This window comes from Cryptomeria japonica, chromosome 9 (assembly GCF_030272615.1).
Source record: "Cryptomeria japonica chromosome 9, Sugi_1.0, whole genome shotgun sequence".
In the NCBI taxonomy this organism is placed as follows: Eukaryota; Viridiplantae; Streptophyta; class Pinopsida; order Cupressales; family Cupressaceae; genus Cryptomeria; species Cryptomeria japonica.
This window is the reverse complement of record NC_081413.1, coordinates 469,422,822-469,567,000: the sequence shown is the minus strand read 5'-3', so window position 1 is coordinate 469,567,000 and position 144,179 is coordinate 469,422,822. Positions and strand designations below refer to the sequence as shown.

Sequence of the window (144,179 nt, the reverse complement as noted above, 5' to 3'; positions counted from 1 at the left end):
CGTTCGCCTCCCAAATCTCCCTCTTCATTTTTGGGAGCACTCTTGCTATGAGGCTATCGGTAACTCTTTTGGCTAATTCTTGAAGGTCGATGATGCTACGTCCTCAATGGACCACACTAGCTTTGCCTGCATCCTTGTTGACATCGACATCTCCTTGCCTCTCTCGAGGGGTGTTGTTCTCATGGTGGGGTATAGGCCTTGGACACAATTGTTGGATTTTGAGGGCCCCCCCTTTCGTTGCCGGAAATGCTTCTCTATGGGTCACCTTGCTTCAGACTACTCTATTTCGCGCCACAAAGGTGCTGCTACTTGGTGGAAGGATGCTACTGCTGATCACCTGATCATCCAGGCTATTTCGGATGGCTCCTCTCAGGAGGATGAGGTGCCTCTTACTGTTGTTGATGCTGTTGTCGATGTTTTGTCCCCTCTGGTGGACTCCTCTTCTGCCCCTATGGTTTCAACTCCTCTTGCTCCATCTTCACTGCCCCGTTCCTCTCCTACTGATGTTGTTGATTCTGCTACTGTTGCTACCCCTCTACAACAACCTTCTGTTGCTCTGCAACACTGCTCTGTTGGCACTTCTATTTGTAACCTTACGGGGTCCTCCCCGCTGGACCTATCTCTTGCTGGTCCTAAAAATTGTATTGCCTGGACTGTGGTTTGTCGTAGGCGGAAGGGGAAGTCATCCCCGCTCCCCCAAACCCCTCCTCTTCTTTGAGTGGGTTTGGGTTGTTTTTCTTCCTCTGTTCCTTTCTAAGGGTTTGCACCCTTGTTTTTGTTGTTGTTTTGATAGTCTCTGGCTATGTTAAGGGTCAACGCCATCGTTAAAGCTACTTTTTTAATCAAAAACATTTGTGGTGCACTCTAGAGAAAAACTTGACCTATTATCATCTCAACTACCTCTTCAACCTATTAAGATTTAGGTGACATCTACCTTGTAAATCCTATGTTGTATTCCATGGTTCAAATATCCTTAGAAAGTGTCCCTAGGAACTTAGCGTGTATTGGGAAAATAATTTGTAATATCTTATTTTCACCATTGTCTATAATATATTCATAAGGGATGAAGTGTTCCACTAGCATTGGTAAAAGTGACTTGTGCACATGAATATTTAATTGATATTTTCCTACATATGGATGTTTAGAATGGGATGGTAAAAAAGTGAAGAGGATAAAAAGGTAATTGTTGGGCTTCTCCAAGTGGGCATTTGGAAAGAGGCAATACGTGTCTCTTGATATTCCTTCATTTATGGGATTTCATGTAATGTTTCATTTTTGGCACCTAGGTTAGAGGGAGTACATTTGGAGCCAAAACCTATGTCCTTACACATTCCTAGGAGGCAAATCAAAGGATGAGACATTTGGAATAAAAAATCATATTTGGGCACCAAGTTTGGTGCATAAGAGCTCTTTATAATTCTATAAATTTAACTCCTTGTATGTGGATTATAAGTGGAACATTTGAATATAGAGTTATATTATAAGTACAAGAACCTAAGAAGGAATACGTTGGAGCAAAAAGAGCTTTTTCATAGGTACATAGGTGCTGCCATATTGGAGGCAAAGAGAAGAATAGAAGTGTGTGACATGTCATAATTTTTTTTAAATATAATGCATACTTGACCTCTCTTCTTGGTGGATTTTTTCTAAAAAGGTTCTCTCCATAAATCATATTACATGTGATGCTTTATGTTTCTAAGTTTTTCGTCTTTTTTGCTATCTTATGGTGAGGTTGTCTTTTATTTATTGTTTTTTATAAGTTCACATAAGGTGGTGTTGTTAAGCTTGTTATGTTGGTTAATTTTTAGCATCATAAAGAATTGGAATCTAATCATTGCAATTCCACATTAAGGTTTCTTAATTTCATATTTACATACTTAAGATTTTTTGTAGTAGTCCATGCCTCGTATCTCACCAATTGATATATAACACGAGTATAAATATCTGAGGTTAGTTCATTGGACATAGATTTAAAATTTCCCAATGAGTGGTAGCGTAGCTAATTAGTTTGGTGTAAAAGCAACTGGATTGGTAAGAAAGGGAGTTTGTTACCTTTCTTGAAATATTGGAGGCTTGTTGGTTGCAATGAATGTTTTGTGAGTTGACCTTGTTTTGTAGATTTGTATGTTTGGAATCCATGGATATTTTCATTGTGATATATGCTGGACATTGGAAGCTCATGATCATGGATCTTCATGGAGTTGGTCATGTTTCTTGTATAATGGTAACCTAGAGGTCTTCCTTGACAATATACGAGTGTCCTCTTGTTTGGTGGTCTTGTTACTTGAACTTGTGCTCATGTGTAGTGAGAAGGTGTTCATTTTGGATGGATACTTTTGACATCCTAGTCACATAGTGAAACACCCACTATTTGGACTATGATATGGAATTCTTATGTTGGGTTCATGATTTTAGCTCTTGGTTACATGAAAGCATTGGAAGGTGAACCATTGATTTGTTGTGCGTTATGGAGTTAGTATATTTTGTAAGCTCTTAAAAAACCTAGTTCCCTTGTTCCCTTGTTTCTTTGTGGGTTGTGGAGATGATACGTTTCATATGTTGTAAGATTTTGGACAACTTGGTTCTTTTGTAGGTTTTCCTATTATTCTTGCTTTAAAATTTGTGAGTGTAGAATTGTGCTTAATCCATTGTCCATATAACACGTGTGATGTAAACATCTAGATGTTTAAGTGGATTTTAGATTTATAAATATGCTTTTTTTTATTGTACATGTTAACCAAAATATATGGCATGTGTATATGTCATAAGGCTGCATTTAGTGTGTTCTCAATGAAAATAGTTATAGGTTTGCATGATTGCTTACATAGGTCCCTAATACCATGGTCATACTATTTGTGATATTTGGTTTTCTCTATTATGTATAATAATGATGATAAGTTGAATCTATTTTTTGATGTGGAATTCATGATGGAGAGTCTATTTGGGTGACTTCTACTGGTCATCTTATCCATTGGTATGTTTATTGTAGTGAGAAAAATAGATGGCTATTTGGAGTATTTGATATAGTTGTAATGTGGACCTATAGTAGCTAGCTATGACGCATGATAAGATCTATCCACTTTTAATGGATTTTTGGTAGTGATGTTGCTTCTAATGCCATACATGGCTTGGTATCACTTTTATTGGGAGCTTTGTGTAGTTTCATAGTGTGTTCTATCTCTTTGTTTCAAGATCTTGGTTATTAATTTAAAATTATTGGTATTGGAGTGTGTTTCAACTATGTGATAACCATGGATGATCTTTGATTAGGATATGTATGTTCTTTTAAAATGGTTGTTGGTGTCCTGACGATCTCTAATGTGAGCATTCGTTGACATTATTAATATCATTAACAATATATGGTTATATTGATGTGATTGGAGATGGTTGACATATTGGTTGCCATTAAAGACACTTGAAGTATTTGGTTAATTCATGTTGTTTATGATATTACTTTGGAGAGGATGTACATTTTTTTGGTTGAGTATTAATAATTTTCTTGTTCATCATTATTTTATAGGATTTCATTTGAAGTTAGCATGAAATGTTTCATAGATGCTCTTGGAGAGTAGAGAGGCTTTGGAGAGTCTAGATATCTCTTCTACATAGTCATAGTGATATGTGTTGGAATGTTACTCACTATGAGGATTTCAATAAAACAAGGCATGCAACTAGTTATGGATGTGAATCCATTATGGACTTGAAGAGAAGATTTTTATTCATTGCTTGGTGGTGTATGCATAGAACAATATTGTATTCCACTCTTGTTCTACTTAGTAGATGAATGATTTGAGAGATATTTACTACCTGAATATCAGATGCATTTTGTAATTTGTATCTTTTCTTCTCCTAGGAGTTAGTATTGAATATCTAAGTTTGGAGGACTTGTTATGATAAGCTTTTTTATTCTCCTTATTTCTTGTTTTTGATCTATGTATCTAGTTTCAAAGACTTATTTGGAGAGGTATGGGAAATGATATTTGGTTTTGGGTATATTCTATTTAATGTGGGAATGTTTGTTTGTTTCATCTACCTTTGAAACGAGAGGTTTACGTCTATTTTTGCCACATTTTTGCCATAATTAGAATGTTATATGTTGATATCCTTTCAATTTGGAAATGGTGGAAGGAGATCTTTAAAAATCTTGGAACATGTTAGTGTGGTACAAGTATATGGTTTGATTTGTAGGTTCTCTCTTTGGTCTTGTCCATATTTTTGGATTTTTTTATCTACATTACATTGAATTTGATATTTGTGTCAATCCATGGTGATCGCTATGTTTGAGGTCATGTAGTGTTCACTATTCATTGGTGACAACATGGAGGTTCCTTAATCTCTTTCTTTTGTTGAGTATTGAAAAATTGGGAGAGCTATGGAGATTAATGGTGAGAGATTTATTAAAGCATGTTTATTTGTAGCGTTTGTATATCATTGCATATTTCCTTAACACTATGTAATATTGGAGTTAGACACACTCTCTATGTGAAGTACTATAGGTAGAATTCATATGCCTTGATCTATTTTTCAATTTGACATTGCTTGTGTAGTGGGAGTTTCTGGATATATGTGTCAGGTTATCCTCTTTGATGCCTTGGTTTGCACTAACGTGATGATGATTTTGCATGTTTCATTATTTATGATCTATGTGTTATGCAATTTTATAGATTGATCACCCATTTGGTTGTAGTGGGACGACTTAGATATATACTATCTATATCCATGGGATTTATACAATGTTAATATAGACTTAGATAGTTGGCCTTGTGGTAGCAATGTTGTAAATTCTAGGGTCTATTCTATTTACCTAATAGGGTTATCTTTTTGCCCTAGTCCAAAAACCCTAAGTCTATTTGCACATTAGTTGCTTTTTATTCTATTTTGTAATTGACCTATTGTAGCCTATGCCTAATCTTTTTATGTCATGACTTGATACTTTTAGCATCACATTATCGACCCAAATATCTTAGTAACCTTTCATTCTTGGTGACCCCAATATTGTTTTAATGTGCCTATCCATTTAAGTTGTCTAATGTTGTGGTCCCAACCTGTCATATAAGTCAGTGCTAGGTGCCCTCTTATTGCAGTGCACTCAATATGCTTCTGATAGGCTTTAAAATCCTATACCATCTCAAGGCTGCAATGCTACAAAATGACCTTGCATGACATTCAGTCAGAGCAGGCCCATGTTCTTTAGCCAAGCCTTAATGGAATATTCCTTCTAGTTGCATGACATGACAATCTGAGTGTTCATTCTTAATTGGTTTCACACAAGCACATAAGTAAAAAGGATTGAATCCTATACGACCATGATGGTGTAACATTGACACATGTTCTAATCTTGTCGATATACCCAGGGAAGGTTGTAGTTAGTTCAATCAAGGAAACACTTTATTATGTGATCGTATGAGATGAAAATAGGGGCCCAATGTAGACTGTAATGGTGTAATTTTTATTGGCTATGAGCTCTCAATGCATCATTGAATATTATTCAAATGAGATCAAGGCCCACAATGATCATTGATCTTGCTTGTGCCTTTTCAAATCAATGATCAACATTCAAACTTAATAATGATCGACTTGACTACTACAAATACAATGCTTCATGAAATTGGTAAATACATAATGCTATATTTTTGCCATAATGACTAATTTTATTCTATGAGAGATTTAGGAAAAATTCGATCCATCTAGTGTGCTCTGAAGGAAGCTAGGGGTTGTAGGTGATAACCAAGTACTCATTTTGAGCTCTTTTTGTTAATTTATTTTTGGGTTTTCGTTCTTTATATTCTAAGGGTTTTAGTAGTGATCATTGTAAAAGGGAACAATGTGATAAAGATCAAAATATTCAAGCCCAAGTACATTTGAAACCCTGGGCTCCACTATTTTAGAATGATTCAATCAAGCTCCCAACCATCTTCTTCAAAGAGATCTTTGGATGAGGAACTCGTAGGGAAATTACCATTCTCTTCTAGAGGATGAAAGCAAGTCCACAAACTAGGAGGCCCAAGTGATAGATTGCTAGATAATGATAGGGAGTCTAGAGATGTAGATATTTTTGTCCATGGTTGGTCATTATTTGAACATTGGTACAAGAAGAGATAGTCTTGTAGTCCTCTTTCAAATGCATTAAAATTTAACTTAGCCAAAGTTATGGTGCCAAATGTGTTCACAAATGTGAAATTTATTAGACCAGTAGCTGGGTATTATGATGATCAAGCTAGGGTTATCCGAGATTAGAAGGGTGGTGAAATGATAAGCATTTCTAAGGAATATTGATGTCATTGAAATGGGGACAAGGCAACAACAAAGTTCAATGTTAATAAGTTAGTTTCAACCATAAAACCAAAACAAAGAACTAAAAACCATTCCAAACCAAAACAAAGAACTAAAAACCATTCCAAACATATCAAAAGAAATTTCAAAAAAGTATGAAAGAAGTTTAACAAAACAAAAGAAAGGAGAAGAGCCTCCCTAAGATGCTTCCATGATGCCTTTTGATGCTTCTCCCTTGTTTCTCCCCTCTCCAAGTCCCAAATGAGTGTAGCTCTCAGCTTTTAGCACTAGCCATGGATGCCATATGGAGATTCAAGATGGTTGGATGTGATAAACAAATGCTATGCAAGTGTAGATAGTGATGCTATGAAAAAGCTCTATGCTAATACCACTATAGCAACAATACTCTAATGCTTCCCTCTTTGCTTGAGGAGAAGGGTTCTATTTATAGAAGCAATTGGGAAATGAAGGGTTAAGATTGAGCAATCTTAACAAGGGTTAGGATTGAAAGATATTCAATCTATGTGAGACTTTCAACCCAATCCCATGTTGACAAGTGTCACCATGAGGAGGCTTGAGAGGAGAGATAATGAACATTAAATGCTTGAGGGGACATGATGGTTACCCTAGGGGGTTGGGTTAGGGTTAGATTAATGGATATTCCTTTTATCCAAGGGATAAATGAATGTGCAAGGGTTAAATGGTTACCTTAGTCAAAGAAATAAATGATTTGAAGAGACCCATGAGTCAAAAGGATGGTTAAGTTAGAGGAAAGTCTCTAACCAAAGGTAAAAGGCGAGTTAACCATAAATGGTTATCTAAGAGCCTTTAATGGTTTGGAATACTTTAGAGGTTAACCATTTGAAGACATAAAGCCTTTAATGGTTATTGAAGACTTTGGAGGTTTTTGAGAAGTGACTTCCTTTTATTTAGGAATGTGACAATGATTAAGATAGGATTAGGCTAATTAGAAGGATTTAGAAGAATCTAGAAGGGATTTAGGCATGCAAGTGGATTTTGTAGGAGAATGCAAGTGGGAGGAATTTTGGGATTTTCAATTGAAATAAATCATTTATTTCAATTAAATGGTATAATTTGCATTTGGATAGATATTTAAATAAATATTAATTTATTTAAATGTGAATGTGAATTTTGGATTTTATTTAAATAAATCTTAATTTATTTACATGAGAAAAAGGAAGATAAAGCATTAAATGCTTGAAGACTTTGAGGGAAACCATTAAAGGTTTGAGAAGACTCTAGAAGGAAGCCATTAAGTTTGAAGACTTTAAGGGAAACCATTAAAAGCTTAAGAAAACTCTAGAAGGAAGCCATTAAGTTTGAAGACTTTAAGGGAAACCATTAAAGGCTTGAGAAGACTGTAGAAGGAAGCCATTAAGTTTGAAGACTTTAAGGGAAACCATTAAAGGTTTCAAGTGGGTGAGGATAAATAGGATTTTAAATAAATAATTTAAAAAAAAAAAATAGTTGTGCAACTTGAAAATGCAAGTTGGTGGAGGATAAAGGTGATTTAAATAAATGGTAATTTATTTAAATGTGAGAGATGGGATTTTGGAGGATTTAAATAAATATTAATTTATTTAATTTATTTAAATGTGAGAGAAGATTTAATTAAATAAATATGATTTATTTATTTAATTAATGGTCTAAATTTGGTTAAGTGAATTAAATCAAATAAATTGAATAATTTATTTAATTAATAGGAGAAGAGGGTTAAGATGTGTAGCGTCGTAAATTGTACGCACTTGCTAGGGTGGTACAATTTCACACCTAGTTTAGCACCCGCCTTGGCGCATTTTGCATTTTGCATTGCATTTCCCCTTTAGCACTTAATTAATTTAATTAATTAGGTCTAGGGTTCTATTTTATCATCTCCCATATCATAAAGTTGGGCCCTTTTCATTAAAGTGTGCCCCTTTCATTTTATTCCTCCTATACATCATTTAATCTAAAACCCTAATTAAGTCCTATTTTGAACTTGGGGGCTTGATTTCGGGGGTCAAAACATCTCGAAATCAGCTGTAACTTCGGGATTCTCTCTAAAAACATCATATCCGACGGCCCTGAAAATTTGGTGAAAAGTTGTCGGGACCATGGCGCCCGGAGTGCAACATGGTCCCGGACATTTTTCCCGAAATTTTAGGAGCGCGATCCAATCATAAAATAAAGCTTAACCCCAAGAAATTGGCGGGATATTCAATCTCTAGGTCGGCCAAAAGTCGAAATTAAGACCTAGGGTTTCATATATAAGAGCTCTCTTTCTTCATTGGAAAGGATCCGATTTTTGGTTTTGAGGAACCTCATATGCAGCGAAAGAGCAGATCTTTGAAGACTTCAACAACATTCAACATCCTTCTATCAAGCATTTATCAATTTCATTCATCCATTTAGGGCTTTGAAGACATTGAAGAACAATAGGAGATTACCGACTGAAGATTGGCTTGTACTCCTCCCTTGAGGGTTGGGTATGATTTCATGTTGTTTTCATGTCTTTGCATAAGCTTCAATATATCCTTTATTCATGCTTTAGATCACTTTGCATCTTGATTTAGAGCATTTACATTATCATTTACAAGCAATTAGGGTTTAATTTCTAGGTTGCTCTAGTTTGCTTTCTTGCATTTAAGGACCTTGCACACACACTAGGTCTGCACACACAATACATTTTACAATACAACTTGGCTATTCGTGGAGGTGGAAATCACCGAAGCGGGGGTTTGACTAAGGCAAAACCCTATATAGCCGCCCAAACACCTTTTCAGATATAAGTGCAGGTTTCAGGACTCGGACAACGCCGCAAGTTGCAGATTCGGGAAAAGCAGATTGAGACAGCACCACACACCAAATCTCAGAGCAAAAGACCAGGACAGGGGCATGGGGCACCCTGGTCCTGCCAGGACAGGGGCGCTGGGTGCCCTGGTCCCTGGGACAGGGGTGCTGGGCGCCCTGGTCCTCCTGACAGATAGCATTTTCAGCATTTTTGACAGCTTTTCCAAAGTGCAAAACAGCAGTTTCCGGAGCAGTTTCAGGGGCAGAATCAGGACAGTGGCGCCCACGCCCCCGTCCCGAACATTTTCAGTCAGATTTTAACTTCGGGTACACATTTGCATTCTTGTCTTGTCCTTGTGTTTACAGCTTTCCATCATTTAAGTTCAATTCTGTAATCTTGTTATTAGTTCATACTTGCACTTTGGGGTTAGGGATTGAACTTGCATCATTTCATCTTTCAATTACAACAAAGGAATAGAAATCCTAATAGGTAGCCCATGGCTCTCTCTTCCACAAGAAGAAGTAGCCAATTGTGTGATACCTCTAGGCTCTTTCGTATTCCACAAGTGTGTGGTTGAAAGTGAGATTAGGGCATGTTTGCTTAGTGTCACTTTTTCTCCCACACAAGATGAATTAATTAAATATTAATTTAATTAATTATTGATTGATGGTTAAATAATCAAATAAATACTAAATATTCATTTAATTAAGTGGACGGATTTATGTGACTACATTTGCCCCTCTTTGAGACGGTGCGATTTTATCGCATCGTTTCAAAGAAAGAAAAATAGGTGTGAAGAAATATGCCCCATAAATGTTAATTTAGTGGGTGGTATGCCCCCTCGAGAGATGGGCCGATTTTTTTTTGAAGAATCGAGCGATCTCTCGAAAAAGAACGAGAAGTGGAGGGGAGGTAGAATAAAAGAAATTAGCAATAACGGTGAAAGAATGGAAGAAAACAGAGTGAATACGGAGAAATGGCAAGCTAGTGAGTACCCGTAGGTTATGCAGGAGATATAGTGCAAATGTGGTGTTGTGCTTTTGATTGATACTGTACAGTTGATCAAAATTGGTTGGACAATCTGGTGCAATTGGTTTAATTGCCCCGCTCGAGTCAAAGCATGACAGTTGATGTCAGTTGTTTGCTTGGACAAGATAAATTCTGAGTAAGTGAATCAAAGTGACCTGTTGGTGACTTAGACAATTGATGTAATTGCCCGATGAAGTCAAGGTATTTGAAGAAAAATACTCGTTGAGACTTAGACAATTGATGTAATTGTCCGTTATGATTGTGTTTGATTGGTTGATCAATTGATAGTGTGTGTGTGTGATGGATGGTTGTGGTGAATCATAGCAACCTCGTTGAGATTAGGTCATTATGATAAATTCTTGTTGTAGTCTAGGTTTGCCATAATCGATTACCTGTTGAGACTTGAAGATACTTGATTAGAGTATTTGTTGATAGTCTAGGTGTGTGTGAGTCGATGTGCCTGTGTAGACAAAGTAATTGGCTTGATTGGGTTGATGGGAGATGATGCAGGGTATGTGATGTTGATTACCAAGATGGGGAGGGTGAGGGGGGGTTCGATGTTAGATAGAAGAAATGGAAGACCTATGACGCATTCCTATGGAAGAAGAGGAAAATGGAGTATCCATTGTCATTACTATTTATGAATGTATGGATGGATGGAATGCAACTAAATGCAATATATACAGATGAGATGGAATGATGATCCATAATGCTTTATTTTCATCATTGAGTTGTTACTACTTATCAAGTTGCCATTAGTTTCATGTCAAAGTTATTCTATATATTCTAGTCGGTTATCTCTACCGAGATATTCAGTCGGTATGCACAGTCTAGTCGGTTATAGAAGAAAGTAGTCTCAAAACGTAGTACACACTGAGCTGTCTACCGAGTATCATTTCATATCTACCGAGCAGCAAAGATGACACACCGAGTTGATATACACCGAGTGAAACGTGTTACTAGATTTATTGAACCTGGACATACATATGAAAACGTGTTACAAGATCGAGGAACATCTAACCGTTATCACATTGGAAATTGCACTTAAAGATTGTGTATGATTTTAATGTCATCTAACCAATGAAATAATTTGCATGGTTATTCATTCGATAAATCATATTTGTAAGATCGAAGCAATGAATGGATCACCGACATAGGAGATCTATTTATACAACATGAGTTAAGAATTAAAGGTGTGTGCATGAGTGTAAGAAGACTGTTATAGAGACACAAAGGTCACCGAGAAGGTTTTTAGAGAACAATCGAAGAACAGAGTAAATAGAAGGGTTTACCGAGTTACTATATGGGTTACTGAGGTATGCTATAAGCAAGGTAACTTATTCTGAGCACATAAAATCTACTATAACATTCCAAATGTAAAGTTGCAGATATTTGTAATGATTTTATTGTAATATTTTGAAGTTGTAAGAGAAACCTTTAACAAGGTAAAAGACTCTAATCAAGTCTATAAATTGTAAAGCATCTAACCAGGTGTAGCATTTAGTTTAAGTGTTGTGAAATCCTTTAGCAAGGTAGATCTAACAGATCTAGATACTCCTAATAGGGTAAGCTATCAGAAATAGCTAAACATGTAGCTCTAACCGAGCACTCTTTATTATTGCAGTAGTGAAGTTGTGGGTGCCATCCCCACCGCAGTTTTTCTCTCTAACCAAGAGTTTTTGCATAACCAAAATATATGTGTTATGGAGTGAATCATGTATGATTGTTATCTATTTGTTTTAGCTTTATATTATGTTATTGCACTATTCGGTTTATGCATAATAGTAAAGTTATTATTGAAGAAAAGTTTTGGAGTACTGATTCACCCCTCCCCTCTCAGTACATTAGCTTTCCATATTGGGCCTAACAATTGGTATCAGAGCTTCAATCTCAGAAAAGGGTTTAACTGCCTAAAGAGAAAGATCTTATCAATGGAAGGCTATAAACAATCTCGGAGGATTGTGTATCTGCAAGAAGAACTGGATCATGCTAATCAAGTGATTGCAGACATGCAAAGACAAATGCAAAAATCTCTGAAAGTAAGAAGAAGATTATCTGATGATTTGCAGGACTCTCAAGAGTTAGTGGAACAAATTGAGACATCATCTGAGAACAGTATATCTGAAGAAACTAAAGAAATGATTGGAGTATTGAAAGAAAAGAACAAAGCACTGGCTGATCAACTAAAAGCAATGAAAAGAGAACATGAACATTTCAGCACACAGATGACTGAAAATCTTGATGCATTAAGGACAACTGAGGATAAAGTAAGAGGTCTAGAAATAGAGAAACAACAACTTGAAGTCTTAGTATCTGATAAGAATGATGAAATCACAAGGTTGACTGGAATTCAACAAAACCTGTCAGATCAACTAGGTTATGCACATCATGAAGCAATTCTGAAGGATAATGAGAATCAAGCATTGAAACTTGAAGTATCAAGGTTAACCGATGAACTTGAAACAGAGAAGAAATCCAAAGAAACACTAGAGAAGAGTTATGAAGCATCAAAGATGTTGGATGAGCAACTGAATACAAGAAGACCCAACAAAGACGCAGGACTCGGTTACAAAGGAAAAGACTCTACCGAGAAGGGAATTTATACTACCGAGAGAGGAGAATCATCAAAGCAAGCTGGAAACAAGAATAGCATCAAAAGAAAGAAGCCTATTTGCAACTACTGTGGAAATCAAGGTCACGCTGCCAACATGTGTCAAATTAGAAAAGGTAAGCAACCGAATGTCACTAAGTCCAAAGGTTATTGTTACAATTGCAATAAATATGGTCACACATCTAATCAATGTAGGACAAAGTCTGTTAACAATTATCAGAAGGCAAAATTCAAAGGGTTTTGTAAAAACTGCAATAGATATGGACATAGTACGGAGAAGTGATGGCTTAAACAAAAGAACTATATGTGGTCTGCACACCGAGCAAATGTTAGAGGTTACCAAACTCACACACATCCTTACCGACAGTATTCTGTAGTACCATGGGATTACAATACAAGGATATGGTGTGAATGTTGTGGAAGATATGGACATATAAGTGCCAATTGCTTTATAAGGTTTGGAATGAACAACCGAAGATCATGGAGAAATCCTGGTATGGCATGGTTTCATTGTCACAAAGTTGGACACTTAGCTGGAGATTGCAGAGATCAACCTAGAAAAGACACTGAAGAAATAAAAGACAAATTAAAGAGGATTTGGAAAAAGAAGGAAATTGTGTCAAATGAAGAAAGCACCTTACCTCCCGAGTTAGGTGCACCTATTCCAAATTAATCGGTAAAGGTATGAAGGGATTGCATTCTCTCAAGGTTAAATCTTAACAGTTCCTATTTTATCATGTACTTAATTCAAAATCTGCATAATTAAGATGTATTAGTAAGTTTGAAATTATATCAAAGTCTTTTGAAGCACTATACAGGAAACCTGTCTAGTCGGTGAATGAAGGAATTTTGGTTACTCGGTTAAAGCAAAAAAGTGGAACCGAGTGCATTTAATATTTTTGACCTAACCCGCACAGAACCCGATAAGGCATATGGTGTATTTAAAAGCATTTTCGTGGTTCATTTTCAACTTACCAAGTTTTCGAGAGAGCAGAGCAAAGCGAATCAAAGGCGATCAAACCTCCTACAAAGCAAATTCAAGGTATTTACATCAATCTCAACGCATTGTTAAGCTGATTTACCGATCGTATCTAGTTGCCATTATCTGCTAAGTATAAAGCGATAGTCATTTGAAAATCTTGAAACCCTAAGGATCCTTTGTTAGCTTTTATCTGAAATCCACAATGGCGCTCAAGATCCAAGATCTCATAGTTGTCAAGAATGTAGAGAAGCCCTCACTAAAATACTCTTTGACTCCCAAAGTTGCATCTGAACCGGATGACAAAACCGCCTTTTCACTCATCCCGGATAGAGTGTTGTTAGTCGAGGATGTGAGATTCTTCACCAAATGTCGTTCTAAGTAGAGTTCACAATGATTTCATGTGGCTAGAAGAGAAACCATTTAAGATTACCAAGGAAATCATTCATCTGATTACCGGTTACCCCATTTATGATCATGCCTGAGCCCAAAAGATGATATCATAGAAGGAATTGATCAGTTTAACTGGAGTGGAATCAGATCGTAGAGGATTGAAACTGAATAATGTCACAGATGAGGAACTAAAATTTTCCATTAGAGCTATAGGTTACTGTTTCTTCCAATCAGCAAGGGAAAACAGTGTACCCTATGCAGCAATAGACCTGACATACAAAATTGTAAAAAAAAGGAATGAAAATTGATCTATGTGAGGTGTTGCTGAAGAACCTGTTTGAGAATCTAAACACCATCAGGAAGCCGAAGAAGAACAACTCGACAAATACACTAAAGTTTGGATCATTACTTGTATGCATGTTTTTCTATTTTGAAAAATTCTTTCCTTCAGTCGGTAAAGTTGTTTGGGAACTACATCGACCAATCACCCATCAGATTAATGACTTCATTAAGAAGTTAGGTGATAATTTCAATGATATTATGGATGATTACTTCAGTAAATTCCAGGAGAAAATGCATAACAGGTATAGAATTCCACCCCGGCTAGTGGAGAAATACAAAAATGGCATATGTTTTGAAGTAGACACTGATTACTGTTATGTGAATGTTGTGGAACCAAGAACTCAATCTTTGTCACCTATGGGATACAAGATTGATTTTGACATCACACAACAACAAATTGATGCATTTCTCACATTACCGAGGCATGCTACTGAGCTAAGGTATGGAACCTATGAGGAAGTAAAGGAAAATGTAAAGATGAGCATTGTAGTACCCAAAGCTACAAGAAAGGCAACAAAAATGATAAAGGCATTGTCAGAGAAATTTGGAGAAGACTCTTCCTCTACACCTGTCAAAGGCACCATTGCCATTACCAAAGAGGAATTTGAAGCCCAAGAGGCAGCTATAACACTGAGCACTGAATTGCCTAAGGGTAAAGTTTTGAAAAGAAAGAAATTGGATTCATCAAAGGCCTCACCGACTCCACCTCCAAAGCGACCTAACACTAGAGCATTTGCAGCTTCACCAAGTAAGAAAACAAAGAGTGTTACTATTCCCAAGGTAACAAAGACCTACAAGAAATCTACTCGGAGACTCATTTTGACAAAAGAGTCTAGTGATACTGAATCAGAGGATGCAAGCAAATTTTAGATTGTCAAGAGCAAGAAGGTAAATGTACATAGTGTTAAAAACTTCTGTGCTAATCTGAAAGAATATGGCGGATTTGGATCATTTAGATATGTCAAGTATGAAACCAGAAATAATGATGGGAAGAGACAAATTGAAGAAGCTGTCATCTGCACACTTCTAAAATTCTGGTTAGCTCCATTGGAACTAGCTAAGTCACTTCTGAATGAACTTTACTTGCATATTGATAATAGGTGGAAGTATGCAATGGACTCGGAGAAACAGATCAGAGAAAGAAGTCTGGTTCATCTCTTTCCTGACATGTCAGTAGCTGAAATTAAAGAACATCTGACAACCTACAACTCAAAGTTTCTTGTCAAACAAAGAGCCTTAAAACTGATGAATGGGCTGTATATTGAAGTGGAAAATGAGACAAAAGCAAAGTGGCAGGAAATCTTTAAAGTCAAGGATGCCGGTGAGTAAGCTACAGTTGAAATTGTTGATGTCACCGAGTAAGATCCTGATGTTACCGAGCAAGACCCTGCTGACACCATTCAAATAGATGAAGATGTCATGGATACAAAGGCACCGGAACAGGAAATGATAGAAGGCAATGTATATGCAAAACTTGTATCTAGTGAATCAGTCTTGGAACAAGTTCAGCCTTATCCACTTGTCAAGCAACCTGTATCAACCGAAACCCCTCATGACACAGAGCAAGGCACCAAAGGTCACAAGTCAACAACAGGAGAAGGTACTACTCAAGAACAGACATCTCAAGCACCTTCTAGCACTGAGAATGTTGCAACTGATACACCAAGTACCGAGACACCAAAGGACTCTACAGAGGCAAAAGAAACCGATCAAAGTGTTGCCTCTACCTAGCAACCTACCGAGGGTCATCAAGCCTCACAAGCCCTTGTCTTAGTTCCATCGGTGAAAGGTAAAGAAAAGAAGATGAAAAAGCATAGTTTTAAAGTTGATTTGTCAAAACCAATAGTGTTGCCCAAAGTAGACATATCAAAATTAAAGGGGCAAGCACTCATTGATTTCGGTGAACTATGCAAAGCAAAGGCCGAACAAGAGAAGAAAATGGTGATTCAAAAGAAAAATAAAGTACTTCAGAAGGTAAAAGCACTCTTAATAGATATGCTACCTGAAGCTACAGTATCAATAGATGCAACCATCCACATTCAACTGGATGAACTCCTAACAAAGATAGAGACATCTGGAGTAGATGCATCAGAATATTTGAGCAAGTTAAAAGACAAAGAGCTCACTGCAAAAATGATAGAAGAGGTATAGAAAGCTATAGCTATTGGCAAAGTTAAACTTGTCAAATTTATTGTTGAGTTGACTCCTCAACTCAAGCACATTCTTTATTTATTTCAAAAACTCTGCACATTTTCTTTAATCATTAAAGACATTAAGAATAAAACAGAGGCAATTAAGAACGAGATCACCGATCTCTCAAGTAAGTTGACCACAGAGCCAAATTCAAATAATAATTTTTATACAAAGCTACAACAACTCATGGCTCAACAATTGGACCTAAGAAATGAAGAACACAAGATCCAGATGGACATAATGACACTTCAGACATTATTCCTTCCTCATCTTTCATCCGTCCAAGAACAGATCAACCGAGCCACCTCCTTATCTACTACACAAGAGGGAAGCACTCTAGATGGCTTAATATCATTATTGGCTGATATTCAAGCACATAATTCTTTAATGGACAGTGTAAAGAATGCACTCTCTATCGCTCTCACCGAAGCACAGACCAAGTACAAATCGATTTTTGACCAGTTACCACCCCCGAATGGTAATTAAGTTTTGATGTTTGTCAAAAAGGGGGAGTGATATGATATCATATTAGGGGAGTGATATAGTATTGGGGAAGTGTTGTATTCAAAGTATCAAACAAAAGGAGTATAGTATATAGGGGGAGTATACCGAGCAGAGCAAACAGAGTATCCAAGAGCAGTGCACCGAGCAGTAAATAGAACAATAAGCAAAGCACACAGAACATATCACCAAGCATGCAAAATCAGAAGTTTTTAGAAGTTTTGTATAGTATATCGATAAGGGGAGTATATCTGGATATATTATATTATTGACTATTGTATATACTGTCAGCATAGTCAAATTTTGCAATTATATAGATTATTGAGTTATAACTTTGAAAGTAGTTTTTGTCAAACATCTCAACTAATGTCAAAAGGGGAGATTGTTACTACTTATCAAGTTGCCATTAGTTTCATGTCAAAGTTATTCTATATACTCTAGTCGGTTATCTCTACCGAGATATTCAGTCGGTATGCACTGTCTAGTCGGTTACAGAAGAAAGTAGTCTCAAAACGTAGTATACACCGAGTTGTCTACCGAGTATCATTTCATATCTACCGAGTAGCAAAGATGACACACCGAGTTGATATACACCGAGTGAAACGTGTTACCAGATTCATTGAACCTGAACATACATGTGAAAACGTGTTACAAGATCGAGGAACATCTAACCGTTATCACATTGGAAATTGCACTTAAAGATTGTGTATGATTTTGATGTCATCTAACCAATGAAATAATTTGCATGGTTATTCATTCGATAAATCATATTTGTAAGATCGAAGCAATGAATGGATCACCGACATAAGAGATCTATTTATACAACATGAGTTAAGAATTAAAGGTGTGTGCATGAGTGTAAGAAGACTGTTACAAAGACACAGAGGTCACCGAGAAGTTTTTCAGAGAATAGTCAAAGAACAGAGTAAACAGAAGGGTTTACCGAGTAACTATATGGGTTACTGAGGTATGCTATAAGCAAGGTAACTTATTCTAAGCACATAGAATCTGCTATAACATTCTAGATGTAAAGTTGCAGATATTTGTAATGATTTTATTGTAATATTTTGAAGTTGTAAGAGAAACCTTTAACAGGGTAAAAGACTCTAATCAAGTCTATAAATTGTAAAGCCTCTAACCAGGTGCAGCATTTAGTTAAAGTGTTGTGAAATCCTTTAGCAAGGTAGATCTAACAGATCTAGATACTCCTAACAGGGTAAGCTATCAGAAATAGCTAAACATGTAGCTCTAACTGAGCACTCTTTATTATTGCAGTAGTGAAGTTGTGGGTGCCATCCCCAACGCAGTTTTTCTCTCTAACCAAGAGTTTCTACGTAACCAAAATATATGTGTTATGGAGTGAATCATGTATGATTGTTATCTATTTGTTTTAGCTTTATATTAAGTTACTGCACTATTCATTTTATGCATAACAGTAAAGTTATTATTGAAGAAAATTTTTGGAGTACTGATTCACCCCTCCCCTCTCAGTACATTAGCTTTCCATATTGGGCCTAACATGAGCATGGTAGTATCAATCTTAGATGAGGCAATAGGAACCAAGGATGGAGCATTGTACCTGCAAGCAAGCAACATAAATAAAGAATAAAGAATATGGACCCTCCATAATGGTTCAGGCTCATATGGTCGAGGTATACGCTATAGTCAGCAAGTCGTAGTGATCCATGACTGTATTTTGCATAAGATCACGTAGCTTAGTGAACTTCCCACGTAGACACCATTAGTACATGTTCCAGAACTTCATTGGAATAATTCGTAGAAGACATACAAACAATGCTTAGGAACCATCCCGGCCACTCTAATCACTTGTGGATATCCCGGAGTAGCATAGGAACTTGATAGAGATGAATAAATAACTAACAAACCAACCAAGTACTTGATAGCTTAAACAAAATTTTCTTGTCAAAGAAAATGTTATCTTGTCTTTGTTTTGGTGAGGAAAGATTTATCCCTGTTAAGACAGTTTGTGTGTCGATGTTGATTGTTTGGTTGATGTGATAAGTGTTCATCGTTTGATTATTTCACAATGTTTGTTTGGTATTTGTTTTGAAAAACGTATGTACAAGGTGTTGCCATGTTTTTGTTTGTTTGATGTCTTCTGATGTTTTTGGATTTTGGTGGGATAGTTTTTCAATGTTTTTGGATTTTGTGAGATAGTTTTTCAATGTTTTTGGATTTTGTGAGATAGTTTTTTCAATGTTTTTGGATTTTGTGAGATAGTTTTGAATGAAGAACTCAATGAATCACAAAATAATGTAGAATCCACTTCCATCAACTAGATTAAGGGAATTGTCGCCAGTTTAGATATGACTATGAAAAAGTGGGATGCAAGACGCATGAAGTACTATCCTTGATTGTAGATCAATAACAAGCCATGGTTTTGGACTAATGGATGAGTGAATGTGATTGCAACAAGTTTGAAAGATAATGGAGCCATAGCCTTTACGAGTGGCACCTGTTTGCCAGGTTTTCACCATCCCACTTACCCAAGGTGCCACCGGAGTGGTTGTTCACCGTTTGGATGCATGATTTTTCTTTACTATTTTGATTTTTTTGTATTTTCTCCAGGACATTTATCTGAATGTTTTTGGTGTTTTTCCCGATATGCATGGGAGCCTGATGCTCTGTACAACTTATGTATAAATTTTTTTAAGGTGCATGTTGTTGATCGGATTTTCTAGCGGTTCTCCTTCTGAAGTAGCCAACTGATATGCCTCGGACCTAAATACAGTAGTGATAACATATGGACCCAGTCAGTTTGATTCAAACTTTCCCTGATGTTCTCTATTTGGTTGATTACAAGGATTCTCTCGAAGAACAAGATCACCTACCTCAAATGTATGAGGTCTAACTCGATGATTATAGCATCTGCTCATGCGCTACTGATAGGCTTTGAGGTGATTGTATGCAACTTGTCATTTTTCATCAAGTAGTTCCAAGTCTTGAAGACGTGATACTCTGTATGCTTCATCATCTATGAGATTATGCAAGGAAACCCATAGAGATGGTATCTCAACCTCGATAGGAAGGATAGTTTTTACTCCATAGACCAGTGAGTAAGGAGTTGCACCTGTAGGGTTTCAAATGCTAGTTCGATACCCCCATAGTGTTGGATTTAATTGAACATGCCAATCACAACCGACATCATTGACTGTCTTCTTGAGGATTCTTAATATGTTCTTGTTTGATGCTTTGGCCTAACCATTGCCTTGTGGGTAATAGGGAGTGGAAAAGCGGTGTTGGATGTGAAATTTCTCACAGAGTTCACGGACATCTTGATTTTTGAAAGGAAGACCGTTATCTGTGATGATGGACATGGGTACACCATACCGGCAGATGATGTAATTAAGGATGAATGAGACGATCTGCTTGCCGATGACTTGGGTAAGTGGAACAACTTCGATCCACTTTGTGAAGTATTCAGTGGCGGTAATAATGAATTTGTGGCCGTTGGATGAAGATGGATGGATTTTACCCACAAGGTCAAGGCGCCATTGACAAAAAGGCCATGGTGTTGTGATTGGTTGCAATTCCTGTGCTGGTGCATGTATCAGGTCTCCATGAACTTGGCATTTCTTGCACTTTCTGACAAAGTAGTAGGAGTCTTTTTCCATGGATGGCCAATAGTATCCAGTGCGCATGAGTTTCTTGGCTAGTGACAGACCGCTTGCATGAGTTCCATAAATTCCTTCATGTACCTCTTCCAAGGCCTTTGTTATCTCATCCTGTTCCAGACATCGAAGGACAGTACCATCAAGACTGCATTGGTATAGGGTTTTAGCAATAATGGTATATCGAGCGGTTTGGCGAATGAAGGTTTTACGTTGGTTATTTGATTGGTTAGGAGGAAGTGTGTGATCGTGGAGATAGGTGTAGAACTCACCGTACCATGGGGATTCGGAACTGATAAGGTGACATATCATCTCGGATTCGGGGATATCATAAGCTAGAATCCAAAGTTGTTCTACCAAGAACTCATAGTGTGTTGAATTATGTGGAAGATCTAGGAGAGATGCAATGGTAGCCATAGCGTCAGCAGCTCGATTATGATCTCTGGGTATCTGCTCAAAGGTGATAGTAGTGAATGATGTTTTAATTTGTCCACCATTTGTTTGTATGGCATGAGTTTGTCATCCTTGGCCTGATATTCATATGTTGCTTGTCGAATGACCAGTTGGGAGTCGCCATATACTTGTAGTTCTTGTAACTTCCATTGTATGGCTAGCCTAAGTCCTGTGATCAAAGCCTCATATTCAGCTACGTTGTTTGTGCATGGAAATGTAAGCCTGTAAGACTTCAGGATACTGTCACCTTGAGGTGTGATAAACAAAATGCCTGCCCCCGAGCCATGCTTAGTGTATGAACCATCAAAGTATAGTTTCCATGGTTGTGCTGCTGTGATCATGAATATCTCTTCATTTGGAAAATTTGAAATGAGAGGATGATCACCCACGAGGGGAGCATCGGCCAACTGATCTGCAATAACTTGGCCTTTCATAGCCTTACGGTCGACATACTCGATGTCAAATTCACTTAGAATCATCACCCATTTGGCCAAACGGCCTGTCAATGCTGCTTTACTGAGTAAGTATTTGAGTGGATCAATCTTTGCAATTAGCTGTACTTTATGTGTTAACAGATAGTGCCTCAGTTTAGTGGCTGCCAAGATTACTGCTAGGCAAGCTCGCTCAATAGGTGTGTAATTGAGTTCATAGCCAACCAGTGTGCAAGAGATGTAGTAAACGACACACTCTTTCCCTTCTACATTGTGTTGTGCCAATAGTACACCCAATGCTGTATTTGTTGCTGATATATAGAGTAGTAGAGGCTTACTTGGATCTAGTGGGATCAACAATGGTGTATTCATGAGATAGTCTTTAAGCATCCAGAATGGTTGTTGGCATCTGGTATCCCATTGAAAGCGAATGTTCTTGTGTAACAGGTGTGTAAATGGGTGACACTTATCTGCCAGTTGCGCAATGAATCTTTGGATGGATTGTAGCCGTCCTTGTATGTCCTTAGCTGACTGATGTTCTTTGGTGGTGGCATGTCCATGATTGCTTTGACCTTTGCAGGATCAACAGGCTCAATACCTTTACTTGAGACAATGTATCCTAGAAGTTTCCCTGAGGTTACTCCAAAGACACATTTCTTTGGGTTGAGTCGAACATGATATTGTTCCAGTCTATCAAAGATTTTCTCTAATATTTCTAGATGACCCTCTCTTGTTAGTGATTTTGCCAATAAGTCATCAACATAATCTTCCACTATGGTATGCATCATGTCATGAAATATGGTGGTCATTTCTCTTTGATAGGTCACTCCTGCATTCTTTAGACCAAAAGGTATGACATTCCAACAGTATGTGCCCCATGGACATGTGAAGGTCGTCTTATGTTGATCCTCGAGTGCGATCTTTATCTGGTTGTACCTTGAAAAACCATCCATGAGAGAAAGCATGGCATGTCTTGCTGTTAGGTCCACTATTATGTTGATGTTTGGTAGGGGGAAGTCATCTTTAGGACATGCTTTGTTCATATCTCTGAAGTCAATACAGATACAGATGCCCCCATTTGGTTTGCCGATAGGCATAATATTGGATATCCAATCTGGATAATCATTTGGTCTAATAAAACCAACATCTAGGAGTTTCTTAAGTTCTACTTTGACTAGTACTGCAATCTGAGGATGCATCTTGCAAAGCTTCTGCTTGACAAGTTTGGCTCCTTCTGCTACGGTGAGGTGATGCATGACTAAATCAGGATCAAGCCTAGGCATGTCTGTGTATGACCATGCGAAGTTGATCTGACGCTTCTGGAAGAACTCTACAAACTTAGGTTGTTCCTCTGGAGTTAAAAGAGATGTCAGGTGTATGTGGTGAGGTGTTTCAGGAGTCCCCATGTTGTATTCTTTTGTGTCTTCAATGAGAATTGTTGATCATTCCTGCTGTGTACTAGAGGGGAGAATGTCAAACCTTTCATCCTCAGGCACCTTAGAGAGGTTTTCATCATTGGATACACTCTTTCTTTTTACTTTTGCGGGATCAAATAGTGCCACAGTGTGGTTTTCACTAGAAGATCCATGTTTTTATGTTATATTTTTGCAGCTGAAAGGTTTGGCATCCGCCCCGAAGTATGCTGCGCTATTAAGTTCAATGGAAAATCCATCTTTGTGATCCCCGCTTGGTATGTTATCCCGTAGTTCCAAAAAGTCAATGATTGCCTCATCGTTTTGGAAATGGTCAAGACATGGGGGATTAGGTTGGTTCCATTCGATGAGTTCAGGATGGATGATGGGCATTACCTCATCGATTAGGTTAAGTTCATTAGATGTGTTAGTGAGGGTTAAGACGTTGTGGTGAAGGTCGTTGATGGTACTCTCCCTGTCAGAATCAGGTGTAAGATGTGACGTAGGGTCTGTGGAAGATGTTTCCAGCTTAGGAACCCAAGAGGTCTTTATCTGTGCTTCTCCGTAAACAGGGATGTCTTTGCGGGGTGGAGGTAGTGATGTGTCTTCCTCATTTGAAGTATTAAGCTAGATGGAATCAAATTCTCATTCATGTGAGTCAGTCTCTGAGTTGCTTTCCAGTATTTGATTACTATACCATATTGGGATGTCCTTTGAGTTAAACACTGTAGGTGTGATCGGTTTTGTAGATGAAATGATTGGTGTTGCAGGAAGGATTATGGGGATCAATGAGTCCGATACGGGGAGTATTAGTGTTTACTCTGCTGCTGCGAATGGTGCTATTGATGTTATTGCTGTTGTTAATGGGATCGCTGGTTTGATTGGTGGGATGAAGGGTGTTGTAGATGGTTTTCCCTAGTTTTTTAGCCTTAATGGAGCAGTTGGTGTGGTGCGTGGTGTTGCTGATATAATCAAAGGTGACCTCTTTGTAATAGGCTGATATGGTGGTTTGCTAGGTTTCCCTTTGAATCTAAGTTTAGGAAAGATCTCCTTTTGAAAGCCTAGTCCTATGTTATCTTTGGGCTTTAATTTCGGCTACAACAGTTCATGTCATCCTTGCTTGCAAGGTCCCAAAGCACTCTGACCATCATAACCCATTCTTTGCATAATGAGAAGGCCTTTGCCATACTGATCTATGGGAAGCTTAGCTTATGGAATATAGGTGGTGATGGGATCTTTATAAATCTATTCTGCTAAGTCCTCATCTCTGGTCTCTTCTTCTTGACTCTTTCCAAGGATGAATGGCGTCAAAGTATATGTTGGCTTGTCCAGTAGCGTTTGAAGTAACCGTTGAGGTTTGCCATGTGTTCTAGGAGAAGTGGGCATTTGTCCAACACAAAAGAGTTGGCTGAGATTGTATTCCCCAGGACCTTCCTCTGCTATTTTCATCTTGAGCTTCTCGTGCTTGGGTATAGTGGTGTTTGAATTGGAAAGAGAGGTTGGACTTACGTATGATGTAGATGAGATGGCTTCTCTATTGTTGGGAATGGTAATCTCTGGTTGATGACTTATATTATGACAATATGCAAAGGGGTTTGCATCGCCCAGGATTGTGATTTCTACACCATTATGCGAGAACTTGATACACTGATGGTAGGTGGATGGAACGACTTGCATGGCATGTATCCAAGGTCTTCCTAACAACAAATTGTATGGCAGAGGAAGGTCTAGAACTTGACAAATGATGTGTTTCACCACAGGGCCCACTCAAATTGGTAGCACAACAGCTCCTTTGGATGAACGCTCTGCATCATCATAGGCTTTGATTGTTATCTTCTTGCGGGGATCCACTGATTCAATTGTATATCCCAAAGCTGTGACTAATTTCAACGTACAGATATTCAAGCCTGCTCCATTATCGATCAAGACTCGCTTGATCCTATGTTGGTTGATAAACCCTTCAATGTGGAGTGAGGCGTTGTGAGGTTGCTGGAAGGATGAGTTGTCAATTTCAGAGAAAGTGAGAAAAGGTGATGATCTTAGGTTTCCAACCATATCTTGGAACTGGTCTGTATTTGGGTTTGCAGGGACTGACGCCTCTTAGAGAGCTTGATCCAAGATTTTTTTATGGGATGGAGATATACGCAATAGCTCTAAGATAGATATCAATGCGAGCATTTTGTCTAACTGTTCCACAAGGTTATACTAGTTTGGGATAGATGGGGTGCCTTGTGGAGCTGCTTTTATGGTAATCTTGCCGCGATGTGTAACAACATTGCAAGTGGAGCTGGGATTTTTGATGGTAATAGTTGCAATTTGTTCACTGGCATCATATAGGTGATTCATAGTGTAATTATACGTGACTTGCGTATAATCAATGGTATCTGTGTTTCTCCCTGAAGTGGAAGGATCCCTTTGATCTTGGGATGGAAGTGGATTTTATAACATAAGATGATCATTGTTTGTTGTTTTTGGGTCATGTCCTTCGATTTCGATTTCACCTTGGTCAATAAGATCCTGAATAAGATCTTTCAATCTGTGACAATTGCTTGTCTTATGCCCTTTCCCTTGATGGAAATCGCAATGTTCAGTATCCCTACACCATGAAGGTTTGACTTGAGGTTCATAATTTGATGTTTTGGGTAAGGTCACCAGATTTTGAGAAACCAACTGACGTAACACTGTTTCGATGGGTTCCCCTAAGGGAGTGTATGTTCATTTTGGTTTAAAATTTTGTTGACGTTGTCTGGGTTCCTCTTGAGATGTATTGCGTCCTTGATTTGGAGGAGAAACTGTGTTATTCTTGGGTGGGGGGTTCTGTCCTGCAAATCAAACCACAGGTTGTGCACTTTTTATAGTTCTTGCATCCACAACCCCGTCATTGACGACGTTTTTGTTTTTGTTCCAGAAGTTAGTCCTGTCACTATTGAAGAGTGGGTGAGGGTCATCCTTTGGCTCATTATATATCTTGATAAGCCCTTTTTTGATGAGATCCCACTCACATTTTAAGCCTTTGGTGATCATGTCATTGAAAGAGTCTATGTCTTTTACATCTAGGTGAAATTCCATTTCGTCATTTAAGTTGGAAATAAATATTTCCACTAGTTCTTGTTCAGGTAACTGAAGAGAACGTCTGCTAGACATTTGACAACATCGTTGCAGAAAGACTGAAAATAGCTCACCCGATTTTTGTTTAGTGTTACATAGATCAGCCATGGTGATATCACGTTCAATGTTGTGTGAGTAATGTGCCAGGAACTTCTGGACTAGCTCTTCGAAGGTCCTAATGCCACCTGGTAATCGAAAAAACCATGATGTGGTTGTTCCTCCCAAGCTTTGGGGAATAAGTTGCATTAGGTATGTATCCTCGTATGCCACTTCAAGGCAAGCTGAATGGAATTCTCTAACATGATCACGAGGATCTCCTTTTCCTTGATACTTTTTAAACTTAGGTGTTTTAAACTATCGTGGAAAGGGTGGCATATGAAGATTCCTATCAAAGGGATAGGGACAAATGTCATTGAGTGAAAATTGATTAGTTTTTACAACACTATGAAGTTTTTGGGCGAGATTTTCGACTTGTTGCCACAACATGTCTATTTCATTTGGAGGAGGAGGTGGGGGATTACCTTGAGGAAGGTTATATCTAATGTGATCTTGACCTCTTTCGTCCTCATTACGACTTTGGCGTTTTGATGCTTGTCTTAGTTGTGCAACATCAAAGTCAGAGGGTAGTTTAGCCCCCTCTTGAGCAAGTCTTAAAAAGTGAGCATCAACATTGCTCCTAAGTATTTCGTCAAAAAGTCTATTAAAGATAGGGTTGTGTTTTGCCCTTTCTATTGCTGCAGGAGTAGGAGTACTTGGGTTGTCATCATTTATGTTTCCTCCAAGGGCTTCTTGGAATTCATTGATATTTTCCTCCTCTTCCTCTTCAATTTCTTGTTGTCTAGACCTAGACCCAGTATGAGCCATCTTGTTTACAAGTTTTTGTTGAGGCTTGATGAAAATGATGATAAGTTGGTGATGAAATGAAAGATTGATGTTTGGTGAAGTGTTTTGCATATGAATCTCTAGCACTAAAGGTAGATGGTACCAAAGTTCCTTCTTGAATTGCTTGTTGTGTTTGATTGACAAAGTTTGATGTGATAAGGTTTAGAGAGATCTGAGATGTGTTACAGACTCAACTACCTAGTAATGAGAGGATTCACTCGTAGACTAGTTTTAACCTGCGTAGAAATGCCTCTTAGGATGAGTTTATCCTAGATGTAGAGACACTCTAAAAAGTGATGTGTTTGTGTTTGATTCAAGCAATATATAAATAGAACTTAAGACAAAAACCTTTTGATGTTTTGAGAGTTGGAATGGATTTGATGAGATATGAATATGATAATGGATGAGATGTTTAACTTCAATAGAAACTTTGTGTTACAAAAGGAACAAATTCTTCCTCTTCTTGTTCAGGGGTTGGTGGTTCTTCCCTAGCTGAGTTATATGTGATACAAATATCTAGAAAGAAGGCATGATTGATCTTGCCTCCCTTATTTTGATGATAACTCAAAGATCTATGTTGAGTAAAAGCTCTACGGTTTAATGATTCTTGATCAAACTCGTTTGATTTCCCTTGAAGGTATAGACGCATGTGATGCAAGAAGGTTCTATGAGAGACAAAGATTTGTCTATTAAGATAGAAGAATTTCCTCCTTTTAATAAAAGCCTTTGAGCTCAATGGTCTTTTCTTCAAGTTGATGTGTTGATGAAGATTCTTCTTTCTCAAGATGTGAAGATTGGTCATATAGTTTGATACTTTTCGTTGTTTGTTTTTTTGTTTTTGATCTTTTCTGTTTTTGAAAAAGTTGGTGTTGGATGAATACTTGTTCTGGTTTGGATTTATGATGTTTCTTTGACAAGAAAACAAAGCAAGCACACAAACACAAGAATGTTGCCTAAAAAGGCACAAGTATGGGTCTAGATCAACCCAATCTTTTGAACTTTTTATGACCCTTTCCTTCAAATGTATTTTAGGTGTTTCCAAAGCCTGAAGTTGGCTCAATTTGCACTGGTCTTGACTAAAAACAAAAACACTTCAAACACTCTTTATCCCTAAGGTCAAATGGCAGTTGCAATAATTTTAGCCCACATCTTGATATTTCTTCGACTTTGGTACTACATACCTTATGAATCCTGTTGTGGCAGGTAAGGATGTGATATACTAAGTCTTGCTCAAGCATAACAAATAGATGATCCCTATGATGAGGGAGTCACCACTTTTATCGGGCTACAAGTAACCTTTCAAAAAGCTATGTTTCTACTCAAGAAAATATGTATGGTGAGTATCTTGGGAGCAAAACCTTCTATGCTCTTGCACTGAATTTATCACAAATATCCTCAATCAATAGAATGGGTGGGCTTCTACTAAAAGGTGTTTAGTAATTTTTTATGTTTTTGGACATAAGTTCATTCTGCAGTGACTCACTTAAGAGCCTTGTAACTTGTGGTGGGGCCCATTTGTCCTTTCGGCAAGTTACACTGTAGGAACAACTATACCCAAGGCTACATCTTTCGCTCTCACCTGATTTCTATAATGGCTCGAAGGATTTATCACGCGAGGTCGTTCCCAAGAGTGATGTGTCTCTTGGTAGGCCTCTCTTAAAAGATTAAATTTTGAGTGTTACTAACACTTTTCTCTTGCACCTAGGACCACGATAGCCAAGGGAGAGGATAGTGTGTGTTAGAAGTAGGACCACTCTACAGATTTTGTACAAGCGTGCCAAACACAAAAGATACTTGTTCTTTTTAACCCATCATCGCAATGTGATTTATTTTCTATTTGGAGATGTTGCTCCAACAACCATGGTGTTCTTTTTAGCCAAGATAGCAAAATGAAGTGTTAGTTTTATCCAAGATTGCAAAATGATTGTTCTTTTTAAACTCGAAAAATAACAAGTTGATCGTTCTTTTTAGCCCATATTGCAAAATGTGAATGTTCGTTTTAGCCAAGATTGCAAGATGTGAATGTTTGTTTTAGACCAAGATAGCAAAGTGTGAATGTTCGTTTTAGCCAAGATTGCAAGATGTGAATGTTCATTTTAGCCAAGATTGCAAAAATGATAGTTCGTTTTAATCCAAGATAGCAATGTGATTGTTCTTTTTAAACTCAAAAAATAACAAGTTGATTGTTCTTTTTAGCCCATATTGCAAGATGTGAATGTTCATTTTAGCCAAGATTGCAAAAATGATAGTTCGTTTTAATCCAAGATAGCAATGTGATTGTTCATTTTTAGACCAAGATAGCAAAATGAAGACAATGTGAATGACTATCCTAGGACTGATCAATTTTTCCAATTAGAACATGTTAAGAAATTTTATTTTTTTTTTGGCAAATTTGACACTTTCAACACCTGCAACAATATGTTAAAAAGACGCTCCTTATGTCCTGCACAAGATGTAAACCCAAAATTAAATTAATCATATTAACACAAATCACACTAACAAACAAATTAGATCTAAATTAATAAAACTAATTTAAATCTAATCGAAAACTAAATTAAAAACTAATTTAAAATCTAAATTAGAACTATTTTAGAAAAATCTTAATTTAAAGACTACTTAAAAAAATAACAATAAAAAAATAAATCTAATTTTAAATAAAAACTATTTTAAGAAACTTAAAAAAAAAATCTATTCTAAAAGACTAATTAAAAAAATAAAATAAAAATTTAAACAACTAATTTAAAAGTCTATTCTAAAAAAGAAACCATTTAATAAAAAAAAACATTCTAAACAACTAACTAAAAAGGCTTATTCAAAAAAAAAAAAAAAAAAGCTAATTTAAAAGAAAAATTATATTCTTTCACGTCGGGTTCACCAAATGATGTCATGAAAATGGGGACAAGGCAACAACAAAGTTCAATGTTAATAAGTTAGTTTCAACCATAAAACCAAAACAAAGAACTAAAAACCATTCCAAACATATCAAAAGAGATTTCAAAAAAGCATGAAAGAAGTTTAACAAAACAAAAGAAAGGAGAAGAGCCTCCCTAAGATGCTTCCATGATGCCTTTTGATGCTTCTCCCTTGTTTCTCCCCTCTCCAAGTCCCAAATGAGTGTAGCTCTCAGCTTTTAGCACTAGCCATGGATGCCATATGGAGATTCAAGATGGTTGGATGTGATAAACAAATGCTATACAAGTGGAGATAGTGATGCTATGAAAAAACTCTATGCTAATACCAGTATAGCAACAATACTCTAATGCTTCCCTCTTTGCTTGAGGAGAAGGGTTCTATTTATAGAAGAAATTGGGAAATGAAAGGTTAAGATTGAGCAATCTTAACAAGGGTTAGGATTGAAAGATATTCAATCCATGTGAGACTTTCAACCCAATCCCATGTTGACAAGTGTCACCATGAGGAGGCTTGAGAGGAGAGATAAGGAGCATTAAATGCTTGAGGGGACATGATGGTTACCCTAGGGGGTTGGGTTAGGGTTAGGTTAATGGATATTCCTTTTATCCAAGGGATAAATGAATGTGCAAGGGTTAAATGGTTACCTTAGTCAAAAAAATAAATGATTTGAAGAGACCCATGAGTCAAAAGGATGGTTAAGTTAGAGGAAAGTCTCTAACCAAAGGTATAAGGTGAGTTAACCATAAATGGTTGTGTAAGAGCCTTTAATGGTTTGGAAGACTTTAGAGGTTAACCATTTGAAGACATAAAGTCTTTAATGGTTATTGAAGACTTTGGAGGTTTTTGAGAAGTGACTTCCTTTTATTTAAGAATGTACAATGATTAGGATAGGATTAGGCTAATTAGAAGGAGTTAGAAGAATCTAGAAGGTATTTAGGCATGCAAGTGGATTTTGTAGGAGAATGCAAGTGGGAGGAATTTTGGGATTTTCAATTGAAATAAAATCATTTATTTCAATTAAATGGTATAATTTGCATTTGGATAGATATTTAAATAAATATTAATTTATTTAAATGTGAATGTGAATTTTGGATTTTATTTAAATAAATCTTAATTTATTTACATGAGAAAAAGGAAGATAAAGCATTAAATGCTTGAAGACTTTGAGGGAAACCATTAAAGGCTTGGGAAGACTCTAGAAGGAAGCCATTAAGTTTGAAGACTTTAAGGGAAACCATTAAAAGTTTAAGAAGACTCTAGAAGGAAGCCATTAAGCTTGAAGAGTTTAAGGGAAACCATTAAAGGCTTGAGAAGACTCTAGAAGGAAGCCATTAAGTTTGAAGATTTTAAGGGAAACCATTAAAGGTTTCAAGTGGGTGAGGATAAATAGGATTTTAAATAAATAATTTATTTATTTAAAATAGTTGTGCAACTTGCATTTGTAGGAAAATGCAAGTGGGTGGAGGATAAAGGTGATTTAAATAAATGGTAATTTATTTAAATGTGAGAGATGGGATTTTAGAGGATTTAAATAAATATTAATTTATTTAAATGTGAGAGAAGATTTAATTAAACAATTATGATTTATTTATTTAATTAATGGTCTGAATTTGGTTAAGTGAATTAAATCAAATAAATTGAATAATTTATTTAATTAATAGGAAAAGAGGGTTAAGATGAATTAATTAAATATTAATTTAATTAATTATTGATTGATGGTTAAATAATCAAATTAATACTAAATATTCATTTAATTAAGTGGACAGATTTATGTGACTACAAATACATCTCTTAGGTTTTTTGTCTAAATATGGCTACAAATAAAGCTATCAATTATGATTTCTCCAAAGAGATGTGTCAATTAAATAAGAGTATTTATAGAACCCTATTGCTGCCAAGGAATAGATTAAGAGGCTCTGATAGGAGGCCCATCAAGATTCTCCACAATTAATTTGAGGCCTTAATCACTCACCCATTTGAGGATTACTTTATTAAGGCCTACCATACAAAATGCCAAGTGTTGGGAGTAGATGCAAAGACCAAGATGCATATCCATCTCATGTATATGATAGTTGATTAGTTCCTTCCAGGTTCAATTTAAGATCCTGATTACACTACATACATAGAAAATAATATACGTAAGTAGCTGGTGGTAATCAAGGCAAATAGAAAGGAGGTTGATTTTGAAGTTGTATTCTATACTTTTTTCACATGTTTTTGTATGGAAGAAGCAAGGTCTAGGATAAGGCCTTGTCGTTCAAAGATGTTGACAATTCAAGTGCTTACCTTCTTATCCAATGTTGGACATACATATGTGATAGGTATTATGATATTGCCAATTTGTGATTTTTAAAGAATTATTTGTTAGAATAATCTTATATTTCCTAGGAGAAGAAGTCATATTGCACAAAGAAATCATGGATTTCTTAAGGCCAAGAGATAGAGTATCTAACAGGGTCACCCAACATAATTGGAATGAATAATATCTCCATTTCAACACCAAACAATTAGGGCATATGGTTGTAGAGTAAGCACAAACATACTATCGAATAATGTTCTCAAGAGATTAGTATATTTGGAGATTATTTGGTAGTTGAATGAATCTACCATGACTCATTTAGGGAATAAGAAAATGGTATTTCTTCCTTTCTACCACAAGTTTTTATGAATTCATTGTGACAAATAAGGAAGGATTGGATCAATATTACACTATTGTTTAGTCTTATAGGATGGGGTGGAGGCCACAATGATTTTATCTAGATGGTTTCATCAATCATATTAAGCTAAGCTCAAAGAGATCTCCCTTCCTGCTTGAGGTCCTATATGAATATGATGTAATTATAAATTGTTTGACAAAGAAGTAGGTGGTATTAAAATAGCCAAGTGGGTTTTGATTATGAGTGGAGAGGAACTAAGAGAAACAGAACACACCAACTACCCTAGAGCCTTTTCCAAGATCATAGAGCCTATTATCCAGATGCATAAAATATTAGATAATGTTAATGCATTTGCAGGAAAGCTACCCATAGAAGAAGGACCTACACATTAGGCAAGCAAGGATCCTTTGATTGCTGCCTCACTTGAAGTTTCTACTTCAATGGGAAAGGAGAAAATGATCACAGAGCCTATGCCTCTATACAAATCATAAGCAAATATTTCTTCTCAAGGACAACCTCAAAAAAACATAAATATTGAACAACCACCCTTGGTTGGATACACTATATGTGTTGAGGATGTAATAGACACATAGGATGTTGAAGAGAGCGTTATTGGGGAAGAGCTTGATGTTAATCAACCTATTTATATATACCTCAAAGAGTGATTATTATTGGTATTCCTAGAAGTAAAATGGAAATAAATACCAGGTATGACAATGATGATACCAATGATAGAAGAGCTTTTTCTTGTTCACAATTCATGCTAGATGATGACTTTGTGAAGACTGGGGGATAAAAAGATTTTGTTTTGAGAAAAAAGAAGGAAGAATTATAGGAGAGTGTGAATAATACCACAATAGAGGAAGACCCTTTTTAGCCCGAGGAAATGATTAAAAGGGTGTTGAAGGAGGTTTGTTTTGATATTGATAAGATCAACCTCGATGAAGGGATAAAGTTGGTACAAAATAGTGGATTGTTTTTTATAAATAAAGCAGCGTTAACTATGGTGTTGATCCTTTACACAACCAATAGGCTATCAGAATTAAACAAACCAAGTAGGGGTGTAAACCCCAAACAAACAAAGTTAGGCAGGCCAAACAAACCCACATGTCAAACCATCAACAACCCAACCCAGCTCAAGAGTGGAGAGAATCCACAACTTGACGAAGGGGGGGTTGGGGAAGGGGGTAGATTTTCCCTTCTGCCTGCGACAAACAACTGTCCAAGCTAAAACTATCATTAGGAATATTCAAAAACAAATTAGGCAGGGGAGACCCCGCAGAGTCACTGCCAGACTGTTGCAGCAGAACACTAGCAGACTGTTGTTGCAGAACAACAACAGACTATTGCTGAAGAAGAGCTGAATTACCAAGAGAAGACCGAAGCTGAGGATCAGGAGCAACGAATGTAGGAGCCAAGGGGACGGAAGAGTCTACAACAGTAGTAACCTCAGCAAAGGCATCATCAGCAGTAAAGGGCACCTCATCTCGAGATGATTCAATCGAGACAGAGTCAAAAACATTAATTGTCAAGTGATCTTCAGTAGTGTCCTTCCACCAAGTAGCAGTGCCTCTGCAATGTGAGAGAGAGAGAGAGAGAGAGAGAGAGAGAGAGAGAGAGAGAGAGAGAGAGAGAGAGAGAGAGAGAGAGAGAGAGAGAGAGAGAGAGAGAGAGAGAGAGAGCAGTTTGAAGCTAAGTGGCCCGTTGAGAAGCACCTTTGACAATGAAAGAGGAGGCCCTCATAATCCAGCGATTGAGCCCATGGTCTATCCCCAACCATAAGAACCACAACCCTAGGAGGGCCAAAGATATGTCACCATCAATTAATAGGCGAGCAAAGGTAGAATGACCCATGGAGGTCGTGGCATTGTCAACCTTCAAGAAGCTGCCAATGGAGTTACTGATGGCCTCAAAGCAAGAAGGCTCCCAAAAATGGAGGGGGAGATTGGGGAGGTGAACCCAAATCAAACGAATAGATAGAGATTCAATAAGGGTGTTGAAGGAAGAAGACCAAGGCTTAATAGAGAGAGAGTGATCCCCCCAAGACCACAACTTTCCCAGAACCAAATCACGGTCAAGAGTAGAGGTAAAAGAAGCAATGAAAAAGCCTTTAGCGGAAGGGAAAAGCTCAATGCCATAAGCAACTAAAGGCTTCCAAGAATCACTCACCCAATGATGAAGGTCTGGAAGAGAAGGCCAAAACCCAATGAATTTGCAGACCAAAGTACAGTGTTGGTAGAAATCGATATTCTTCACAAACTCCTGGCTACAGACTACAATAGGGGAAGTCTTGGCACAAGGAAGAGGATGAACCCCCTTGGAAGGATGGGCAACAGATTTGGCCACATGATCAAAGCTAAGGTTCCTTGCAAAAGAAGGTTTGGGCAGAACATTAGCACCCACAGGAGGGTCGTCAAGAGCACCACCAATTTGAGGAGAGTCCCTATTAACTTGAGCATCAACAACAACAAGAAGGGTGTCTAAATCCAAAACCACATCAGGGACACGTGACGCGGGGGAACCATCACAACACAACACCAGGGGAGCATCGCGCACAAAATGCTCAACAGTAAGGGGAGGGGAGGCAACGATAAAGGGTGCAGAGCAGTCCCCACCACTACCCACAACAACAACGACATCCCTAGCAGTTGCACCATTCGCAACGACAAGAATACGAGAGCAATTTGAAAATGCCTGGGCGGGAGACATCAGGTGTATATGATTTGAAATGAATAATAAATAATGGATTGTTATTGCTCCTAGATTTGGATATTGCTTCTACCATTGCATTGGATACAATAAGGAGGCAAAATGAAGAAGACTTTGCTATAGAAGAGAAAGAAGAGTAGGATTTCTTTGTGTCATGCTTTCGTTAAAAGAATTGGAATCTTAGCAATTTGAACAATGACTCCAAATACTAACAAGCCTAACATAATGGAGAATATTCAAGACATAACAATAAATGTCATTATTAAGAGATTATCTGATAACATTGCCCACCAATTTGCATTCGTTCTAGTTAGTACAACCTTGTTTAGTAAAGTAGCTGCAAAGAAACTACAGGAAGATCATGATAAGATGCATGAGCAATATATGAAGGTTTTGGTTGAGATAAATTAAGTGAAGCCACTCCTACCATCACATTCAAGCACCATAGTGCCAATTATTTCTCCTCCTCCTAGATTAGTAGAGCCATCATTGCAAGATAATGAAGCCTTCTTTGTAAGAATTAAAGAAGTTCAAGAAACAAATACAAAATGCCAATGAAAAAAGGGTGCATGGATTCAATACCATAGCCAATGACCTTATAGATTATAAATTATCCAAAGAGTAGAATTTAGGACACATGGAAATCATATTCTGATTTAAGGTCACCCTTTGTAAAGTATATGCAATATCAAGAAAGCTTAAATTGGATAACTGATAAGTGTACTCCTAGGACTACAATCATTAATAAACTCTCCAAATGAGAAAATTTTGATCCACATATCCTTGATGACCTTACTACAACTAAGGAAATGTTGGTCATGCTAGTGGAGGTCATTACATATATCTGTAGGTTGGATAAATGAATAAAAGACAAATTAGTTATGTTAAGAAATATTGAGAAAAGGATTATGTCTGACAGCTTGGATAGAAATGGGGTAACCAAACCACTAGATCAATGGAAGGGAGAATTCAATACAATGGTGTCCACTTTGATTTCATTCATATATTATAATGAATAACTTGATGTAATTATATTACATTACACATTGGATAAAATATTTTCCCTATAAACACGTCTTGATAGTTTCACCAAGGAAACAAGAGCAATATTTGATGCAAAATACACAATGGATAATGATAGAGCTGTAAAATTGCCCTCTTTTCAATGACCTTTAGAGAAAATGTATACATGATTGATAGATAAATAAAATGAATGATGTATATTTTTATTTCAATTTTTAATTAGGGTTTGATAGTCAACATCCTATTCAATTGATGATAGTATAGGTGGCATAATTTTGGAATTTCACGTGGCTTTTCAATGGTCTAATAGTGTTGTCTTATGTGGCGTAGCTAACATATTCTTCAATTCACTCTAATGATTTTCAAAGACACATTCGAAGCATTTTCAATTGTTTTAAAGAGTTTGTTTCAAAAGAATCATTTTTTGTAATGGGATTAGTCCTACTTGTTTTTAACAAAAGAGTGAAAGGTGAAAAGTAAAATGTAAATACTCACATGAGTCATGTGACTTCATTTTGGAGCATGTGTGCCCACTTTTTTATATAAGGGACTTGGTTTTGTTTGTAAATAGTTATGAATTTGGGAATTTGTATTTTGGGATGGGTAGGTTAGTTATTTTGGTATTCTTTTGAAGTTCAAATAAAGAATGTTGTAATTTTCTATATGATAATAACATATTTTCCAATTGTGGCATATATGAATAGCATCCCACATTGTCATTGTCTCCTTTGAACATAATAAAATATTTTATGATCAATATAATCAAGGACTATTGAGGTTTTTATTGCACATTTGTTGTAATGAATGTTTAATGATAACTTATGTTCAAGGAGTAGAATAATCTTGCTTTCAGTTAAATATATTATGAATGTTGTTCCTATGTTTTTTATATTAAAAAGAAACAAAATAAGGGTGTTGATCCTATATACAAACTGCTTGAAGGCAACATACAAGAAAGGCAACAAATCAAGGGTGCCAACCCTTTACAAAATTAGGTTGAACAGGTCATTAACAACAGGTGGGAAGACCATTGTTAAAAATTAAGAATTTATAAGAAGAATAAAATTGTTGGCCATTAGAAGGTTTCATAATCATTATTGTAATGCAATGATGTTCAATTAATCATTGAATGAGTGTTTAGGTTGTCACTAGGAGAGGTTACATAGTTCTTGTCTCTATAATGGATAAGGCACCAATCTAGTTGAGTTTCTTGCTTCAAACCCAAGGAAGAATCACTAAATTTGAAAAATTCAAAATCTATTTCACTATTTTTGTGCAGTGCTTTGTCATTTCACACCATTTTGAAAGAGTATTAAAGTGTTTTGAAAAAATTAAGTTGTATCTTACAAAAACTTGTCTTATTTTGTGAAGTTTCTATCTACTTGTGCATCATTTGCAAGTTGTAAGTATCTTAAGATGATATCATAAAAGGGATGTTCACCTTGGTTTTTAAATGCTAAAGTGTAGGGGAGAACAATTGTGTATTTGACTCCTTTTTGTTGGCCATTGACCTTGTAAGGAAGTTAAGTAGCAAAACAACTTCCTACACTAACCTTAAGAGTAGGGTAATGCAATTTTTTTTTACAGATCCTTACAACAGTTATAGAAACTTAATAGAAATAAACATAAATATCATGCATACTACTAACACAATGATTTATGTCGGAAAAACCCTCACACTCCAAAAGTCACCCAATTTATTATTTAGAAATCAATAACATATTACAATATACTTGTAGAGAAATATTTTCATAGGACAACCACAAATTTAGTGGTAACTCAATAGATATAAGACTCGTACACACAACCTCTATCTCACACACCTCATATATAAGAGATACAATACATGAAATTGTCAAACAATATTACAAAACCATGGGGTAAAACCACCCAATAAAGTGGCACCTATCTTATCTCCAATCCTAGATGCCCTATGATGTGTCAAAACACACATCAACATATGTACCTCCCTTTTTATAACTCATTTATGTGCCCAACGCATTTTTGTATTTTCTATTTCAGGAGACCAAATTGTTAGAGGCCATAACTTTTGAATTGGGTGCCCTACTAACGAACTATTTGGAGTGCTGAAAATCTCATGACATGCTTTATCAATCTACAACCTGATATGCTGATTATAGACACTTTTGGTCCATTTGAGAGCCTCTAAATCCCTCAAAATTGACTCCAAAACTTTCGTTTACAACTTTTGAAAACAAAAACTTTAATATCTTCAGATCTAGACATAATCTTGCAACAAAAAATTATCAACATGTTTATCTAGCCAATCTGAAGCTTTGGAAAAAATTTCGGACCAATCCATGCTCAAATTAAAATTTACTAAAAATAATAACCTTATATATATGCAAGTTTGAGACACCATTTTTCAAACATTCTCCCACTTGTTGAACACCTTGCAAGAGCAAAATATCTACACAATAATTTAATTGCTAGGGGCCATGAGGCCCATAGACTTTGAACACCATCTAAACTTATATGTGCTCACAACCTTAGTTAAAGAATCTACAACATTCATCAAGGTCTCTACCTTAACAAAGTTCAACCTTCCATCCTTCACCATATCTTTTGACAAAATGATACTGAACATCAATATGTTTGGTTTGGGTTCTTAGCTAAGTAGATCACACTCTGACTATCACAATAAATTATTACTACACCTTGTTCTATTCCAATATCTAAACACAATCTCTTAATCCAAATTGCATCTTTACAAATATGAGTAGCTTCAATATACTTTGTTTCAATAGTGGACAAAGAAACCACAACCTGCCGCTTACTCATCCAACTAATTGCACCACCAAATAAAGTTAACACATAAGCATTGATGGATCTTCTAATATCAACATCACCTACCCAGTCTAAATCCATATAACCATGAATATAAAGGAAATCTTGTTTCCTATCAAATTACCATGATAACACAAAGAATATTCAAAGGTACCCTTCAAATATCTCAAGACCCTTTTAACTGCATCCAAAGAATTCTACTAGTCTTAGACATATTTTTGGAAGGAATTCCCACTACTTGGGAAATGTTTGATCTAGTGCAGACCATAGCAGGCATCAAACTTCCAATTGTACTCTAGTAAGGCACTCTTCTCATGTCTTTCATCTTTGATGGGGATGTAGGGCAACCTAAAATAGATATTTTTGTTCCAATTGTAAAAGGAACACATAGTGGTCTATAGTCCCGCATGTTGAACCTTTGTAAAACTGAATTCACATACTTACTCTGGTCTAGCCATAACTTTTTGTTCACTTTATCTCTTCTAATTTCCATCCCAAGAATGTGTTTTAGTGCACCACGATCTTTCATTTCAAATTTAGCTGCAAGCTAGGACTTTAGTTTTGAAATCATATCTTTCCCTTTACCAACGAATAACATATTATCAAATTCAAAATATTTGATAACATTTTATAGACAATATGAATTTTATGCCACTCCCGCACCACAATGACTCTCCTGCCTCCTACATTTTGAATGTGCCTTATGTTGCGGGTTGTTCTCTTGTCATTGCCTTGACTGGCAGTGGCTCTTCGCTACCCTCTGCGCTGGGTCGTGGCACTTCTGCCTGGGCTGGGGTTGTTTCTATTACGGTTGCTAAGGGCACTGCGCAACCTTCTGCCTAACCTTCCTTCCTGTCGCTTGTGTCTTCCGAGGGTTTTGCGGATGTCAGTGGCATTCCCTCATCCCTTAATTCCCCCCTTCCTTCTCACGAGGGGGCTTCTTCTCATGTGATTCACGGTTTTTTTGATGTCACTACTGATGTTTGGCCTAATGCTCCTCTGGTGGTTGTTGTTGCGGCTCCCCATGTTCCCCATGAGGATTCACCTAGTGCAACACCTACGCCCCATGGTTCTTTGGTTGAGGGTCCTACTGCTCTCGACCCTCTGGCTTCTGGTGATGCTTCTCTGCCAATTTTTGCTGATGTTGTTGGTTCTATATCCAAAACTATTGACATGCGCAACTTTTCTCATGTGAATAGATCTTCCACCCAACCCTCGAAAGGGGGTTCGTCCTCTTCCCTATGTCAAATCCTCCCCTGTGGTGCTTTGTGGACAGGATGTCGTGGACAACATTGGGTTCTACCAACATTTTTCTCTAATGTGCAGATTCTCTGGGCTCTGGCCTTCTCTTCCGGACCTTCATCGTTGGGTAAGTGAGTGTTGGCGGCCTTTGGTTGCTCACAATATTGAGCTTTTCCCTTGTGCTAAAGGCTTTTTTATCACTTCCTTTACATCTTCTGTTGATCGGGATTTGGTTTTGGGTATGTTGTGGGCTTGGGGAGTGCACTCCCTCTCTACTTAGCCTTGGACAGCTTCTTTTAACCCTCTCACTAAACCACTTAATGTGCGTCCAGTTTGGGTCCGCTCATCAATCTCCCTCTTCATTTTTGGGAACACTCTTGTTATGAGGCTATTGGTAACTCCATTGTTTGTTTCTTGAAGGTCGATGAAGATACGTCCTCAATAGACCACACTGCCTTTGCCCACATTCTTGTGGACATTGACATCTTCTCTCCCTGGGAGATATGGTTCTTATGGTGGGGGATAGGCCTTGGTCACAATTGCTGGATTTTGAAGGCCTCCCCTTTCGCTGCAGAAGATGCTTTTCTATGGGTCATCTTGCTCCAAACTACTCTATTGTATGCCACAAAGGTGTTTCTACCTAGTGGAAGAATGCTACTATTGATCACTTAACAATCAATGCTCTTGACTTTGTGTCTGTTGGCTCCTCTCATGAGGATGATGTCAATGTTGTGCCCCTCATAGCTACTGATCCTCCCGTTGCCCCTTTTGTGGCCTAATGGTATGCAACTATATCTATTTGGAATGCATTACCCAAACAACGCAATCAATCAGTCGCACACAAAGTTCCACAAGTGTGATCTTTTTCAAATCCTAATATTATTTCTATCTCGTCAACCTCTAGAGGAGCCACCTGACTTGGCCCCATCCAAACCAAGATTCATTCTTCCCACTTTTCAAGAATGTATTTCTATTCACTATCTTGCAGTTTCCCTCGTGAATTTTCAATTATAGTGCAGAGTTCTTCACGAAGGACACCACCACATTGTCTATAGTCTAGCAATTCAATTTTTTTCTTTGATCCCATGGAGGCCAATAGTCCTTTGTTTGAGAAAGTGCTTCATGAATAGTCATGGGGGGGAGAGGTAATTCTTGAAATTGCCCTTCTATTGCGAGATTGTGTACATAACCTCTTGGTCTTCTGGAAGCCGAAAAGTACTTCGAGTCTGCCAACTCTGGTTCCACACTATAGAAATTGTCGGATATTGCCTTCCAAATATCCTTTGATGCAAAATCATCATTCTCATAATAGGAAAAAAGTGGTCCTTGCATGAACACATTGATTTCCTCCAAGCGTGGCCCAATAGGTTTCCCAGGAACTCCAAAATCAGTTAGTCCCTCCGGACATAAATTAGAGACGTCACATCACACACTCCAGACATTGTTTGTTTGTATTGCATACTCTCTATGTATTTATCACCCTTTAACACTTTCCTCTTCTTTTCTCCAATTGTTCTCTTCTAGGCAGCTGATGAGCTTGGTTCCATGTCATTCAAGATAATGCCTGCTTCCTTTCTTTTATGAAATTTACATGCACACGAGTCTTCAGCTTGTATCTTCTGCTTCTGCATAGATATAAATTTTAATTCATGCTTAGATGATAATTAAATAAAATAAGCATTTGTAAAGAAAATATTTAGTCATTGGATGCTACATATTATCTGACGGAAAGATCCTAGATCCAATTCTTGGAGAAAGGAAACATCATTGATAAACTTTTTTTCAAATAACACTGAATCAAATAAATTACAAATGTTTCATGTAATTTTTAAAAGTAGAACTCATGCAATGCTTTCATGCACTGACGGCAAAGCCGTCTAACCCACAACATTATCCATAATAGAACAAATCACTATAATAGGCTATTATAAAGAATCTATACAAAAATATGAAAGAACATTAAATTACCTCCAAAAATAGAGGAGATATTTAATAAAGATATCATCTTTTAAACTAAGAAATGGGCAGTAGATTAAGAATACAAACCTTCCATATTGCACACTTCAAGGTATATTCAAACCTATTTGACCTAGGAAAGCCCCCATCAACAAACCTATTTTTGTCATTTTGTGTGTAGGAAATTGATTCAGGAGTTACGTGTGAAGAATTTGGCAAAGTAAATGATGACAATCAAACTCAAATTTTGATGGCATGAAAAGCAGAAGAGTAGGCCAGTTCTATACACCTTCCTTTACTATTTTAAAAATATCATCAACCAAAATATTGTGCAGTAGTAGTATGGAGTGCATTTCATCTATTTTATGCCCAAATATTTCATCATACCACTTTCTTTTCAAAGGCGAATGATCGATTGCGATGTTTGGGTAATGCATTCCAAATAGATACAGTTGCATACCATTTATCTGTCTTGAAAGCCTTTTATCGTGATGGCATTAAATTAAAGTTCTTTCTCTATTTTTTGGTGATCTCTGGAGTAGACACTAGTACATTTGGGTCAAAATTTCGACGGCCAATCGTCGGAATTTCGACCACATTTCGTCGCACTACCGACAAAAAAGGTCGTCGAAAACTTTGTGTTGGAAGTTCCGACTATCCTTGTGGTCGTTGCAATTCCGACATCACCTCCAACCTTTCCGACGGCCACCATGGTTGCTCATTCCGCGAAAGAATACCGTTGCCATCTCGGGCTGTCGTCGGAATTCCGACTCCAAAGTATAAAATTCCGACAGAGGAGTGTCGTCGAATGCACAACATCCTTGTCGGGCGTTTCATTAGTTGTCGTCGGAATTCTGACGACGAGAGATGATGTGGGTCAAACAGCTTTGTCGTCGGTGCATGAAAGCATTGAACGAGTTCTATTTTTAAAAATTGCATTAAACATTTTAATTTATTTGATTCAGTGTTATTTGCAAAAAATGATTATCAATGATGTTTCCTTTCTCCAAGAATTGTCTAGGACCTTTCCGTCAGATAATATGTAACATCGAATGACTATTTTTTTTCTTTACAATTGCTTATTTAATTTAATTGTTATCTCAGCGTGAATTAAAATTTATATCTGTACAGAAGCAGAACATACAAGTTGAAGAGTCTCTTGCAAGCAAATTTCCTAAAAGAAAGCAAGCAGGCATTATCTTGAATGACATGGAAACAAGCTCATCAGCTGCCTAGAAGAGAGCAATTGGAGAATGGCAGAGGAAAGTGTTTAAGGGTGATAAATAGATAGATAGTATGCAATACAAACAAACAATGTCTGGAGTGTCTGATGTGACGTCTCTAATTTATGTCTGGAGGGACTAACTGGTTTTGGAGTTCCTGCGAAACCTATTGGGCCACGCTTGGAGGAAATCAATATGTTCATGCAAGGAGCACCTTTTTTCTATTATGAGAATGATACTTTTGCACCAAGGGATATTTAGAAGTCAATATCCAAAAATTTCTATAGTGTGGAACAAGAGTTGGCGGACTCGAAGTATAATTGTCAGCTTTCAGAAGACCAAGAGGTTATGTACACAATCTCCCAATAGAAGAGCAATTTCAAGAATTACCTCTCCCCCCCCAATGACTATTCAGGAAGCACTTCCTCAAACAGAGGACTATTGGCCTCCATGGGATCAAAGAAAAAAATTAAAGCATAGACTCTAGACGATGTGGTGGTGTCCTTCGTGAAGAACTCTACACTATAATTGAAAATTCACGAGGGAAACTGCAAGATAGTGAAGAGAAATACAATCTTGAAAAGTGGGAAGAATGGATCTTGGTTTGGGTGGGGCCAAGTCAGGTGGCTCCTCTAGAGGTTGACGAGATAGAAATCATATTAGGATTTGAAAAAGATCACACTCGTGGAACTTTGTGTGCGAGTGATCGATTGCGGTGTTTGGGTAATGCATTCCAAATGGGTAATGTCTTGATGGCATGCAAATGTATCTATTTGGAATGCATTACCCAATGTAAAGCGGAAAAATCGTACCCTAGTTGTTCTCCCCTCCCCAACTCCAAGGAGAGAGAAGGGAGAGTCACTAAGGTTGATGGTTTTCACTTAGGGGAGACTTTACATTCAAAAGAGGGGTTGAAACCACAAGATCCAATCCCACGCAATGCAAGATTGGATTCTAAATGAGTTTCAAGGGTTAAGACATCAAGGATACCCTCTTTTGTAAAGAATGTAGATAGGATGATTGAACTAAGAATGCATGTAAAGTAGGAAAGATTCGCTTATAAATAGAGATAGGGATACAGGATGAAGCTGCGGACCTGGAATTAGCAGTAAAATGTCGAGACGGTGTTGTTCTGCAAATTTGAGTGAAAGTTGACGGGACGATGGCACCCGGCGTGCACATGGTCCTCCGAAAAATCCGCGAAACGAAGGTGGATCTGTTCGTCTCTGCACAAGGATTCCAGATCTTCAATTACAGCCGCGTACCTGCAACCTACACACAGAAAAGAGAGGACGATTGGGGGGTTAGGGATGAGGGGTTTGCCTTTAGGTCAAACCCCGGTTTTGGAATTAACCAAGAAATGAGAATGCTGTAAATGTAAATGTTTGTAATGTAAACAAGTACTGATACCTTGTTGTAAGAATGTTTGTATTCTTACATGCGAAGGTGTAATGTATGTAGTATGTAATGTGTTGTAAGTGATCTCCTCTTCAATGGTTGAATCCTTGTCTTGAATGCAACACCTAGCCTTGAATGGAGACTTAGAATGATCAATTACTTGAAGGAATGCTTGAATGCTTGAATGCTTGAATGTTCGAATATCGCTTTCGCGCCTTGCTCACATATGTCCTCCTCCTTTTGAGAGGGGAAATGTAGTTTATATACTTGTCAATTAGGGCTGATAGACTGATTTTCCCGACCTTAGGCCGACCAGGAAATGTTATTTTCCAATTTGCAAACATAAAGACCCGAAGCCCCATAAGAGACCGGGCCCAAAAATAGGGCCAGGGACCAGGGCACTGGGCGCCATGGTCCTGGGGGACCAGGGCGCTGGGCACCATGGTCCCACCTCCAGGGACAGCGGGGTGCAAGGAGGATCAGGCCAGGGTGCTGAAAAATGCAGTTTTTGGTGTCATGAACAAGTTTTGGGGTCTCCATTCAGGTTCCGTGTTGCATCGCCATCGTGAAGACCCAAATGCAGTCGAAATTGCAAGTGTCGCAATTTTAGGACGCTACATTTAGCCCCCACTTTAGCGGGAGTATAAGCGTACGCTCATACTTCCGGTAAAGTACAAGGAAACAACATTGAAAGACTTTCACCACGTCAAGAAGGCAAGATATACCAAGCCCCCAGTGGACTAAGGATCTTAGGACTTCGATTGACAAAGTAAAAGGGAAGATCACGAGGGAGAACCATGACTGTCAGTAGTAAGGTTCCCTCACTATGAGTCATGCAAGAAAGATATTAAAAAATTTCAAGGCAAAGCTAAATTTGTCAAGAAATTTTCAAGTATCTTGAAAAGATATGAACGGGATGTATGCCCCCCTACGTTAAAGCGATCGCACACGCCTCATCGGGGGTGATTGCTTTAAGGTAGTGATACATATAAGAAATGAGAAAGGAGCACGTTATCACAAGGATTTAGCCCCCAAGTGTGAGATAAGCCCAAGGATAATAGACACAAAACACAAAGCACAAGGTGACTTTGCTTTCCTCGGGGTCAGTATGCTATATGATAATTCATGTATATCATATGTATGTATGCATAATTGTTCTTCATTCCCCAATCAAGGAAGGTCACCTAGAAGAAGGGAACACATGTGTCTTTTGAGTCAACATGAGAGAGACCAAAAGAGATCTCAATGTTTTGCATCGTCCTCAAGTAGACAACACTAAGGACAACAAATAGAAGAATGAGAATAACACATAGAAGAAGTAACAAAAGAGAGGAGGGGAGAATCTGCTATGCTAATGAAACTAGTCTAGCACGTCATCTACCCCCCCGATCTTGCTGATCAATATTTCGGGAAGGTAGGAAACACGCTAGAGGAGGAACATCCAACACAGCAGATGGAGCTATCACAAGATCCAAACAAGGGCTATGTTCATACCCCAAGCCACGGTGTTCTTGTCTAGGAGCTAGGATAAGTGCTTTAGAAAATGCGTTAGATAGATGGTTATCAACATCAACATATTCATATTCACTATCAGAATGAACAGGAGTAACATTTTCATCATGAATAACATTTTCATCTATATCATCATCAAGATTTTAAAAAATAGGATCTTTAACTCGCACAGGATCAAGGCCATCATGCATCTTATGTTTAGGAGATTTCGGCTCAATCATCGGCTGAGGAGAAAATGGAATAATATTAGTTGAAGGTGTTTTTGGGGATTGCAAAGTTTGAGAAGCAGCTGCCTGAGCTCTAAGATGACGATTTCGTCGGCGTTCATGTGTAGAACGATTTCGTCTAGTCTTAGTAGGAAGTTGCGAAGATTGAGGAGGAGGAATATTCTCATCCTTATCACTTGGATGTTTAGGTTGTGGTCTCTTAGGTTGAACAATAGGAGAAGAGGAAGGTCTCTTCTCTCCATAAGAGGAAGGAGGAGGAACTGCTCCATAGAAGGGAGGAATATTTGGTTTAGGAAGGAGACCAAGTCCATCATGACGAGGAGGGATAGGTCTACTTTTAGGAAGTTTATTAATCATAGGCATAGTCACATCCATAGGGATGGGTTGGGAATCTTCTTGAGGAAAGACATTAGTTTTATCTTTCAAAGGAAGAACTTCCTTCTCAAGAACGATAAGAATGTCAAGTTTTGGTGTTCTAGGTTCACTTAGAGATAGGATCATATCTTTTTTCCACTTTTGATAAGATTTGAAAAGATGATCACTTCGCGGTGGAAGGGATTGGAATTGTTTAGGCCAAAAATAATCAATAGGAACGCTAGAAGTTCTTTCAGCTGGTTTAAAGAGACTATGATTGACAGTAACAACTTCACCATTATGGGGAAATTTCAAACACTTGTGAATAGGAGAAGCAATAGCTTTCATGGAAGATAGCCAAGGATAGCCTAGCTTCACACGAAATTGTTCGGACGATGGAATAATAGCAATGTCCACATCAAGGGATTTGTTATGGACCTCAATAGGTAATGTAATAGAACCAATTGCAGGAGAAGAAAATGCATCAAATAGTTTCACAACCACATTTGTTTCATCATAGATCACTTGATTCAATTGCAAAGTAAAAAGAAATTCTTCAGTAATGATATTAACCATACAAGAAGGATCAATAAGCACTCCACGGCAAGGTGTATTCTTGACTTTTGCAACTATATATAAAGGACCATCAGGTGCCCTGATAGTTTCACTGGAATCAAATGTGATGGAAGGTTCTTTAGGGATTTTCTACTGCTCCACAAAGTTAATCACATTCGGAGTCATAGACACAAGATCATCAGGTGAGACAGAGGAATCAGTAGTATCAATCGCATTAGAGGTATGAGAAGGTAATGGATCAGTAAAAATCTGAAGATTTTGGTTAGGAGGAGCTACAGATGTCTTGCCTTTACCATTCACACCAGAAACAGAGATAGTATTATTATCAATCAGATCTTGAATTTTACCCTTTAAAGCAAAACATTTTTCAGTATCATGCCCAGGATGACGATGAAATTGACAAAAAGATTTGTTATCAAAATAGGGTGAATTAATCTTTGCAGGATCTATTTGCCTTATAGGAGGAAGAGTAAGCACATTTTATTCCAATAACTTATTCATAATACTATGCAATGATTCATTCAAAGGAGTAAACTTTCTTTCTTTCTTGAAAAACTTAGAAATAGGAGGCACACCTGATGCTGCATTCACATTGTTGTTGATGATGTTTTCATTGAATTTAATGGACTCTTTGTTCGGTTTAAACTTCCCAAATGGTTGTTGACTACTATCACTCTTATCACTCGGAGCCATAGGATTTGCTTGTTCCATTTGACTCACAGTCAGTTGATAATTGTGAAGAGTTGCGCACAACTGTTGGAAAGAAGTAAACTCAGAAAACAGGAGTTTTTCTCTAATATCTTTTTGTAGATTAGAAATAAAGATTCTTTGAATATCATTGTCAGGCACTGGAAAAGAAATTTGAGCATACAAATGCTTATATCTACCAATGAAATCAGTCACTTTTTCTTTAACACCTTGTTTGCAATGCATTAAATCAATCAAAGTAACTTTAGGACTTATATTGTTTTGAAATTGTTGAATAAAAGCATTTGCAAGTTGTTCGAAAGAAGTAATAGAATAAGAAGGCAACGAGCAACACCATTGTAGGGCTTTATCTCTTAATGTTCTAGTGAACAGTTTTGCAAGCAACCTTTGGTCATAAGCAAAATCAGTACATATTGTTTGAAAGGTCTTAACATGTGTTAGAGGATCACCCTTACCATTATAAAGCTCCAAATGCGGAATTTCAACATGTTTAGGGGGAATAGCTCGAACAATGTCAAGAGAAAGTGGGCTCGCAACATCAAATGTGGGCACACTAAACTTAGATTGATTCATAGAGGCAATTTGTTGCTGCAAAGAAGAGACAGTTTGTGCAAGATTGTTAATGGTCGCTTCAGTCGAAGAGTTCATATTAGACGTGTTAGATTGTGATGGAGGTGTTATGTTATTGAAAGAAGGTAGAGAGTAAGGTGGTGGGACACTATGATAGTTAGTCATAGGAGATGATTGGACAGGAGGAACACTACAAGGAGGAATGGAAGGGTTAAATGAATTGCCCCCTTGCGTCATGTTCATTTGTGGAGATATAATAGGAACACTCATTGAAGGAATGAATAAAGAAGTCGGATTGAATGAAGGAAGAGGGTTAATTGAAAAAGAGGGATTGCCCCCATGACTAGTGATCATAGGAGGAATGCCTTGTATAGAAGTAGTCATTATGTTTGATGTAAAGGTAGGTATGCTAGCAATAGGAGTCGTCAAAGGAATAGAATGATTGACTTGAGTAGGAGGTTGTGTATAACCTAAGGTTTCGGCACAACTTTTCATAGGCATCACATTTGAATCCACAATGTGTGCAATACCACGCAAAATATCAATTCCATTCTTATCACTTTGAACCATACGTTTTAGACCCTCAATTAATGAAAGAGCTTCGCTATCAGGGTATTCTTGAGACATCCATTGTCGAAAATCATCAAATTGGTTATCCAATTTCGAAAGTTGTTCTACAGAAACCTCATGGAGAGCTTCTTCGTCATTAAGAGGATTAGAGGAATTACCCATGTCCTCGTTAAAAAGGCCATTCAAATTAGGTTCCATCTCCTCAGTAATTACACCTTGGAAGGACTTAATCCTAAGGCTTCGTCTAACAGGAATAGTGTAAGTAGGGCTTATTGTTGTAAAACTCATGCACTAAAGAGAGAGAAGATTTTGAATTTTAGAGGTAGCAAATTTCAATAAAATCAGCCAATCTCCTAGATTTAAGCTGTTAAATACAATCAGGACAATCTCCCGAAATTTCGAAAAAAATGTCCGGGACCGTGGCGAACGGAGTGCACACGGTCCTCGCAACTTTTTTCGAAATTTTCAGGGATGAAAGTTATGATGATTTCAAAGCTAATCTGAAAAAATTGAGTGATTTTATGATCTGTAGATAGGCCAAATTAAAGTTGCAATCTCAAAATTGAACCCTACCAAGATTGTTGAAAAAAATGCAAAATTTGAATTTTGAAAAAAAAAAAAGAGAGGGAAACTAAAATTTTGAATTTTATGATTTTAGAGAGAATACCAAAAGCAATGCAAGTTTTGAAATTTAAAATTTGACTCAATTTCATGCAAAATTCAAATTTGAAAGCGGAAATCAAGGTTGTTGCAATTAAACACTTAATTTCAAAAGTCACAAACTGCAAAAATTTGAATAAAGCACTGAAATTTCGAATGAATGCCAACACACTTTTCAGATTTAGGACTGTAAGAAACACAATTTTGATAGGAATTTTAATTTCAACGATTTTTGAATGATTAGAAGCCTCTATCCAAGCAATCACTAGACCAACTTTGACTTTAATTTTGAAAGTGTTAAAATTGATAAAATCAGCCAAAATTCTGGATTTCAGCAGAAAAATACAGTAAGATCTAGCTCCCGAAATTTCGGAAAAAATGTCGGGGACGATCGCGCTCGGGGTGCACACGGTCCTCGCAACTTTTTTCCAAATTTTCAGGGATGAAAGATATTGTGATTTTATTGCGGAATCCAAAGTTACAGCCGATTTGGAGGTGTTTTGATCAGTGAAATTATCAGTCAAAGGTTGAATCAAGGTCTTAAAAATTAGGGTTTTGACATTTAACCACTTAATTTTCAGAATTAAAGCACAAATATGAATTGACAATTTGCAATAGAAGGGTAGATCTGAAACAAGCATTAACAATTAAACATTTCACAAGTTTAATTACTAAAAAGAAAATTTTAGGGTTTTTATGCAATCAACCTCTAAAATTTGCAAAAGATCAAACATGGAAATATAATTAGGAAAGCAAAATTTTCAGATCGAACCATGAATAATTAGAATGAGGATGTTCACGTCGGGTTCACCAAAATGTAAAGCGGAAAAATCGAACCCTAGTTGTTCTCCCCTCCCCAACTCCAAGGAGAGAGAAGCGAGAGTCACTAGGGTTGATGGTTTTCACTTAGGGGAGACTTTACATTCAAAAGAGGGGTTGAAACCCACAAGATCCAATCCCACACAATGTGAGATTGGATTCTAAATGAGTTTCAAGGGTTGTGACATCAAGGATACCCTCTTTTGTAAAGAATGAAGAAAGAAAGATTGAACTAAGAATGCATGTAAAGTAGAAAATATTCGCTTATAAATAGAGATAGGGATACAGGATGAAGCTGCGGACCTGGAATTAGCAGTAAAATGTCGAGACGGTGTTGTTCTGCAAATTTGAGCGAAAGTTGATGGGATGATGGCGCTCGGCGTGCACACGGTCCTCCGAAAAATCCGCGAAACAAAGGTGGATCTATTCGTCTCTGCACAAGGATTCCAGATCTTCAATTACAGCCGCGTACCTGCAACCTACACATAGAAAAGAGAGGACGATTGGGGGGTTAGGGATGAGGGGTTTGCCTTTAGGTCAAACCCCGGTTTTGGAATTAACCAAGAAATGAGAATGCTGTAAATGTAAATGTTTGTAATGTAAACAAGTACTGATACCTTGTTGTAAGAATGTTTGTATTCTTACATGCGAAGGTGTAATGTATGTAGTATGTAATGTGTTGTAAGTGATCTCCTCTTCAATGGTTGAATCTTTGTCTTGAATGCAACACCTAGCCTTGAATGGAGACTTAGAATGATCAATTACTTGAAGGAATGCTTGAATGCTTGAATGCTTGAATGTTCGAATATCGCTTTCGCGCCTTGCTCACATATGTCCTCCTCCTTTTGAGAGGGGAAATGTAGTTTATATACTTGTCAATTAGGGCTGATAGACTGATTTTCCCGACCTTAGGCCGACCAGGAAATGTTATTTTCCAATTTGCAAACATAAAGACCCGAAGCCCCATAAGAGACCGGGCCCAAAAATAGGGCCAGGGACCAGGGCGCTGGGTGCCCTAGTCCTGAAGGACCACGGCGCTGGATGCCATGGTCCCACCTCCAGGGACAACGGGGTGCAAGGAGGATCAGGCCAGGGTGCTGAAAAATGCAGTTTTTGGTGTCATGAACAAGTTTCGGGGTCTCCATTCAGGTTCTGTGTTGCATCGCCATCGTGAAGACCCAAATGCAGTCAAAATTGCAAGTGTCGCAATTTTAGGACGCTACACCCAAACACCACAATCGATCACTCGCACACGAAGTTCCACGAGTGTGATCTTTTTCAAATCCTAATATGATTTCTATCTCATCAACCTCTAGAGGAGCCACCTGACTTGGCCCCACCCAAACCAAGATCCATTCTTCCCACTTTTCAAGATTGTATTTCTCTTCACTATCTTGCAGTTTCCCTCGTGAATTTTCAATTATAGTGTAGAGTTCTTCACGAAGGACACCACCACATCGTCTAGAGTCTATGCTTTAATTTTTTTCATTGATCCCATGGAGGCCAATAGTCCTCTATTTGAGGAAGTGCTTCTTGAATATTCATGGGGGGGAGAGGTAATTCTTGAAATCGCTCTTCTATTGGGAGATTGTGTACATAACCTCTTGGTCTTCTGAAAGCTGACAATTATACTTCGAGTCCGCCAACTCTTATTCCACACTATAGAAATTTTTGGATATTGACTTCCAAATATCCCTTGGTGCAAAAGTATCATTCTCATAATAGAAAAAAGGTGCTCCTTGCATGAACACATTGATTTCCTCCGAGCGTGGCCCAATAGGTTTCACAGGAACTCCAAAACCAGTTAGACCCTCCAAACATAAATTAGAGACATCACATCAGACACTCCAGACATTGTTTGTTTGTATTGCATACTATCTATCTATTTATCACCCTTAAACACTTTCCTCTGCCATTCTCCAATTGCTCTCTTCTAGGCAGCTGATGAGCTTGTTTCCATGTCATTCAAGATAATGCCTGCTTGCTTTCTTTTAGGAAATTTGCTTGCACATGACTCTTCAACTTGTATGTTCTACTTCCGTATAGATATAAATTTTAATTCACGCTCAGATAATAATTAAACAAAATAAGCATTTGTAATGAAAAGATTTAGTCATTCGATGTTACATATTATCTGATGGAAAGATCCTAGACAATTCTTGGAGAAAGGAAACATCATTGATAATCATTTTTTGCAAATAACACTGAATCAAATAAATTAAAAATGTTTCATGTAATTTTTAAAAGTAGAACTCGTTCAATGCTTTCATGCACCAACAACAAAGCCGTCTGACCCACACCATTATGCATAATAGAACAAATCAATATAATAGGCTTCCATCAAAGCAGAAGGTAAGAGCAATTAATATCAGATGCTTACGGTTGGAAATGCTCTGTTTGACATGTTTGGAAAATGTGGAAGTATAGATTGCAGGATATGCACAAGATGTGTTTGAAATGGATTTAGAAACTTCCAACCAAATGTGATTAGTGAGTATAGATGTTGTAGTGCAACTGCCCAGGTACACATGCATGCAAAATATGTAAGCTTAGATAAGGCACATGAACTATTTGACATAATGCCTCAAAGATCACCCAATATCCAATGACGGTTGGGAGAAAGAAAACATCAATTTTTTGATAATCTTAAATATTTCTTTATTCATCACTATAAATCTATTATGAATATAGTCTCAATATTGCAGAAATTTATTCTATTATGAATGCAATATTTAGGGATGTAATCTTTATTTTTATTTTTTAATTAGGAAAAGGTCCTAATAGAATCCCCAACTAATTAATCTACAGAAAGATACCACTAAAGAAACAAATTCAATCCTCATCACTATGGTCTTGAAGGCTTTTAAGACACTTGGATTCCTATTTTGGCCCACTTTTCCTTGACCCTATGTTAAGATAGTAAACTAGTTTGAGAGAATCTATTGGGTGGGAAATTGTGTATGGTTGCAATTATTTTCATGCATGGAAAGTGATTTAAAGTTTGGACCAATAGAGGATAAGTATTTCTTGAACCTTCAAGGACATGTGTAGAGCACCGCATGGATGTTTCTCCATTATTGAACTCTTTGAATATGTAAGTAAATTATTTTTGGTTGATGACACGGTAAGTGTGGTATTTGTCTTTTCGATATGTTGTGGATAATATTAATCAAATATGGAATTTTTTTGATGCTATATACACTATGTTTTGGATTGAATTTAGGTAAGCGAAGAGGTAATGGAAGATTAAAAGAGGTACACAAAGGAAGAAGAGTGAAATAGGTGGTTTGGGATGGAGGTTACAAGTATATATGATAATTCGTATGGATAATTTGTTGTCTATAAAGAGGCAAATAAGCTATCACAACTTCAACATGAATGAATGCCTCATCTACAGAAGTAAAAGGTACCTCTAATGGTTTCAAATTTTGTCAAAATAGTTATGATATACCAAATAATCAAGTGGAATATCCTTTAGGTAACTAATATTATCTTCAAACTATTTATTTTGATTTTCATCATATCCTTTCCATGTGCATTTCCCTTGGTTTTAGTCCCATTTTTTCTTTATTTTATATATATTCAAAACAAAATTTATAGATGCCTCTACTTGTCTCACCACTCATTAATTGTTTGGGATTTTCATTCCATTCACCAAGGTTGGCATCTATTCTAAGACTTTGTGTCATGGCCAAGCTAAATTATTTGCCTCTAGTTTCTCTCCAATCTAGTCACCTAGTAGCATGTGAAATCTATCTCTTCCTAATTATTATTCCCTCCATCTTGTTAATGACCATTTCATTAATGAATCCTTCCTCATAATTTTGGATAAGTGAGACAATGTTAGCTCAAGGAATCTTTTCAATCCTCTTTCAATATTCTTTCCCAAGTAATAATCTTGCATATTGGAAAATAAATTACGCTTCTATTTTTCCAAGCAAATCTACAGATATAATGTTTAGATTTATTCTAAAGTACTCATTGTGACTCATGTTTACTACTCTTCCTATTAGTCTCATTCCAATATCTCCTAAAAAAAAAAAAAAAATTGCATTTATATTTTATTTGTCTCCCCTAAATATCCACAAAATTTGGAACAATAATACAATTTTTCAATAATACTATGAGCATCACTTTGATGAAATGAGTACTAAGTGATCCATTCTTATGAGGGGTTCATGTAAACTACTCATGAGAATGGGTCAGCTTGACTCTAAAACTATGCAAGTGAATCTTGATATAAATATCATAGTATGAAAGTCTTGTGAAAACACTCATTCTTCTAGCATTGAAAGTTGTGAGAGAGTTATTAAGGGGATTCTCATGTGTATAGATTCAATGTATAAGTTCAAGACAGATTTTGAGGTGATATTTCTTTCCTTTTGGTACATCTATCTTTAAATTGGATGTTCTTTTGCCTTCATGGTAGGGAGTAAGTAATTTTTATGTGGGTTCCTTTTTTCATTCTTGGATTATTAAGGAAAACATAGTTTGTGAAGAGGAGGTTTTGCTTGTTATCTTATAAAAAAATTGGGTATTAGCTATTATAATAAATGATAGACAAAACAATGTCCTCTAAGGCTGTTGAAAAGAAATATCTATATGATGGATTCTCTTCCCAATTTATCTTCAAAGTTATTTAGTAAATATTTGGGAAACCAAAATAGGGTATGTTGATTTGCAAAGGAAGAACTAAATCTCCCAAGCTTGTTCCAACAACCATAAAATTTTATGATTGGGATGCAAGGGAGATTAGTGGATTTGATGGGTTGGCTTTGGCTAGATTCACCTAAGACAATTGATGATTTATTAGGCATTGTTGTCGTCGATGCATTGTTAAGGTTATTATGGTTGATTATCAAAGCTAGTGGGATTCAAATATAGAGGCATGTTTAAGATAATTCTTATCATTGGTTGGTTAATAAAAATATGGTTTCAAGATTGATGCACAAACATATTAGAAGGGCACTTTTATGATGTATGTGAAATAATCACATTATTAAGCAAAATAATAGGTAATCTATGGGCAAGAATACTCCATATATAGATATTCTATATGAGGGACATGACTAATTCCACAAACTATAAGATTGACTAGGCTTTTCTCATTAGTGGAATCATATAATAGCTAGTGTGTATTGTTGGCTAGATGCATGAATTTGTAGTTTCCATACAACTAAGAAATGATAATGTTTCTAAGTACAAACCAAGTGGGAACTATGGACCCACTAATCTTATTTGTAACCACTCGCCACGACTATATTATGATAACTCTCTTATTGATGATAGAGAGTATCTAATACATTTATTAAGACCCTGATTATGGTCATGGTAGACCACACAAAGAATGACTTCCATAGGAGGCTAAGAAGGTGATCCATGAACAAGAGTTTGTTTCATTCAATCCTTAACATTAACTATCATTAAGGTGGAGAAATTTTTGAGGTGAGAAATTTAGTGAAATATTACTTAATATTCTAACTGGAGATATTACATACTAATCATGAAGTGTGAGTTCATATGACTCACTAATATATAATGATAAAGTATTACATAATTAAAATTGTAAAAAACACTACCTATTCGATATTAAATTTATTATTATTCTAATGTGCAAAGAATAAACAAGATTATCTAGGAATTAAATCTGTTACGGTTTCATCATTAATAGATGGATGGATTGAATGAGTGATCGGTGAAGTAGTTGAATTTGTGCCTATAATTCTAGAGGTTGGAGAGTTTAAAAGCATTGCATGTACATCGATCATTGACGGCCGAATTAATGCATCTACTTGTGCACATAAAAGGCCCACATGAATGCATCTTAAAACTTACTCATTGGATATGCTTTCTACTATTGCTTTGTCAATCACATCCACAATATTTCCTCTCGCAAAAGATTTCCATACCTAAACAAGAATGACTAATACTCATCTCGATGAGATATATAATATAAAAAAATTGTTTTATCTTGTATTTTCACCACCAGCTTAACCTCGTTTAGAAATTGCTCCTTTCCTTGCGTTGATTGAACGAAAAGTCTCTTTACTGCTATTTGTATTCCATTTGGCATTGTCCCTTGACAGAAAGACAACACAATAATCTTATGATTATATCTCACTATGAATTTATAACCGATTCCAGAACTATAAATTGAGTAAAATACTGCTTGAAACTTGTTTTGATAAATTAATCGAGATTAGAAAAGAGGACCACTAAGGAAAACTCATTAATCCTATGTTTATATCTGACTATAAATTTATAACCATTTCCGGAACTATAGAAAAGAGGGCCACAAAGGATTATGTTACCTTGTATATAGCGCCAAATCCTCCCTTTCCAAGCTTGTTATTTTCATGGACATTGTTAGTTGCGGCCTTGATATTTTCCAACTTACATATTATCTCCTGCTCCTGGCCAATCGTTGTGTCTACCTCTCTGTCTGGATTCTCTGGATAAGTATTACACGGGGAGAAATGGGGGTGATGGGGGAGGAGATTACAATCTTGTATCAGGATATAGATTTATTTTCCAACCATAATGTAATGAAAATGAACTGAAAATTTTCTTGATTTTGTTCTAATACCCTAACTAGCAAGGAATTTTGTTGATACAACTGTAGCACAAGTTCAAGAAAATTTCACTGCAAAAATATCATTCCTCAAGAGCGCTCGCATCCATAATTCTTTCTCAAAGATGACTTCTTCCTCCGTCCGTAGCTCTTATTGTTGTTGATAGAGGCTCGTGCGTCGCCGTTTACACAGCCCATTTTGGGCTCCCTTGCGGTCGTCCTCGCTAGTTATGTGCCAGCCCTTGGCACTTTGTGCCTGTGGCACTTCATTCCCCCGTTCCCCGCTACGGCCGTGTTTGTCACACCAATGATTGCTACAGAGGCGGGACGAATGAGAGGCGGCATTTTGTAAAGAGGCGGGATTTTGGTCTTTTCTTTTTTTTTAAGTAGTGCACGCGGTCGTCGGAATTTCGACGAACACGGGCACTTTTTCTAAAAAAACCCTAATGTCATTGCATTTCGTCGGAATTCCGACAAAATCGGGCATTTTTTCAAAAAAAATCAAGTTTGATCACAATATACCTTCTCCGTCGAAAACCTCCGTCGGAATTTTAGGCTAAATGTATTAGTGAGAGGTTGCTTTGCATCGACTTGGGATACATTTAACTTGTGTTGTATCTGTAGAAATATGTATCCTAGGTCGATGCAATGCAACCTCTGCTCCACCAATACCAGATAGAAGAGAAAGTACTTTAATTTAAAGCCATCCAGATAAAATGCTTTCAAGACATATATTAGGTATAAAAGGAAGCCTACCCTATCATTTGAAGGGGTTTACCTACAATTCAAGTGATCTCTTAATTATAAAATCAATTCAATTCCAAGTGAACAAGCAATCAAGCATTCATCAAGCATTGAAGGAGAATTCAAGTTAAAGCACACCATTTTGCATGACATCCTAAAACCTTGTGTCATGAGGATTCAAGAAAGATTCATCAAGGTATCATGTTCAATTTTAAGCATTTTTAGATTAGATCTATCCTTTCCCTCAAAAGGAAAACATTATACTTCAAGGTTAATTCACAACCCGAGGTTTGACCTAGGAAAGCCCCCATCAACAAACCTATTTTTTGTCATTTGTGTGTACGAAATTGATTCAGGAGTTACATGTGAAGAATTTGGAAAAGTAAATGATGACAATCAAACTCAAATTTTAATGGCATGAAAAGCATACACATTCATTTTGTCTACATCCGACAAGTGGAGGATCTGGTCGATCCGCACCTCCTAGTCCCAACAATTCTACTTGAACACTCTGTCACGGGAGAAGAGATATGACTTCTAGGTATACTAAGGAGATGCTTACTATTAGTCATATGATAAGAGAAAATAGAAGAAACGTGAATACTACTAGCTAACAAGTTGTGTAATGTTGGGTGATTCATGTTACATCATGGATTTCATTGGCTAGCAAGTTGTGTTACGCTAGGTGATCCATGATAGAGAAGATTAACAAACAAAACCATTTGTTCGCAAGGCAATCCAAAAACTCTACTACAAAATGGTTGTTGTAGTGACACAAAACACAAACAACAATAATAACCAACACTTGCAAAGGTGTAAACAACAACAATGGTAACACTAGCATTAATCCATGCTATTCCAAGTAACGAATCTCAAAAAAAAATAACCATGCCCTAGGGGGCGCTATGTACCACAACACTTCTAGTTTGAGGGTATAACATAAATGAATTAACACGAGAAAAAAGGAGAGCTCATATGCCTCCCCTTAAGATGTCAACATACCTCTAGGTTGATATCTTAAGGTAGATAGCGATCAAGGTCGATAAGCACCTTCAACGCCAAGAAGATACCCTTAATAAACATACATGCATTCCAAGCTAGGAAGAAAGATCCTTGTACATGCCTCATTGCTATAAGAAAGGAAGAGATAGTTGTAAAAGAGATCTTATGGAAACATTAAACATAATTTAAAAGATGGAAACCAAAAGAATGCAGAGAGATAAAAAAAAACTCTATAGAGCAACTATTTTACATACCTCAAATACAAGATTGTAGGGTGGAACATTAAAAAATGGCAAATCAAGGAAAGAATGAAAGATCCACACCAAATTCTTATACAATGCAGTCCAGTTGAAGGATTTTCATTCAACACGAGATAGTGAAGGGGTCATTATGATGATTTATTTGAAGGTTCATGAATTGCCAGCGTAGCATGAGGATGTATGATGTCAACAATAGCAAAATGATATTATGATGGTGGTGAAACTACAAAAAGTTTTGATCATATTTTTATTGAGCATGAAAGCAACCACCTTGAGCTCATGAATGATAGGCATCATGTTGTAGAGTATCAACCCTTGTTGAACAAGGGTGTCACATTTTTTAGGCTCGATCAGTGCAAGGAGACATTTTGTGTATATGAAGTGGTTTCAATTAGCCATTTTGTGTATAAGTAGAGAGGAGATATCGATGTCTTCGTTTATTTGCCTACAAAACAATGAAAGAGGTCCTAATCAAGGAACACACACGTCCAAGCAAGGAGAGAATTTGGATTCTGGACAATTCTATGCAAGAAAGGATATCAAGTTATAAAAGATAAAAATCAACAAAGGTAAAGTGGATCCTTAAAAAAGAGGAACAATTGACAACTATTATTCTTGCTCCACAATGTAGAGACAAGAAGAACTAGGCTATTACGTTGCCTCCCAAGTATGATTGCACATGAAATTGTAGTACCATGAATGACAATGAGCCCCTAATAGGTAATTAAGCTACCAATGTCATATAGCAAGATAAAAACATAATAAGTTATAAATGTCATTTAGAAGGAATATGATGAGTGTATAACTCATTGTCACCTATTATTTAAATGTTACTAGAACTACAATAAGTTGTTGAATTTTAATCTCCAAATCATGACATTCATTACTGGAATAGTTCATGATGCTTGAAAAAAGGATTGTCCTAATTTTGTTTATGGTTTTTTCTTCAGTTTTTCAAGGGGAGAGTAATAAAGTTGGCTTTAAGAAACTCATACAAAATTATCTCTTGTTGTGATATTAAAAGTTGTTGGAAAAGTCATAGATATATTAGACAATGGGGGAGGGGATGTCAACAAAGGAGGAGGATAGAAACCTAAATCGGTGTATATCACTTAACAAACCATCTGATACTTAATCGACGTGTCTATCATATGCAAGACAACCAATACTAATCGGTATGTATTAGTTAAGCCCGATAACAATCAATGTTCACAATTAATATATTAACCGATATTAATCAGAGTGCATTGGTTAAGCCCGATAACAATCGGTGTTCATAGTTAATATGTTAACCAATATTAATCGGAGTGCATTGGTTTTAATGTAAACTGATACCAATCGATATTCTGTGCTATGAGATTTACAACCGATGATTATCGGTAGTTAAGCATTGATCGAACTTTGCAAGTAATGTTGAATATATACAAATTTAAGAATGATCATCGATCAAATGAAGGAACAATAGCTTGAAGTCTTCATCATAGTTTATCGATAGGATAGATGATTGAATGAGACTTCATTTATCTCTCATTCAATCATTTATCTTACCGGGGCTATCATGCATTAACAGGATAGAGGGACCTTATATCAAATTAAAGAAGGCATGAGGGTGATATATGTACTAGTGTAATTATTATACATTTTGAATATTTATCCTTAGTTATAGTAAGACCAAATTACAAGTTACATTCAATATAGGACCACAAGTTACATCACCCTATCTACAAGTTACATTCAATATAGGACCACAAGTTACATCACCCAATTAGGGTCAGACCAAATTACAAGTTACATTTATAGGGCCTGTCCTATCCACAAGTTACATTATATTTAGGTCTTGCCCAAGCAAGACATAATTACAAGTTACATGTATTTGGGCCCAGCCCTAAGTTTGAGTTACATAATAGATAATACATGTGTATTTTAATTGTCATTGACAATATTAAAATACAATAGATAGGTATTCGAGCTAGCTACTATTTCAACACATTCTAACACATGTATCTATTTCTATGCAATAATTAGTAGTAGCTACATAGACTAGCATGGTGCATAAGTTATTTTCTAATAGTGCCCTTCATATGCAATTCTTTCAAGATTATTTAGTTGTATTTACCTTCTTAGGTTATGCAAATGGAGATTAGATTAGGTTATGTATCTACTTTCTTTCTCTGTAATTCTCGTTGTGTTTAATAAAATTTTATCCCTTTGGTGAAAAAAAAGGAGGTTGATAATAAATATCTATGTTGTCTATTAGTTGATTCCCATGCCAAAACTTATCACACAAGCTGAAATATGATAATCTTGGTTAAAAAATCTCATACAAAAGAATAATGAGTTATGTCTTAAGTTTCATTGCATGGTGTTATGTGACATTGGATAAGTTTGCTACTGTTAATCATGAAAGATGATGGACTAATCATGGATGGTGCTGAAATTGTTACAACAAACCCAATGGAGCCGTGGTTTACTCACAAGGTTGATCAATATGAAATTTCAAGCAGCTTCCTGGGTTCCATAACAATTGCAATTGTGGTCTACTTCACTCAAATGTCATGAAAACAAAAAGTGTCTGCGGGTCTGCTTCGAGGTCGGCCCGAATGATCGCTATTGGTAAATGCCAATGCCCACCACTTGGGGTGGGGGGGGGCGGGAATGTTGGGTTCAGACTCGACAATTACCCCCAACAATGCTTCGACGACCAGCTTATTGATATATTATGTTGCTTCCTCTGTCCAAAAAAAACGGGTCGTGGCTGGGGTTTGTCACTATATTGTATATTGTATAGATAGTCAACCACACCACGACCACGAAGTGGGGGGCCTTCAATCCTTGTTCGAGTTCCTTCCACGGCCGAGTAAAAGATTCTGCTTCAAAGATCCTGCACTTTGTTCCAGTTCCTGCAGGAAAATTCCACCATAAGAACAAAAACCAGTTAACCGCTTGACCAGTGGTTCCCGCCTAAACAGCTATGACCAGGAACAAGCAATGAGTAGTGGCGGAGGCAAGGCTGGGGGATTCTAGCAAACAAAGGCGGAATTGTGGGCGGGAATACGTTGTTGGGGCGGCAACGAGAGAATGGGAAGAGGCCACGAAAATGATTTGAAATGTCTTGGTCTTTTGTTTGTTTTTTTAAGTAATGCCCGTTGTCGTCGGAATTTCGACGAACACGAGCACTTTTTGTAAAAAAATACAAATGTTGTTGCCAATTCCTTCTCTGCCGCAAACATATATTGAATTATCGTCGGAATTCCGACGAATGCGGGCAATTTTTCAAAAAAAAATCAAATTTGTTCACAATATACCTTCTTCATCTAAAACGGCCACAGGAATTTTAGGGCAAATGTATTAGTGCCTCAATTTCTTACCTATCTAGGGGTCTTGATTCAACTATTTCAAACGTAGAAGGAAATTGAATCACATCTTCTTGTTTAGTCTATTATGATTGCAATGTAACAAAAGGAGGCTCAGTTTCTCTAAAAATAACCTTTTGTGCAATAGGGTCCCAAAGCTTGTAGCCTTTCATACCATAACTATATTTGATGAAGATACATTTCACAACCTCGTTATCTAACTTTAGTCGCTTCTCCTTTGGCACATGTGCATATGCTTCACAACCAAAAACTCTAAGATGTATCAATGAAGACTTATGACTCGACCATGCCTCCATAGACATTTTGTCAACAAGAGCTGATGTAGGAGACCAATTAATCAGGTAGCAAGCAGTGGCAACAACTTTAGGCCAAAATTTTTGTTTTAGACCAGCACCACTCAACATACTCCTAGCCTTCTCTATCAATGTCATGTTCATTCTTTTTGAAACTCCATTATATTGTGGAGAGTATGCATGCCAAGATATTTACATAATCTATCAAATCATTAGAGAAAAATTCACTGCCATTATCAGTTCTCAAACATTTTATTTTCTTCCCAATCTGCAACTCAACCATTGCTTTAAATTATTTGAATCGACTGAAAACTTTAGATTTACTCTTTAGAAAATATACTCATGTCCTTCTATTATAATCATCAATAAATGAAACATAAAATGTGGATTTTGCAATGGAAGGAACATCTATAGGACCACACACATCAGGATGAATACGATCCAACACACTTCAAGATTTATGAGAACTCGAGTAAAATTGTATATGATTTTGTTTTCCATAAATGCAATGCTCACGAATATCAAAATCATTCAAACCTTCAACAAGGTTTTTCTTTTTCAAGGCCCCTAGACCCTTTTGTCTAATATGGTGAAGTCTCTATTGCCATAACATAGTCTTATTTGTAGGTAATAACTTTGATTTTTAAAAAAAAAAAAAAAAGAAGGTACCCTTAGGTACCCAGAAGCTATGACCCTCTATTGAAGGTGAAACCTTCACCTCTTCCAACAAAGTATTCACATATTTAATTTTCACATAAGTGCTATAACACTTGGTAGTACATGCATCTATCTTATAAAGTGTGCCAAATCTAACACCTCTAGCAATCACCATAAAACCTCTACCATTTTGCATCCCGCTGTAGAAAACACTACTTGCACACCCGCATATATTCAAATTTAAATAGTGGATGAATTTCATTCTCAACCCCTCTATCATCCACAAAGCCCTCTTTTTTTCTTAAAAGAAGTCACCTTACCAATACTAGCAAAGACTTTTGCCAGATGGGCAAACCTTCTTTCACTTGAGTAATTGGCAACATTCTCCTCTCGAGTCTTGTCACCCTTCAAATTAATGAAAGTGGAACCAATATTAACATTAGTCACAAACGGCTTTATTTTAACCTTCTTGTTGGTGTCTTGTAGGGGTAGTACAATACCTTTTAGCAACTTTAAGATATACAAGAATATCCTCTAAGAGAACCTCATGAAGCTTCTTCATCTTGGGAATAACTTCAAAAATGGGAATGGGAAAGCCCTTCTTCCACTTAGAAACAAGGGTGGATAGAGGAGGCTCAAAAATTCATATCACCCATCCTCTTAGAAGTAGGGTTTGAAACTTCCTCAATAAAGGGGATTTTCTTTTTATCTTTGTCATCAGAAGAAGAATAATCTTTATTTTTTGTGTGGCTTAGAAGAGGAGCTAGGTTTAGAGACTTTAGTAGTTGAATTAGAGATAGTCACACTAGCACTAGGAATTAACATAGGGGTTATTGGGAGATTGCAATTTAAAGAGCATTTATAAGACTCTCGTGCAGGGGTGCATAAGCCTCTTCTTTAATACATTTTAATATGAAAGATATTAGAAAATATGGGAAACAGATTAAATTACCATGTCTTAAATGATCAAACAATAAGGAATGGCATCCATGGACAATAGCAAACCTTCCTTCTAAGATAAAGTATTGAATCAAATGGAAACTTGCTAGAGGCCAAGGAGAATCAAAACAACTCTATTGTATCCATTCTAGTGTCTGGTAGTGAATCCCCTTTTTCCAAAAAAGAATCAATGATATGTTGGTAATTGGTCTAGCTAAGTCTTTGAACCTAGACCCCTTCACAACATAAACTAGATACCTGCACAATCATCTCCTTAGTGACAACGAACTTAACTCCTCCAATAGACACCTATCTAGTCCTCCAAGAATTCAAGAACTAAGCAATCAAAGTATTGGGATGCCCTCTCATTGTTAGTAATAATGGCACAATAACATCTATGTCAAATATGGCCCAAAGTTCCACATTCTTTTCCAAAGAAGCACAAGATTTCAATTCAAGCCTAAAATGTTGTCCCCCCATCTTAAGTAAAGTGTGAAGGATAGTTTTTAGAACACAAAGGGAAATAAAGATTCAAACAAGGCATAAGATATTCAAATGGTGAAAGAGAGTGCATTTAATGGAATTCCCCTTCCATCCCTATGTCATATCATCATATGATTAAACCATCACAAAATATCTGACATTATGACATGAATGAAAAATAAGTATCATTATTACTCATCACCTTTCTTAATAAACTCAATACAAGCTTTATGTTACCTTTAAAATAATAAATGCAACTAAAATAATTGTTTCTTGAGCCTTTTGAGGTAACCCATGCATATTATTCATCTTCAATAGGGAGAAATCTTGACCTGTTTGTCCATTATTTAAAATATCTGTAACACTAATTAGAAGCTCCTTAGCATGATTCCAATACAACCAATCATTATACTAAGGCCCATATTTGCCAAAATATATGTGACCTGATTGCCCTCCCTATAGTTGTGACTAAGATTAACTTTGAATAAGATATAAGTAGAGGATCTGATTTTCTCAATTGTCTTTTAACTTCCAAGGGGTCATTTGTCTTTTGAATCAGATCAATTATGACTCTAGAGTGCCCTTCTATTTCAACTCGTTGGAACCCATAGAGCTGAATTCTCTTCATTCTCCACCACAGAGTTGTTCTCTTGGCTTCATTAATAGTTTTGCAACCAATTTTTATAGCAAAACTTTCAATCATAGTGTCTTTTTCATATCTCAAATTACCCCAACAGTTGCTTGAATGTAGTACAATTTCTTTATGTAATGTACTAACATTTGTAGAAATCAAGAGGCCTTTAGAACTTATGGTGAGAATTGTGATTTGCATAGACAATGTATTTCATTGTTTAATCTCAAATTTTAATAATTTGTGAAAAAAAATTTGTTATCAACAATTCAATTCCAATATTCAAGGCTACCCCTTAAAGACAATGGAAAAATATCAGATGAATCCTACTTTTGTGTGTTCTTTGATTTGAATCAGATAAATGGAAGTGTATTGTATCCTAGTTTTGTGTGTGCTTTGATTTCATGCAAGAATCAGATAAATAGAAGTTTATTGTGGCCTGTTACCATGATTGGTAGACCACAAACAAGTAATCTGGTTGATGTGATAGGTAGAGGCATTAGAAAATATCGTAAATAAGATTATCGATTCTTGGTATGTTGCATCACTGTTGACCCATATCCTATGACACAAAACCTTCCCAAAGAAAACATGTGTCAAAACAAAAAACAAAAAATTCCTCAACCTAAAAAGTTTACAATATTGTAACTTACAGTCAAAATCAAAATCTAACAGAAAAATATATTGACAAATGAAAGCTGTTCACAGACAGAAACCTTTATGTTTCTTAATAATATGTCCAGACTCATCAAACATAATCCACACATCGGTCCTTCCACAATCATACCACATATATCTGCAAATGCAGTAAATATTGTATATGACTTAGGCCTTATGACACTCCAACATTTCTGCTAATTCTTAAATAGGTATACTGTAGAATATTTTACATATACACATTATTTCCATCATTAGTTGTAGGGCTTCTTCTCAAAATCTTCCAAAGGATAGAAACAGGCCAGATCTTAGACTAACATTTGGGGAAATCAAGAGGTATTTTGACATGGTACTTTCTTGTATTGGTAGGATTTTACTATTTTCTAACTACAGCACAAGAAAAAGCATTAATAACATATGTGTTAGCTTGCAAGGTTATCAAGGGAGTTTTCAACCCAAAGGGCTATGCAAGACCATATTCTCATTAACTTTCGGTATGATCTTTGGAACAAATGCAAGAGGAATATGCTGTAGTAAAGTAAATAGAAACCCTAATAACCAATGAACGTTCAATAAAAGGTGAAACAAAATAATGGAGGGTGAATGCATTGTACATAAGTCTTACCAGTTTTTGGGAAAAATCTCCCAGCAAACTTTGAAGAAATATGAACACACATCAAAGCTCCTTTCCTCCTTGAATTTGTGTTTGGCGTGAATTATACCAGCTCTTAAGCACTCCTTGCAATCTTCATTTTTGTTATTCATGATTAATTCAATAATAGTCTTCTACATTAAACAAATTCACTGTTGAGAGTCGACAGAAGAAAGTGACTAAAAATAGGAATACATCGAATTACCAATTTAAATCATAAAAGTTAGTCAAATTGCCATCAATTTCTCCATGCTCCTCGCCATAATCATTTTCACTCCCTGCCATATGTGTTTCCCAACGTCATCCTTATAATGTCGTGACAATGGCTTGTCAGTTGACTGAACGGATATTTCTTACTGTAATCATTTTAAAATCTGTAATTTACCACGCATTCATGACCCCCCTTTCCACTCGCCGCCATTAACACCACAATGGACCATTACCGTATAAATTACCCTTAAGAGGTAAAAGATTGCAGCCAATTACATTGATGATAGTTCACTTCTTAATTATTTTTAGTTATAAATTTGCATCTTTTGTTGAGAAAAGATAAATATTTTTTCAGTATAGAAAAATTCTAAGTTCTCATTTGTTTTCAAATAGAATTAGGATGGGTGCAACTCACGTCCAGGTTTTCAGTCTGGGTGCAGCCCAGGTGCACCTATGGTACATTGTGGGTGATATGGGTGATACTTTGGGCAATACATAGAACTCATCTAGGCGAACTCAGGGGTACCTGCCTTCAAAAGCAGGTTTGTTTTTTTTTAGAAAAAAAAAATTTAATATATTTAAATGCATTCCAATGTCGTATTTTGTTTCAATTTTCTCTTATTTGGTGTTTAGGACTCATTTTGGCAAACACAAAACATCAAGAACTCCATTTTTTTCTTCCAAATTACCATTGTGGAGTTTCAAAGTTGCTTCATTTTTTTCATTTTTTTTCGAAGGTGAAGGCTATGGAGGAATAAGATGCACATCAAAAGCTTAGGAATCATTGGAAAATGAAGATTTAGCCATCAAAAGTGAGTAAATTTTTTATTTTTTAAAGTTTTGAAAAAAAATTCAATTTTTTATAAAAAATTTAGGAAGTTTTGAATTTTTTTTAACTTATTATGCATAATAAGAGGTTATAATGTCAATTTTTATTTTGTTTTTTCAATAATGTTTTCCATTTTAGGTTCATACATAATGGTTGAAACTGGAAGTTCTAGTTCAATTGCCTGGGGCAGAAATGAAGAGAGTCCTTTTAGAATTAATGCAATGTTGCCTCTTCAGCAATATACAACAATAATTAAACAAATGTTTGGTGGTGGAAGTTTTCTTTGGCAGTGTAACCATTGCAACATAGAGTATACGAGGTCATATTTTTGAGTGAAAGTTCTCTTATTGCCGTCTTTTCACAAGAAATAAAAGCTTGTCAGAGGCCAAATATAAAAAGGTTGCCACATGATCTAATAATGTTTATATTAAAGAACAAAAGGATGCAGACATGAGAAGTAACAAATCAAAGAGTATTATTGCTCATCCTCTTGCCAAGAAAAGCTTGGGGAAACTTCCTAGTGGCTTGACACAACCAATTGGCCCACATCCTATCATGTCAATGCCACCGTCCTCTAAACAATAGAACATTTTGCTTTCATGAAAATGAGGCCTATTTGACAAGACCTTCAAAAATTAAATTATAGAGGTTGTGGATTAGAGAATTGCTTATTGCATTTATGGCAATGGGCTTCCGTTCAACATTATTAGATCACTTTATTGGCAAGAGATGGTGAATAACCTTTGCAATAGACCTCATGATTATGTTTGTCCCAAGTATGAAAAGGTGTGAACCACCTTATTGGCAAAGGAGAAAGTTTTAATAGAGACATTATTGAGCATGATCAAGAATACATGACTTGAAATAGGTGTATCCATCATTTTTTTATGGATGGAAAGATTGAAAAAATAGATCCTTAATTAATGTTATAGCAATGTCCCCTAAAGGGACAATGTTTTTTAAGGCAGTGGATTGTGAGAGGCAAGTAAAAGATGTAAGTTTCATTGTCAATATCCTCATAGAATCCACTAACATGATGGGACCTAAAAATGTTATCCAAGTCATAATGGCCAATGCTAAAAATTGTAAAGCAGCTGGGTCTAGAGTGCAAGATACAGTCATATTTTTTGGACATGTGCACTCCACTTACTCAATTTAATATTGCAAAAGATTGGCACACAAATTGAATGGGTCAAACAAGTCTGCATGGGATTCACAAGTTTGTGACTAATCATCATATGCCACAAGCCAGATTTATGACCTTCTCCAACTTGAAGTTGTTTAAGGTAATTTAAATTTTATTTTTCAATTTTTCAATTTTTATTTATTTCTATTGTTGATATGTGACATGTGTTTTTTTATACTATGTTAGGTTGTCGAAACATGATTTGCATCTCATACAATCGTCTTAAGACGATTTGTGCAGGTGTGAGAGGCCCTCAATTCTATGGTCATCAACAACTTGTGGAGTGTATGGGCGTAGTCAAGCACTAAAAGAGCCCAAAAAGTAAAAGCATTGGTCCTAGATGATTGGTAGTGGAATCATGTTGAATATGTTTTAAATTTTATTGAACCCATCATGAGCATGATTAGGTATGCTGACACTGATTGACCATGTTTGAGTGAAATTTATGATGGCATGGACTTTATGGTTGAGAAAATAAGAACAATAATAGAGGTCAAGGAACTTGACCCAATGAAAACATTTTTCAAAAGTGTGCAACAAATTATCATCGACTCTTGGTACAAGATGGCCACCCCCTTACATCTCTTAGCATTTGTTTTCTCGCCGAAGTATTATAACAAAGAGGTACTTGCATTGCCGAGGGTGGTGGCACCATATAGGGATGGGGAGGTTGCGACTAGGTATAAGACTGCATTTAGAAAGATATATACAGATGATAAAATTCGAAATATTGTCTTGAGCGAGTTTAACCAATTCATATTTTCAAAAAATCATGACGTTTTCGCTTTTCATGACAAATATAGGATAGTGTTGACGAGCATTAGTATCTACATGATCAAGGTTCCATTTTCTTGCAACTTCTTGCAATTAAATTACTCTCCCAAGTATGTATCTTTTTAATTTTTCATTCAATGCTATCATGCTATATATTATATTAAAATATTTTTATTTTATAATTTATGTTTTATGTTTTGATTCTTGAATTATAAGATTAAATACTAAATGTTGTATGCAAACTCAACAAGTTGCAAGTTCTTCAGCTAAGCAGAATTGGAGTATATACTCTATCCACTCAGTCAAGCACAACCGTTTGGGTGCAAAAAAATTAGAAGATTTTGTCTACATATATTCCAACCTTCATCTATTGTCACATAAGAAATCTGAATACAATGAAGGTGTGACAAAGAATTGGTATCTAGCCCCTAAGTGTGCTGATTTAGATGCTACAATTGCACAACGTGCTCAAGTCTCTATAGATGACGCAACTCTTGCACTTGACATAGCTAGTGGGAGTGGCAACCTAATGGATTGTGGTTCAAATAAAGTTAAACCAAATGTTCGCCTTGATGCTTCTAATGAAAAAGAATATGAATATTAAATATTGATTGAACTTTGAATTTTCATTGCATAATGACATTTTGAGACTTGAATATTCTCATTTTTGCAACACATGAATATAATATTATAATATTATGAGGTATTTAAAAATTCTATATATTTGCAATTATGGATTTATGAGTATCACTCTTCTTATAATTGATAATTTTGAAGTTTGCATACACACACAATCGCTGCACCTATACCTGTAACCAAGGAAAAAAATTTGCCATACCCTCGTACCCGCACCTATACCCAAACTGGCAACTTAGATCACCAATTAACTCCTTGCAATAGTATTGCCTAACAGCAAGTACTAATAATAAAAACATAAATTATGTTTTCTAAATTAAAGTTACTTTTTGGATAACTTAATTAAATTATTAAATTATTTCCTTGGTTCGAAAAAGATACATGACATGTACATTTTGTATTTGCTAACAGTTTTAATTGATAAATCCTCCATAATAAAAGTATTCCTGCCACCATCCTATTAAGAATACAACTGCATGCCACCCTTCAGCCCCATATATATATTGGAGGGCAACTTTTCCGCAACTTTTCACCTTCCCCACCATAACATTACAAAACCAGCCCTCCCTTCTTTCTGTTGATTCTCTTATATTTTTGGTTTTATAACAACCTCAATTCACATGTAAAACAATCTGTCAAAAGTGGAATTACTGACCACAATAGAAAAATGTTTTCCCTCTATAAATCAAAGTTATATGCTGAATTTACAAGGCTTGGAATACAAGTATTTATACCCTATGTGTATAAATAACTACACAAGAAACAACCACAAACTCGGTGGGTATGAGAAAAACCAAATGAAAGCATCTTGAAACTGGTTTTCACAATTGCCTCTTGCCCTTCCTCTTTTTTTTGCTATTTTTGGCACGACTATTGGTCTCCATGTTAGAATTTTCCTGTGCACCATCACCACTGTCAAATGTGCCAGTTGCCATTGCATTTGCAAGCCACTTGAAAAACTCTTCCTCTGTCATATTTTCATTGAAGTTTGTAGCCATTCCCCCATTGGCAGTGTCTTTGTATCCTTGAGAACGCCCACATGCAGGTCCCTTACCCATTATAGTAGTATTGATGTGGAAAGTTGGTTTATGAGTGTTCGGTGTACATTTCATCCCCTGTGCCAAAACATTAATTGTTCTTAGAACATATTGTTTAACTTCAATCCAATATCATTTTTTTCTTAAAATTTATAAAAAACATTAATTATTCTAAAGCAACTAACAAAAATTCAATAACTACCATACAACACATTCAATTGCATTGGTACTTTGTGCTCTTGAATTTTTCAATAGAGCAAACCTCTTAGGGTGGTCTGCAATTGACGTATTTACATCACTGATATGCAGTCAGATTACTTTTATGCAACTCTGGCAACTAGGTCATTGATGTACGATTTAACTTAATTTTCTAAGAATAAATTGCAAACCCAAAAAAGACTTTTTCATTTAATTGGGATTTAACTAGGAAAAAACCAAGTTAAAATAAGGGTTAGAGTTATGGTGTACTTTAAAAAAATGCTGAGATTGCTGTCAAGAAAAAAGAAAGGTATAAAAATGAGCACAATTGACCAAAATGCAGGTTTTATAGACAAAATTCGCAATTTTTTAGATATTCCAGAAACTCATGATTCCCAAAAGATTGTGATTTAAATTAAAATTTAAATCATTTAATCAGGAATCATTCATTGATTGAATCACACTTCTTTGTCCAAAAAACTGGGTTGACTGATTAATGGAAACAATTGTGAGGCTTTTGGAGAAAATATGAGAAATTGGCAGAAAGGCCAAGTGGAGATTAATTGAGATAAATTGCAATTTTTTAAAAAGTTCTGCAAGTATGGTCTAGAGTCGTAAACTATGTTAAATCAATATGCAAGCTTAAGTGCTTGTAAGGAATCAAAGAATGAATTGTCTACCCAGAAAAGCAAGAATAAGTACTTGTTTCAAAGCAGAAACTTCCACTCCACAGACAGTTTTCTCTGAGTCAACTGCAGCATTCTATTGGCAATGAATACCTTTAAAGTTCTTTTTTTCTAGACTAATTTTTGTACAGAACTTGACTCCTTTCTAGTATCTACACTCCCTGACACCTCTCCCCTGCATAAAGGTTATTTGTTCAATAAATATAAAGGATTATAGTTTCCCACCTCCTTTCCAGTTAAGTGGGAAATATTTTAGGATTTCAATGTAAAGGCCCAGTTAATATCCTAGAGGTTTTCTAAACTGATATTTTGAACAGTTAGTGAAGGGAATTCAAACATATTTCTGAAGTCCTTGTTAACATATTTGATATTCTATTTAAGTTGTATGTTTCATGATTTTAAAGCTGAAGCTAATTTCGAAAGTATACTTTTGCTGTTACTTTGATAGACACACTACGGTAAACATTAAAGTTTATCATTATGCCTCAAGTATGCAGATTTATTGCAAATTAATTGAAGCAATGTTTAGCTAGAAAATTTAAGAAAATTGTGTTTTCCCCTGCCTGAAACATAATACTGTATGCTTAAGATCACCCATACTGATATTAATCGCAGCCACTCTTAAATAATATCATCAGAAAATTAGAGCAGATGAGTCATCTGTGGAATGCATACAATAGGCAAAGACTAGAAACATAAAGATAGAATGTCAAATTCTATGGTTGGCCAAAAGGCTTTGATTATATTAGGAGCTTTTATGGACCGAATTCCGTATAGCACAATTTTTATAGGGGCAATACTAAAAGCATCAGCCTGATCAATGAATTCCTGCAAACCTGCCAGATTCCAATCCCATAGAGTCAGTGATCAAGGCCATTGAACATCTGGCTATAGGGTGAGTTTTGTCTAAAATCTTCTGAAAGAATGACATAAGTATCCTGTCTACGAGGATGAACCCTCCAAATGCAAATGTAAATTTCAAGAGCAAAGCAGAGTTAAGGTCACCCCAAGGCTCATTACGCTTTGGCTGGCCATTGTGCTGCAGAGCAATCATGCAAGAGGAGATGAGCAACTAAAGAGGATGGAACCTAGGATTTGCCAGCTATTAAAATGTGAGACAAGAGCACAATATACCTTTACTAATGGATCGTAACAAAGATAGTGAAATAATATCATACATCCAGTTCACAATACCAATAAACAACAAATCCAAAATGAAATGTCCAAAAAAAACATAATGTGGATCTAGAGCCAATGAAGCTCATAAGAACAGCAATATCACACTCACCATATTTCTATGGCGAGAACTTAAAGTGTAAATAAAGGAAGACATTTCCAACAATAGATAGATCAAATGCAGTTTTATATAATATACACTAGTAAATATGCTGCTATAGTAGAACCCTAGATGTGAACAAAAAAATTCCCCCAACTAAATACTCAATTTTATGAACCATTATAAGGAATAATCAGCAACACAATGCCAAAGGTCCAAACTGAAAGGTGGTATTCACAATCAAAAAGTGATTAACTCTACCAAAGAAACAGTTATAGATGCAGGGCGCCTTATAGTGTTTTCCTAAATATTAAGAGAGATGACCTTTATAAACCTCTGGAACCAGGAAACTCAAGAATAGTAATACAATGATCCCCAGGAGCTTATGTACTGTAACTGTAAAAATAGAAAGAAGGCAAAAATAACGTAAAACTTGGAAAGTGCTACTAAACTCATATGTAGGCCCAGTTCAGCTAATAAATAACCATATATTTCTCCCATTAGAAGTCCATAAAAATTATTTAACTTGTTTTCCTTAAATAAATTATAAGACAAAAAATCAACTCCAACATTCTCAAAAAGCAGCAAATAAATTTTGGCACACACCAAATAGCAGAAACACATTTCATTCAAGCAAGCAAAAATATGAAGTTTTGAGGAATGCTCCATGAGTACCAGCAGGTAGAAGAAATAAAAAATCTAGAACTTTGTTGGGGATAAACAAGAACGTATTTTTATATGTGGAGAATATGCATGTTAATAAGGACATAACTTTCTGCAATTCATAGGAAACTGGAGGGGCATGGATGTAGTAGCACCTCAGTTGGAAATCAAAACATGTCGAGTCATTAAACATTTCAAAAACAGAGCTGAAAGATTACCTGGCAACCAACCCACTCGGTCACATCAAATATCCTGCTATCCACACAGGCATATGCACGTGGAAGATCCACCTGCAGAAGTAGAGACAACACTATCGATCTCAGAAAATAGCGCTATTCCTTACATCAAAGAAAAAATAGCCACTACTGCATTCCCATGCTCAACATATTGATGATTTAAAACATGCAGCCAGATTCTCGTGTCAAATTTGATAAAAACTTGTTTGGTAATATCAAGGATATGTCTGCTCAAAGTTTGGAGTCAATTCTTTTGATCGTGCAAATAAGGAGAAGCCCAATTTAGAGGATAGGACACTTTCAACTATGTTTAGGTTGCATTCAACCTCTAGGTGAGGCATGCAAAAAAGATCACATGATCCACAAACAATAAACGTCATGAGAGATGGATTATCGTCAACCTACACATGAAATATGAGTTAATGAAGATTGACTCAAAAAACTATGTAATCAAATCTCATAGAATGGAAAAAAAAATCACATAGTTTGACACTACAAATACACCACCTATTTGAAAATGAATGAGCTAGGGAGCTCTATAATGAATGGTTCATAAGGCACAATATTTGCTGAAGGTTTTGCAAAAAGGCTAGCAAGCCGCTAAGTAGAATTGATTTTGGAGGAAACTCCATGATTAAATGCACTTGAGCTAGAGTAATATTGGGATGAGTGACTTCCCATGAAATCCCGATGCTTCATCCCTATGAACATCACCTAAATGCAAGGAGTGCTAAGTGGACCATTCATGCTCATTAAAGATGGGTTCTTGTGAACAGTGAAATATGGGCCAATGAGATTGACTCAAAAAACTACACAATTGATCTTGCAAAAAGAACATCACATAATTTGACATCGTAAAAACACCACCTACTTGAAAATGAAAGAGATAAGAAGCTCTCTAATGAATGGTTCATAAGTCACAATGCTTGTTGAAGATTTGGTAACAAGCTAAGTGGGATTGATCTTGGGGGAAACTCTGTGGTTAAGAATGCTTGATTCAAAGTAGTAATGGGATGTGTGACCTCCTAAAAAGTCCCAATGCTTCAACTCTACGAGCATCACTTGGATGCAATGAGTGATAACTGGACCATTCATGCTCATGAGAGATGGATTCTATGTCATGAAATATAAGTCGATGAGAATTGACTCACAAAACTTTGTAGTTGAATATTGGAAAGAAAAAAGAAAAAATCACACGATTTAACACTACAAAAACACTACCTACTTGAAAATGAATGAGTTGAGGAGCTCTAACAAAAAAAAGCTGCATTTTAACAAAATTTAGATATCTGTAGGTAGATTTGTGCAATTTGATCATAAGCACGCCATAGAGTGAAATTCTCCGAAATTGAAATTATAGGTTTCATTGCATCTTGAATACCATGAAAATTTTCATAACCATATGTAATAGGAATTAAGTGCTGCTGCTCAACTGAAATTACACAATGAAATACATGAAAATGAAAATAGAACAAGAGACAAGGAAGAATTGGTGAAAACCCTTTGATGCCCCAAGACATGGAAAACTTTGAATAAGGAAATGATCAAAAATAATTAAATGAAATGTCGTTCATTTATACAACATTCCTACTCATGAAAAGAGGTTAAGCCAATTTCGTCAGAGCATATATCCCAAAATAATATAATAAGTTAAAAAATTAAGCTTGGTCAAAGCATATTTAAATAATATAATGTAAACTATTTTAAAATGAATATATATTTATGACTTGGGCATTAGATTAGTTTGTTTTTTGACTTGAGAGGAAAGGTTAAAGTCGATGTCCATTTGGACATCACAAGTTTGATTTGTACTTGATCTTCAAAAGGGCATTATTTTTCCCTCTAAACTCCAATTGAACCTGTTCTTAAGACATTTGAAAGCTAGTTTAAAGATCTACATGCACTTTGATACCTTTCTAAGGATTCTTCTATGATTTTTATATGTTTGAATACAAAGGAAGCTCTCATGAGATTCAGATAATTTATTGATTGAGCAATTGGCATGTCTCTATCGGACCATTTTATTTATTGGTCCTGTTAAATTTTATGATCAGATTAGATAGACAGTAAATTAAACACAAATGCACAAAATATATCCTGGGAAAACCTTCCACTTGAAGGTGAAAAACCCAGCAATTAATCTCTTGTAATATATTAGCAAATGTCCTTACAAAGGCTTCACACTTTGAAGCTATACAATAAGCTGATTCAATCTAGAATCAATCAATACAATATCGATTCTATACGCCTTGTATGAAGATCACGACTTGCTGTCAAGTTAACAATCTGTTGAACATCAACCATGATATGTAGAAGAATGATCCAAACTGCTGGAGATAGACACAGCCTGCTACAGATATACACAATGTGCTGGTAAGTGAAGAAGATATATTGATCTGTTATATTAGATAACAAACTACTAATAGAGAGATATCGATCTGCACTTAGGATGATAATACAATCTGCTGTGAGGTGTGTTGATCTGAATTACCCAGAAGAAATGATAGAGCCCATCTATATATACCCAACCATGTCTTCTTCAAGCAACGCGACTTATCCATAAGTCAGCTTTATTATATTAATCAACATGACTTTCCATTAACACGTCTTATGCCAAGAGTCACGACTTCCAAGAAATTAATTCAATGCCAATTAATACGTCTTATCATCAAGGTGGCAAGTAAGGTAATTATTTATTGCTTTATTAATAACCGCTTCATGATACACTGCTTCATGAAATCACCACTATAAAACAAAGGTCGGCAATATAGGAATCCAACTCGATTAAATGTGTAAGGCTGAAAGGCCCTTCACACGTTTGATGGCAAAATCGGCCCTGAAGGATCTGACCAAAGCTATCCATCAACACTCCCTCTTAGCTAGGGAGGAATCCTTCTCGATATCTGAGTCACATAGTGACATCCACCATGGCTACTCCCAGAGGGTGAATAAACACAAGTGCTAAGTCATGGAGCCTTTCACATGACATCCACCATACCTACTCGCAGAGGGTGGAACAAGGGCTGAAACCTCAAACTTCTCTCACAGAGAAGAATTCACAACAAGGGCTGATACCTCAAACTTCTCTCATAGAAGAATGCATAATGAGGGCTGATACCTCAAACTTCTCTCACAGAGAAGAATGCATAACAAGGGCTTGCACCTCAAACTTCTCTCACTGAGAAGAATGCATTATAATACATATCAAGTAATTACTGATGCTGAGACTCCCTCTCAGTCTCCACAACTCCAAGTTTGTCTCGAAAATGCACAAATTTCACTTTCGCAAGAGGCTTGGTGAAAATGTCAATCGTCTGTTCCTCAGTACAAATGTATCTCAACTGAACAGCATTCCTCTGTACCATATCTCTGATATAGTGGTATTGAATCTCAACATGCTTTGTTTTGTCATGGAATACTGGATTGATTGTAAAAGCTTCACAGAACTTTGGTTATCACAATGAATGGTAGTAGGCTCTAATGATTGTCCAAATAATCCTGCAAGGAGCTTACGAAGCCATACTGCTTCGCGAGTTGCCACACATGCTGCAATGTATTCTGCCTCTACAGTGCTCAGAGCTACTAAAGACTGCTTCCTGCTACACCAGGAAATCATAGCAGATCCCAAGCTAAAACAACAACCAGAGGTGCTCTTCCGATCAGTAACACTCCTTGCCCAATCAGAACCAAAATATCTTTCAAGAATCAGGTCCACACTGGAAGAGTATTTCAAACCATATCCAATTGTGTCATGCAAGTATCTCAAGATATGCTTGGATACAACTAGATGTATCTGTCTAGGTTCACTCATGAACTGGCTAAGTGCATTCACTGCATAGCAAATATCTGGTCTAGTGTTAACTAGATACATCAAGGACCCAATCAACTGCCTGTACATAGTACGGTCCACAAGATCTGAACTAGCTGCAGCTTCCCTCAATTTCTTCAAGTTAGTTTCCATTGGTGTGGACATAGATTTACAATTTGTCATTCCAAATCTCTTCAAGATATCGATAGTGTATTTTCCTTGACTTAGGATAATCTCATTGGGCCTCTGCAAACTTCCAACCCTAGAAAGAAGTGCATGAGTCCTAAGTCCTTTATCTCGAATTCTGAATTCAATTCCTTCTTGCATCTATCAATGAGATGATCTTCTCCGATAGCAAATATGTCATCAACATAAAGTACCAAGATCAACATATCGCCATTGAATACCTTGAAGTAAAGGTTTAGATCAGCATCATTCTTGCAAAAACCCAAACCCACTAAGTATCTATCAATTCTTTCATACCAAGCCCGAGGAGCCTGTTTAAGACCATATAGGGCTTTCTTCAATTGATACACATGAGACTCTTTCCCATGACTCACGAACCCCTTAGGTTGCTCGATGTAGACCTCTTCTTCAATCACACCATTGAGAAAAGCAGTCTTCACATCCATCTGATGCAACTTCCATCCCTTAGCTGCTGCAATGGCAATGATGGTTCTAATGGAAGTATAGCAAGCAACAGGAGCAAATGTTTGTTCATAGTCTATTCCCTCTTGTTGAGAGAAGCCACGAGCCACAAATCTAGCCTTGTACTTTTCAATGCTACCATCAGTTGCATGCTTAATCTTGTACAACCACTTGGAAGATACAACAGACTTCCCTTTCGGTCTAGGCACAATATCCCACACATCATTCTTGAGAATGAATTGATATTCCTCATCCATTGCATCTTTCCAAACCTGTTGTTTTGAGGCTTCCTCTACACTGGAAGGTTCAGACTCAATAAGATTACACATCAATGCAAAATAATTAGAGAATCTATGTGGTCTTTTACTTTCTCTGAATGTGCCACTAGGAGCGGCAAACGGTTTTGCTTCCCGCAAAGTGTTTCTTGCCCAAAGAGGTCTCTTTCGAGACACAACAATATCTCTAGGCCCATCAGTGGGATCCAAAGGTTCAATTGGATCATCATTCATATCAGGTTCTATAGACTCCCTCTGAATCTCAAGGGCATGATCAACACTCATGTCTTGAGGAGTCCCATCATCTATCTCCATGCATGAGCGTTTTGATTTCCTAAATGCAACATCTTCCTCAAATGTGACATCCCTGCTTACTTCTATTTGCTTCTGACTAGGGATGTAAATACGGTAGGCTTTGGAGGTTTCACTATAGCCCACAAATATCCCTCTCTTGCCAGAAGGCTCCAACTTGGTCCTCTTGTCCTTGGGAATATGAACATACACAGGACAACCAAAGATTCTCAGGTGACTGATATCAAGCTTGATCCCTGAAAAGGCTTCTTCAGGAGTCATATTTTGCAATATCCGATGAGGACATCTGTTCTGAACATACACAGCTGTTCTAGAGGCTTATGTCCATAGAAAAGTCTGAAGGTCTTGATCATGAATCATAGCTTTTGCAGCTTCAACAATAGATCCGTTCTTCCTTTCTGCAACCCCATTTTGTTGAGGGTTGTAAGGAACACAAAACTCTATCTTGATCCCTGTTTCTATACAGAAGTCACGAAAGCTACCTAAGGTGTACTCACCTCCATTATTAGACCTTAAAATTTTAATTTTCTTTCCAGACAAATTTTCTACTAGAGCTTTAAACTCCTTAAACCTACCTAGGACTTCATCAGACTCTTTAGACCTTAAGAAATAAATCCAAGTCTTCCTAGAGTAGTCATCTATGAAAGTTACATAATACAAACATCCACTTGGGGATGGAATGGACATTGGACCACATAAATTTGAATGTACAAGATCTAGTATTTCTTTAGACCTACTTTCACTACTATGAAAAGGACTTTTAATATTTTTGCCCATAGCACAACCTTTACAAGTACCATCATGTACATGAATAAGTTTAGGAATACCTTTTACCATTTTCTCCAATGATGGAAGAGCCCTGAAGTGAAGATGTCCAAGTCTTATGTGCCAAAGTTCGTTGGAACAGGAAGAATCATGAATACGAGCTTGAACAGGGAGAGTGGAGAGTTTATATAAACTCTCATGTTGATTTCTGATCACAGGAGCAATCTTGATGCTAGAGTTCTTAGGCCAAGCAAGAACTCTTCCTTCAGAAAATGCAATTTGATAGCCCTTATCTTCCAAGGCTGAAATAGACACAAGGTTTCTCTTGATCTCTGGCATGAACAACACATCACTTAGGTGTAGAGAAACTCCAGATTCAAGGTTTAGAGATGTGGCACCAAATCCTCTAACAGAATAGCGTGCATCATCCCCAATAATAACTTGAAGAGGTGACTCTTTCTCCACTAAATCAAAAAGGTGCTCCCGATAACCGGTGATATGTCGAGAGGCTCCACTATCAATTAACCAGGTATCACTATCGTAGGAACATTGCTTGATAATGCTGATATGAAAAGAAAACCATTGGAGTTATCTTCAACCTCCTTCTGAGATGAGACTTCATTGATGTTTGCTCCTTGATGATTAGGTCTTGTCAAACAATCCTTTGCAAAGTGACCAAACTTGTCACACCTAAAATACTGGATGCGAGAGAGATCTTTCTTCCTCTTCCTAGAATCAAGTGCAGAATTTGATTTCAAATCTCTATTCCTTTTGAAGTTGCCCTTCTTCCAATTCTTACGTTTCTAGGTAGATTGAGTGGCAAGAACATGTGTATCTTCATTTTGAGAGCTCTTGATAATTCCTCTAGCGGTCAATCTTGATTCTTCTTGAATACAATCTACACGGAGTCGATCAAACTTAGGTAATTTGGATCTTCCACTTATGCTTTGGATAAATGGCTCCCATGAATGAGGCAGACCATTCAAGGCTAGCATGACAAGGTCTTTATCAATCACTTGATCTCCAATTGCGCTTATTTGATCTCTTAATTCTGAAATTTTCATGAAGCAGGAGATGACATAATTTCCCTTTCCCATCTTGACTTGGTGGAGTTGCTGCCTCAAGGCAAGAGCCCTACTTACATTGTTGATCTCATATAAATCTTCCAAGGTCTTGAACATATCTCTCGCAATTGTCATCTTGGAGATGAGAGGCATCAAGTGATCCCTCATGGAGTCTATTAATATCTTCTTTGCTTTGATGGCATTTGTCTTAAATTGAAGCTTCTCCTCATGATCTTTAGGTTCAGATAAATCCTTTTCCTCCACGAGTTGAAGAAGATCATTTTCTTCAAGTGCAATGAGCACTCTAAACTTCCATGAGGTGAAGTTAGATGCGCCTTCAAGCCTATCTTCAACTTTAAGGCCGTTGACCATTTTCAAGACTTAGAGGATACTTCTCAAAGGAGAGAGAGAGAAGAGAAAACTGAGAAGTTGTAGAGAATCTGATCACGATCTTCTTTCACCGTGGCTCTGATACCATGTTAAATTTTATGATCAGATTAGATAGACAGTAAATTAAACACAAATGCACAGAATATATCCTGGGAAAACCTTCCTCTTGAAGGTGAAAAACCCAACAATTAATCTCTTGTAATATATTAGCAAATGTCCTTACAAAGGCTTCACACTTTGAAGCTATACAATAAGCTGATTCAATCTAGAATCAATCAATACAATATCGATTCTATACGCCTTGTATGAAGATCACAACTTGCTCTCAAGTTAACAATCTGTTGAACATCAACCACGATATGTAGAAGAATAATCCGAACTGCTGGAGATAGACACAGCCTGCTACAGATATACACAATGTGCTGGTAAGTGAAGAAGATATATTGATCTGTTATATTAGATCACAAACTACTGATAGAGAGATATCGATCTGCACTTAGGATGATAATACAATCTGCTGTGAGGTGTGTTGATCTGAATTACCCAGAAGAAATGATAGAGCCCATCTATATATACCCAACAACGTCTTCTTCAAGCAACGTGACTTATCCATAAGTCAGCTTTATTATATTAATCAACATGACTTTCCATTAACACGTCTTATGCCAAGAATCACGACTTCCAAAAAATTAATTCAATGCCAATTAATACGTCTTATCATCAAGGTGGCAGGTAAGGTAATTATTTATTGCTTTATTAATAACCGCTTCATGATACACTGCTTCATGAAATCACCACTATAAAACAAGGGTCGGCAATATAGGAATCTAACTTGATTATATATGTAAGGCCGAAAGGCCCTTCACACATTTGATGGTAAAATCGGCCCTGAAGGATCTGACCAAAGCTATCCATCAACAGGTCCTATGGGATTTACTTACACATGAGCACCAGCTTGTTGTTAGGATAAGAGGTGTCATTCACCTTGCAATCCTAAGTCTTGATTTATTATATTTAATTATGTAGAAGATAAATACTATATGATCTCCAAACATATCAGAGTGGTCAAAATGGGATGCCCATGTATGGAGGGGGCATTACTTATTCTTTGAGATACTTGGGATATCAAGTAAGAAGATATTCAATAGAAAGGTTACATTTAAAAATCAAAATTGGTAAAAAGCATCTCACAATTTAGTAGTTATGACATAAACATTGAATGCCCTCATGGAGCACCTAGGATTGACATCTTGATCAATCTGACAATTAAAATAGAATGTATAACATCTATGACATAAAAAAAGGCGTTACATACTATTCTAAGATGCTTGACTATGACCATAGGAGCACTGGTTTTTTGTCATGGCTTGTAGTTAATGATTCGTGGTTTTGGATAACTTTTGATAGTTTTTGTGTAATATACTGCCCTGTTTTGCCTTCGTTCTTTTTGGCTTGTTTGGTATTTTGCAATGGTTTTAAGATGATAAACAAAGTGCAGATAATAAAGTAACTTGCAGCAATTTAACAACTCAGAAAATTGACAAAATTCATAAATATGAGGTTGAAAATTCCAAATTTTATTTCTGATTTGAATAGGCAACATTTCTAAAAACTATGAGCATATCTATTTCAAACATACCCAGAAAATGCAGCAATGATATAGCTTGAGCTGTTCACAAAAAATGCAATCTGGATGTGCCAAAAGTGGACACCACTCTCCAAAAGCTCCACCAAAACCCAAGCAAAGGATAAGCAAGATAAAACAAATCCAAATCGCCTCCAAACAACAGCTCTTAACTCCTCAAACCCTAGCCGACCAAACAATTAAAGAGTGTGGCAAACCACAAAGAGGTACAGCCAGCATATGAGAGTACGACCAGCCCAAAAGAAACAAGAGCAGAAGCAAACTCCTAAATATCAATCTCTCTCAATCAGATTTTGCAATGAAACTCCGATAAAACTGAACAATAGAATCCTCAATCAGCTCAACCATGTTTCCTAATGAAAACACCAATACATTCTCCAGATTATGTCTCTCAATAACGTGGAGAATGTTGCTTGCAAGAGGTTTTATCCTCACAAACCAAAGAAGAGCAATCTCTTCCAAAAGAAACGACAATATCAAATATCAAACTCAGCATGACAAATGAGCTCCACAAAAGTGTTAATTTTGATCAGATTATAGTAGGTAGGTACTTTTAAATTTTATTTGAACTTAGATCTTAGTTTTGATATTCATTCAACTTATGAAAGGTATGAATTCAATCTGCACTAAGTATGTTGAATTCACTGTGAATGAATAGAATGAACTTCTATGTGAACAGACTGCTGTATGTAGAATTCAATATGATATGATATACATGAATAATCCGATCTGCAGATTATCTATATATATATATAATCTTTTGATGATGACAAACTGTTATATGTTATTGAATTCCACCAAGTTCGAAATTATATTTGACTGCAATCTACACAGACTGCTGTGTTTTTACTTCCACACGATTTATGTGCATACAGTAATTAATCGATCTGTTTATTACCTCTCCTTATCCCGTTCCAAAGGAGACACATCTTTCTAAAATATGAAGACCGAAGTCTTCCTAAGGGGTCGTGACTCTTTACTAAGAGTCCGATAGGTTATAAAGTTAAACCGATTCACTAATAGGCATAATTGGTTATGCAAGGGATATTACTAATCAACCCGATCACAACCAATGTAAGGGATAATAATAATAATAGACAAATCGATACTCCGATTTCTGGTTTCTTTTAATGTTCACAACGGGAGAATCTTGTAACTTAAATTCTTTTCTTATCTGTTATCGTTCAAAGGGGATTCATATACTAATATGACGCCCGATAGTCTCTTAGTGAATCGTGTCTCTTGTCTCTTCATTAAGAGACTCAATGACTATTGGCAACAAGGATTAATACAGAGTAACTCCCAATCGTTTCAATTACAATCAGTGTTAACTAAAGTGATAACCAATACAATCGGTTTAGGTAAAGCCGATAGTAACTAAAACAATTAAAAATCCAAGTTTGATAATAATTATAAGTATGATAATCGATGATCATCAGAATTCTAACTATTATTCAATTAAGTTATTGAATATACAAATGTCTAAGGCCGATAGGCCAATTGGACATTTGGATTGGCTACACTAATATAACCAATATAACCAAGATCCTCGGATATCAATAGAAGCACATCCTCTTAGCTGCTCCCTCTGTCACGGAAGCATCCCCTTCTCACATGGTCCCAATCATGGAAGATATCTTTCTTTAGGAGACTCTCATCATCTGGTATGACCCTCATACGGTTGGAAGTGCTAGATCCAAAACCACCATGGATCTACTGTCATAAGATCAAGCCCTAGGCAAGAATATGATCATCTTGAGATTTAGAACAAAATCCCCTTTTAGTATGCTCCCTCTCACTGAGAGAGCCCTCTTGTCTCAATTTTGGCTTTGAACCCTAGATGCTATCATTATCAGCACAAGTGCCTCTATGACTTTCACAAGTGAATTGTTGCACCTCTACAGGTAGATATTTGTTTTATAAAAAATATGGAAATGCAAAATCTCAGAATCTCCACTAAAGTCTTCTGCATATTCCTCTTGAATTTTAATCTCTTCCTCACAAATAGAACTTCAAAACTCTATAGCCTGAAAAGCAACGGACTGTGATTCTAAAGATGTCCTAAATGTAAGAAACAAATTTCTCATAGTAAATTGAAGAAATTTAAAACACATGATATCCAAATGCAGTTGTCATAAGCGAACATCTGCTGACAAAGTTGTTTCACAAATAACACGCATAATGTAATTACATGAATTAACAAAAAAACAACATATTAAATTCATGAACATTATTCAACCAAAAAGAAAACTTATCTCTTTCAAATCAGAATATGAATCCATCTAAATCCTTTTGTGGAGGAGTTTCACCAACATCCACAATGGAAGCTTGAGGCATAGTCCTGGTTGGACATTGCATTGACCATATTTGTCACATCTAAAGCATTGGATTTTTGAAATATCCTTCTTTTGAATGTAGGAGCACCATTAGATTCCTTATCTTTCTTCCTTTTGAAATGTCCTTTCTTACTTTTCATCTTTGTGGAGTGGGAGGCAAGAACATGAATATCTTCATTTATGGAGCTTTGGCCAATGCCTCTAATAGCCAATCTAGACTCTTCTTGAATGCAATCTTGCTTTAATCGATCAAACTTAGGAAGTTTTGATCTTGCACTTATCCCTTGAATAAATGCCTCCCACGAGGAGGGGAGACCATTCAGTGCCAGCATGGTTAACTCTTTGCTCTCTATTGTGTGACCTATAGTAGAAAGTTGATCTTTTAATTCAGTAATCCTCATGAAGTATGAGGTGATGAATTCGCCTTTTGTCATTTTGACATGATGGGGTTGTTGCTTTAGAGAAAGAGCTTGGCTTGTGTTGTTTATCTCATACATGTTCTCTAATGATTTGAACATATGCCATAGGCAGTCTCCATCTTGGAGATAATTGGCACAATATGATCTTTCACTGAGTCAACTAACATCTTCATGGTTTTATTGTTCTTTCTCATCCATTGAAGCTTTTCATCTTCTTCTTCTTGTTCTGGTATGGCTTTCTTCACAAATCCATCTAATTCATTTTCACTCAAGGCAAGCATCATTCTGAACTTCCAAGATACAAAATTAGATGCTCCCTCAAGTCTGTCTTCAACTCTAATCCCATTCACCATCTTGATGTTGATAGGAGATGATGATTTTGAAGATGGTAGTAGAAGAATAATCTCGCTTTTGTAAATCTGATCCGATCTTTTTCTTAACCTGGCTCTGATACCATGTTAATTTCGATCAGATTATAGTAGGTAGGTACTTTTAAATTTTATTTGAACTTGGATCTTAGTTTTGATATTCATTCAACTTATGAAAGGTATGAATTCAATCTGCACTAAGTATGTTGAATTCACTGTGACTGAATAGAATGAACTTCTATGTGAACATAGACTGCTGTATGTATAATTCAATATGCCATGATATATATGAATAATCCGATCTGCAGAATATATATATATATATATAATCTTTTGATGATGACAAACTGTTATATGTTATTGAATTCTACCAAGTTCGAAATTATATTTGACTGCAATCTACACAGACTGCTGTGTTTTTACGTCCACACGATTTATGTGCATACAGTAATTAATCGATCTGTTTATTACCTCTCCTTATCCCGTTCCAAAGGAGACACATCTTTCTAAAATATGAAGACCAAAGTCTTCCTAAGGGGTCATGACTCTTTACTAAGAGTCTGATAGGTTATAAAGTCAAACCGATTCACTAATAGGCATAATCGGTTATGCAAGGGATAGTACTAATCAACAGATCACAACCGATGTAAGGGATAATAATAATAATAACAGACAAATCGATACTCAGATTTCTATCTCGTTTGACGTATTGCTATGTTTCTTTTAATGTTCACAACTGGAGAATCTTGTTAACTTAAATTCTTTTCTCATTTGTTATCATTCAAAGGGGATTCATATACTAATATGACGCTCGATAGTCTCTTAGTGAATCGTGTCTCTTGTCTCTTCATTAAGAGACTCGATGACTATTGGCAACAAGGATTAATACGGAGTAACTCCCAACCGTTTCAATTACAACCAGTGTTAACTAAAGTGATAAGCAATACAATCGGTTTAGGTAAAGCCGATAGTAACTAAAACAATTATGAATCCAAGTTTGATAATAATTATAAGTATGATAATCGATGATCATCAGAATTCTAACTAATATTCAATTAAGTAATTGAATATACAAATGTCCAAGGCCGATAGGCCAATTGGACATTTGGATTGGCTAGACTTATCAGAGAGATCCGACCGTAGCTACACTTCTTCAACAAAAAGTGCCTTTATAGCTCTCCCAAGAAAATCAACCCTCTTCACTTTTTCCTTTTAATTTAATAAAAGCCACTTTTTAATCTCCCAATGTGGCGTCCAAATATAGAAAAGGTCCCATTCATTTAAAATAAATCATCTTTCACTTTATAACTAGCCCCTATAGTCCCTTTATTAAATAAATTAAAATAACAATAAAGTTAAATCTTGTTTTTTTTCCAAACTGGCATATTTGATTGAATGACATCCTTTTGTCTTTGGAATTTACTTTACAAAAGCTAATCCCTCAGTGCAACATTATAGTTTAACCAGCCCAACTCAACCTAAATAGTTTAATCAAATATATAATATCATCTAGATATTATTTTATAAAATGACTTATATTGAAACATAATAGTTTAACCAGCCCGACTCAAACTAAATAGCCCTACTTAACGTCTAATATAGTATACTACCACATGAAGTTCGTATTTATAACTTTGATAAATCATTTACCCCAAACAACAGTCAGCACACATCCTACAGCCCACCACGGAGACAAAGCACGAGGTGAAGGGTGGACTCCTATATGTTACAATCCGCTAGGATGCACCCATCTTCAAGCTATTTGCCAGTGAAAATCAGCCTTTGCTGGGTCCGGTGGAATACCCTCCTTGTCCTAGATCTTCGCCTTGACGTTGTCAATGGTGTCAAATCTCTTGATTTCAAAGGTGATGGTCTTGCTCGTCAGAGTCTTCACAAAGATTTGCATACCTCCCCTAAGACGAAGCACAAGATGAAGAGTGGATTCCTTTTTAATAGTTATCAGCTAGAGTTTGTCCATCCTCAAGCAGTTTTCCGCCAAAGATAAGCCTTTGCTATTTTGGTGGGATACCTTACTTATCCTAGATCTTGGCCTTGACATTGTCAATGGTGTCTAAACTCTCCACTTCAAGAGTAATCGTCATTCCAGTGAGGGTTTTGACAAAAATCTGTGTGCCTCCCCTCAAACGGAGAACCAAGTGAAAGGTAGACTCTTGAATATTGTAATTTGCCAATATGCGTATGTCCTCCAATTATTTCCCGACAAAGATCAGCCTTTGTTGGTTTAGGGGAATACCCTTCTTGTCCTAGATCTTGGCTTTAACGTTGTCAATGGTGTTAGAGCTCTCCACTTCAAGAGTGATGGTACAAAAATCTACATGCCTCCCTATTGATGCGTGTTTTATGCACATGCGAACACAGAATAAAATACCAAAGTATTTTACCCTCTTGAACAAAATCACCTCTAATTGTTAAATATCTAATCAACTAAGACGATTCCAAGGTTTCTACGATCAATTGTTGACATGTGGGTAACTCAATCGCTTGATGTGATAATGTTGTTTTCACTTGGGGACTTACATAATTGTTCAATTTGGGAATCTTTCATAGATTTGGAATTGAAATATGCTATGGCAATGACTTAAGATTTTGCACTTTGAGCTCTTGAGCTAATCTAACAAAGATTTCAAAAAAAAGACAAAAGGAATAGGGTTTAGGAATTCTATTCTAAAGCCTAGAATGCAAGAAAACGGTGAATGATTCAATGGAATCCTACTAGGCAAGGTCTCACCATCAAATCGAACAATTTGACACAAGCTCAATGCAATCATCTAAGGTATATTTCAAAGATGTTCAAATCATTACCATCAAACATTGATACCATTCAAAGCAATGCATAACAATGGACGTATAACAATTGAAGTTAAGTTCGCATAAAATTCTAGTTGACCACACACGGCACACTTACAATCAACACGAGGCTAGTGGTATGCATTAGATGGATTCCACACAAATGCATTCAACAAACTCTTTCATTCAATCTAAAATACTTGAAAGTAAATTCTAATATAACTTGGAGGCAATGAGAACCACAAATGCATGCAACACTTAAACAAAATCACCATCAATGGAACAATGACTTGTATTCAAATCTGCAGCATATAACCAACAATTTTCAAAAATCTCTCTTACAAATGAGAGGCAATGGGGTTTATATAGAGGTCTCATTGCAATGAATGGCTCAGATCGATTCAAGATCAATGGCCAAGATCGAAAGATAGAAACCCTAATTAGGGTTTGTTGCAACCACCATTACATTGACCAATGAGAGATGAGGGTAAGTAAGATAAATAATATTTCACGTAGTGCCACGTGTCACTTATTCCCTCCTTGAATTAATGTTGACTTGTTACACTTTGATTGAACGAATGGTGACTAGGATGCCACCTCAGCTTGCCTCATAGACTTGATTAACTTGTCCTTGAACATTCTTCATGATATTTGGATTTCCTTCTAATACTTTGCATTCCATCCTTATGTTAGGGAATTCCCTGGGCTATTTCCTCCTTAACGTACCATGACTTTGAAATTCCTTGATGTAGTTCCTGATTTCTTGAAGTGAAACCCTTTGTGCATATGTCTTGAACTTGCCTTCCTTCATTTGTTCACCATCAAGGTGAAGTCTTCTTCACGTTTGATTTAGTCCACATCTTTGCCTTCTGGAAATCCTTGTCCTGAAATCCTCTTCCAATCCTTGAAGTGTTGATCTTCCTCATCCACCTTTTTGAGTTTCCTTGCAATATGCATCCTCCTTTACCTCAAGCTTTGATAATCATGCCTCCCTCGTAACAGCCCTGCAAAACAAACAAGTATCGAATCAAACACCTATGTGATAAACCTTATTTCAACCTTGGTGGGAAATCCATCCGCATTATCCTTGTTCATTTGTTCACTTGGTGGAAATTTGATGCCAATAGAATTGATTTGTCCCTTCCTTTGTAATTCTGCCCTCAAGTGGAAATCCAATCCCCATCTGGACTCATTGTCCTTGAAAATCTTGTGTTGATTTGATCACCATTCGATGGAGTGGAAATCCGAACCCCATAGGGACTTTGTTCCCAACTTTTGTCCCAACTTGTGATAGGTAATCTGAACAATCAACCAATTTTGGGAAATGTGAAGGTCTGGATTGAAATCTGGACAATTCTCCTCAAGAAAACCTGATTTTCAGACTTAGGATAAGTCTGATTGCAATAAATAAGTCTGAAGACACCTCTGTAAACTCAGAAAATAAAGTATTTGGAGCCCAAAATTGTATACCCAGGTCTGGAAATATCACTTGGAGGTCTGAAAACACTCAAGAAGTGACTGAATTTTGATATCAAAGTTGTAATATAAGTCTGATTTTCTGAGAATTGAGTTTGAATACACCCTCCAATGTCTGAAAATACTCAGAAAATGGTGTATTGAAGTCTGATTTTTTTATTCTAAAGTATGAATACACCCTCTGAAAGTCTGAAAATGGCTCCAAAAAGTCTGATGACACTTCGAAAATGATCAAAATCAATGGCTGGAAGTGGTCACAGCCATGTCACATGCTTGCATTTGAATTATTGTGCCCCTTAAAACTCAGAAATGGTCACATTTGGGCACAACTATGTGGCTGGAAATGAAGTTTCAATCTGAAGACAACCAGGTATACTCAGAAAAATGTCAAAAATGGGGTCTGGAAGTATACCACAAGCCTGGAAATACTAGGAAAAAAGTGCAGATAAGTCTGATTTTCAAATTTCAAAGTTTGAATACACCTTCCAAGTCAATAATGGCTGCCCAAAAGTCTGAAGACAACCTGCAACTAACATGAATCAGCATTTTGAAGTAGTTGCAGCCATATGAAATGTTCACATTTGATGCATTTTACCTCTCCAAGGTTAAAATGACCAAATCTAGGTGTAATTAGAGGGCTGGTAATAAAAATTTAAGTCTGAAAATGGAGTTTCAGACTTATATTAAAAATGGAAGCTTCACCAAATGTCTCCAAAACTCGTCAAAATGAGTGCACAAGCGAAATCGCCGTAGTGTGGAGGAGTTGGAAATGGAAGTTAGTCTGAGGACAGCCTGCAACAATGAGTTTCAGAATTATAGCAGCAATGGTGAACCTCAGAAACTCCAAAATGACCCTTCAATCAAATCGCTGAAGTGTGGGATGGTTGGTAAGTTGAAAATGAAGTCTGAAAATGGAGTTTCCAGCCAACCATGAGGTCAAAGTAACTTCCAGCAATGGCGCCCAGCTCTGATCTAAATACAATGACAGCCCCTTAGCATCAATGGTGTTCAGCAATATCATCTAAAATCACCCCAAAGTCTGAAATTTGCAGCATCTATCAAAATCGTGATCTCTCCAATGGTGGCGCCACTTCTCAAAATTGACAAATATGGCTCAATCAGCAACAAAAGCTTGATGTAGCCTCCTCCAATGGCAGCGCCTAGGTGAAATTATCCTCCAATCTGCAACTCCAGCTCAAGAATGGTGTCCAATGGACACTTAGTCAAAATCCCCTAGCTGGGAAACCACTAACTTGCCTTCAATCTGCCACTTAACTGTCACAATCAGCACTTATAATATTATTTTAATGCTGGGCAGGCTCTTTTAAACTAGTTTTCACCTTGATACTTCACCACACAAGCAATGTGGGATAAAACTTTGCCTTTATAACAACCTGGTAGAAAATCACCCCATGTATCACACATGATTATCCAAATCAAAAATCATCATAAGTCACACTTGGGGGAAATTCGTCACACGTCAAGACAATTATCCACACTAAAATCCATCAAACTTGCTCACAAACTATCCCAGGGAAAATTGATCTTCATCAAGATAGGAAATTTCATCCAGATCAAATTCATCTGCAGTCCAGGGGAAAAATGTGGATCATCGAGTAATTTCCCACATAGTCAAAATTTTAGCCTCCCGGTGGAAAATCGTCCTCCATCAGGAACTAACAGGGTCCATTGGAAATTTGGGGGAAATTCATTTCCCATCAAGATTTTGAGTGGGGGAAAACCATGGGTCATCGGAAATGTGGGGGAAAAGCACCTCCCATCAAGATTTTTGACCTTTAGACCACTAAAACATAGATTTTCATCGGGAATTCAATGATTTCCAAACTCCAAAACATCTGGATACTTCCAATTTCATCGTTATGCATCAGGACTTAGTCAAATTTATCTAAATTTGAGCGAGAAAATTAGGATTCCATCAAGATAAAGTGCAATTTTGACTTGATTAACCTTCTAGGAGCAAGAAAATAACCCCTAAAGGACCTCTTGATGCTTACGCACAAAAATATCACTGACCTGGACTCATTTAGACATATCTACGCTCAAATTTAAAACTTGTTGCAACCTCAAACTTGGACAAAATTTAGGATCACACGTAACAATTTGACATTTTAAACACGTTTGATCCTACACCCTCTCATTAGCAAAGACAAACACTAGGAAATTATTACTAAACCAAGGAAATCTAAGCGAAACATCTACCCTAAAAGGCGAAAAAGTGGGGTTCCCCATTTGCAATGGGATGATGTGTGAAAACATCACAACAAGTCCTTATTCTAATTTGAATATAATTGTATTATTGCAATATGTATCATGATGTGCTATGAAATTAGTAATGTATTTCAGCTATTTCATGAGTTTGTGACATTTTATTTTTAAATAAAAAAAACTGTCTTTTCTAGAAACATTCAAATTCATTTCTTTAATAGTAAATTATTTGTTTTATGTATGAGTAAATAACTTTATTGTTTCTATGTACAAAGAAAAAAGAACATAAACTAAATAAAAATGACATTTAATATTTAACAAGTTTCATATGTAGCACAGCAACAAGCTTTATTTAACAAGTTTCGTGTCATTGGAAATCACACACCTTTTGAAGAATCCCGAAGAAAAATGGCTGAACAGATTGTTCAATCCATCCATCTCCATCTTTGGCTTGATGGTAATCTTGGCAATCCTAATAAAACAAACACAATAATCAACAGCCATACATGGAATAGATGCATTCAAACATTGGGTTTTACTTCAAAGCAATTATCATGTTCAAAGAAGCTATGACGTAAAAACTTCAAACCCAAAGGACATTGAGGCACACATTAATGTCCAAATCCAATTTAAAAAGATAACCTGGCACCATCTTGCACGTGCTTTAGCTCTTCCAGTATGCATCCAGATGTGTGAACCACTGCATTTCTTGCAAGCGATTCTTCTTGATTCTACATGTAGATCCTCAAAATCATCCTCGGCAAAAATGAACCCATACTCAGAAGCACCATACCTGCCATTCTGAAAAATCACATTTCGTTGGTATATAGATGCAGCTTTATAATAATAACATTCTCTCTCAAAGCAGGAAACAGAGTCAAGATTGACTTCCAGTCATGCAGAAGCATAAAAATTGTGAAGAACAATACCCTATATTGAAGAAAGAATACTACATGCTGTTAGTATTCATGTGGTGTAACAACCAATCCTCCTTTTACGAAAAATATTACTCTTCTCACTACCCACAAGAAAAAACAAAGAGTAATACATGATAGGATGCACAATGTAGAAAGAATGAAACTTCCACATTGTTTGCAATATTTTGCAAACCCTCATTATTCCTTTTATTAACCACCAAAACAAGCAAAAATATCAATATGTGCTAGGATGCAAACATAATAGAGAGCACAAAGTTGAGGACTGAAACTTCTGCCTGCCTTGTAATATTTCAATTGTTCAAAGGCACTCCCTTTGGCCAGAGCCCTACTACTAACATGTGATATAGCTGGTCTCCTGTCATGGTTTCCCAATTTCTTCTTTGTCCTCTCTATGGTTCCTTGAGATGACCACCCTTCATAGGACTTTTGTACTTCATTCTTATTATTCAAGTTCAAACACTCTAGGTTTAACCTTGTGTTAATTCTAAATTTATCAGTTCTTAGTGCTCATTCATTTCTCATAACCTAGGATCCTTAACTGTATGTACTTTGAAGTTCCACTAGCCTATATTTGGTTGTTCATGGACTTCAATATGATTTGACTCTTTCTTTTCTTGGTTCCAACATTTAAATATTTTGTCATAAAGCTTCTTTTCACAGATACACCTACCTGGGTAGATATACCATAAGTGACTGAACTCTGAAGCAGGATCCATCTCACCACTTCATTCAAACTGTAGATTACGTCTTCATTTGCACAAGAGTGAAATCTAGATTCCTAGACCATTCCATGGTAGTAGACAATGAACTAGGACTAACAAATAGATCATATAGAATCAACCTCCTAAAAGAGGACTAGTCACCAATTTCTAGTTGCAGCGAATGGACCTTCAATGGCCTTGTAGGCTTCCAAATGGGGTTTGACATGAGCAATGTAGTCTTGTAATGATCACTCAAAAAGGACAGAAAATGAAGCAAAGAATTGAGATGACCAGTCATGATATGTATCCAAGTCTAGGGGTATACAGTTATACCTACAAAATATATTGAGAAAATAGTAATACAGTAACCAAAAGGTTGGGAACAGGAAACATCCCAGATACAAAAGAAGGGGACTGGGACAGGAGTTCTATTTTTCAAAAGAAAAAAGGGATTCAAGAGTACTAGGAGACACATACATTAATATATGCAAATACAAATACATATACAATACATATACATATACATACATACATACATACAAACATATACATATACATATACATACATAGATATCTTTACATACATACAGATACGGAGAAATTATGTTTATGTACACATTTATATAAATATTTGAATGTTAGAAAACAGGAAGAAACCTCTGTTTTAGGTCATTCTCATGTGCTCCTGCAAGAAATAGCAGGAGGCAGCAAGAGATAACTAGAGATCCCTAAGATTCATTAACAAACTTCAAGCAAACTTTGTTGATGAATGGATAAATTCACCTTAGTGATTCCTATACCGAAAACGTATAAAGTATCACAGACACATGTAAATGGTTAAAGCAAACATCTCCAAGTACTAGGTGTCAATGTGTATGCATCTTTCTGGCTACACATCATTAGTTGACATAGGTTAGGACTCAAGTTACGACCTTAACAACTATGATTAACACAGCTATTTTTTATTAGTTATGATTACTACATATTGTGTGTAATCTATTTACCAGCAAAGTGTAGGTTCAATCAACATTTTCTTTGGCACTTACACAATGTGATAAATTGTAGTAACAATTGCATGTTGATTTATTGATGCAATGTACAAAATCCCATGGAAATTGTCCTCGTGTATTCATAACAATCTATCATATCCACCATCATACAAATAGGGTGATAGTGTTGATAATAAAATAACACTTTGTAGAAAACCATTTTGTATTGGTAATCTATATCCTATACTTTACTTATGTTGCAAACTAAAAACATAATAAATAAAGATGCGTTGTTATTAATGGGTTAAAGACATAAAAAATAAAGATTAGTTGTAATTAGCGGCCCAATGAACTAAAGACACAATAAATTAAGATGGGTTGCACTTGTAATTAATAGGTTAAGGGCATTATGAATAAAGATGAGTAGTAATTAGTGAGCTAAAGGAAAAATAAATAAAGAATTTATCTCACTCACGTTTTGCATCATGTCTAGAAAAGACTCGGTTTTATTGATATTCTTGATTAGTTGAAGAGTGATACAGTGGTGGATGTCAATGATTTTTAACAGACATACCTTTTGGTTGGCACTAGTGGTCTTCAAATAAATGTGTCTTAAGGATGATTTGGGAAGCTCTTCCTGTGGTTCTCCTTGAAATGGTGGTATTGAAGTACATGAGAATTTGAGTATATAATAAAGTGCCAAGTTTCTGTTCTTCATTTTGTGTTTGTTTCTCCTTAACTTGGTTGTCTACAACATTTCCTATACTAAAATTCTCTGCAATCACTCAAGCCTTAGGCTCAACACTACCAAAGGATTCAACCCTAAACAAAACGAGGAACACCAAATCAATTGATCAATAGTGATGACCCAAATTGACAGCCTTGTGTTAAGGCTTAACATTCTTGTGTCTATGTAGCAATCAATGCAACAATACTTTGTAAGATATAAAAAAAACAATTATAGTATTGGTCACTAATATTATCAATTAATATGATTTGCTTCCATATAAGCTTTTTCTAAGCATTATATTAGACAATTTTATCATTTAATTTGATGATTTCTCCTGCTTCATGATCTTTCCACTTAAATTAATTTCAGATTTCTTTCTCTTCTTTGTCATCATTCTCCATTTATTTTTCCATTTGTCACAAATGGATCTGCCAAGAAGTTCTAACTTAGAATATACTACTCTACGTCACTCTACAGTCACTATTTCTTCTTTTAAAAGTGTCATGCAAATATATGCATACAAATTTTACCTTCATATAGAAAATCAAAAGCACACCTTGCTTGAACTATTGCAATTTATGGTGCATCAAGATACACATGACCATATGTTCTCTTCAAAAATTTCAAACAGCACATCATGTGGCACCATTCTCTGTCACGTAGCTTAATTATATAACTTGGATCAGCAATCAACATAGTTATCTACACAGTCCATTTAGTGGATTTGTTACAGTTCATTCAGTCTCGTATCAGTATCTCATGAAAATGAATTAGTTACTTTACATACATTTTTATAGGTGATGTGTTCCTCTGAGCACAAAACATCAACCACAGATTTCAAGGTCCTAAAAGTTAGCTTTATTTAACTTGGCTTCAACTAATCATTGAACAACGATTAGGTCTTAAATTAAAATTTTAAAAGTAGATGTTTTATGCTGAGGAAAAGGAACATTGATACTGAAACACACATTTGTCAATGTGGCAATATCTTATAATTATGTTTTCTTTTAGCTTCCAATCATCCAATGATTAGGTCTTATATTAAAACTTCGAAAATGAACGTTTTAAGCTTGGGAAAAAGGAACGTGGATACTGACACACACTTGTCAAATGTGGCAATCTCTTATAGGAAATATTATGTTTTCCTTTATTTTTCGATTAAATTGAAAAGGCAATAATACTTACAAAAGACTTTACCCCAATAACATAATTCACGGAAGCTATCTTCCATTATGTTTAGTGATAACCACCTAAACAAAACCAAACTCACAATAGTAAGCCAGTTGACTAGTTTTTAATTTTTCACATAAGCAGAAGGTTTCCTACAGAGTTGGATTGCGCCTACAAAATATTATCAAACAGAAGTAATAACATGTGAAAAAGAACATAATGCTTGGAAAATAGCTGCAAATATGCTTATATCAAAAACAAGTATCACCAGCCTCTTTGAGGGTACAACCTCCTTAAGAGTAAAGCTCTATCACAAATTATGATTCCAAGATGATCTTCTCTTTATTACAACATCCATTTAAAGGCCTCCCATTGGTGACCGGAACACAGCCAAAGTGAGATAAATCTACCCACTTAGTATAAACTCATTAAATTATTACAACTTCATGTGATGCATGTAGGATAAATCCTCACAATGTAATGTCAACTAACTTAAGAGCAAAGCTCTATTACAAAGTATGATTCCAAGCTGATCTTCTCTTTATTACAACATTCATATAAAGGCCTCATATGGTGTCATGCCCCACCATGAAGGGATACCAATACCTTAGAAAGATCATGAAGTCTTGAGACAAGATGATTTTTCTAGAAAGAGCAATCTGAAAACATTATCAATAGACAGTGCATGGAGTGATAAAAACAGCAATTAGATTAAGGATGAACAGAGGTTAGAATATAGCAATGAAGTGATCTTAACTATGCAGCGATCTTAAGTTAAGAAAAGCACTAAGCATTTGGTTAAGAACATGCGATCCATCAAGAGGTGCGATTGCAAACTAATTATGATGACTAATAATTAACGATGGCGCATCAATGAGGATACCCGACCCCTCATGAAGGACAACCCCTCCAAAAGTCACAAACCTTGAGGGAAATGATAGGATATAAAATCACGATGGGAAGAAGACAATAAGGGGATGGAAGGAGAGAACATAAAGCATTTAATCAAGCAATAGATTTGCATTTCACAATTCATTAAACTAGACAGCAGACTTCTATTCTGTTCAAGTATTTGATATAATGCATGGCATTCTGATCTGGCTGATATGTTATCTTGTCTTCCACTTGATAGGAAGTAGGAACGTTAAGCAGTTGATATATTGCTACTGAATATATAGTTATATGTGCTAATCAATAACATAATGAAAATAGGCGGTTAACATGAAGGATAAGTACACAGCAATTAGTAATGAAGTGGTGCGATCAACATTAAGGAAAGGAGATTCTATTAAGACATGTCTCTTGGCATCATGGCTTATCATTCCTAAAACATGATATAAAAGGGCATTCACAATTATTACAACAGCATGGGGGATTTGGGAAATTTATTTCTCTCTTATTCTTGATTGGACCTGCTCTTGTAAACATTGGCCTGTTTGGCTAAATAGGTTGCAAACGTCTAACTTTATATATGAGACGACACCATTGATTGCAAGGGATGTCTTCTAAGGGATAGCAGCTAGACCAACAGGATGAGCAATGATCTTAATCATTCATGACTACGTATTTGCAACGCTCAAGGAGTCGTGTTACAACCAAAGAGAATGTTACCGATCCACCCTTGGCAACTTAAGAATGCACGGACATGGAGACATCAATCAAGATGCAATAAAAATTCAGACTCTTATAAATCAAACTATGGTAATATTGTTGGGTTTCTTTTTATCAGTACTACAATTACTAATTGATGCGAACTATTGAAGATCTATACAAAGTCAAATGAATCATTAATATTAAAGAGATGAGGACAATTACGGACTAAGGGGTAATCTATACAAATCATGAAGTAATGCGATTATGGGGATAGACCTTAGCATAATAATCATCAGAACGATATGCCGACAAGTCTTAAAGAACAAGGAATTCATAAGTGGTAGCATGTAAAACAAATGCAGAAGCATATGGATTTCAAAGAATTGATTGAATAACAGAATGAGCAAGATGCTCATAAATAGTACAGGAGTATTTACAAGAATAGCAAGTTTCTAATAAGAAACTGCTGATAAGATCGTAGAAGATCTTACTAAAAAAGAATATACACTATTGAGCATTAATACTAAAATTAACAATATTTTAATATTCTAATACCCTCCCTTAATGCTCAATCTATTAACTACACCTATAGACCCCCTGAATTTTACAAATTTATCAGGACCAAGGGGCTTGGTGAAGATGTTTGCTGGCTGCTCCGAGGTAGGAACATACAGCGACTGGATGGATTCCTCTTCAACCAGCTGTCGAATATAGTGACAATGAGTTTCCACATGCTTGGTTCTTTCATGGAAGACTGGATTCTTGGCGAGTTTGAGCACTCCCTGATTATCACAAAACAAGGGAGTAGGACCTGCCTGGGAGACATGCATATCCGCAAGCAGTCGTCGAAGCCAAACCGCCTCACAAGATGCCTTAACTGCTCCCCGATACTTTGCTTCTGTCGAGGAGAGAGCCACTGCCTGCTGCTTCTTACTAGTCCATGTGACAGCACCAGATCCCAAACTAAATACATACCCTGCTGTAGACTTACGGTCATCAACCGAACCTGCCCAATCAGAATCTGTGTAGCCACTGAGTATAGGATCAGAACTCCGAGTGTACAGAAGTCCATAATCAGGAGTGCCACTCACATAACGCAGCACATGCTTCGCTGATATCCAATGATCAGCCTTGGGAGCTGTCATGAAGCGTGAAATGTAGCTCACTGCAAAACTGATGTCAGGTCTAGTGGCAGTAAGATAGATGAGACTGCCCACTAGTTGCCTGAACAAAGATTCATCCACAACTGGTGAAGATGACTGAGCTGAAAGTTTGAGCCCGGGTTCCATAGGAGTAGAGGCAGGTTTGCAATCCTGCATTCTGAACCTGTCCACAAGACTTCTGGCATACTTGGACTGAGAGAGAAAGATACTGTTCTCAGTCTGCCAAACTTCAACTCCTAAGCAGTAATGTAGAAGTCCCAAATCTGTCATATCAAAGGTGCGGCACAAATCCTGTTTGATCCCAGTGATCAAATGTGTTGAACTGCCAGTAATGATTAAGTCATCCACATAGACAACCACAAACAGAACATCATTACTAGTATGCTTGATATACAGGTTTGCATCAGATGGACTCCGCTGAAAACCATGATCTGTCAGGTACTTATCAATTTTCATGTACCAAGCCCAAGGAGCTTGTTTCAGACCATAGAGTGCTTTGACTAGTCTACAGACCTTCTGTTCTTGACCAGCAACCTTGAAACCTGGGGGTTGCGTCATGTAGACTTCTTCCTGTAAGTCACCATTCAAAAAAGCACTCTTGACGTCCATCTGATGGACTTTCCAACTGAACTGGGCTGCCAAGGCAAGAACAAGCCTTATGGTACTCATTTTGGCTGTAGGAGCAAAAGTCTCCTCGTAGTCAATGCCTTCTTTCTGTGAGAACCCACAAGCAACAAGACGAGCCTTATACTTGTCTAGGGTTCCATCAGCTTTGTATTTTACTTTGTACACCCATTTGCAGCTAATGGGCTTCTTCCCTGAAGGAAGATCAGAAAGGGCCCAAGTGTGATTCTTCTGAAGACTCTGGAACTCAACTTCCATAGCCTGTTCCCACTCAGGTATACCTTTAGCCTCTGAATATGTCTGAGGCTCAAAAACACTGTGTATGTTAGCCATGAGAGCAAAATTGACTGTATGCTGCTATTTGCTCTTATTACGGGAGGTTCTACCCTCAATGAGCTCAGTATCCCTGAGATCACCAATGGTCTTGGCCCACCATTTAGGCCGGAGAGTAGAAGTGTTAACATCTGGAGGAGCTGGAAGAGGCTCAGGATCAGGAACAGGAGCAGCAGGAGGAGGATTATTCTCCGAAGGGAACTCAGGTAGTGCATCATCAAAAATAGATTCTGCATCATCCCTCCCATCAGGCGAACCTAATGGAATAAGAACACTGTGAGGCTGATCCTCAGAACACGGCTCAGAAGAAGGGGACTGAAAGAATCCTCTGTCTTCATCAAATACAACATCACGACTGAAGATAAGACGTTCAGTGTCTATATCGATCAGTCTGTAGGCCTTATGGTGATCACTGTATCCTGTCATCATGAGTTTCTGACTTTTGGAATCCAACTTGGAGCGCTTAGCATCTGGAATCCAAACATAGGCAACAGAGCCAAAAACCTTCAGGTGGCTGATCTTAGGCTTCCGACCAGACCAAACCTCTTCTGGAGTCTTCCCCTTAACAGCCTGAGTAGGGGAACGGTTAAGGAGGTAGACAGCAGTAAACACTGCTTCAGCCCAATACTTATTCGGAACACTCCTGTGTTGTAACATAGAGCGAGCCATCTCAACAACCATACGATTGCGACGCTCGACAACACTGTTTTGCTGAGGAGTGTAGGGTGTAGTCAATTGGCGTTTGATGCCATGGGTATCACAGAAGTTGGAGAATGCAGAAGAACAAAATTCCCCCCCGTTATCTGTCCTAAGAGTAATGATGCTATGTCCAGACTCTTTTTCAACAAAGGACTTAAACTTCTGAAAGATACTAAATACATCTGATTTGTGTTTAAGAAAGTACACCCACATCTTTCTACTAAAATCATCTACAATAAGCAAAAAGTATTTGCAACCAGTAACAGAAGATGTATTCATAGGACCACAAATATCAGCATGAAGTAATTGAAGTACCTTAGATGCGCGCCAAGACTTTCTAGGTGTGAATGAAGTCCGATGCTGTTTGCCAGCTTGACAAGCGCCACATACTCCAAGATGCTGAGTCTGAATATCAGGTAACCCTGAAACAAGTCCCTCCCGAGATAGCTGAGAGAGATACTGAATGTTGAGATGTCCATATCTCTGATGCCACAAAGTGCTGAGAGGAGAAACACGAGCTGCCAGAGCCACTTCAGGAGAATCACCAGTGTCAAGAAGCCTATTTAGGCCATGATCCTCTAGACCAACAGCAACAGTAAGACGAGTCTCCCGATCAATGATGGAACACTTGTGAGCACTGAACACCACATCTAGCTAAGGAGAATTCCTCATAATCTGACTGACAGAGAGCAGATTAAGTTCCATACCAGGAACATAGTACACATTCAGGAAAATGAGAGTCCTGCCACCAAACTGTATCTGAACAGTGCCTCTGCCAACAACTGTATACTCCTCACCTCCGCCAAATACAACGGAATCACTGAAAGATGATAAGTCTGTAAAACAGTCACGCCGATGAGAAAAGGGACGTGATGCACCAAAGTCGATGTACCAAGCAGAAGACCTGGCATGATCTGAAGACCTCTTAGCCATAAAGGCATAAAAGGCAAACTCCTTCTGCTCGAAATGTTCAGCAACATGAGCCTTCTGGTGTGACCCTCCCTACTTCTTTTGTTCAGAAGCGAGCCTCTGACAGCAATCTTTCTTCATATGGCCGTACTTGTGACAGCAATTGCACTGCACATTCTTCTTCTTAGCACCATCCTGTGTCTAAGAAGAGCCTTTCTGCTGAGAAGACTGAGAGGACTGAAATTTGCCTTTATCCTTGTGAAAGGATTGGGCTGTGAAGGCATTTTCCGAGGAGGCTGACGTAGTACCACTACCAAACTATTGTTTCCAGCGATCCTGCTGTAGAAGTTTGGTGCACAATTCTGAAAACTTCAGATCAACATTAGTGGAAGTAATATTGAGGGTCTAAATGAAGTGTTCATACGATTTCGGAAGACTTTTCAGAGTGATTACTACCATGTCTTCTTCCTCCATAGTCCGACCAATAGCTTCGAGCTGATCTCGAATGTCCTTAATCCTCGTGAGGTGTTCCTGTAAGGACATACGTTCGTCCATCATAATGGAGAACAGCTGATTCTTTAGAAAGAATGCTCGGCTCTTGTCGGATGTCTCATGCAATTCCTTCAGATGCTTCCAGATGTCGGAAGCTGTCTTGCCAGAAGGAATCTGCAGTAACTGATCATCAGTCACTGAGAGTTTGAGAAGCATAACTGCCTCCCGATTGCGTTCATCAAACTTATCTTGATCTGCACCAGGTGTACCAGGACTAAGCTCTTTTCCCAAAACAAGCTGGTCAAGACGCCTATATTCAAAAATGGTCAACATATGTTGTTTCCAGATGTTGTAATTGTGGCCATTAAAGCGTTGACTGCCTTCTAACATCAAATTGGTGAGAGAAGCCATTTGCACGTTTCCCAATGTACTGAAAGATGAGAGAAAACCCAGAAGGAATCTGAAAACCAAATTCAAATCCGTTGGCTCGAAAATTGAGGCACGGAAAACGGTGCACCCAGAAAAATCAGGCAACTACCTAGATTAAGTTTCGAAAAACCCACCAAGAATCTGCAAGAAAAAATTATTTTCGATGAAAACTTGAAGGTAAACACCTTAATCGAAAAAATCAGAGGGTCGGGGAAGCCCCAGAAAATTTGCAGACAGAAGATCTTTGGCACAGGGAAGAAAAACAGGAGTCGCGGTTGCAGGTCGCGTCGCGGCAAGTGTGCAGGTCGCGTCGCCGAGGGTGCAGGTCGCGTCGCCGAGGGTGCAGGTTGCGTCGCATTTGCAGGTCGCGTCGCGGTTGCAGGTCGCGTCGCCGAGGGTGCAGGTCGCATCGCGTTTGCAGGTCACGTCGCCGAGGGTGCAGGTCGCGTGACGTCGCGGACACACAGAGGTCGCAGACGCACGGAGGTCGCGGACAGACGGAACACCGAAGCAGAGGTCACGCGGGAGTTACAGAACAGAGATCTTGTGGGCACAAACACACAGAAAAGAAAACCTTGCGATAGCCCCCACACAAAAAACGTGAATTATAGGTCCTCACACACAAACGTGTATTACAAGTCCTCACACGAAAATGTGAATTACAAGAAAAAAATCCGCCCAACATCACTACCGCTCTGATACCATAAAACAAATGCAGAAGCATATGGATTTCAAAGAATTGATTGAATAACAGAATGAGCAAGATGCTCATAAATAGTACAGGAGTATTTACAAGAATAGCAAGTTTCTAATAAGAAACTACTGATAAGATCATAGAAGATCTTACTAAAAAAGAATATACACTATTGAGCATTAATACTAAAATTAACAATATTTTAATATTCTAATAGCATGATTAACAAATGACAGCAATTAATAGTAATTGAAGTTCAACGACTAGTTGCAAGGGACATGACTCATGTTCTATATGCATAAGAATGTGACTCTTCAATAATTATGAAGATATAGTAGAAGGATATTTTAAGGACTGGGATGAGCTATTTATTTTTCAGATTCGGATCTATCTAGTAGAAAAGAAGTCTACAATATAAAAGCACATATCACAAGTATATAAATCAGAGAAAGCCATCAAGATAAGTTCCATCTTCCAAAATTATTCTTAGCATTATGATTATAGTAAAATATCTTTAGAATCAATGAAATTATATTTATAAATGTATTACAATTCTCACTTTAAGTTAGAATTGTGGTTTCAGGACTAAATCAAGGTAAATTCCAAATGGGGACATTACACAATCGTGGTTCCCCCAAAAAGAATTTCCTTGTTTTTTGTGTTAATAAAGTGTGTATTGTTTATTTTGGTTTGCAGTTTTGTGAATATGTTTGGAAGCCTGCCATATCTACCATAGTAACATGAAAACTACTGGTTGAGAGATCAATGTCACATGGGCACACAAGTTAAAGTAGACCCTTGTCTTTCATAAACAAAGTATGAATCCCCGCAAAACCACACAGAGCAGAGTATGTCACTTGTGTGTTGCATGTTGCCACATAAGCTTGGTAAGACAATGTAGGGTGCAGTCCCTATCTTGAAATGTAGATATTCAACAAAGCTATTGTAAATCCGATAGGTGGACAATGACAAACGACATCTTGTCAGTTATGTCAAACTATGCAAATTGTTAGAGCCACTCCAAAAACAACTAAGCATCAGTAGACAAGCAAATGAAGTTGAAGCATCATGATATCTTGGAATTCAATTAAAAACACAGAAGAGGCCCTTTAATTCCCACACCTATGGAAGATCAAAGTTCATTACCTAAACATAAAAGTGTATTGATTCTTTCTTCTAAGAATGCTGAAATTTGGATTGATGAAGTTGCTGGTGAATAGAGGAACTTAGGCATAGTTAGGCTTTGTAAATGATGTTCAATTTTCCATTCAATATGCAAGTTATATTCTAGTTGATATTATCTTGTTCTATGTATTATCTATTTATATTATAAATCTGACTATCTTCTTTTGTATGGCAGGTGAGAGGAGCATTTATTGATTTCGATGTCCTTTCTCACAAATGTCATTTGATATATATATGCAAGCTGGGTACGATCAAGCAATGCCTTGACCGGTCATGTCTTTTAGACATGACTGATCAAGACATTACTTGATCGTGCCCCTTTGCTAATCGCAGTAATAACAAACGGTGTATGTTTAACAACCGATACCAATCGGTGTATGCTTAACTTCACAGCCCGATACCAATCAGTGCGTATTTACCTTGCCACCCGATATTAATCGGTGCATACATAACCCGATATCAATCGGTGCAAGCTTATATTTACACCCGATACTAATTGGTGTTTGGTTGATTCGATAATCATTTGTTTACTATTAAATATGTTAACCGATATAAATCAGATTGCATTGGTTAGTCCGATTTAATAATCGGTGAACATAAATAATGTAACCGATATTAAATCGGGATTCTATGCTATAGGATGATTATCGATAGTTGAGCATTTAATCGAACTAAGTAGATTGATCATATACAAATGTAGAATGGTTATCAAATGAAGGATTAATAGCTTGAAGTTTTTCATCATATGAGAGACTTCATTTATCTCTCATTCAATCATTTATCTTCCCGAAGCTATCATGCATTAACACTCCCTCTTAGCTAGGTAAGATAAATGCAAACAATATATCAAGCATCACAATTCAAATGATAGTTAGCATTCTTTACACAATCTTACTCTCTAGAAAATCATATCACCTAATCACATGATATGAAATATCACCTAAACACGCGATACAAATGTCCATCACGTCAATCTTGTGATGACAGGATATCACCTAAGCATGTGATATCAGTATTGCCTAAACACGCAATACTTAAGGATAATCATATGAGAAAGATTAAGTTCTCATCTTATCCAAGTTGTGATATGTGCACTAACACCTTATACAAATGTTTTACCACAACACAATCATGGCACATCCATGACACACCAGAGATCCAACATGATAACTGGTTTGGACATCATAAGATCGTCACCTTATAATGTCTTCGTACAAGCGTTCATTATCTTGAGAGATCGTCACCTCTTAGATATGAACCCAGGGGATATAATCCAAAATGTCCTATCATGACAAAGAAGTTTACACATTAAACATCTTATTGATATGCAAATACAGATTTACAAAGCAAATTACCTTTCTATCATACCTAAACCTTTTCTGAAGTGATCAACCTTCACTCTGGAAAGAGGTTTGGTCAGAATATCTGCAGTTTGATCTCTTGTACAAACATATTCTAATTGGATCACATACCTGTCTACCATATCTCGCACATAGTGATATGGAATCTCAATATGCTTGGATCTGTCATGGAACACTGGATTTACTGAAAGTTTTATGCAGCTCTGATTGTCACAATGTATAACAGTGGGTTTCATAGGCTCTCCAAACAACCCCACAAGCAGCTTCCTAAGCCATACTGCTTCTCGGGCAACCATAGAAGCTGCAATGTATTCGGCCTCAGTGGAGCTTTGAGCTACAGAAGACTGCTTCCTACTGATCCAAGATATCATAGCTGAACCTAGAATGAAGCAACACCCTGAAGTGCTTTTTCTGTCAGTCACACTTCCAGCCCAATCTGAATCTATAAATTCATGTAGGTCTATATCAACTTTCTCATATTTGAGACCAAGGTTTAGGGTACCTTGTAGGTATCCCATAATGTGTTTTACTGCAACCAGGTGTATCTCCTTAGGTTCACACATAAACTGACTTAGAGCATTAACTGCATAACAGATATCTAGACTTGTATTTACCAGGTACATCAGGGATCCAATCATTTGTTTGTATTGAGTAGGGTCAGAGTCACAGTGGGTTGTGACTCTGTTGCTGCTTCTTTAAGTTTATGTAAATTGGTTTCCATAGGAGAGGTCATTTCAAAATGTCCAAGGTATACTTTCCTTGGTTGAGTATAATGTTGTCAGAATTCTACCATACTTCCAATCCTAGGAAGTAATGAAGGAGTCCCAAGTCCTTCATATCAAATTCTTTGGATAGATCTTTCTTGCATTGATCTATAAGGTGATTTAATAAGTCATCAAATTATAAAATCAATATTAGCATATCACCTTTATTTCTTTTGTAGTAGAGATTAGGATCTGCATTATTCTTAGAGAAGCCTAGTCCTGAGAGATAGGTGTCAATTCTTTCATACCAGGCCCTGGGAGCCTGTTTAAGCCCATAAAGAGCTTTCTTGAGTCTACACACATGAGACTCGGCATCATAAATTTCAAACCCTTCAGGTTACTCTAGATAGACTTCTTCTGAGATCTCACCATTTAGAAATGTTGTCTTAACATCCATCTAGTGTACCTTCCACCCCTTTGTTGTTGCAATGGCTAATACAACTCTTATTGATGTATACCTGGCAACAAGTGCAAAAGTTTCTTCATAATCTATTCCTTCCATTTGTGAGAACCCTCTAGATATAAATATGGCCTTGCGTTTTTCAATACTGCCATCTGCAGCATGTTTGATCTTAAACAGCCATTTAGATGAAACAACTGATTTTTTGGTTGGCCTAGGAACAATCTCCCAAACATCATTTTTCATAATGGATTGATACTCTTCAGACATGGCATCCTTCCATACTTGATGTTCAAGTGCATCTGATACATTGTTTGGTTTGGCTTTAAAGAGATCATTCATAAGGGCAACATAGCTAGTGAATTTATTAGGCCTTTTGCTTTCCCTGAAGGTTCCTGAAGGAGCAACAAACTTCTGAGCTTCTACTACAGTCTTGGTGGCCCATAGTGGTCTTTTCTTGAGGTTTTCTCTAAGTAAATTTTGAGTTTCACCTATAGTTTCCTCAGGATTCTCCCTCTCAAGCTGAGGAGTAGGATCTTCATCTATGCTAGGGGTAGGGATATAGACTTCAGGCTTTAGTGAGCTTTGGGCTCTTCTGAAGGCTAAGTCTTCTTCAAAGATCACATCCCTACCTAGTTCAATATTCTTTTGACCAGGTATATAGATCCTATAGGCTTTGGAGGTTTCACTATATCCTACAAGAATTCCCCTTTTTCCAGAAGGCTCTAATTTTAATATTTTCTCCCTAGGTACATGAATATAGACTGGGCATCCAAATATCCTAAGATGGTTGATATCTGGTTTTGATTTAGTAAAGACTTCCTCGGGGGTCTTATCTTCAAGATGGGAGTGAGGACATCTGTTTTAAATATATACAGCAGTGCTAGTTGCTTCTACCCAAAGATTGACATTCAGATTTTGATCAAGAATCTTAGCTTCAACGATTGTCCTATTTTTCCTTTCAGCTACCCCATTTTGTTGAGGATTATTAGGTATTGTTAACTCCCTCTTAATCCCTGAATTTTTATAAAACTCTTTAAATTATTCTGATGTGTATTCCCCCCCATTATCAGTTCTTAGGGTTTTAATTTTATTTCCTGAGTAGTTCTTTGTTAGTGATTTGAATTCTTTAAACCTATTAAGGATCTCTTCTGATTCTTTACATTTCAGAAAGTAGATCCAAGTTTTCCTAGAGTAGTCATCAACAAATATTACATAATACAAAAATCCCCCCAAAGAAGGTACAGACATGGGTCCACATACATCAGAATGAACTAGCTCTAAAATTTTACTTATTTTCCTAGTACTATTTTGAAAGGCACTCTTAGTATTTTTACCTAGGGCACATCCTTTGCACGCCCCTGAATGATATTGCTTTAACTTAGATAGACCTGTGACAAGGTCTCCCATTGATGATAAAGCTTTAAAATTTAGGTGGCCTAGTCTTCTATACCAGACTTCATTAGCATCTGTAGTCTCATGAATTAGGGCTAAGTTGGACTCTGTGCATAGCTCATACAAGTAGCCTTGTCTTTGACCAATAGTTTTAGCTTCCTTGATGGATGAATTCTTTGGCCAAGCCAACACTCTGTTGTCCATGAAGGTCACTATGTATCCATTGTCCTCCAGTGCTGATATTGAGACTAGGTTTCTCTTGATGCCTGGAACATATAGTACTCCCTTAAGTTGTAATGATACACCTGACTTTAGTTTGATGGTGCGGGTTCCAACTCCTTTGACTGGATGTGTGGAGTCATCTCTGATAGTTACTTCTTCATCATTCTCCTCTTTCATGGAGTCTAGTACTTCTCTGAATCCTGTTATGTGTCTAGATGAGCCACTGTCGATCACCTAGGAGTTAACTTTGTTTGATGCTTGGTTTGTAAGTGTTGAATAGAGTACATACTTCTCGGGGTCCTCTTCCCTTTTAGATTTTCCTATTTTGGCAAATGTGGCTTGTTGCTTAGCTCTTTTTGGACATTTGGCAACATAGTGCCCAAATTTGTCACATCTGTAACATTGAATCTGAGAAAGGTCCTTCTTGAAGGTGTTCTTTCCATGACGACCCTTCCTCTTTCTAAATTGTTTCTGCTTGCTTTTCTTGTTTGAGTTTGTATTTAGAACTTGGAGATCTTCATCTATATTCTTTTGCTTGATCCCTTTCTTATTTTGCCTTGATTCCTCTTGGAGACAGTCAGCCTTTAGCCTATCGAATTTTGGAAATTCATCCCTTGCACTGATGCCTTGGACGAATGTTTCCCATATGCTAGGCAACCCATCTAGAGCAATGAGTGTTAATTCTTTGCTTTGGATCTCATATCCAAGGGTTGCCAGTTCATCCCTTAGGGCTGATATTCGCATGAAGTAGGCATTGACTGATTCTCCTTTGATCATGGCTATGTGATTTATTTCTCTTTTTAAAGCCAAGGTTCTACTGGCATTAGATATCTCAAATGCATCTTCAAGTGCTTTGAACATGTTGTAGGCTATTTCATGTTTCCTTATGATGGGCATAATATTATTTCTCACCCCATCAACTATGATTTTGATGGCCTTTTCATTTCCTTCTCTCCAAGCTGTTTTGTCAAGTTCAGTCTCAGGTTCTGCAATTTCAGTTTTTACAAATGATTCGACTTTATTTTCTTTTAGAATTATCTGAATTCTAAACTTCCATGCTGAGAAGTCATCACCTCCTTCGACTCTATCTTCAAATCTGATAGCGCTAGCCATTAGAAGAATTGTGATGTTTGAATATATGCTTTGCTTTGAATTTTTCACAAAATTGAACAGCCTCAGGTTCGATTTAACTATAGCTCTGATACCATGTAAATGATGTTCAATTTTCCATTCAATATGCAGGTTATATTCTAGTTGATATTATCTTGTTCTATGTATTATCTATTTTTATTATAAATCTGACTATCTTCTTTTGTATGGCAGGTGAGAGGAGCATTTATTGATTTCGATGTCCTTTCTCACAAATGCCATTTGATATAAATATGCAAGCTGGGTACGATCAAGCAATGCCTTGACCAGTCATGTCTTTTAGACATGACCGATCAAGACATTACTTGATCGTGCTAACAAACAGTGTATGTTTAACAACCGATACCAATCGGTGTATGCTTAACTTCACAGCCCGATACCAATCGGTGCGTATTTACCTTGCCACCTGATATTAATCGGTGCATACATAACCCGATATCAATCGGTGCAAGCTTATATTGACACCCGATACTAATCGGTGTTTGGTTGATCCAATAATCATTTGTTTACTATTAAATATGTTAACCAATATAAATTGGATTGCATTGGTTAGTCCAATTTAATAATCGGTGAACATAAATAATGTAACCGATATTAAATCGGGATTCTATGCTATAGGATGATTATCGATAGTTAGGCATTTAATCGAACTAAGTAGATTGATCATATACTAATGAAGAATGGTTATCAAATGAAGGATTAATAGCTTGAAGTTTTTCATCATAATTATCGATAGGATAAATGATTGAATGAGAGACTTCATTTATCTCTCATTCAATCATTTATCTTACCGAAGCTATCATGCATTAACAGGCTTAATAAAAGGGATAGATTGTAACACTGAGTGTCTCTGCAAGTAGACAAAAGATTATCAGTTGGGTGACATAAATTAGTTGGGTTCGACACATTTTGGAGTTGTCCACAAGCATGTAATTCTTCTGCATATAATAGAGATCGTGGTTCCAAGTTCTTCATCAATTCTTCTGCATATAATACAGATTGTGTGTTCCGAGTTCTTCATCGTTCTTCCTTATTGACTACTTTCATTGTGCAACTCTAAGCAACTATTAGTCAATTGATCATTAATCTCCTCCTAGTTTGCATCAAGTGGTATCAAAGAAAGAGTTGAGTCTTGTGAGTTGTGTGAACTCCATAACAAAGTATTTGTGTGTCACATTGCAGGTGAAACAAGAAAGCTATGGCACACAATGGAAGACGAGAAGCAAGAAACAAAAGATTAGTTGGGTTCCATATATTTTGGAGTGGCCCATAGGGCATGCAATTCTTCTAAAAATAATAGAGATTGTATTGTCCAAGTTCTTCATCGTTCTTTATTTAGTGCTTTCATTATGTAACTCTAGGCAACTGTTAGCTGATTGTTCATTTGACCTACTTGCAGTTTGCATCAAGCAGTATCAAAGCAAGAGCCAAGTCCCATGAGTGAGAGTTAGGTGAGCTCAATAACAAAGTACATTTGTGTGTCACATTACAGACAGACTAGAGGAGCTATGGCCCACAAAAGAAGAAGAGAAGCAGGAAACAGCAATGGCTAGAGGACCACATTTGGCAAACCTTGTTTATATGATGAGAGCCCTTCGGGCAAGGCTCAAAGTCATGGAGAGTACATAGAGTGATTAGGACAAAGGACATCAATGAGGATGAGAGAGAAGATGTTGCTTCACAAGATGCCAGACACTAACTTTTGTGAGAAAATCATTGCAGAAAATAATTTCACCAAAGTCATAATGAGAACTAAAAACAAAACAAGTTTTATCTACCAATCTACTTGGGAAGCTTGACCCTAAAAGAATTGATTGACTGCACAAAAAAGGTAGAGAAATATTGAGTTTGAAACCATCAAGGACCCCCAAAGAGCCAACTAGGCAAGCACAAAGTTAAAATTAGATGTCACATTGTGTTGGGACTTTGTGAAAAGTGAGTGCATCAGGAGAGATAATAGAAAGATCCTTGACTAGGACTACATGGTCAAAACACTCAAGAGAACATTTATGCCACAAAATTACACAATGGACTTATTTAGGAAGCTCCATAATTTGCACTAGGAGACATCCATAAAGGAGTATATAGAAGAGTTATAAAGACTTAGCATCTAAGCTGGTCACATAGATGATGACCCAAAGAAAGTCTCCAAGTATGTCAATGGGTTGCATATTTCAAATCAAGATGAAATATGTTTGTTGCCAATGCATTCCATTGAATAAGCCTATCAACTCACACTTAAAGCCAAGGAGTTGTCGTGTAACAACAAAGCGCAAGAGGTAAGGGCAGGGGTGAAAAAAGTAAACAAGGCACAAGGCAATAGACATATGCACAAAAGGAGAGCACAAAAACAAGATCCATGAAAAGCTCCAAGGGATTGTAGACTTCAAGTCACAAAGGTGATGGCTTCAAAAGAACTTGCTTCCCTTATAAACTAGAAGGTCATCAAGCATTTGAGTGTTAAAAGTGGATCAAGAGCAAGTTTGTTAGGAGTAGAGAGTGCATGTTGCATCTAAAGAAGAGAGTCAAGCCAAAAGTGCAGCTCCAAAGAATGGACGAAACTTGATGATGTACAAATTGTCGTTCAAGCCAACCAATGAAGAAAATGAACTATCGTTAAGGATGAGCATCTTCCACACCAAGTGCAATGTAATGGACACCCCCTGTTCGGTACTAAATTTATGTCCTTTCTACTTAGTGTAATTTTGTCAAACAGTTGGCGTGCAAGCTGACTACTGGATTTTTTTTGGTTCTTGATTTGCTAGAGGATAAATTTGGTAAACTGGTATTTATTGTAAAGCTTTCAAGTTTATTCAATATAAAAATAACCAGACATATCAAATGCCAAAAGCAAGAGGATTAATGCTGATGATATTTATTTAATTCCAACTCCAAGCATACAAATCAGATTTGAAGAATATTACAGACCATATGATAATAAACAAATTCAAACCTGGACTCCACAAGTATAGAACCTGCTGAAAACACTGTTCACGCACTGTAGCTGCACTATTCACGGCACTGTAGCATTTTTACTATTCACGCAGCACTGTAGCAAAACACTGTTCACGCGGTACTGTAGCAAAAACACTGTTCACGCGGTACTGTAGCAAAAACACTGTTCGCGCGGTACTGTAGCAAATCACTATTCACGCGGTACTGTAGCAAATCACTATTCACGCGGTACTGTAGCAAAAACACTATTTTCAAATCTGCACTTTCAAACCCCTGTAAAAACATCATGCGAGAGCACCAAATGAAGCCCAATGTGTTTCCTGAATGAAAACACCATTAATCCTCCTGACTGTGTCTTTCAACAGCGAAGAGAATGCTAGCAAAGAGGGATTCCGTCCTCCAAGCCCAATAATCAGATTTCTACGAAATCCAACAGCATCACATTAATTCATCCCAGCATATCCCAAAAGAGAGCTCTCAACCTCCATTTATATCTTCTTCCTGGATGCAAACACTTCATTTTCTCAATGTGGGATAATACATTTTAGAATAAAATATTATTTCTCACAATATACACATTAAAGGGAACTTTTAATATTTTAAACATTACTTTATATTCCCAACCTTATAATATAACGATAAAGTTAAATATTTAATTTAACTTTACACTTTATCGTTAAATATTAAAACCTTGTTGATAATCCCTTTAAATCATTGTCGCCTTCAAATATTTTCTACTGATAATTATGCCAACCAGGGAAACACTAAAAATTCCAAGTCACTGCTTGGAGACTAACTTACTATAAATAGTAAGTGTCTAGAAACCTTGTCAAAGCAGCACCGATTGGCCTGAAACTGAAAACACCTAGGCCAAAATACCTCAGGATCCCACCAATGTCCTTGTTAGCCTTCGGGATCGTGTCAGAATAGGCTAACGACACCCCATATCATGTTGCGCTAAAAAGGGGACATTACATGCAAGTCAAACAATAAATTTTGCAGGCTGATAATTGGACACAACATAGATGACTTGGTATCAACATAGATGGTTCAAAAACTAAGGTTAAATGTTGTCGCACACCCCATGCCATATAGAATCTCTTGGTTGCATATGGGACAACTCATACAAGACAACAACACATGGTGATAGAAGAGTGCAAGGTTGCATTTCACATTGGAGGTTATGCAAATTAGGTATGGTGTGATGTGATCCCAATGGATGCATGCCATGTGTTGTTAAAAAGCCATGGTAAATGATAGAGCCATGATCCATAATGGGTAGAAGAACAACTTCGCCATCATTAAGGACGGTAAGAAGTTTGATTTGTTGCCAATGCATGAAGAAGGTGCAACAAGACAAGGAATGTTGTTGAGTAGAAATGAGTTTCTCAAAGGGACAAGTAAGGCAAAGGAGTGCTATATAGAAGTTCTCAAGCTTACACAAGAGGAGAAGCAACACAACTCAAAGAAGCTGGAGATTGCAATGCTACTCAAGAAGCATGCAAACATCATCAAAAATGAAATGCTTAAGGGATTGCCACCAGTGCAAAGCATCTCACATTGCATTTATTTGATTCCAAGATCCAATTTACAAATAAGGCACTACATAGAATGAGTCTAGACGTGAGTGCAAAACTCAATAGGCAAGTACAAGAGTTTTTCAAAAGGCCTATTCAAGAAGAGTATGATCCCTTACACAATGCCTACAATACTTGTACCAAAGAAGGGAGGTCAATGGAAAATGTGTGCAGACTCCAAAGCAATCAACAAGATTGCCATCAAGTACTGGTTTCCATTACCGCAAAATTGCAAATAGATGATCTATTAGATTGTCTAAGAGGAGCACAATACTTCTTGAAGATTGACATCAAGAGCTATTATCATGAGTGAACAATGATGCCATTTGAGTTGATGAATGCCCAAGCACATTCATGAGGCTAACAAAGGAGGTCCTCAAGCAATTTCTTGGCAAATTTGTGGTTGTATATTAGGATGACATTTCAGTGTTCATCAAGACAAGGTGGAGCATCTTGCACACTTGCAGCAAGTTTTTGCATAGTTGAAGAAAAAGAAATTGCATATTAATCTGAAGAGATACAATTTCATACAAAGGGGTTCAAGAATGTTGAGAATGGGTCTAAAGAAACTGAGAGAAGTAATCGAATATTTAGTACTGCAAAGTGTAAGTAATGCTTACATGGGTTGGTGAGCTTCTATAGGAAATTCATCAGACCATAATTGGTGACATTATTAGCCAAAAGAGAAGACCAATTGGATTCTTTAGAGAGAAATTGAATGATGCATGAAGAAGTACTCGGTGTCCAATCAAAAGTTCTCCATTATTCAATCTTTGAAATGTGGAGGCATTACATGCTGCCCATAGATTTTGTACCATACACAATCATCATGCATTCAAATGCATCAATAGAGAAGCAAATTGAGCCAAAGACACATTCAATGGATGTATCACTTGCAAGGCTATTCCTTCATGTTGAAACATACATCTAGCAAGTCAAATCATGTAGCAAATACCTTGAGTAAGACATGTTTTGTTGTCCATAGTGACTATATGATTAATGAGCATGGAGATAATGATGGATTTGTATGTGCCAATCCACATTTCACGTAGCATGAAGGGATGCATAGAGCCATGGATAAGAAACAAAGGCTCATTTGCAGTCTACTTAGCACAAGAGTACATCCTCAAAAAAGCAATTGTGTAATCACAGAATTCAATGAGGGAGAATCTAATCAAAGAATTACACGATGGCAATTGAGAAGCCATTTTGGAAGTGTTAAGACATTGACGATGTTGGAGAAGAGCTATCAATGGCCTAATTGTGCAAAAAATGTAAGTAAATCTGTCGAGAGATGCAAAATATGTCAAGTAGCAAAGGGTGTGGTGCAAAATAAAACGTTGAACAAGCCATTGTCAATGCTTGATAGACCTTGGGAGGAACTATCCATGGACTTCATCCTTGGATTACCACAATTTCATAAAGGCAATGACTTGATATTTAAATTACCACGATTGCATAAAGGCAAACAAATGATATATCAAAAGTGGAAAAAAAATTCTTCAATGAGGTTTCATGTTTGCATGGCTTTCCACGCGCATTAGTTCCAATGAAGACGTCAAGTTCCTTCATCAATTCTAGTAGACACTTCGGAAGAAGTTGAGTACAAGACTAAATTATAGTTTCGCATACCATCCACAAATAGGTGGTCAAAAAGAGGTTGTCAATTGAAGCATTGGCAACTTATTGAAATGTTTGGTGGGAAATAAGCCTACACAATAGAACTTCATGTTGGTGCAAGTTGAGTTTACATGCAACTCAATGAACAAGTAAAAGGGGAAGACCTCATTCCAAAGTGTGTATTGGACATCACCAAAAGGTATTGCAAAACTTGTTGAAGGTTGGCAAAGGCCCATCAACATAGAGGAAGATGATTTCACACAACACATGAAGGTTCATACACAAGTCAACAGACAATTTAAGGAGAGCAACGCCTAGTACAATGTGCTAGTAGATGTACAAAAGGAGGAAACTAACTCAAAGGGGTGTTAATCATGGCATACTAGAGGAAAGAGAGGTTCCCCAGAGGAACATACAAGTGAAAACCAAGAAGATTCGCATGTGCAATGTTTCAAGCAAATTTTCTTAAAATGCATATGAAATTGAGTTTTTGAAAGGATTTAATATCTCATTGCTATTCAACATGTTTGATCTCTCTAATTTTCCTAGGCAAATGATACCATAGAAGAGAAAATGCCATCACATGATAACATTGACTACAAGAAACAAATACCTAAAAAAGCAACAAGGTGCAATATTGCAAGATGTTGATGAGTGCATTGGCAAGAAAGCTCAACAAAGTAAATACATAGAGTATCTCATTCACTAGAAGAGTAAGGGGCCAAAAGTAGATTGAGGATCACTAAAGCTGAAGTATGCCAACTTGGTGGTCGAATTATTATTTAAAATTAGCATCTCACAAATTTTTCAGTTGGGGTGTCTAATGCAAGAGCATCCTAGGAGTCCAGCAATCTCACATCACCCAAAGAGAGTTCCCTTTCTTTTTGTGATTGTGAAGTGTGTGTTGCACTTGAATATTATGTTTTGCAATTTTATGTGTGGGTTTGGGAGCTTGTAAAATCTAATTGTAACGACATAAATTGCACCCCATGCAATTCCATATTGTATAGCACCTTTGCTTTAGCTAAATCGGACTTCAACTTCACCTACTTGCTCAGCCCGCTTCGCCATTTGTCTTGCCTCATCTCCTGACCATTTGGACTAATTTATTCATGGACACCTATGTTGTGCGCATTCGTCCCACGAATGTTCAAACTAAAGGTGGTCATTGAGATGTTACACCTGCTAAATTTGGCAATGTAACGCCTCCTTTGATGCCCATCGACATCGGGACGTTTCCCAATCCCCTTTATCTTTCTATTTTGCTTCATTTTGGCTCTCTTTGGCAACTTAAAACTCTTTAGTTACATTTCTACCAATCACACTCTCACATAGTTTCTTGCATTCAAAGGCTTGCATTTTTATTCATCCCAACAAGCTCCACGTTTCTAGTGTTGAAGGTTCAGTGAGGAAAGACATAACATTTGTTGGAGGCTTCATTTGCTAGAATGGTTGTGAGCATTCCTACCCTCTCCTTGTCTTTTTGTCAATCTTTTATATTCTACTAGTCACTAGTCTACTGTTTTCATAGCATTCATAACAAAGTAGAAAGTTTTGGTTATTTTGTACCTTCTAGTATGGATTTTTGTACCTTGTTTGTACTGGACGCTTGCGTGTCGCGCTATCGCCCTCCACACTTCTATGTCCTAGACAAAGAGTGTACAGAGTTCACCAAGTGATCTCGATAGCCTATACTTTTGTCCTCTACAGTTAGAATATTTTTATCTATCAGCATCATATAGTTTCATACACTTTTTCATCCCAATGAGAAAACTTAGAGGTTAGGGAACCCCAAAGGTTTGCTCGAAGTGGAAAGAAGGTTATTGAGTCCTCGAGGGGTTTGACCACCCTTTGCAGTGGTTCAGTTTTCCTCCTCTACACTACTATAGTAACATCAAAACCAGTGGTTGAGATATTGATGTCACATGGGCACACAAGTTGAAGCAAACACTTACCTTTTGGGAAAAAAGTATGAATCCCCACAAAACAGCATAGAGCAAAGTGTGTCACTAGAGTGTGGCATGTTGTCGCCTAAGCTTGGTGAGGCCATGAAATTGTAAAATAAATTTTCAATTGTTTTCTAAGTTTATTAATCTTACTTCTATATTGCTAAACAAAGAATTTATTTCACTTTCTCGAGGAAAATATGAAACATATAGTATAAAGTAAAATGATATAGATTGTTGATCTAACAATACAAGACTACATATAAGCAAAAAACAATAGAGAACTTTTTATTGCAGTGGCCACCTATACAACACGGTAGTGACCCAATACAAAATGGAGAAAGTGTCTAGAAGAGCAATTCAACCCTCTAGACTTAGAAACAAGAAATCATGGTCCCAATCATCCTTCTATGGTGACATGTACCACGTTGTGGTGGCCTTTGAGTTATGGAATCTCAAATTTTTACAACTTTGCATCCTAATCTGCTAGTCACTATGGTAATTGCAAACTTCAGATCCACTGTTCCTACAGCAGGATTTGGGGGCTGTAAGTTGTATGAAGGACAAGAAAAATGATTACAACTAACTTCCTAAATGATATGTTTCAACCTCCATATGGCACACTATGAAAGCTTGGAATGTGTGCAAGCCTAGGTGCAAAGTTGCACATAAATAGAAATATTAAGATTTTAAAAACATTTATATAGAGGCTGCTACAAGTGTGTGTTTGTGCTTTTGTGTATGGAATAAGAATGCCATAAGAGAAAAAAGGGATAAGAAAATACATATAAAACAAGAAACTCTAAAAGAAAGAAGTTGTGAGTTGGTGGCCAAAAACTGAAAATTCTTCAAAATGTGTTCATCCGAATAATAGAAATAGCCTAAGCTTAGAGCATCAAGTAAATTTTTTTTTGAATGAATTAAAAATGTATTTTTTGTATATTTAAATAAACTGTTTAAAAAATGCATAAAAGCCACGAGATATGGATTGTGAATGTTGGAAGACAGAGTTTGTGCTCACAAACACTCTCTTGATTGTGTTAATGACAAGGTCGTTGTCATGATTGCACTAGTGTCCAATCGCACAAAAGCTGCAAACAGAGTCAATGTTGGATAAAGATCAAGTTGGGGATCCAAATTGGCATCTTAGTGAGGGTCAAAGGGCTAAGAAGTAGGCTAAATGAGACCTAGAACACACTATGGGGATGGATGCTAAAACAAGTGCACACCACAAAGAGGAAATTGCAAAGTAAGCAATTTTCAACTCTATAGATATACAACAAAGCTATTATAAGGCCGACATGTAGATAAGAACAAATGGCTACTTGTTAGTTGTGTCAAACTAGTAAATTGCTGCATCCAGAAACAGTTCAGAGCATCAGAAAACACACTAAGGAAGCTGAAGCATCAAGAGATCTTGGAGCTTCAGTTACAAACAAGAGGCATGGATGAGACCCTTTAGTTCCTCCACCTAAAGAAGTTCAAAGGTCACCGTTTCAGCATAAAATTGGATTGATCCTTTTGTAAAGGTTGATGGAGTTGAGAAGTTGAAGTCCTTGCTGAAGCCATTGTTTAATAGAGGATCTTAGGCATAGTTGGGCTTAATAGATGAGATAGATTATAATACAAAATGTCTCTAAAAGTAGGCAAAAGATTACTTGTTAGGCATTACAGATTAGTTGGGTTTTATGTCTTTTGGAGTGACCCAAACGGCATGTAATTCTTCAGTGTATAATTGGAGACTTTTTTCCTAATTCTTCCTTATTTAATGCTTTTATAGTTTATCTTTGAGCAACTGTTAGCCAATTGTCCATTTGACCCACTTCCAGTTTGCATCAATAAAACTTAATAAGCTGATTATATATTTGGGTATTTCCTTTGCCCTTAACCCATAGTTCAAAGAGGTTGTCATGATGGTTTTTTGATAAAAACAATAAGGAAGTCATAAAATGGCAGGGCAATTGTTGTCTTTGGGTGATCCCAAGAGGTTCTTGAATCCTACAATATCTACCATACCTCTTGTTGGCTGTAATGTCCCTAGTCAATTCTGATATGAATTTTCAGTCTTAACCCCCTTTAGAATTTCGTCAAACACTTGTCTTACAAGTACTTAGCCTGCTGTTCCTAATTCAGTTTGTTATAAGGGACATTGACACTAAAACTTAATGAAGATCATTTATAAATAATCTGAAATTGAAGTGTGATGACCAATGTAGAATATAGACAGCAACTAGCACACTTGTAGTTCACAAACATATACATCCATGGACTGACATTTCATCAAATAGTTGGCAAACAACCTCAGAAAACTGGTTATATGGTATGCATCCACAAAACTACTTCAAACTTACTATTTATGCCCATTCAATGTGTTTTTACAAAATCATTACAAGGACTGATTACTGAATTACATCTCGGATTTTCTGAGAACATATGGTGCTCAGAACTTAATGCATACCAACTGAAAATGACAAAGTTTTTGGTGTCTAGAGAACCTGATATGTGACGCCTTACTGAGATGATGAAGTGTCAAGCAATTTCCTCAATGGTGGTATCTTCAAAGTGTAAGTTCCAACCCATCCAAGTGCCGTCCCTGCTGCTGCCAAGAAAGCCTGATCACCAAGTGTAATCCGCTGTCTATGGTCTAAATGCTCCTCCCAACTGATCAGACCCTCCTCCCAAAGGAAGCGCCTTGCTCAATGGGTGGTCTCCAAGCTTTCAAATGCACTAATAGCTCAGATCGAAGGGCATAACCCCACAAACCTGCCTCAGGTCGGACTCCAATATAAATTCAAAATGACACCAAAATGCCTTGCCAACTATCCCAATGGTATCACCTCTCCTTCCTATGAATTTAGGAATCAATACAAATCAAAATCGATGCATGTGGAAGGTGGCATGAACAAAATCGTGGGTCCAAGTTCTGCAGCTGTGTTGATAACAGTACCTTATACCTTCAATTTGCCACCCAACAGTGATGATAGATATCACCTAGATGCCAAAGGGAGATCGCTGTCTAGTTAGGCCCAAGGGAAGCCTACACCATCACACAAAGTGAATCCTCAGATCTGCAAGTCTGAAGCACTACTATAATCTGACATCAAAAACTCCTTATGCTCAGTATGGAAAGCTGAATGCTTCCCACTCTCTTCGCAACCCTTCGGAGGATCTTTCACCCCCTCAGTTATGCTGACCAATAGGGAGGTATTGTTCCCCAAGATCTTCTGCGGACAACCTGTGTCTCCACAGCTCAACAAGAGATAACATAAACAACTGATGCCCATCCCTCCATTTCCTTCTTCTATTTAATCTTTTCATAACCCATCATAAGATTCCTTCTAGAAGAGGGTAGGTACACTTTATTATTTTTTAAGTGACTTTTTAATTATTTTATTTTATACTTAATTCACTTTATTAATTTAATAAAATATAAAGTCATCTCACGTGTGATTTTAAATAAATATAATGAGACAACTTATATAATATTAAATTAAATAAATTTCCTCCTTATTTCTCCTCAAACAATTCCAGGCTACAATCGGGGACATTACAACTACCATACCTCTTGTTGGCTCTTTACTCTCTCATTTGATAATGTATAAAGTGATAAGGATTTTGTATAATCTGATGACATGGGTAAGAAAGAAAGGCATATTGTTTTTGGGGACTTTTGTAGCAAACCTAAGAACATTGGAGTCCGGATCTGAAAAATCTATGATTAAAACATATTGCTTGGCAGTCAAATGGATCATGAGATCATTCAACGGTTTTGAACCTTAGAAAATTTTAGTCAGATATACCATATGCATTGCAGCTCCTTAAAGCAAGCATGTCTGGGGAGAAACTATAAAGATCTCAATCATGTTTATCTCCTTCTTGGTTGATTCTCATCAAGCCAACAAGCTCTGATATCATTTATTCTCTTTGGAAAACTACAAGTCAAAAAAACATATGACTGTGAAGCAACTGGTATTTTCTTGGTTTGACACCAAGTGTCAAGGGTTTAGGTCCTTATAGGGAAATTTGACATACAAGAACAAAACTTAAAGGGCACTTTGCCAGATCTTGATTTGGCAAGGGAATTAAGGTATTTTCTGAAAGCTTCAGAAATGCCAAATGGAACTCTTGGAATGACATTAAATAGTTCAAAAATTCCTTAAAGTCAGTACAGAACATATACAATTCTAATGAAATTTAAGGACATTGCAAGGCATCTTAGAATGGAATATGAATAATATATGATATGACATTAGATGGAATAGGGGCCCTCCTCTGCTGAAATTCTCTTCAAAGCAGAATTATAATAAACTTGTTTCTACAAATATTTGGCTTTTGTCAAATTAGAAACAGTCAATTGATTCCACCAGAAGATGAAAAGGTAAATTTGTTATGATCAGTCATCCTGTGTTGAACCAAAGAAATCTTGTTTCAGATAGTTGCTACTGCATTACAGAAATGTTGGTGATAATGTTCTTTCTAGTAGAATGACAGAGGAACTCTGCTCAACGTGTGGAAAATGAAACTATAGAACATATACTTTTGATTGCCCATTTGTTAAATCTGAATGGAAAACATATCTTGCTACTTGGTCTAGGTATACAAACAACCACTTCACTTGACTTGATGTTATATTAAGCAGCATTATTGGGGACAAATTCTCTTACTTACATAGAAAACAGTGATTGGCTATTCCTATTAGAGTGGTTTATCTGCAATGGAAGGAAAGAAACAATATTTTTCAAAAAAAGAGGATGCTTACAGATTTCAAATTGAAGATCTCATATTCTAAGTTGAGAAGATTTCTTAGGAATTGAGTGTAAAAAAACTATCCAAAATACTTGGTTAATAGACGTAACTTTACCAAAATAGCCCATGTACCTGACTGAACTAAGCCGATTGCTAGTGAGAAGAAAATTAAGATGGATGGGTAAGACTGAGATCTTTTGAAAAATCGGTACTTGACAAAGCATAAGGTGGTTGTAAGGTGCAAAATGTAGACTCATAGAGGCAATAGAGGATAGTATAAAAAATTCAGCTAATGAGAACAAAGTCTGTAGGCACAACACAGACTATGTCATTCATACATCACAGGCTGCAGCAAGCAGGATGGAAAGCAGGCAGGCTTAAGCAATTAATCAGTAATGTTAGAACCAAAACCAAAAAAGCAGATTGCACTATTTCCGTGGACTCCTCATTAGCTAACCACCCTTTGCCTGAGTCAGAATTTGGTGGTGTTTTTCCAGCATGGCTAAAAGAACTGATGGTACTGCATGTGCATGGAGTCATGGAATTATTGATCAAGTTCAAGTAATTATAGATCAGACAAATTAAAGGACTGCTAAGAAGGAGAAGGAGAAAACAACTAAGGGACCTGGTAACAGTGGAAAGGGATCTGATCATGATGAAAATATTGGAGCTTCTGCTATCAATATATGAAGGCTCTGTTTATTAAGCTGCTACGTAATGTTGAACTTGATTAGAAGGTTTTAAGGTTGCCAATAGGCTTGTAAAGGGTTTCAAGGGTGGAGCTTTTTAAAGAGGTGTTTCAGTGCTGTAATGCTTTTTTTTGTTGACTTGTGACTGTCATTATAGGGGATACACTGTTTTGTATAAACTTCTTTTTCCAATATATTTTATAAAAGACTATTAAGAGCCTTGTTCCCTCTAGTGTAGGGTTAAGTCTTGGATATAAACGAATGTTCACAAGTTTGCAGCAACTACCTCTGAGCCAAGGGTAGTGCCCATCCTGTTCTCGGAAGTCTCTGTGCCCTGAGTCTGCAGTCACACTCTCTATGCAAAGTTCTCACCTCTTAATGAACTGTCTAATATGCTTTCCAGTAAACATTAAGTTCTGTTTCCTTTTCCAAATGTAGCAAAAAAGGAAATCAGATTTTTCAGCAGCTGTACATTTTAAGCGTTTTTTAACAAGCTAGAGATCTAAGATCCTCAGAAGTTTCAAATTTTAGCTTCCAATAGGTTTAACTTTATATTTACAGCTTCCTGACATTCCATCTGTTCACATTTTGTAGCATATTTCGGTATCAGATTTTTACAGTTCTTTCATCTTCTTTATTGAGTTCAGTTTTCTATTTCCATATCTCAAATTTCCTATTTTAGGGTTAAAAAATCCTCAAAATTAAGCTGTCAAGTTTCAGCATATTGTATTTTTTTAACCACCTTAAACAACCCTTAAACTTAAACAAATGTTTGGGCCATGTATGGAGCAGCACTAATTGATACAATATTTTTCTCATCCAGAGGTCATTCCTCCTCTTCCCAATCGACTCCAAACTTGGGATTGGAATTTGTGATTATCATTATTTTCACTTTAAAATGTCAAACTGAAGTAAGAAAAATAAATGCTTCGGAATTAATACTGGCAGGGCATGTCTCTTTTAAGAACAAGCTATATAAATGGTTTTGGCCCATTGGGTGCTGTCAAAAGTAACAAAAAATTAATAATCAATCAGACGACTTCTTTTTTGGACAAACTCTTTCCAATCAAAAATGTTTCAAACAGAGCATTCCTTGTCAGGACGAAAATATGATTTGAAAAAGCATAACACCCTCTTTTTGGGACAAACTGGAACCATACAGAAAAAGTCCTGAAATAAGACAAATTGAATACAAAGAGCACTCACTTGTTTGCAACAAAAGCCAAACTAAAAACTAAAATACATGTACCTTTTTAGCACCACTTCGAAACATGTTCAAGCTCCTCAACAATTCTTCTCTTTGCAACTCTTCATCATAAATTTTCTTCTTGTCCAAATCCAGTAGGGCCTGAAAATGGCTCTTAATATGTATCATATCAAATCATTCAGCCATCCATTGATCAAAGAAACAACACCAAAATTTCACAGTGCAGATCTTCGCAGATTCATGAACTAAAAAACTGCATTTTTTTTAACTAGTGGAGATAGGAGAAAACAACATTACCTCATAAGCATTTTGAAGTTTCTTGAAAGCTTCCTCTGCCTTTACATTCCCCATATTCTTGTCAGGATGGACCAACATTGCCTACCCAAACAAGTGGTAATTAGGCAAGAATTAAGAAAAGAATATCAAGGCAAGCCCAAGATAGCACAGTAAATTCATGTTCCACATTGACTAGTATATTCAAGTCAAATTTTAGCTATATACCATTCAAATCAATAAGATGAAACAGTATTTGTTTTCTCCCACAATTACAAAATATCAGAAGTACCTTTTTCCTATACTCTCTCTTTAAAGTAGCAGAATTTATATCCTCAAAGCGAGATAATCCCAATGTTGCATAGTAATCAGGGCTATCAAGCAGCCGCATCACCTCTTCTTCTGCTAAATTTGAAATTGGTTCAGCCTGTCCACCAGTTGATGGCCCTGTATTAAGCCCTCCCAACTGATTTGTGTGAAAGCTTTCACCAGATGGTCTGCCCGATGATCCAGCCCCACCATCAGACGAATAAGGTTTTGTCGATTCAGTGTAAAAATGTCTTCCCCTGTTTTTACTTGATTTAGCTTGATCACTAGAGGTTTGCCCTTCGCTCTCATCCACACTTTCCTTTAAGAAATAAAGTAAAATATCACTTGATATGAAAGCCATGTTCACACAGAAAACCGAGCCAAGCCATCCAACGTGAACTTTAGCACAATAGATGGAGTAGATAGTTGTGATCAGAATTGCTACATGTGGGTAACTGGAAGCTAGAAAAATACCTGCTTATCAAAATGATTACCATATTAAAGCTAGAATAAATCTATTTGGCAACTCAATCTCTGAGAAGTGAATACATTGATAAAAGGATACAAACCAGAGAGACTAGGAATTGCAACCATTGCATTAACTCCAAACTTAAAATAACTACTCATGTACAAGAAAGACGAAAAGATGGTTAAATTTAAACCTTGAGTAGGAAACTACCTCCAATTAAAACAAATGTCCCTGTGATCCAAAAGCTACCATACATCCACAGCATCAGTGCTCCCAAACTAAACATTATCAATATTCCATATGTATTGCCAAGAACAAAAGCTGCTACACAAGTTATCACCTAAGCCATTCGATCAAATGTCAATCAGAAGCATGTTCACAAAACTGGTTCAAATGAAACTTACTAAATACCATATAGATCATGCCTTGCACCAAAAAAAAATCCAGCAATAACAGACCAATAAGACAGAACAAACTGCATACTTCTTCCCTTTGTGAAAAATCGAACTCCTAACCCTTGTTAGAGAAAACAATTCTGCTTTTCCATAAGCAATAATAATGAAGAGTTTAATATGACAGTATATGAAAAAGAGAAATGGTGGAACTGACACAAGATGATCAGGTGCTGATAGCATCTTCTACGGAATTCTTGATGGTTATTTATTGGAACAATAAAAGGTTCATCAGACTTTCCTAGCCAAAAAGTAAAATAATATTTGCATGCCTTGATGGAAGATCCTTAGCTAATGTTCATGGGATATCATGAACCAAACATTAATATAAAAATATAAACCTAGCACATATAAACTCTTCTCGGTTATTGAAAAGATTCATATATTCAACTTCTCTTCTTCCCCGTATCACTGCAGATTAAAATTGGACTCACAAGACAATGAAACTGCAACATTTTATTAAAAATCTCTGAAGGCTAAAAAATATTAGCAAAATATTTCTTTCCCTAAGAAACCTGAATAATGCAGTAAGGCTCTCAAGTCGAAAAAAAGCAGGTTTAAAATTGTCCCCAGTCTAATAAAATTGTAACTTACTGTGAATAACTATTACAGCGTCCTAAGAAATGGAGATATTGATGTTGAATTTACAATAAAGGTAAAGAGGTTTATAGTATCTTTCTGATTGAAAACTCCCTTGCCCTGACATAAGAGTAACTTAGTGAAAAACCTCTCATTGTCACTTATTAGAGAATGAACTCTATATCACTCAAGTTCTAACTTTACTAAGATTGATAACTGATACAAGGATTAATCTTCCATATGTATAACCAACAAAGTGAAAACTTTACCAGTGTAAACAGTATACTCGTCAAATACTGGAAAAAGTTGTGATTCTTTATATCCATTATTATAGTTGCATAGTTGTTATATACCCTCATTCTTAGATAAGGAGTATATCCACTTGTCCTCTCAATTGAAAGTGTTATTGATGCCAATGTTTGCATTTCAAACAATGCCACTACACAAAGTGGAAGGGAAGCTTTAACTGATCATCACCCGTACAGTTTATGAAGGCCAATGCGCTTCATCATAGGTAGAGAGATAATTCATAATTGATTTGTTTCTTTGAAAAGATATTGGATCTCAATTATTGCTCAAAATCACACACTCAAGCTTCCAATACACTGAGGGAAAAAAAGTGTTGGGCACAGATCTCCCAACAAATATATAAGAAACAAACTTGATTAACATGAATCTAAAATTGAAGTTTCGATATACTGCAATGAACAATAAAATCAAAAAGTTCATTCAATAAGAAGTAAGGCTAACTTCAGATAACGCACCATAGTAGATAGCACATATATGAAGCCCACAATAGCTATGGAACTAAGAAAACTGCACCAAAGTAGTACAAAGAAGGCTGCCATTCCTAAATGAAGGAAAGATCCAATGCCTCTGACACAGCAGTTTAACCACAATACAAAAATCACCAGCCATAACCTTGCAATATTTATAAGGCAAGTACGAGCCCAAAGACAACTGCTTTCTACTCTTGGAACTACATAATTTTTTGCCTGCAATGTGGTTGATTTCAGTGTCAACCACACAGACTTCCGTTGTTGGACCCATTCAAAATACTGGCTAACAAAGCCATATCTACCTGAGACTTTCCTTTGACTATCTGCCCTGTCATCCCTATTTTGTGTACTGCCAGAGGTCCAATTTTCCTCAATTATGACATCTCCAATAGGAGAAGCCACACCTTTGCAAGACTCACATTCATTTGCCATTGCCATATTTGATCCTGCTACTTTGCCCGGACTGGATCTATCTCCAATTCTTATTTTCCGCTTCCCTTCATCTTCTCCACCTGAATCAGTGAAAGTATAGGAAATGAAAAATGTATATATATAATGCAACAAGAATCAGAAATGGCTACTAGGGTTTGAACAAAAGGAAGGATTACACACATAAGATTGAATTAGATCATAATTGAGTGAGTCATGTGGATATAATGTGTGTGTGTGAGAGAGAGAGAGAGAGAGATTAAGTTGAGTGAATCATTTGGATATAATGTACGTGTGTGAGAAAGATTAAGTTGAGCAAATTATTTGGATAGAATGTGTAAGTGTGTGAAAGATTATGTTGAGTGAGTCATAAGGATATAATGTCTGTGTGAGAGATCAAGTTGAGCGAGTCATGTGGATATAATGTGTGATTAAGTTGAGTGAGTCATGTGGATACAATGTGTGTGTGAGAGAGAGAGAGGATGTGTGTGCATGTGTGTGAGTAAGTTGAATGAGTCATGTGCATATAATGTGTGTGAGAGAGAGATTAAGTTGAGTGAGTCATGTGGTCATAATGTGGGTGTGTGAGTGAGAAGATGTGAGTGTGTGTGTGAGAGAAGATGTGAGTGTATGTGTGCACGCAGGCACACGTACATGTGTGTGCACATGCATGTGCATGTGTGTGTGTGCAGACATGTGTGTGAAGTTTTTTTTCTTTTTTGGTGTGTGTGAGAGTGAAGATTTATGTGTATGTGTGAAGATTTCTGGCAGTCATTTTTTTTTTTATGCAACAAGAAACAGAAATGACTACTAGGAAACTTTATATGCATAAACATTGAACTCTGCTAATGCAGATAGTCCAGGAAATGACCAAAACTTTCGGGTATGCCTCTTCAGGAAACAGGAAACTGGCAGGAAATCCTCCATCAACTTCTGGAAACTCCTGAAAAATGGCTGAAAACTACGAAATCTGTTTCTTGAAATTTTCAGCCCATCTCAATCAGTTTTGGGACAGTCACAGAGAAAACGTCCAGGATTCAGAGATAAATAGTGTTGTGTACAGTGTAGGCCAATATGGCTGGATTCAATGAAGGCAACACACAGCCATCACAGTAATACTCTTGTATGTACTGTTGATCCAAATGAAGCCAGGAAGAAAAAGCCCATTCAAGTACTGATACTAATATAAGGCATTATATCATTCACGTATTCTATTCTTGTGAACAACAGATAACGGTACACTACTGTCCAAGAAAACAGAACAAATTAATTTTTACCTCATAGTATCATACAATTTTCAGACTACCTCGAAGTTGGGAGAGCAATGTTCATCAAACTAATACGTTTCCAAACAAGGTTAGGACCCAATATACAATAGTGGCAAAAGGCTGATTAGACTATTAACATAGTTTAGGAAGTGATTATAAACTTTCGAGAAAGGGTAAAAATTAGTCTGTTGCCTGAAAATGGAAAAACAGAAAAAACCAATGAAGTTATTTACTGACCTGAATCCCTTCCTTTTGAATGCAAATTCGCCTCCACCCTTCCCTTGCCAACGTTCCCATGCCTCTGTTTCCGGTCCCTAAAACCAGTGCTCCGTTTTGCAGAGCTCTCCAAATTTTGAGTTCCCTCTGATCTGGCCTCCATTCTCCCTGCCCCTGTTATGTGCCCAGAAAAAAACCTAGTAACCCCTCAACCTATCAGCTTACACATCTTTACGAACGAAAAAACACCTTCCACCACATCCATGGTAGAACCAATAAATGCAAAGGCACCCACCATCCCCTCTACTGCCATAATATCTAGTTGTGCCCCACTCTTACGTCTAAGTCAAGCTGTAAAGGTGTCAATTCCCCATAAGCCAACTGCCCCTTTCTCATAGAGATCCACGAACAACACAGAGACAAGAAACCTATAATGGATATATGTATCTTCAACGAACCACGAAGATCAACCTGGCCAACAAAACCAAAAATACAATAAGGTTATATGTAACGTCAACACCCAATGAAACTCAGCATTGCTAAAACAGAGCCAAAAACACCATAACGGACGTTTATCTTCAACAAACAGTCAGCCACCACCTTTTGTCTTAACAACAGTTGTACTCTCATACAAACGCCATGGAGTCCAGGCCTCCATAACCCACCTAATCCATCTACCCATTAGTGTCTGAAAGCACTGGATGGTAGTAGAACATAAATGAATAGCAGATTGCTAATGCATATAAGAAACCCAATTGTTTAAATCAAATCCAAGATTTCAACAATAGTAAACTGAACAAGGTAAGCTGGACGATGAAGAATCTTGTAGTTGGGCAATTAGGTCTTGAAGTTTTGGCTTTACCTGGCAATGCATTGCATGGACTGTAAGAGAAACTTTTCTCTAATTTCCATAACATGCTTGATGACTGAAATTCTGCCTCTGACTTCTGCTTTTACTGTTTTGAAATTTTATTAGACATGTCATCCTGTAGTTAGGTGGTATATACATTGTTTATGCTCGGATTTAGTTGGTATATACACGTCTATGCTCAGATTTTTTCTACTTGTTGAAAAGCACTCCCTTTTTGTAATTTTGTGGGTTGTTCCCCGTTTGGTGAAGGGAGTGGAGCCTGGAGGTAGGGTGACAGTCTCGAGACCATTTTTTCAATGTTTCTCCTGCGGGGTGTGTTCGAGAAGCATTTCTTTTCGCTAGTCAAAAATAAGAAAACAGCATAAGATTGCTGTTTGGTGCATATTTTGATGCCTTTTGTCCTTTATGTAGATTTTTTTTGGCATTTATAATAGAAAAGAAAGTAGAGTAAAGAATAAAATCTCTTTAACATATATTAAGGTAAATAATATAAATATTTACAATTTATTCTAGATAAAAAGGATTGGAATATAAAAACGATGAAATAAATATATTTTTATTTCAAATGATAAAAAATGAAGCAATATTTAAGATTTTCTTTGAATTATACTTACATGATATATATTTTGATGCTTTTTGTCTTTTATGATGAGTTTTCATATAACTTTTTTCATTTTTTTTCTTTTGAATATTGTGAAAGCAAAATAATTTCAAAATAAAAAGGAGAATAAAATCTGTTTTATAATGTTATTTTAGATAAAAAAGATTGGGTATATATAGGTGTATTTGAAAACTAAATGAAATAATAAATGTAATTAGTTAGAAATTATGTGATAAATGATATAATGTGATTTACAAATAGACATAAATGTTAGCTAAAATTTATGATATTTTAGAATTGTTGAATGTTTTATTTATCATTATAGATCATTTTTGTGACTTGGGGATTCAATCCTACATGTGTAAATGTGCTCTTTATCACATAACTAATATAGGTTTGTGAATTTGATCTCTACAAACTTTCAAAATATCTCTTTAAATGTTTTGATGTTATCAATATGCCCTAATTTTCAAACTAGTTATGTTGTTTAATGGTTTGTACATATAAAAGATAATCATTTTCCAATTCAACAATTGAATAAGAGATCAAGAACAACATTCTCAAACATGTGAGATGACTTAGATACTTGTGTAATATAGATTCTTTAATAAATGCTCTTAAGAAAGTATGATAGTAAATAATAGCTTTAGGATGTGATAATCGAGTCTAAGATGAGATAGTTGAAATGATCTAAGAATGCTCCTTTAAATATAACAAAACGTCAAACAAAACACTTTTATACTTTGATTTGATACACAACTATTGCAAGGAAGTGTAAAGTTGATCCCAAATATTTCACAACCAAAATTACAAACTAGAGATTTTCTAATATTTTCATTATTTTTTCTCAATATATCTATCAATTAATTACAAAAAAATATATATAAACAATCTACAAACAATTTACCTATTATTTTTGTTCACCATAAATAAATCATGATTCTTTTTCTTTACTATAGATGCATTCTAAAGTTTGAGATTTTAAGATGAAGAAAAAGAAATTCTAAACTTGGAAGAGTAGAAGAACTTAGTGATTTGCATAGCCATGTTTTTTAAATTAAAGGACTACCCTTAGCATATACTTTTCACATTTTTACTATTATAATTAATAATTTCTTTATTTTAAATTCAAATAAGATAAAGGCAAGAATAATAATTGTACAAGTAGATATGCAAATTAAATATTTTTTTGTTTGTTGAGAGAAAGAATTACATATGCATAAATCAAGTTTCTTAATTATGTTCATAGTCATAATAAATTTAAGTGTTAGCACTTCAAATAAATATGGGCTAATGTGTTTGATGTGTGGGAGATCTTTCAACTTGATTAATGTCTAATCTTGGATTAATCATTTAGATGTTGTGGATAGTTATATGTTCATTAATTTGATCCCCTCTAATGTTTTCTTGGTTGCTTCTACATGTAACACGAGGGGACGATATTTTTTAAAGGCCTGGATAGTTTGAACAATATCAAGGATATCGCTTTTAAAATTTTAATCATTACTAGATGGCCTCATAAAAGACTCCCTAATCTCAAATTTGGGATTAAAAGTTCTATGATGACTATTTATATACGATGAGTTGTACAAAATTATTCAAAAGGGGCATGTTGGCAATAATACTAGTCATTCTAAAAATTAGACTCAGAGATTCGTTGATCATCACAATAGTTGGATTATTATGATGATTTGTTTTTCTCATGTCATCCTTGGGAGCTCTATTTTAATAATGGATTTATTAGAAATTTTACTCATTTTTTTTTAATAATTCTATTCCTTATTGTGACACATGTGCTAGCCATATTATTTGTATGTCTTTAGGGTTCTTTCTACTCTTTAGGATTATATGGGGCGAGATTATCTAGTGCAAGAGGTCAACTAAGATGGGTGTTCAAAGACTGCATTGAGCTCATAACCTATATCTCTCTAAAGAAAAATGTTGAAGTCTAGGCTATATTTGACAGTGGGAGTTTAACCTCCTTCTTATTAAGAGAGATGAAAGGGGACAAAAATGAGTTACAACTCAATTTGTGAATAGTTTGCACGCTAGTGTTGTCTAGATTGGACGGGTGAAATTTGAATCCATCGAGGAGCTCATTTCTAAAGCTACTCTAGTTTGAGTTGTGATGGAAAAAAGGTGCCTTGCCTCAATCAGGATTCTTATTAAGACTACCTTAAGTCATTTTTGGAACAAGGAGACAATCTCAAAAGACACCAAAATGGTTTTAGCCACAAAAACTTACCTACTCTAGGGCCTATGGTAAGCCACACTTAATTAAATACTTTACTTTGGAGAGTCACTTTGCACAACCCATAGTTAACATTTCCCACTTTTAAATCACTTGAGGCATAATCATACTATTGTTTTTCCCTTTATCATATTATCATCCATAGAGAAATGCATAAAAGATGGTACTTACATGTCCCCCCATCGAGGGTTAATGTTTGTGTTGTATAATTTTAGTCTTGATGTCACCTTGTTGCTAATCTCTTCACTCTTTGCCCTTAAAATTTTTATGTGCAAAACCTTAACCCTCCCCTTATGGAGAAAGGGAGAAAGAGAATTTTCATTAAATATGATACCCCCCCTTCCTCCCATGTGTGAAGAATTATGTTTGGTATGTCTCTTGCTACCCTTGCTTCTAAAAAAAAAAAATTTTAAATGGGAAAGAGCTCAAAAATTACACTAATGATGAATCAGAGCCAAAAAAATAATGATTTCCCTTTGAGACAAAGGGAATTCTATAATGCATCCTCTTAATAAAGATAAGAAGGTTGCTTAGGAATGCTAAGGGAAAATTATCTAGCTGTAAGAAAAGTAAGCAGATTGATGTGCCCAATCCTGCTAGCCTTGCTATCAACATTTTTTATAGGGAGAACATGAAAGAGAAGATTTTTGCCTCTTCAAGCGAGTTGAGGTTTGCCAAGATTGCTAAAATAAAAATTTTGCTACTAAGATTCATTGTGCTCTTAAATCTATCCAACAAAGCATTGACAATGTAGGTACGAAGGAGAACTTGAGTGACTCTACATCCACTAAGGAGGAAAAAGTGAAGTATTCTGGTGAACAAAAGCATATCACCCCGTGATGATTTTCTCTCATTCCCTCTCGTATGTCATGCCCCTGTAGATTGGTTTGGATGCTCTAGAAGGTTTGAATAGTATTAAACTTATGAGGAAAAGAAAAGGGAGGGAAATGAGGAAATGGAGATTGATGAGGATATTTCCAGCAAAGATGATACAATGCAAGTGTATATATTGATATTAAGGATCTACAAGTTAGGGTGGAAATTTTGAAAAAAATTCAAGACTTTACTATTTACTTAGACTGTAGGGAGAAATGGGCTTGTCTAAAGGAGTCCCTTACCTTTTTTTCATAGAAGATTTATACCCTAGAGAATGTTATGAGAAAAATGGTTTAAATCATTGATAAATTGATAAGGAAAATTGTTATGGGAATGATGACAGTCAAAACTAAGTTGGAGACAAAGAAGAAGTAAATGAAAAAGGTGGAGGGGTTGGTTGAAGCTTCAAAGAAGGCAAAGAAAGTTCCTACGTACAATGTGTCTAAATGAGAAGAAATTCTAGATTCTTTGGTTGTGGATTGGAATATCCTTTACTAGCTTTTCCTATTGTTTTGTTCAAGTTTTCTATTTTTCTTGTGATGTTTTCTTTTGTGGATCATTCGTGTTGGTTCTACTCTAGACCTTTTTCAAAGGTTACTTAGCTAAATTACTCTATTGTTTTATTATATGTGGTTGCTCTTTTTTGGTAACTAGCTTGCTCTACTAGTCAAGTCTCCATTGGTTTGTATTGCAACTCTATTTTGCTTTGCTTTGTAAGGGTTGGTGGCCCTTCCCCTAATTAAATAATCAAAAACATAAATTTTCTTTTAAATGTATATCAAATTAAATGTTCATAATAATTTTTTTTTTTACCGAAAGAATGGCAAGCAAGGCAGGGCAGGGCGAGAGCGAAAAGTAGAGGACAAATTGCGAAGTACAGGGGGAAGTATTTGGAAGTCGTTCGGTGGGGGACAATATCCAGCAACAGGCTTATGACCGCATACAGGGCATGGTCGAGGGAGATGAAAAGAAGCAATCAGCAGACAGTCAGACTAAGAGGCAAATTTTGAAGGATGAATGGAATAATCGGGGACCAAAACATACTTGTTGCAATAACAATGATGTCTCTATGGAGAAGGATGATGCCCCAAATTAGAATACCACGAAAGGAAGCAACACGCCGAGACGGGTTGAGATTGATTTAACAGAGGAAGCTATTGATGACAAAGGCATTTGGGAGGATCTCGCAGTTATTGCCAAAATCATTAGGCCGAAGAAATCTAGGCGAATCATTAACCCATGGATAAAAGACAATTGGGGTAGGCAAGTTGTGGTGAAATTTCTGCCGAAAGGCTTTTTTGTGGCAATCTTCACAGAGAAAGGAATAAGGGATCAAATTCTAAGTTCAAAAAATTGGTATTTCGATAATTTGCCACTCTACATTCAGTCGTGGACACCCAATTTTAACCCGCTGAAACTCACGATCTATGAAACTCCGGTATGGATCAGACTGTATAATCTCCCAATCGAATATTGGGGGGACTCAAGTCTTGAGAAAATTGGGCGAACACTCGGTACACTTCTGGAAATTGATGAAGAAATCATTGAAAATGATTCATATATATATGCTAGGATGAAAATTGCAGCAGTCGAACAGATTCCTTCCATTATAAATCTTAGAACGGACAATGGATTATGGAAACATGGCATTGAAATTGAGAGAGAAGTTTATGCGTGTCAAAGATGTGGAAGTAAAACCCATCAAACCAAAAGTTGCAGAATTTTTATGCATAGGGCATATAATACTAAGCAGAGGAAAGAAGATAAGGATAAGGCAATATGGCTAAAGAAAGTAAATGAGCAGAAATAGAAGCCTCCTGAGATAAAATTATTGCCTCATGCTAGGATGCATCCTGAACCTAACCCTCAACCCTATCAGATGGAATCAAAAATCAATAATGTTGAAGGAGCGGTTATACCAAGCCAAATTTTTCCTCCTTTGCTAGGCTCTCAGACCGTAAATATTGTTGAGGAATGCACAAGCAATACTGAATGGAGTAGTTCAAACCGGGAGGGTGAAGACGATGTCTTGGACAACATAGACCCCAGATGCATTAGTCAATCAGCCAATACCCTCTTGGGCAGAGCAAAAGGGGTTAAAGGCAGGAAAAGCCATAAACAGATCAGAGAAGAAAAAGCATCAGAGAAAGGTATCATTAGCGTTCTGGAATACCTGAAGAATTCCAAGGGAGGCAGCCCCTCCCTTGGACAGAAATGAGAATCTCATCTTGGAATGTTAGGGGCTTAACAACCCTTGACAAAAGACGCTTGGTCAAAAGATCTTTGGCCAAGCTAGAGCCTGAAATGATCTTACTTCAGGAAACCAAATTGAATGGTCATAAGGTGGCCGAATTCATAAAATTTTGCAATAAGTGGGAAGGAATATTTCAAGACGCCAGAGGCTCTGCTAGAGGACTTGGAATTTTGTGGAACTCAAAGGTTTTCGAGGTGATCCCATTAGAGTCCAATGAGTTTTGGATGGCGTGCAACATTATATACAAACCAGGAGGTTTTGGCTTTCCCCTGTTTAATATATATGGGCCGATTAAGACAGATGAAAAGCTAAGAGTATGGATAGAGATATATGAGCAATTGCAGCTATTAGAAATGTATAAGGTAATCTTGGCTGGGGACTTCAATGCAATTTTAGATATTGACGACAAGGAAGGAGGGCTGAGGAAGAGCACTAGAGTAATGGAAGACTTCAGAGAGTTCATTTCGAACTGTCAAGTGGTGGATGTTATTCTAAAGAATGGTAAGTTCACTTGGACCAATAGAAGGCTTAACTTTTCAAAAATTTCTGAAAGATTAGATCACTTTTTGGTGGGGGAATGGTGGAATAATGGTAGCTTCTCCATTAACACTAAAATCATCCCGCAAGCTAGAACAGATCATCTCCCGGTTACTTTGTCAATTAATCATGAGGCTCATAAGAACAAAAATTACTTCAAATTTCAGAGTATGTGGTGGAGGGACCCTAAATTCATTGATCTACTCGAAACATGGTGGCTGGAAAGCAACTCTTTTTCGGGCTCCCCTAGCTTCTGTTTTGTAAAGAGAATTCAATATATCAAAAATAACATAAAATTTTGGAACAAATCCTCATTCAAGAATATATTCTCTAAAAAAATTAAAATTGAGGAAGAATTAGAAGAAATCAACAATCGAGTCATGCTAGTAGGGATGGTCAGGGAAGACTACTTGAAGGAAAAACTCCTTAAGGAACAGTATGCGGAACTGCTAAGCAAAGAAGAAGTATATTGGCGAGATAAGTCAAGAGCATTATGGGTTGCTGAGGGAGACCGTAACACAAAATTTTTCCATGCAACTTCAAAAGTCAGAAGAAACAAAAATAAAATTACTACTATCTTGGATGGTGGAGGTATTTTGAGAAGCACTGAGGCTGAGTTAGAGCATGTGGCACTCGACCATTTTGTTAAATTATTGGGCAATTTCTATCAAGCAGGCGATATGCCGGATAACAGGCTCCTTGAACTTATGCACAAGTTGGTAAGTGTGGAGGAGGCTAAATTGCTCTATGAACCATACTCCCTAGAAGAAGTCAAAAGGGCCACTTTCGAACTCCATCCTCACAAGGCACTAGGCCTGGACGGTATGACAGTTGAGTTTTATCAAAAGTGTTGGGACTTTTTGGGATATGATATCTGGTTGGTTGTAGAAGAATTCAGGAAAAAAGGGAAGTTTGTAAGAGAGATGAACTATACAGTCATTGCTTTAATTCCCAAAAAATTGGAATGCACTTCAATGCACGATCTTAGGCCCATATCGTTATGCAATACCATATACAAAATCATCTCGAAAGCAATTGCCAACAGACTGAAGAAGCTCTTACCTCACCTCATCTCAGAAAATCAGAATGGGTTCACCCCTGGAAGAGAGCTAGCGGACAACATTATTTTGGTGTCTGAAGTCATGCACTCCATCCATAAAGAGAAATCAAAAGGTATGATCATTAAGCTTGATGTTGCAAAAGCTTGTGATAAGGTAGTTTGGCAATTCTTGATTAAGGTTCTTAGTTGTTATGGTTTTCCAAAGGAGTGGATAGACTGTGTTAGTTTTTGTATCTCCACGATTAGCTTTTATGTGCTTGTCAATGGTGCGGTTTGTGGCTTCTTCAAAGCTACCAATGGATTGAGGCAAGGGGACCCTTTATCTCCGGCCCTCTTTATTCTCATGGCAGAAGTCCTTAGCAATCTAATCAAAACCAAGTAATTTGTCTATCATTGGAAAGGTATACAAGTTCATAGATTGATAGAACCCATTACCCATTCTCTTGTGAATGACACTATTTTGTTTGGTGAAGCAACAATGAAAGAAGCCAAAGGAATTATAGAGGTATTAGACGAATATTCGAAGCTGTCAGGCCAGGTAATGAATATGGATAAGTCACGGATTTTCTTTTTTAACACAGAAAGATTGTTACAGAACCATATTTCGCAATTGCTTGGATTAAAAACTGTTGATCTGCCCCTCAAATATCTTGGGATCAGAATTAACAAGGGCTGTAGGCAATCACATATTTGGGAGGATGTACTTAATTCTTGTAAGACTAAATTGGAGCAATGGAAGAATAGATGGCTTACTCAAGCCGGACGACTATTAATGATTAAATTCATGTTATCAACAGTTCCAATCTATAGTATGCAATGCTTTCAAATGCCCAGTTCGATTGGAGCAAAATTAGATGGGTTTCTAAAAAAGTTTGTTTGGGACGGGGCCAAGGATCATAAGAAGATACCTTTTATTAACTAGGATACAATGTGCATGCAGAAAGAGGATGGAGGTGCAGGGTTGAGAAAAATGAGTATGTAGAACTTGGCACTCGGAGCGAAGCTATCTTGGAAAATGTACAAAAGCCCCAATAAATTATGGTGCAGGATCTTTTAGAAAAAGTATTTGGACTCAGATGACTCAGAACGTATCTTCACAATTGCAGATGCAGCCAGGGGCTCTCCCACTTGGAATTTTCTTTGGGACAGCAGGGGCATATTAAAGAATCACATTTCTTGGAAGATTGGCAATGGTAATAGGGCCAAGTTCTGGTGGGATTCATGGGAGGGGGAGTTGTCGCTATCAGAGTGCTTCGAAGATCAGGATTGGGTCAACACCATCGAAGCTACTATTGGCACGCAAGTTGGCAACTATTTTGAGAGTACTGAGCCTCATGGTATGAGGACTTGGAAAAGGGTAACTATTGGCAGTACGCAATTGTGCCAAAAACTCAAAGAATTACTTAACAATAGATCAATATTAGCGTCAGATGAAGAAGACAACTTATTCTGGTGTGCAGCAAAGTCAAGGGAGTATAGTGTTAGGTTGGGCTATGAAATCCAAAGGCACAAAATCCTCAATCCGGACTGGCCCAGTAAGTTATGCTGGAACAAATGGGTACTGCCCAAAGCAAGGGCATTCCTATGGGTTGCGCTGAATGGGAGGATACTCACTGGTGATAGGCTGAAAACAATAGGTATACAAGGGCCAAGCTAGTGTGTGTTATGCAACAATGGGGAAGAAATAGTGGACCATCTACTCTTCAATTGCAGGTTTGCTCAAAGGTGTTGGGATTGGTTCCTTGGAATGGTTAGCCTATTTATAGCTAGAAGTATGACTCTAAAAGACTTCCTTGTTGCATGGCCTAGATCTAGTCAGTCAAAATGGGGCGTCCTATGGTTGATTGGTTCAACAATGATTGTTTGGTATATCTGGAAAGAGAGAAATAAACGAATATTCAAAGAATCGGCCAAGCCAGTAGAAATAGTCATGGACAATCTTAAGACAAGCATAGAAGAAGTCATTTGAGGTAAGTCACGAAATGTCAGAAATTTCAAATTCAATGATTGGGACATGGAAATGGAAAGGAATTGGTCTTTCAAAAATGCTTTATTCCACCATCCCAAGAAAAGAATCAATAGGAAAGAGGTCAAATGGGAGAAGCCGCATAGAAATTGGGTTAAACTTAACTTTGATGGGGCATGCAGAGGTAATCCGGGATAGGCCGGTTTTGGAGCAGTCATTCAAAATGAGGAAGGGAATATGGTGAGTGGTACGTATGGCCATATTGGCTGCGCTACCAACAATGAAGCAGAAATAAGAGCCCTTGAGGCTGGGTTTGTTCTCTGCAAAGAGAAAGGTTTAACTAATGTATAGATTGAAGGAGATTCTCAGATAATTATAAATGGGGTGACTACTAGTAGGTTACTTAATTGGAAACTAGCTAAATGGGTGCCTCGCATTCGGTTATTACTCCAAGCAATTGAGCCATATGAAATATCACATATTCACAGGGAGGGAAATCGATTAGCAGACGTGTTAGCAAATTTAGGAGTCAATTCACAGGCTGCAGAAGTGTCAGTTGATCCCAAGACACTAAGTTCAGAGATTACGGACTTGTGCAGAAAAGACCTATCGATAAAGAAATGCGACGGAGTGGGATGATGACCCTTGAACTAGGACTACGGTTGAAGGACATATGGTAGAATTATTGCACCGAGAATAGGCCAATCCCTCGAAATATGTAGCGACGGTGATTTGATTTACAGAGGATAGGCATATGTGACGGAATGGCAGATTCTTGCAGACTATGGGATCTAGATTAGGTTGGAAGAATCTTCTAGAGTTTGTAAGTCTTTTTGTTAGCCTTTTCAAGAGCCGAATGCATGGTTAAGTAAGGCACTTTGAAGGAATCCACATCTTGGATAATGCCCGGGCATGACTGAGACTTAACCATGGCCTACTTTGGTAACATTGGGTGCATGAAATGTGAAGAAACATTAGATGTGCAGCTTCGCAGCTTATTTGTCACCGAGGCCTATGTTTATGATGTGATCAAAGGACTTGTGGGAATCACACTTAACTTTGGTCGTCACTGGTGTGATGCCACGATTTATGAAGCTGTGCTCATGCCATTGGTCGACATCATTGAGTGCAGGGAAAGAGCAGTGGAGATCCTAAGTGGTTTCGTCAAGCCAATCAACGGTAACAACATTGCAGATTCTATCCTAAGTCTGCCAGAGAATGAATGGATTGGCATTCTCAAGACTTATTTCCAGTCGAGTGACTTCTTGCCATCGGACTCTGAAGAAGAAGAAGAAGAGGAGAGTGATAATGAAGATGGCAATGAATCAGATGCCAGTGAGATAAGTAGGGCAGAGCGTAGACATGTTGAAAGGGAAGAGTTAAAAGAGCTTATGAGAACATTTGGGGAAAATACGTGGGAGGTTTTTAGGTGCGCTGTGCAGAACGGAAACATGGCCCCTTTTCGTAGAGTAACTAACTCAGAAACATGGTGGTTCTCGGCTGGAGCCACTGCCAGTGTAATCAGCATTGGAGAATATGCTGGGGTGATCATGCAGACCCTCAATGGGGATCAGTAAGAGGCATAACCAAGTATGCCTTGTCTATGTCTGTCGTCCTATAGATAGTTTTACTCACTGCAGATAGCAGTGTTTGTATGGACCTGCTAGTAGGCAGTGAAATCTCCTATAATAGTTTCTTTTATGCAATACAAGGGTGTTATCCCCGTACTGATAGCTCTTACCATTAAAAAAAAAATGTTCATAATGATGCAAAAATAAATTAGAAATCAATAAACAAAGTTCTTTAACTTAATAATGTAAGAGTTTTTATATATTACTTAATTCAACTAAATTATATTATCAACATAACACTTCAAATTTTATAGATGAAATCATGTTACAAGTAACATTATATGTATAAATTCATTAATTATCATTTTCCTAACTATGACACAAGACCACATTTCATAAACACAACAAGAACGCAAAGCGTCAAGTTCCTGCCAATAGTGTTACATATGTATTTAGAGTTAGGAATAGTGTTAGGATATGTATTTAGAGTTAAGATTAGGTGAGATTAGTAGTTTGATATTGCACTATGAATTGATATATTTTGATATTAAACTATTATATTTTAATATTAAACTAAAATAATAATTAATTAGTAAAAAAGTATAGTGTTATTGCCATCATTTTACAGTTTGTAAACTCAATAGTTGAAAGATAAATTCAATTTTAGAAAATTATAACTAATAGAAAGTTGAACCTAATTAAATAAAATAGTAAAAATAAAATTAAACTATATTAAATATGTTAATGGTAAAATATTAACTCTTACATTAAAACTTACAAATAGAATCAAATTTAAAAAGTTAAAAATAAAATAAAACCTATTAAAAATGTAAAAAGTAAATTTTAAATTCTTTTGAAATTTTAAATTTATTAAAAATAAATAAATATTTATATTTATCAAATTTATATTTTCTATTTTAATGATAATTATAAAAAATACTCAATCTTTAATATTTTAATATTCATCAAAAAATTATTTGTGATTGTATTGTATGCATAAATAAAATACTATGGGAGATGAGGTTAGAATCATTGGTCAAATGACATTGATTGAATAATTTTTTCCATTTCAACTTCTTAATCAAAGAAATATTAGCTTACACTTATATTTCTAAGTTTAAAATAAAAATAATTTAAATTTATTAAAAATAAAAAATAATAATTCCACTACTATATAATATACATTAAATTTGATTTTACATTAACTATAATTTCACCTAAAATTTATTTCTAATTATTTTTATATTCT

The 144,179-nt window shown here is 36.6% G+C and overlaps 1 protein-coding gene and 1 pseudogene across 8 annotated transcripts; both read right to left on the bottom strand.

The window, feature by feature from the left end:
* Positions 1–29,398: 29,398 nt before the first annotated feature.
* On the bottom strand, positions 29,399–132,158 carry LOC131075937 (uncharacterized). 8 transcript variants are annotated; one of them, XM_058012905.2, is made up of 12 exons: positions 131,806–132,158; positions 131,544–131,608; positions 130,965–131,414; positions 129,016–129,542; positions 127,431–127,560; positions 126,735–127,225; positions 126,467–126,547; positions 126,212–126,310; positions 94,132–94,290; positions 93,875–93,961; positions 74,932–75,003; positions 71,230–71,968 (listed from the first exon to the last, which is right to left on the bottom strand). In XM_058012905.2, the coding sequence occupies exons 3-12, from the start codon at positions 131,104–131,106 to the stop codon at positions 71,675–71,677; spliced, it is 2,082 nt and encodes a 693-aa protein (XP_057868888.2). In that variant the 5' UTR covers positions 131,107–131,414; positions 131,544–131,608; positions 131,806–132,158; the 3' UTR covers positions 71,230–71,674. The 8 variants fall into 8 exon arrangements, with proteins under 8 accessions (XP_057868892.2, XP_057868888.2, XP_057868886.2 ...); XM_058012909.2 differs by lacking the exons at positions 71,230–71,968; positions 131,806–132,158 and adding an exon at positions 29,399–29,473 and having other exon boundaries at positions 131,544–131,799; XM_058012903.2 differs by lacking the exon at positions 131,544–131,608.
* On the bottom strand, positions 88,546–89,609 carry LOC131858047 (polyubiquitin-like; annotated as a pseudogene).
* Positions 132,159–144,179: the final 12,021 nt, after the last annotated feature.

What these genes read in the sequence shown, in the direction of transcription:
- LOC131075937 (XM_058012905.2), bottom strand. Translation starts at nt 131,106, where the DNA reads ATGGAGGCCAGATCAGAGGGAACTCAAAATTTGGAGAGCTCTGCAAAA. An exon ending in AACTTCAAAATGCTTATGAG is followed by an intron (nt 126,311 to 126,466) that starts GTAATGTTGTTT and finishes AGCCATTTTCAG; the next exon opens with GCCCTACTGGATTTGGACAA. An exon ending in TTCGAAGTGGTGCTAAAAAG is followed by an intron (nt 94,291 to 126,211) that starts GTACATGTATTT and finishes GTGATTTTTCAG; the next exon opens with AATGGCAGGTATGGTGCTTC.